The sequence below is a fragment of the Electrona antarctica genome, assembly GCF_951216825.1.
Source record: "Electrona antarctica genome assembly, chromosome: 2".
NCBI classification, from domain to species: domain Eukaryota; kingdom Metazoa; phylum Chordata; class Actinopteri; order Myctophiformes; family Myctophidae; genus Electrona; species Electrona antarctica.
Window position 1 is genome coordinate 12,196,894 of NC_136807.1, and position 144,179 is coordinate 12,341,072.

The window sequence follows — 144,179 nt, forward strand, 5'->3', positions numbered from 1 at the left end:
CTTTGTGTAGGACAAAAATGGCCTATTTGCTCGTCCACAATTCTCCATTCATTGTCAAAGGGAATTTGTTTAATAAAACATTGTGTAAACTTTGGAACTTTGTGTAAAACGAAAATCTACATTATAGCTGAATATAGGAGGGGCTAGCGCCCCTAAAAAAACCCCCCAAGACTCAAAAGTGTTTACCTATACACTGTACATACAGCACAGTCGACTCTACCACAAGCAGATGTGGTGCTTTATTTTAACCCATTTTGAGCGGAAACCCCTTTTGGTGTTACATACATTATGTTATAATTTAGCTATTGGAAAAATAGCAGATCTACAAGCTACAAACTTGTAGTTCTGCTATTTTTGAAAAATCGTTAAAATGTGCCTCAAATCTTTCAGAAAATTGTCATGATTTAGAAAACTTTTTCTTTTTTTAAAATTTCGACGTCAGGCCTGAATGGGTTAAGCCGTGTTAATTGCACTTTCTTTTAGGGACAAAGTTCAAGTCCCAGAACTCTCACGCAAGAGAATGTATGTCATTTCTTCACAATGAAACAGGGCAGTAGATCTCAAAGTGGGGTCCAGACCAGGGAACCTCCAGTCCAGAGGGCAGTGGTCCTCAAAGTGGGGTCCAGACCAGGGAACCTCCAGTCCAGAGGGCAGTGGTTCTCAAAGTGGGGTCCAGACCAGGGAACCTCCAGTCCAGAGGGCAGTAGATCTGAAAGTGGGGTCGAGACCAGGGAACCTCCAGTCCAGAGGGCAGTGGTCCTCAAAGTGGGGTCCAGACCAGGGAACCTCCAGTCCAGAGGGCAGTGGTTCTCAAAGTGGGGTCCAGACCAGGGAACCTCCAGTCCAGAGGGCAGTAGTTCTCAAAGTGGGGTCCAGACCAGGGAACCTCCAGTCCAGAGGGCAGTGGTTCTCAAAGTGGGGTCCAGACCAGGGAACCTCCAGTCCAGAGGGCAGTGGTTCTCAAAGTGGGGTCCAGACCAGGGAACCTCCAGTCCAGAGGGCAGTGGTCCTCAAAGTGGGGTCCAGACCAGGGAACCTCCAGTCCAGAGGGCAGTGGTTCTCAAAGTGGGGTCCAGACCAGGGAACCTCCAGTCCAGAGGGCAGTGGTTCTCAAAGTGGGGTCCAGACCAGGGAACCTCCAGTCCAGAGGGCAGTGGTTCTCAAAGTGGGGTCCAGACCAGGGAACCTCCAGTCCAGAGGGCAGTGGTTCTCAAAGTGGGGTCCAGACCAGGGAACCTCCAGTCCAGAGGGCAGTAGATCTCAAAGTGGGGTCGAGACCAGGGAACCTCCAGTCCAGAGGGCAGTGGTCCTCAAAGTGGGGTCCAGACCAGGGAACCTCCAGTCCAGAGGGCAGTGGTCCTCAAAGTGGGGTCCAGACCAGGGAACCTCCAGTCCAGAGGGCAGTGGTTCTCAAAGTGGGGTCCAGACCAGGGAACCTCCAGTCCAGAGGGCAGTGGTTCTCAAAGTGGGGTCCAGACCAGGGAACCTCCAGTCCAGAGGGCAGTGGTTCTCAAAGTGGGGTCCAGACCAGGGAACCTAGAGTCCAGAGCAAAGCTCCTTGCAGACTGGATGCGTTTTTCAGGAAAAACGTTGGGAAAACACACAGCTAAAAACACTGGTTAAAAAGGACACTAATAATAAAAAAAGGGGGGCCATTAAATAAAGTTTGGATTCACCCCCCCAGGGCCAGGTGCAAGATTGAAAAAGGCGATAGACAGTGAGCGACTGTGATAGTTTCACTGTGAGGGCTGTGGGCTCGCATCGATAGACAGTGAGCAACTGCCATAGTGTCACTGTGAGGGCTGTGGGCTCGCATCGATAGAGACAGTGAGCAACTGCCATAGTGTCACTGTGAGGGCTGTGGGCTCGTATCGATAGAGACAGTGAGCGACTGCCATAGTGTCACTGTGAGGGCTGTGGGCTCACATCGATAGAGACAGTGAGCGACTGCCATAGTGTCACTGTGAGGGCTGTGGGCTCACATCGATAGACAGTGAGCGACTGCCATAGTGTCACTGTGAGGGTTGTGGGCTCACATCGATAGAGACAGTGAGCGACTGCCAGTGTCACTGTGAGGGCTGTGGGCTCACATAGATAGACAGTGAGCGACTGCCATAGTGTCACTGTGAGGGCTGTGGGCTCACATCGATAGAGACAGTGAGCGACTGCCATAGTGTCACTGTGAGGGCTGTGGGCTCGCATCGATAGAGACAGTGAGCAACTGCCATAGTGTCACTGTGAGGGCTGTGGGCTTGTATCGATAGAGACAGTGAGCGACTGCCATAGTGTCACTGTGAGGGCTGTGGGCTCACATCGATAGAGACAGTGAGCGACTGCGATAGTGTCACTGTGAGGGCTGTGGGCTCACATCGATAGAGACAGTGAGCGACTGCGATAGTGTCACTGTGAGGGCTGTGGGCTCACATCGATAGAGACAGTGAGCGACTGCCATAGTGTCACTGTGAGGGTTGTGGGCTCACATCGATAGACAGTGAGCGACTGCGATAGTGTCACTGTGAGGGTTGTGGGCTCACATCGATAGAGACAGTGAGCGACTGCCAGTGTCACTGTGAGGGCTGTGGGCTCACATCGATAGAGACAGTGAGCGACTGCCAGTGTCACTGTGAGGGCTGTGGGCTCACATAGATAGACAGTGAGCGACTGCCATAGTGTCACTGTGAGGGCTGTGGGCTCACATCGATAGACAGTGAGCGACTGCCATAGTGTCACTGTGAGGGCTGTGAGCTCACATAGACAGTGAGCGACTGCCATAGTGTCACTGTGAGGGCTGTGAGCTCACAGACAGTGAGCGACTGCCATAGTGGCACTGTGAGGGCTGTGGGCTCGCATCGTGTCCTACCTTTTTGTCAGTGCAATTAATTCCTCACTTCCAACCAGAAAAACAAAAATCACACCCGTGTGAACTGAGTGGTGCCGTGACGTCACACACTAACCATAGCAACCATGCTCACCTGTACGTGGGGCCACGTACAGGTACACACGTACACACATACACGGGTACAGACACGGGTACAGACAAAGCTGGTTATTGGAGTGGTTTGCACCACTCAAAAACAGAATCTCCTTTTCACACAAAATAAAGTCTTAAAGGCAATTTGTATACAGCATTTCACATCACACCAGTTTGAGATCATTCATTTTCACTCAACATTTGTTATGTACAGTTGTCGTAAAGCATCGGCATGTAGCTATACTGTATATACATTTATGCATATTCACACCACATATATAACACTCCTATGATGTATACATTTGCCGACTTGCAGATCAGCAGTAATTACTATATTTATAAACACCGTTATATAAAATAAGAACCAGTGTAAACGTACTCAGTGTTCCTAAATATACAGAGTGGATGAAAACACTTAAGATTTGCATAATAACTCTTCATGACACCTTCATAAAGTATGTGCTTTGTGAAAATGCTAGGCAGCCTCTCTAAAACTATCTTCACTAAACGAAGGTCCAGTGCGTGGGGTGTACCGACGTGATGCCGTTGGATTCTTCACACAAACAAACTTTGCATCGGCATCAAAAACACCCATTCCCTTCCCATAGTGGGGAAGTAAGTAAATACACACTCGATGCTATCTGGTTAACAGATGAGATTGGTAAGAGATTAACACCCTCCTTAGGGCGAGATTATCCTTAGGGATTTGGGAATGACTCGGCGATGACATCCTGCCACGCGAGGGTAGGGGGAGACCTCCATGGTTTAGTCACCGAGCGGGGACTCCAGCAGTAAGCTGTCTAGTGACAGAAGTTCCAGTCCCATGACTCTCTGACTCTCAGACAACAGAATGTAGTTCCAGTCCCGTGACTATCTGACTCTCAGACAACAGAATGTAGTTCCAGTCCCGTGACTATCTGACTCTCAGACAACAGAATGTAGTTCCAGTCCCATGACTCTCTGACTCTCAGACAACAGAATGTAGTTCCAGTCCCGTGACTCTCCGACTCTCAGACAACAGAATGTATGCCATTTCATTACACTGAAGCCCCGGGGTGGGAGGGGCTGGAAGGAGCGCCGCCGGCTTGTGATTGGGTGAGACGGGCCGTCGGTGTGGTATAGGGAGCGCTCCGCTACAGTGTTCATTGGACGACTGGACGAGGATTCACTATTCTGTGTCTATCGGGTCGCAGCTCGCTCGGTGGCGTCTCTAGGGCGAAAGGCCCGCCCACCCCACCCCGGGGCATAAGACCAGTTTGCCACAATGAAATAGGGCAGTGGTTCTCAAAGTGGGGCCCAGGGACCCTCAGAGGTCCTTGAGGAGGTTCCTAATGGACACTTAAGCCCCAAAGTATCGAAATGAGGGGGTGGGGGTCCTTGAATAGAGGTTATGCGTGTGACATCATCATCATACCCGGAGGTTATGTGGGAACGCCTATATATATATCCAAACATAAACGTCCTATCTGATTGCATTAGACAACGTTAAACTCACTTTGCCACTTGGCATTTGGTTTATGCATACCCTCTATTAAAGAGAACCACTGAAATAGGCAATCCATGGTGCAGTTGGCTGAGCAAGCCCTGCTCAACAGACACCAATGTAGATATAATCTTAAGAGTTCAACCCCCCTCCCTTCCACAGTCAAACCCAAATGCCAAGTACTTCCTCCAGCGAATGGATCGGAGATCCTTGTCGCTGGGCTAGGACTCCAGCAGTAAGCAGTCTTCGTTGTCGCTGGGCGGCAGCATGAGCTGCTGTTCGTAGTAAAGGCTCTTGGCGTAGTTTACTTCCTGGGAGATTTTGATGGCGAGACTCTCACTCTTCACGTGAACCTATATGAAGAGAACAGAGTGATCAATGGATGGGATGTGGAAGACTGGACAAAGCCAAAGACTTGTGTGGGGGCGGGGTGTTTCCTTTTTATTGGGGTATCCAAAAAATACACACACACACACACACACACACACACACACACAAAAAAAAGTACTTCAAGGCATACAGTAGTATGTAACTTTTCCCTTTGTTTACCCATCATTTCCCTCTGTTTTTTGTGTCCTGAATTATGACCTCTCTCTCTGTCTTCGGATAAGTGAGGCTGTGAGCATGTCGCAGCGTTACCCGGACATCAGTGACCCATTATGCTTTGTGTAGTCTGTGGTGATTGCGTAATGATTCTAATGTACCGGATTCAATAGGTCACCACTTTTGGTGTAACACAGACTGACACACAAGGCTCCTCATCCGCTCTCTAGATATATCATAACTCTACGGTCTCAACCCAGAGTCTGTAACTCTCTAGATATATTATAACTCTATGGTCTCAACCCAGAGTCTGTAACTCTCTAGATATATTATAACTCTATGGTCTCAACCCAGAGTCTGTAACTCTCTAGATATATTATAACTCTATGGTCTCAACCCAGAGTCTATAACTCTCTAGATATATTATAACTCTATGGTCTCAACCCAGAGTCTATAACTCTCTAGATATATTATAACTCTATGGTCTCGACCCAGAGTCTGTAACTCTCTAGAGTCGACTCTGAGGCTTAATCAGGATTTTGGCCAGGACTAGACTGAGCTGTGGACATTGCTCTCTGCCCTTATGTTTATATGTATGCAACTGTATTTTCTTTTTTTTTGTCCTGTGTTATGTCAAATGTGTGTGTATATGTGTTGCATACAAGGCAGATGGGTCGCAAAACAAATTTCAGTGCAAACTGACAATAAAGTACTACTGTATATCATATCATATTATAACTCTATGGTCTCAACGCAGAGTCTATAACTCTCTAGATATATTATAACTCTATGGTCTCAACGCAGTCTATAACTCTCTAGATATATTATAACTCTATGGTCTCAACCCAGAGTGTATATGTCACGGTACGCTCCTCTGCCCTTGGACTTTGTCTGTGTTTTGGGACTTATTTGTATTTGTGTTCTGTACCTTATTTTGTAGTAGTGTTCTGTGAATTCCTGTCTGCCTTGTTTTCTGTCTCCTGCCTTGTCTCACCTCCCTGTGATTAGTGTAGTGTTCTCCTCCTGTGTCATGTTAGTCTCCCAGCCTATCCCAGTGTTGATTGTGTGTTTCAGTTCACCTGTGTGTAGTTAGTCTTGTCTATATATATGCCCCAGTGTTTTCAGTTCCTTGTCGGTTCGTCGTCGTAAGTGACGTGGTTATTTTCTTGTGTTTTCCTAGTCATGCCAAGTCCTTGTTATTTCCAAGTGTTTTCACAGTGTGAGTTTTGAGTATTAAAACCTCTTGAATATTCATCTTGCCTGTGCCTGGTTCGTTCTGCACCTGAGTCCTACATCTCCAGAACCACATCGTGACAGTACGAACCGACCAAGATGGACTCAGCAGAACGAAAGCTCTTTCAGCAGAAGGTACAGGAGTTTGATTATGCCGTGAATTACCTCATTGCTTCACCTCCCAGCCAGCATGATGAGCTGCTGGGGAGGATTTCAGCCCAGCAGAAATGGCTTGGTGAGAGGCCGTGGGTGAGCCACTTCATTCCTCACCTTGAAGTGGTCAAGAAAAGGCTGAATAGCTTTCAGCTGTCCAGTTCTGGCCCCCCTGCTTCCCAGCCTGCTTGTGACCAGCCCCAGTCAATCAGACTCGGGTTTGTGGGCCTCCAGCCTGCATCTGCTTCTGCCATCCACACTCCTGCACCACTGGAAGACCAGCCTATGAGCCTGCTTGCCTACTTTTGTAGGAAGGTAAAGATTCCTGTCTATCCTGAGCCGACCCCCGTCCAGGACCCATATGAGGGGTCACGCTTGGCCCTTTGTGTGGGGAACCATGGGCCGGCCAGGAGAAGGCGTGGTCGCCATGGCTCTCAACATCCTCCCAGTGGTCTCCAAGGCACCCCACTGCCCAGCTCTCTGCCTGCAGCCCCGTCTGCAGCCCAGGCTCCTCCACCTGCAGTCCCGTCTGCAGCCCCAGCTCCTCCACCTGCAGTCCCGTCTGCAGCCCCAGCTCCTCTACCTGCAGTCCCGTCTGCAGCCCCAGCTCCTCCACCTGCAGTCCCGTCTGCAGCCCCAGCTCCTCTACCTGCAGTCCCGTCTGCAGCCCCAGCTCCTCCACCTGCAGTCCCGTCTGCAGCCCCAGCTCCTCCACCTGCAGTCCCGTCTGCAGCCCCAGCTCCTCCACCTGCAGTCCCGTCTGCAGCCCCAGCTCCTCCACCTGCAGCCCCAGCTCCTCCGCCTGCAGTCCTGCCTATGCAGCTCTCCTCCGAGGCCCCGTCGCTGCAGCTCGCCTCTGAGGCCCCGTCACTGCAGCTCGCCTCTGAGGCCCCGTCGCTGCAGCTCACCTCTGAGGCCCCGTCACTGCAGCTCACCTCTGAGGCCCCGTCGCTGCAGCGCACCTCTGAGGCCCCGTCGCTGCAGCTCACCTCTGAGGCCCCGTCGCTGCAGCTCACCTCTGAGGCCCCGTCGCTGCAGCTCACCTCTGAGGCCCCGTCGCTGCAGTGCACCTCTGAGGCCCCATCGCTGCAGCTCACCTCTGAGGCCCCATCGCTGCAGCTCACCTCTGAGGCCCCGTCGCTGCAGCTCGCCTCCTCTCAGGCCCTGCCGCTGAAGCCCGCTGCCACTGAGGCTCCGCTGCCGCAACTCTGCGCCCCAATGACTGTGTCACCCAGTTGTCCCGTGCCTGTGCTGCCTGGCCCTCTGCTGCCCAGTACTCCGAAGTGGCCCCACCTGTCTGGTCGTCCTCCAGACTCTCCTCCCAAGCGGCCGGGCCGACCTCACTGGTTTCCTGGGTGGCTCCGCCCATCTGGTCGACCTCCGGACCCTCCTAAGCGGCCGTGCCAACATCACAGCTTGCCTGGGTGGCTCCGCCCATGTGGCCGTCCTCCTGACCCTTTTCCCAAGTGGCCAGGCCAACTTCACTGTCCTCCTGGGTGGTTCCAACTGCCTGGCCGTCCTCCAGACCAACTCCACCCTTCAGTTCAACCTGGCCATCCATCTGGGGTCCTTGTCCCCAGACCCCTTTTCCTCTGTCCCCTCCTCCAGACTCCCTCCACCCACCCGGCTCAATGTTCCTTGTCTGAGTTTTGGGACATCTGGAAGCTGTCCGTCGAGGGGGAGGTACTGTCACGGTACGCTCCTCTGCCCTTGGACTTTGTCTGTGTTTTGGGACTTATTTGTATTTGTGTTCTGTACCTTATTTTGTAGTAGTGTTCTGTGAATTCCTGTCTGCCTTGTTTTCTGTCTCCTGCCTTGTCTCACCTCCCTGTGATTAGTGTAGTGTTCTCCTCCTGTGTCATGTTAGTCTCCCAGCCTATCCCAGTGTTGATTGTGTGTTTCAGTTCACCTGTGTGTAGTTAGTCTTGTCTATATATATGCCCCAGTGTTTTCAGTTCCTTGTCGGTTCGTCGTCGTAAGTGACGTGGTTATTTTCTTGTGTTTTCCTAGTCATGCCAAGTCCTTGTTATTTCCAAGTGTTTTCACAGTGTGAGTTTTGAGTATTAAAACCTCTTGAATATTCATCTTGCCTGTGCCTGGTTCGTTCTGCACCTGAGTCCTACATCTCCAGAACCACATCGTGACAGTATAACTCTCTAGATATATTATAACTCTATGGTCTCAACGCAGAGTCTATAACTCTCTAGATATATTATAACTCTACAATTTACAATTTAGGCATTTAGCAGACGCTCTTAATCCAGAGCGATTTACATTAAGCAAGAACAAAAAAGCATGGGCATACATCACATATATAAAATGCATTTATCAAGAAACATGCGTAAGCTAAGAACGTAACTAGAACATATCATATAAACTATACATATATACAACTATACTATGCTGTACATATATACTATGAAGTGCTATGACTACATACAATGCAATTATTGTGCTGTCTACATGACATGCTATAAGTCTGTTTCAAATGCTATCTAAGTCTAAAAAGTGCTGTCTAAGGGGGTAAGGTAAGTGCTATGGGCCATGATGGAGTCTGAAAAGGTGGGTTTTCAGACTACGGCATACATGGGCAACTGGCGGCCCGGGGGCCACATGCGGCCCCCACCTTCACTTAATGCGGCCCCCACCTTCACCCTCAGGTTAATATCAGAATACCTAATATATTATTGATTTCAGCTGTTACAATTCCAAACATGCTCATGCAGCTCATGCTCAAACATGTATTTCAATTCAATTCAAATATAGCAAAAATAGCCGATCTACAAGCTCACGCGTTTTGAGCTTGTAGATCATACTAAAATGTGTTTTTGCGGGCCTTGATGCTGTCGTAATGACAGATTTTAGTGCGCCGCGTTGTGATCTTGTAGATCGGCTATTTTCAGCATGCAAACCAAGTGTAAAATGACTTATACCAGATATCTTGTCCACTAGTGCCTTCCTAACATTTTAGTCTAGTTTTTATTTGTTGACGAAATTGTCAATAATATTTAGTCTTAGTTTCAGTCATCGTAGCTTAGTTTTCACTTAGTTTCCATTTAGTTTTCGTCGATGAAGAAAAGGTAGCCGACGAACATTTCGTTTTGTCATAGTATTTAGTCGACGAAATCGACACCGCGGTGGTCTGCGTCAGTCAGGCGCCGCGAGCGAGGTGTCTCACCATGGGTTTCTGGTGCGAGGGGCCAGGCATGGCGACACCACTGCTGGTGTTAGGGTTAGGGTTAGCGAGCGAGCGAGGTGTCTCACCATGGGTTTCTGGTGCGAGGGGCCAGGCATGGCGACGCCGCTGCTGGTGTTCTCTGCCTTCTTGGTGAGCTGAACGTAGACCTTGCCGTGGTCCTTGGAGACCAGGCAGTGGTAGAGGTCGTCGTACTTGACCTCCAGGAAGATGGCCTCGCGGTCCACGTACTCGCCGGGCTTCAGGAAGTACACCACCTTGGAGGAGATGAGAACGCAGTAGCTGTCGATGGGCTCCACCGCGATGAAGCTGGAGGAGGAGGAGAGGAGGAGAGGAGGAGGGCAGTGTTGAATAGTCTCTTGAATAGTTTTGAATAATAGTTTTCACTTAGTTTTAGTCACATTTTTGTCACCCGGAATGTTTTGGTGTTAAGTCTAGTTTTAGTCGATTAAATGTCATAAGATTTTAGTCGACTAAATCTACAATTGATTTAGTCGACTAAAATGTATTTTGGCGGGCCTTGATGCCGTCGTAATGGCTGATTTTACACTGAAAATAGCCGATCTACAAGCTCACAACGCGTCATGCTGTAGATCAGATATTTTCAGCATGCAACCAAGTGTAAAATGATCTCTTCCTAACATTTTAGTCTAGTTTTTATTTGTTGACGAAGTTGACTCCACCAATCAACAATAATCAAAGAATAAAATGTAATAAAAGCTATCTTTTTTTCAGGACATAATACAAGAGAATGTTCATGGGGGGGTGGTCGTAGGACAGAGCAGAAGATCAGCAGCAGAATCAGAGCAGCAGGAGTGGAAGTGCGTTCACATTAGTGTGTGTATTGCACACCGCTGTGATCATGTGATGAAAACGGGAGCTGAGACACAAGTCGAAGCTCTCGATCTAAACCGGTCAATCTTCATTGCTGCTACTCTCACCTACAGCATGGTTAAGGAATGAAGGTTTTCTCAGCATGGTGACTGGCATCTCCCTCAAAAGCCTGAGTCATGCTTCATCACGCGACACAGCATAAATTAGGCTTTGGGTGAGAAGAAGCTCAGTCATCTGTGAGAGACTTGGAGCAGAGCTGCAGCTCCTTTGCACTTAGACGGGAGTCAAATGAGGTGGTTGAGGCATCCAGTAAGGATGTCTCCTGGGCTTCATCGTTACATCCCATTGTAGGAGTAAAAGAAAGCCAACATGCTTGGGTTGGTATCTTCATTTATAACTGATTTACAACTGAAAGTGGAAAAGCTATTTCTGCCGAGTCACGCAACAGAGTATAAATCAACCATTAACTGGCCTAGTATCGAATTATGACTGCCAGCACCATCTCAACTCAAGGAGCGAGGACATCATTGTGATGTCAGAACATCATTGTGATGTCAGAACGGGCCATCTCCAAATATGGAGATAGGGGGTGATCAGTGCACAAAATACCCCCAACTTGGGAGGGGGGGGGGGTCTGTTGTGCTTCGTTCTGGACAACCGGCGATCCGACGGACCCGACACCGTGCACCATTCCCTTTGGTGGTGTGGAACGCGCGGGTCAAATTTTGAAGTCGGCGGGGGCGAACAGTTCTGGAGTTACCGTACGTGGATTACAGACATACAGAGACTTTTATAGACATAGATAAATAAATAGCGTGAAATGAAGAAACGTACAACTCAGAGTGGATGTTGTCGGTGAGGCGGAACAGCTGCTCCTGACCGTCGGCCTGCGTGGGGGAGAAGCGAGGCAGGAGGCCCTGAGGCCCCTTACAGCACCGAGGCTTCCTCACTCTCTGCACGCTCAGCCTGCAGGAAGACCAAAACAAGACGCTTGGAATGGCAGTGGTGGGAAAAAGCACTCAATTGATTTTTTTTAAGTAAAAGTTATCAATACTGCAATTTAGAACTGTGCTCCGTTACAAGTGAAAGTTCGGAATTCAAAATTTACTTGAGTAAAAAGTACAAAGGTATTGGTATCAAAAATGTACTGTTAAGCACCAAAAGTAGAAAGTACTCATTATGCAGAATGTCCCATTTCATGTTTTCAACTGTGAAAACATCTTTTTGAAAATAGCCGATCTACAAGCTCACAATGCGTCACATTGTGAACAAACTTTCACTTTCAATATTCTTTGAAATAACAAACACAGCAAAAGCTTGTAGATTTGGTTGGCTATTTTCGGTACTTTTGCACAACACTCTTGTACGACAAACTAGAGCATAGAGGATAAAACATAAAAAGATGAATGATGGAAACACCAGGTTTCTGCCTGACAGGCAGGCAGCGACGACATGACATATTCAGCACGTCTAAAACGACGTGATGATGATGAGCAAAAGGCTCCACCTGTGGTTGCTGAGGCTGGCCATGTCCCTGACCGTCTGCGCCGTCTCCGAGGCAAAGTCCAGCGCGCCGGCCACCGGTTTGGTCACCGTGCCAACCAGGCCTTTGCCCAGGCCTGAGAAGAAGCCGCTGACGCCTCCCTCGGTCTTCACCCCTTCCACCGTGGAGGTGATGATGCTGGTCATGCCACCGATGATGCCTGGAGAGAACAAACACTGGCTTTTGTTTAAGCACTTCCAATCGGGTGGCCCTATTTTGGCCATGTTCAAACATCTTCAATCGTTTGTTTTTTGAAAATACACCGCGGCGCAGCGTGCTGTGAGCTTGCAGAGCAGCTTTGCAGAGTGACACAGAGTCTGTGTCCAAGGAGGCTGTGCGTAACGATTTCATCGGATAAAGGATTTAAAAAAAAAAGCATACGATAAGAACTGACTTCAGTGTGCAAGTTCCTTAAGTCTTATGTTTTCTTACCTTATTTGATCTATCTCTTTGATCACCTGACAGTTAATAATAATAATAATAAACTTTATTTATATAGCACCTTTCATACATAAATGTAGCTCAAAGTGCTTTACAGAGCAGAAAAGATAATCAAAACAAAAGCAAGACAAAACAGCATTAAAACAGGCATGCAGTTAAAACAATAGGACAATAACGCAGTGTCAAATCAGGCAAAGGCAGTGGTACAAAGATAAGAACAGATATTTTAAAACTCAACTAAAAGCAAGAGTAAAAAGGTGAGTCTTAAGCTGTGTCTTAAAAATGTCTATAGAGGGTGCCTGTCTGATCCGCAATCAGTTGTGATTAGTGGAAGACAAGTAACATTAACAATGATAATAGCAATAACGTACAGTACGTCTTCACTGGTGTGTTGTTGTTATAGAACAGGTTTTGTACAGTCGTACCGTGACATCCAGCACCTGGCCTAAATAATGGTGTTGAGATGTGCACACAATCCTCTGTGTTAACAGTCCTACCGTGAGCCAGTCCATGGATCCCCGCCACCAGATGCTCTCCGCTGGTGGCTCCGTGGTATCGGATGTACTCGCGTTCACTCTGGTGTCGGTTGTCCATGGTCTTACCCAGACCGTCCGACAAGGTGCCGGCGAACTGACAAAAAAAAAGAGACGACGGAATGACAAAGAGTTCAATCCTATCCGTGTCCACCACATCAGAAAGCTCACAGCATAGCCTAGCGTTAGCTATCCTAGTTGATGATACAAGCATGTCTTGTCATTTTGTCAACATAGTTGGCACGTTGTGTATGCAGAATCTCTTTCACACAGCACCCTGCAGATGCATACAACAGAGAGAGGGCGAGAGATACAGTAAGGTACACACAGAGAGGGAGAGAGAGAGCGACACAGTTTGTTTGATGTTAAGTCATCAGACAGAATTATTGGAGCATGTCTCAATACTGAGAAATAGCAGGCTTTTGTTTTGTTGTAGAAGATGCTTTGTCTCTGGCTTTCACTTGTCATCTCGTGGATAGAACGATGATCGCTTATTACTCACTGATGCCCTTTATTCAATGTTCCTCCACTATACAGTAGCAGAGATGCATCCCTGAGGGCTGGGCGGTATGTATATATCATCCCTGAGGGCTGGGGCGGACGGGCGGTATGTCTTTTTTTGTTATCGCAGTAATAAATCACTGTTTACCTACGGTATGGCGGTATCGGGGTATTGAGCGAAAAGTTGTTTTGAATGAAATAAAAAAATATATATCATAATAATAATCATTATAATAATAATAATATAATAGGGGCATGCCCGGCACGGTGGTGCAGTAAGCAGCCTGCTCAGAACGAAAATAACATCGCCTGGATGCAACTGGGACGTACAGTATCCTCAGTGATGTATCCCAAGGTCATCGGGGTTTCGGGTCTCTCGAACATCATACCCCTCACTCGGGTGACCCAGCCGGGGTGATCAAGTCCCGATTTACGTCCCAGTAGCTACCCTCGATCAGACCACTAGGGAAAGACAGGGCCGCACAATCCGTTGGGACTATTCCGGAACTACTATGCCGGGACTGAGAGGTACAATTCTGGTATGTGGAGGGACTAGGCTCTGTGGGTTGCCTCCTGTCCGGGCCCCTCCTACGTCTCACCAGGTCCACTCCTGCTCTCACCAGGAGTACCGCCAGGACCTGTGCGTTGCACCAGACTCCCAGCACCAGACACTTCATTCAGGAGTGGTGGATTCTTGAGCCGCAGTGGTTCTGCAGGCTCCACCGCTGGGCAACGGTAGTACTGCAGACTCCACTTGCGGCTCGAATGGCCCTCCTAAAGGCCTCATCGAAGGGTTTTGGGCTTCCTACTCACGGAGGATGCAGGCAGGGGCGCTAACCCATACTGCTCCCGGGGTGCCGTCTACATTCCGGCTGTCACCCGTCTCTCCGGTGGTCACCAGACTGCTCACTCCTCGTGCATTGAAGGAAGCATGAGCTCAGTTCGGGGCTCTCCCCAGGTTGGCAGAGGGAGAGTAGCACCCAGGATTTCAGCTTAGGGCAGGCAATTGCAAACGGATGAAAAATGGGTCACAAAATTGTGGGATAAAAATGTATTGTATGTATGTATTGTAAAATTGTATTTTTTTTATTGCGGTTATGAACTCGATACCACGGTATGCCTTACACAGAGTAGAGGTAAGGGGGAATCAAAGCTGTGAGTTTAACCCATTTAGACCTGAGGACGCATCTGTGTCAGCTCATAGCTTTTAAACACTTTAACCATTGTTTCAGCTGTTGAAAAATAGCAGATCTACAAGCACTTAGCGTGGCACTCATGCAAATCTTTGAATATAATATTTTTTCACAGTGAACGTTTTTAACTCAAATATTTGCTTCTGGGGGGCCCCTGGAACATTTTCAGATGGGGGGTCGGCGGCCAATTAGGCTACATATAATTTTGGTGGTCCTTGACCACCAAACATAGAAACATAGGGTTAGAAACATAGGGTTTTTTCAGAAAACTGTCATGATTTAGAAGACATTTTCTAGAATCTGGTCTCAGCCTCGGGTCTCAATGGGTTGAACAAATAAACGAACGTGGCACACACCTTGGCAGCGGAGTTGGACACGCCGTGGGTGACGTTGCGGATGAGGCCGCCCACGTTGCCGTACTTGATGAGCTCCGACATGCCCTCGGTGACGTCGTTGAGGAGCCCCATGGGGTTCCCCAGGAAGTCCACGGAGCCCAGGATCTGAGCCGCCTGGCTGATCAGCTCCTGTTGGGGGAGGAGGAGGGCACAGCCAGAGATTATTCATTTCATTAAGGCAGGGGTTCTCAACCCGTGGGTCGCGACCCCTCTGGGGGTCGCCAAATTATTTTGGGGGGTCCCCAAATTATAAAAAAATATTATTTTTTGAATGGCTGGAAAATGGAAATGAAGAGTTTAAATGGTACACATAGTACATGCATACACCTTCCCTAATGATTATATCTGGTTTCAGTATTTATTTATGGTGTATTGTCTCTATTATTAAGGTTATTGTAGCAGTCAATTTATATTGGGGGCCGGGAGGGGGCGGGGCGGGGGTCCCGAGACACTGCCAAAGCATCTCCGGGGGTCCCCGGCCAAAAACGTTGAGAACCCCTGCATTAAGGGACCGCTTCACCACGTTTTAACCGACCTGCATTACTGCCTCATGCAATTCTGCCAGGAGAAGGAGAAGTAGTCGGCACACTGTTTCGTAGCTCCCACAGGAATTTTATTTTAAAAAGGATGACAACGTTTCGACCCCTTATGGGTCTTCGTCATACCCGACCTGTGGGAGCTACGAAACAGTGTGCGGACTACTTCTCCTTCTCCTGTACGTATCTTTTTGTTCAGCACCTGAAGGTTTTTTAGAGATGTGTGTACTTTCCTTTGGATTCAGTTTCTATCATGCAATACTGCCTCATCAGAGTTGGTGTTGTGACTTTATATATTGTCAATTACTTGCACGAGAGGGGGAGTTGTTGACGTTAGTTGCTTTAGCAGACAGTTTGAGGGTCCAATGGAGTTTAAGAGGTTTTGTCCAAAGCGTTTTAACTTTTTTTTTTACTACTTGCCATTGGTTAAATATTTTCAAAACAACACACAGACGTAAAGGATGTTCAATAGCACTGATAAAAAAATAAAAATCAAAACCCTCAAAAATGGAGCAACGAATACATTTTCTTTTATAAGCGTTCATCAATCATAATTGAGGCAAGTTTGAAATTACGCCGATATTGATTTGAAGTCCCTCATCACTCAGCCCGCCCTATAAACCGTGTGGGGAAGTAGCTCCTCTCACCTCTCTGAAGTGCTTGAAGATGTCATTAATGATGATCTCCTGGGTCTCGTAGGGGTGGACCCTGGTGAAGGGGTACATGTTGATCACGGCGTCCTCAAAGCGAATGAGCGGGAAGCCCAGCGCCCCCTTGAGAGCCTGTGGTGAGTTTAGGATGAGATAACATTGAGAGAACAAATACAGTGGGAGGTGACAGCACTGGCAGTAACTCAACAAGGGAAATCTACTTGTATACTTGGGGACTTATGCTCTATTATGGTGGTACGCCAAGTTGTAAAGAAAAGGGACTTATGCTCTATTATGGTGGTATGCCAAGTTGTAAAGAAAAGTGACTTATGCTCTATTATGGTGGTATGCCAAGTTGTAAAGAAAAGTGACTTATGCTCTATTATGGTGGTATGCCAAGTTGTAAAGAAAAGTGACTTATGCTCTATTATGGTGGTATGCCAAGTTGTAAAGAAAAGTGACTTATGCTCTATTATGGTGGTATGCCAAGTTGTAAAGAAAAGTGACTTATGCTCTATTATGGTGGTATGCCAAGTTGTAAAGAAAAGTGACTTATGCTCTATTATGGTGGTACGCCAAGTTGTAAAGAAAAGGGACTTATGCTCTATTATGGTGGTACGCCAAGTTGTAAAGAAAAGGGACTTATGCTCTATTATGGTGGTACGCCAAGTTGTAAAGAAAAGGGACTTATGATCTATTATGGTGGTACGCCAAGTTGTAAAGAAAAGGGACTTATGCTCTATTATGGTGGTACACCAAGTTGTAAAGAAAAGGGACTTATGCTCTATTATGGTTGTAAAGAAAAGGGACTTATGCTCTATTATGGTGGTACGCCAAGTTGTAAAGAAAAGGGACTTATGATCTATTATGGTGGTACGCCAAGTTGTAAAGAAAAGGGACTTATGATCTATTATGGTGGTACACCAAGTTGTAAAGAAAAGGGACTTATGATCCTTTATGGTGGTACGCCAAGTTGTAAAGAAAACGGACTTATGATCCATTATGGTGGTACGCCAAGTTGTAAAGAAAAGGGACTTATGATCTATTATGGTGGTACGCCAAGTTGTAAAGAAAAGGGACTTATGATCTATTATGGTGGTACGCCAAGCTGTAAAGAAAATGGACTTATGCTCCATTATGGTGGTACGCCAAGTTGTAAAGAAAAGGGACTTATGATCTATTATGGTGGTACACCAAGTTGTAAAGAAAAGGGACTTATGATCTATTATGGTGGTACGCCAAGTTGTAAAGAAAAGGGACTTATGATCTATTATGGTGGTACGCCAAGTTGTAAAGAAAAGGGACTTATGATCTATTATGGTGGTACGCCAAGTTGTAAAGAAAAGGGACTTATGATCTATTATGGTGGTACGCCAAGTTGTAAAGAAAAGGGACTTATGATCTATTATGGTGGTACGCCAAGCTGTAAAGAAAATGGACTTATGCTCCATTATGGTGGTACGCCAAGTTGTAAAGAAAAGGGACTTATGATCTATTATGGTGGTACACCAAGTTGTAAAGAAAAGGGACTTATGATCTATTATGGTGGTACGCCAAGTTGTAAAGAAAAGGGACTTATGATCTATTATGGTGGTACGCCAAGTTGTAAAGAAAAGGGACTTATGATCTATTATGGTGGTACGCCAAGTTGTAAAGAAAAGGGACTTATGATCTATTATGGTGGTACGCCAAGTTGTAAAGAAAAGGGACTTATGCTCTATTATGGTGGTACACCAAGTTGTAAAGAAAAGGGACTTATGATCCTTTATGGTGGTACGCCAAGTTGTAAAGAAAAGGGACTTATGATCTATTATGGTGGTACGCCAAGTTGTAAAGAAAAGGGACTTATGCTCTATTATGGTGGTACGCCAAGTTGTAAAGAAAAGGCATGCACAGCCGGACTTACTATAATGTCATGCTTCATTGCTATTTAAAACAAAGAATTTGGTGTCCCCACTCCCAATTCAAATTGATGCTGTTGTTAAATTCATTACCCAACGTCTTTGTGTCAATAGACCAGTGGAATGGATGTAAGACTTATTACAGTTTTTAAATATTCACCGGTAGTAGACCCTGATGAAGGCTTCTGGCCGAAACACGCTAGTCAGCTGCATTATTATTATTTTTTAATTATTTCCTTGCTATGGACGAATTAATTAAAGGTTCAGCTCTGTTCAGTTCCTTAGTTGGAACTTCTTTAAGTTCACCAGCCTTATTTTCTCCACTGTGATATCTACAAAGAAAAGGAACTCGGCCTCCAAAGAGCAGCTGTTCTCAGTTTGGCATAAGTAGGAGAAGGGAGTCTAGGGACCCACGCAGCGCTTCTTCATCTATTATCTTCTATTATTCATTAGTTTTAGTTTGGTGTTTGATTTCAGTTTGGTTCTTTTTTTTCTTCTTCATTCTTTTTTTTAGATATTAAACTGCCGCCTTGTGGCCATTGGAGGTAGTTACCCCCTGCCGACTGGTTTACTACTCATTTACACCCGGGCCTCGCAGACCAAGAGAAGTAGTAACGGCTAATGTTAGCATTAGCTCACAAAGTTTATCTTTCGCCAGAAGCGGTAATATGTCGATCACGATGCGGTGAAAATTCACAAATCAGATCCGAACATCGGATGTTTGGGTCAAAACCACAGACAGCGCTCGTAGTTTCAGAGAAAAGAGCGAGGGGAGATCCTATTTTATATGGGACCCTATGGGACACACGCGCATGTCCCCTGGTGGTGCTAGGGGTGACGACGGCGTTGCTCATAACTCTAAATCTACGGCGCTCTCCATGGTTTTGATCGAAACGGCAATGTTCATTTCTGACTTAACCTAGCATCTCCTTTGGAATATAAATGCTTCTGGAGAGAGTTTAGATGTGACAGCGTCACGTAATAATGTAGGGGCGTTTCAGAGTACAATCTGCCTCATTTGCTGAGCACTCTAGCGCCTTTATTCTGAATATTCCTGGGCAAAGAAAGTGTTAATATATAACATTGGTGGATGTTGACAGTTGCCTTTACCTTTAAATCAGCAGGGAGCTTGTGGGAGGTGAACACGCTCAGTTTGACCTGAGGCAGGCTGATCTTCAGGTTCTCAAAGTAGTAGCGCTTGATAGCGCCGGTGTCCTCGCTGGGCCGCTCGTAGAGGTTCTCGTCCAGTCTCTCCACCTCTGCGTTCCATCACACGTTGCACAAGGATCGCAGCATGAGTTATTCATGAAACTCCACTTATGTTTTGTTACCGTTACATGGAGACTCTTCGCAGCTAACTACGGTATGTGGTTTTCAACCCTTTTCATATCAAGGCCCATTAATTATTGGGCATTTGAGCCACGGAACCACCATTTGGTGAGAATTAGCCGCTCAGACACAAAACTATTTTGTTATCTTTGGATCCGATTTTGTCCACAATTCCGTGCTGTATTGATCAAAATAACAATTATTCTACAATCTATTGTGTAGAGTCTGTAGACTTCTTGTGAATTGCTGTAAGTAATGCAGATGTTTAACAAACATTTAACTCTTGAGAGAGTCAAATGAAACCAAATGGTTTCATTTTACACTCTCAAGAGTTAAAGATCTAAGTTCAGTTCAGTTTTATTTTGGTCATAGAATGAACATTGAATGTATTCATTTCATCTTACAACTTTAACAAAGACCAAAAAGGTTTAGGCTGGTTACCAACTCTCCATCATTTAGCTGGGGACCACCTGGAACCCCCTCAAGGACCACTGGTTGAAAACCACTGAACTACGGTATGCTCACCTGCTTCCGTCTGTCCGTATCCAAAGAAGCTGAGCAGCTTAAGCAGTAGCTTCTCCTCGATGATGACGGTGAAGCGTCTGGCCGTCACCATGAGATGCTGTGGAAAATAATATGCAATGACTCTCGGTTTCCTTTCCATGCAGTACCAACTGAATGGGTCAAAATCACACAACCTTTTATCACGGCAAGGAACAGGAAGAAACCTTTGATGTGGTTCCTTTGACAGAGTTTAATACTTTTGCCTGTTTTGCAGCAGAACCGCCGGTTCTTTGATATCATGAATATCGAGCGAATAGTCAGAAAAAACAACTGACCTTGAAGAGGTCCGTGAGCATGAGGTTGCTCGGAACCTTCACGGAGTTGACCTGCAGGGCGGCGCCACTGTCCACCATGCTGCCGTCACTGGAGCCGGCAGGGGTCACGCAGAGCATGACAGGCTGCGTGGTGCCCAGCAGCTGGTTGTCCACCTGGGGGGGAGGAGGGGTGTTAGGAGCACTATCACCATACATGATATTATCACCATTTAGTACATGGCCTGGTTGAATGCTTGATTCTGATTGGTCAATCGCAGAATTCAGTGGTGTGTTATTTCTTGATAACAGACCGCTCCGCTCTATAACAGACCGCTCCGCTCTATAACAGACCGCTCCGCTCTATAACAGACCGCTCCGCTCTATAACAGACCGCTCCGCTCCTCCGCTCTATAACAGACCGCTCCGCTCTATAACAGACCGCTCCGCTCTATAACAGACCGCTCCGCTCTATAACAGACCGCTCCGCTCCTCCGCTCTATAACAGACCGCTCCGCTCTATAACAGACCGCTCCGCTCCTCCGCTCTATAACAGACCGCTTCGCTCTATAACAGACCGCTCCGCTCTATAACAGACCGCTTCGCTCTATAACAGACCGCTCCGCTCTATAACAGACCGCTCCGCTCCTCCGCTCTATAACAGACCGCTCCTCTCCTCCGCTCTATAACAGACCGCTCCGCTCTATAACAGACCGCTCCGCTCTATAACAGACCGCTTCGCTCTATAACAGACCGCTCCGCTCTATAACAGACCGCTCCGCTCCTCCGCTCTATAACAGACCGCTCCTCTCCTCCGCTCTATAACAGACCGCTCCGCTCTATAACAGACCGATCCGCTCTATAACAGACCGCTCCGCTCCTCCGCTCTATAACAGACCGCTCCGCTCTATAACAGACCGCTCCGCTCTATAACAGACCGCTCCGCTCCTCCGCTCTATAACAGACCGCTCCGCTCCTCTGCTCTATAACAGACCGCTCCGCTCTATAACAGACCGCTCCGCTCTATAACAGACCGCTCCGCTCTATAACAGACCGCTCCGCTCTATAACAGACCGCTCCGCTCCTCTGCTCTATAACAGACCGCTCCGCTCTATAACAGACCGCTCCGCTCTATAACAGAACGATGGCCTAATCAAACCCTCGGAGCACCAGCTGCGCCCCGCTTGATTTACTGCCGTTTCCAACATGACAACCATGTAAACACACACACACACACTGTGACACACAATGTCATTTACCGCTAAACATTGCTCTCAAAAATGTTTTTGAAAACATTTGAGCGAGGAATAGACGATGCAGTACCCGAAAATGGATTCTATTTGATCAACTCACTTCCTTGTTTTCCGACAGTGCTCCAGCCCTGCAGCTGGGCAGACGTAGACGCAGTATTCACTAATGGAATACTTTTTTTGTTGCGTTTCAATTTATTAATTTATGTTAGCCATGTAATAATTGGGATAATATCTGGCTAGGTGGTCATTGTCGGGATATAATTCACCTTCAGGGTGATTAAACGGTGAATTATCTCCCGACAATGACCACCTAGCCCCGACATATGTTTTTAGGGTTATTGTTGAAGTTACTCAACAGTACAAGTTACAACCACCTACAATGTAACAGAAACCAAAAGAAAAAAAGGAGTAACAGAACAGACCAAACTACTTTCATTAATTTGAGCTAACGAATCTAACGCTAACGAGTCGTTCTATAAAAGTATACATTAAGGTATAGAACAGAAATCATAGAATGCACATTCACTGTATCACGATATATATACGTATTCCTATTGTCCATGTACTGTATCATGTTTGTTCATATGCTGTTTCTTGTTCTGCTTGATGCAATTTGCTTTATCGATTAATTTTTTCCCTGTGAAGCACTTTTGGTCAATTTTGGTTGTGTTAAATTTTAGATTTGTTATACGATATTGTGGAGAATGTTTTTATCACGATACGATATTTATCACCATATCGCAACAAGTATAGTCCTAGTATAGTCCCCTACTATAGTCACATTTTAGTCACCTGGAATGTTTTAGTGTTAAGTCGTTTTAGTCGACTAAAATTAAAATTATTTTGGCGGGCCTTGATGCCGGCGTAATGGCTGATTTTTACACTTGCTGAAAATAGCCTATCTACAAGCTCACAACATGTTGCGATCGGCTATTTTCAGCATGCAACCAACCATGAAATGACTCGTTGAGTCGTCCTTTAGTACTGCTGGATCTCTTCTCCACTAGTTGACGTTGAGGAAATTCATTTGTCAGTATATTTAGTCTTTTAGTTTTAGTCAATCATAGCTTAGTTTTCATTTAGTCTTTAATTCAGTTTTTCCTCTGTGTAAAAAACGGCGAACATTCGACAGAACATTTTTTCATCATAGTTTTTAGTGGACAAAAACCAAACGCTGACCTGGATGTTCTGGACCTTGAGCTCCAGCACCTCGCTGGCGGCCGTGCGGGTGAAGTGGACGTCGATCCCCGACAGCGTGGTGAAGACCAGCTCCTCCGGCAGCTTGTTGACCAGAGAGACGCCCACGCCGTCCTCCAGGCTCACCAACACCTGTTCGTTCACAGTGGGGTTCACAGGTGGTGAAAAAGTACCGCTACTCAATTGTCTTACTTAAAAGTAAAACTATCAATACTTCAATGTAGATCTACTTCATTAAAAGTAAAAGTCAAAATGTACTTAAAAGTACCAAAAGTGGTTAAGTGCTCACTATGCAGAATGTCCCATTTCAAGTTTTCAAATGTATACAAATATTTTGAAAATAGCCGATCTACAAGCTCACAATGCGACACATTGTGAGCTTGTAGATCGGCAATTTTAAAAGGGCCAGAAATGTATAGTGCTTTGTTTTGCAATAATAAGAGTAACTAGTAAGTAAAGTTTTCAAATAAATTGTGTATGTGATGTGAATGTGACTCCATGTACCTCTAGTGATGTGAATGTGTCTCCATGTCCCTCTAGCTCCTGTCCAGTATGTGATGTGAATGTGACTCATGTCCCTCTATCTCCTGTTCAGTATGTGATGTGAATGTGTCTCATGTCCCTCTAGCTCCTGTCCAGTATGTGATGTGAATGTGTCTCATGTCCCTCTAGCTCCTGTCCAGTATGTGATGTGAATGTGTCTCATGTCCCTCTAGCTCCTGTTCAGTATGTGATGTGAATGTGTCTCCATGTACCTCTAGCTCCTGTCCAGTATGTGATGTGAATGTGTCTCATGTCCCTCTAGCTCCTGTTCAGTATGTGATGTGAATGTGTCTCATGTCCCTCTAGCTCCTGTCCAGTATGTGATGTGAATGTGTCTCATGTACCTCTAGCTCCTGTCCAGTATGTGATGTGAATGTGTCACCATGTCCCTCTAGCTCCTGTCCAGTATGTGATGTGAATGTGTCTCATGTCCCTCTAGCTCCTGTCCAGTATGTGATGTGATGTGAATGTGTCTCCATGTCCCTCTAGCTCCTGTCCAGTATGTGATGTGATGTGAATGTGTCTCATGTCCCTCTAGCTCCTGTCCAGTATGTGATGTGATGTGAATGTGTCTCCATGTCCCTCTAGCTCCTGTCCAGTGTGTGATGTGAATGTGTCTCATGTCCCTCTAGCTCCTGTCCAGTATGTGATGTGAATGTGTCTCCATGTCCCTCTAGCTCCTGTCCAGTATGTGATGTGAATGTGTCTCATGTCCCTCTAGCTCCTGTTCCAGTATGTGATGTGAATGTGTCTCATGTCCCTCTAGCTCCTGTCCAGTATGTGATGTGAATGTGTCTCATGTCCCTCTAGCTCCTGTTCCAGTATGTGATGTGAATGTGTCTCATGTCCCTCTAGCTCCTGTTCCAGTATGTGATGTGAATGTGTCTCATGTCCCTCTAGCTCCTGTCCAGTATGTGATGTGAATGTGTCTCATGTCCCTCTAGCTCCTGTCCAGTATGTGATGTGAATGTGTCTCATGTCCCTCTAGCTCCTGTCCAGTATGTGATGTGAATGTGTCTCATGTCCCTCTAGCTCCTGTCCAGTATGTGATGTGAATGTGTCTCATGTCCCTCTAGCTCCTGTCCAGTATGTGATGTGAATGTGTCTCCATGTCCCTCTAGCTCCTGTCCAGTATGTGATGTGAATGTGTCTCATGTCCCTCTAGCTCCTGTCCAGTATGTGATGTGAATGTGTCTCCATGTCCCTCTAGCTCCTGTCCAGTATGTGATGTGAATGTGTCTCATGTACCTCTAGCTCCTGTCCAGTATGTGATGTGAATGTGTCTCATGTCCCTCTAGCTCCTGTCCAGTATGTGATGTGAATGTGTCTCCATGTACCTCTAGCTCCTGTCCAGTATGTGATGTGAATGTGACTCCATGTCCCTCTAGCTCCTGTCCAGTATGTGATGTGAATGTGTCTCATGTACCTCTAGCTCCTGTCCAGTATGTGATGTGAATGTGTCTCATGTACCTCTAGCTCCTGTCCAGTATGTTATGTGAATGTGTCTCATGTCCCTCTAGCTCCTGTCCAGTATGTGATGTGAATGTGACTCCATGTCCCTCTAGCTCCTGTCCAGTATGTCCTGTCCAGTATGTGATGTGAATGTGTCTCATGTCCCTCTAGCTCCTGTCCAGTATGTGATGTGAATGTGTCTCATGTCCCTCTAGCTCCTGTCCAGTATGTGATGTGAATGTGTCTCCATGTCCCTCTAGCTCCTGTCCAGTATGTGATGTGAATGTGTCTCATGTCCCTCTAGCTCCTGTCCAGTATGTGATGTGAATGTGTCTCATGTCCCTCTAGCTCCTGTCCAGTATGTGATGTGAATGTGTCTCATGTCCCTCTAGCTCCTGTCCAGTATGTGATGTGAATGTGTCTCATGTCCCTCTAGCTCCTGTCCAGTATGTGATGTGAATGTGTCTCCATGTACCTCTAGCTCCTGTCCAGTATGTGATGTGAATGTGTCTCATGTCCCTCTAGCTCCTGTCCAGTATGTGATGTGAATGTGTCTCATGTCCCTCTAGCTCCTGTCCAGTATGTGATGTGAATGTGACTCCATGTCCCTCTAGCTCCTGTCCAGTATGTGATGTGAATGTGTCTCATGTCCCTCTAGCTCCTGTCCAGTATGTGATGTGAATGTGTCTCATGTCCCTCTAGCTCCTGTCCAGTATGTGATGTGAATGTGTCTCATGTCCCTCTAGCTCCTGTTCAGTATGTGATGTGAATGTGACTCCATGTCCCTCTAGCTCCTGTCCAGTATGTGATGTGAATGTGTCTCATGTCCCTCTAGCTCCTGTCCAGTATGTGATGTGAATGTGTCTCATGTCCCTCTAGCTCCTGTCCAGTATGTGATGTGAATGTGTCTCATGTCCCTCTAGCTCCTGTCCAGTATGTGATGTGAATGTGTCTCATGTCCCTCTAGCTCCTGTCCAGTATGTGATGTGAATGTGTCTCCATGTACCTCTAGCTCCTGTTCAGGCTCTTTCTTTGGAACAATTTCTTTGTATGGATCGTCCTCCGCGGTGGAAGCCCGGATCATTCTGCGCTGGTTGAAGTCACTGATCTACACACGCGCACACGCACGCGCACACACACACACACATAGAGAAACAAACTGTTGTAAATGGCAGGTCTGTGTGCACAGAGACAGTTCAGCTAATGCAATCCTGATCATTTAAAATCACACGCTTATAAAGCCGAACATAGCCGATCTACAAGCTCACTCACAGCACAGCACATTTAGTTGTGAGCTTGTAGATCAGCTATTTACGGCACACAACCCAAGCTTTCGCCACCTCATAGCTGTCAATGTTATTTTGCATGGCTGTGTTGAGGAACACATACACAGCTTAACGTTGGGAAAGTTACACGCCTGACCTACCCAGGTGATGGCAATAATACTAATCACCGTAGTCTTACCAATTACCATGCAACAGGAAAACTCCTGTCGTTAAAAGTTGATTTCTCCCTCGGTCATTTCCTCGTCGTTTATTGAAATAATGTCATGCACATTTGTCCAGTGCATTGCCTACTGCAGGCCTGGTTAACTAGACAGTTTGAAGCCTTTGCTACTGAAATGATCGATTATTTATATGGAGAAATCCCGTCATTTAACATCTCTATGGGGAAAAAGGACAGCTTGTCCTGTCTCCTCGCTGCTAACGTGCCTATTGGACAAGGATGGGTTGGGGAGGGACTTAGCGAAGGGCTAATTACCGCTAACTTGTTCATACTTTGTATCTCAACAATATGATTTCTGGAACTAAATAATACTAATAGTGGTACAATAAAACAAGTTAATAAATCTAAGGTATGATGAATTATTAAATGAGGGTAGGTACCCTCCCAAAAAAACATGCAGTAATCCTGGTCTTTAAACTACCTCCCCCTGGCCAGCCGGGGCGCCTGATGGAGGGGAAAGGAACTGGTTGGAATAACGTGTTCCTTCCAAGCGTTACGTCCAACCGGGGAAACTCCCCCCTGTCAGGTGAAAAGAAGCGGTTTGGACTCCTCATGCATTGAAGGAAGCATGAGGCCAGTCCGTTGCTCTCCCCAGTTTGGCAGAGGGAGTGTAGCGCCCAGGATTACATTAGATAACTGACACTGGGTGAAAAGAAATTGGTTAAAAAAATCATGGGATAAAAAAAAATAGAGAAAAAAAAAAAGATCTTTTCCTAACCTGCAGCACTCGTGTTGGTCCGTCCGGTAGCACCTGGACCGACAGCACCCCAGAACCAGGTCTCATCTTTTGGTTGATGAACTGCTGGTCTGGGCCAGGATTCATGAATCCAGAGTCTGGTCCCAGAACTACCTCTGCCCCATCGTACAGGCCTGACACCCCGCCCTTGGCCTGAGGGTCAGGGATCAGTCATTAGGAAAAGCAACTAAATGTTGAGACACTACAATCATAGAACTGTTTTGTAAAAGTAAATGAGAAAAAGAGGATGCACATCAGCAATGGATTTCAGTGGAGCGCTAGACCCAAACTCCAGTATACATACAAAAGTTGAAATTAAAACAAATCCAAAAAAGTAGTACATTTTGGATGTGCTACCTTTTTGTTTTGTAAAAGTGTTTTATCTCAGTTTATAGTCTTCCAATATTTTGCACAAACATACTCTAAACATATCGTTGCTATCTGGCATTAACTCCATATTTCAACTCGTGTTTTTAGTCAACTGTAATGAACGCCCTACATCGTCATACAAGAGTGTCGTACAAAAGTTGCGAAAAGAAATAGCCGATCTACAACAACACAGTGAATCTTTGTACAAATACATTACAGAAATCTCAGTCTTTATAAATTTGTCTTGAGAAGTTTTGGCACTAGTTAGCGGATAACAGTGCAAATGCAGAGCATGGTATGCGTGATGGAAGCTCTGACCAACCCACCTGGACAACCAGACGGGGCAGGCCACAGGTCAGCATGCCTGCGCTAAAGAACCATGTCTGGGTGGTGCTGCGACGCGAGTCTGGCCTCCTCAGCATCAATGGCTCATAACTTGGAGAGAGGAAGGCAGAGAGAGAGCAAAAGAGAAGAGGGAGAGATCAGAATGGTAACCTACAAGACAGAAAATCCACACCGGTAGGGACTCCTTGGGACAAAAACGTTTTAAGGTCAGCCACACCAATGCAACTCATTGCAACTCAACGAGTTGCATTGGTGTGGTTGGCCTTAAAGCGGATGGCGTTAAAGCGGTTACCAACTCCATAGCGGAGTGGTTTGGGCTTTACGCATACTCCCCGAACTAACCTGTTATCAGTGACGGCTGCCAGCCCAGCGATGTCCAGCACCAGGGAGGAGTCCAGTGGGCGTGGCTGGGCAGGCTTGCTCTGCGGAGGGGAGGAGCCTTCATGACAGAGCATGCCTGTACCCGTCATCCTCCACAGCTGAGACCTCTTCCCAGGCTCCTGTTTGGTTTATTTGACACGTATTACTATTAACATGTGTTAAAACAGTGGTCCATTATTTACTCGGCATTTGGGCCACCATTTGATGACATTTAGCCTCTCAGACCCAAAACTAAAGAATATTTTGTTGTCGTTGGATAACATTTGATCCACAATTCCATGCTGTATTGATGTTGGTATTAGGAGAAATAACAGGCAAGCATTTGAAATAACAATTCTAATACTGTACATTCTCTAATTGTGCAGACATCTTGTAAATTAAGTAGCCAAATGCAGATGTGCAGAACGTAACATGAAATCAAATGGACCCTTATGGGTCCATTTGGTTTCCTTTTACACTCTCAAGATCTAAGACCACCTGGAACCTTCCGGCCAATCACAATTTGCGTCCTCACTTTTCTGTCTTCAATTTGCTGCCCTCACTTTTATCTTCAACATACAGTACATGTACTTTGCTCAGCCAATCAAATCATTGCTATGGGGTGATCAGCCAATCACAAGCCAATGTTTGTGTTCACACAAACCCGGAAAGCGGGGCAAAACCCCCCCAAAAAACAACAACAACAATAACCTGCAATACATTAAATATACTACCTATCCTATATTATACTGAGCTTTCTGAGCTGGCCCGCATTTCCAACAAAATGACATTGAGTATCAGAGGAATGCTTTCATTCTATCCATTTTAAATTCTAAGCATTTGGTACTGTCATTATTTCACTTATCTAATAGTACTCTTCATGGTCTAGGCATTAGTTCATGATGCCTAGACCATGTACTAACTAGGCCACACACAGTACCTTCTTCTTCAGGATGACTCTCAGAGTCTTGGGCTCCACATCCAGAACCAGTTCAGCAGACCCAACCACACGCTTCTTCCCAACAGGCCTCTTCCCAGCATCCCTGGATCAATGAAATCACAATCACTTATTCTGGGCATGTGTCATATGCAAATATATAAAAAAAATAAGAAGCAGTTCCAAACAGAAAATTACATAAAAAAAGCTACAAGCTCACACGCCATGGTGCAATGCATTGTGAGCTTGTACAGTGAATTGCTTATTATCAAATATCCGAAGCATAAAACAATCATTCTCCCAAATCAATTGGCTGCATGAATAAACTTCCACATATAACGAAACAGTCCATTTGTATACATTCGTTCCTTATGTAATCACAACAAGGGGGTCGTTTCAAATGGTTCACGGTAGACGTACTGTGAGAAGGTGTACGTGGCCGCTATGTAGATGAAGTTCTCGTAGTACAGCTTGTTGTACTCGCTGAAGAAGTTCATGTCGGCGGTGACCTCCGAGGAGCCGGCGCCCTTGGCGGTGAGGGTCAGGCAGGGCGGCAGCGTGGGCTCGTCGCAGGCAAAGTCCAACTCCGAGCCTGCTTTCACCTCGGTGTGGAGACGCATGTCGGCCACGCCGTGCTGCCAGAACTGGATAGGCACCTGGCACACATAGAGCAGTGGTTCTGTTCAACCCTTTTCATATCAAGGCCCAATGTTTATTTGGCATTTGAGCCACGGGACCACCGTTAATACATTTTTATGACATCGACAGCCTCTCAGACCCAAAACGAAAGAATATTTCGTTATTGTTGGATAAGGTTCTACATTCTCGGATTGTGTAGACTTCTTGTAAATTAAGTAATGCAGGTGTTTTAACAATAATATAACTCTTGAGAGCATAAAATGAAACCAAACGGACCCGTAAGATTTAATAAGGGTCCAGTTGGTTACCAACTCCATCATTTAGCTAGGGACCACCTGGAACCACCTCAAGGACCACTGTTGGTCCCCGCACCACTGGTTGAAAACCACTGCAATAGAGGATCTTTTTAAATGTTATCCCACCTCCAAACAGTGGGTCATCTGGACTGTTATTGGTCTCTATTTTTTGGTTTCCTACATTTTGTCTTTAATTATTGTTGTTTTTAATTCAATTATGTTATGTCAGTAATTTCATGAAGAAATCAAAGAAAAAAATCGAAGAAATTCCATAAATTAGAAAACTAATATTTAGGAAGTAGCGAAAATAGCCGATCTTCAAGCGACACGTTGTGAGACATTGAGGGAAATTAAGATTCTCAGAAAAAACAAACACAACAAAACTCACTGGTTAATCGATCGATAAGATAACACTAATCAATTATTAGTCATCATGAATTAATTGATGACTCCCATCCCTATTTCCTAACTATGAATCATTTTGGTCCCCGGACCCCACGTGTTCTAACTTATGGCCAATGCTGAAGTCATCGCACAACGACATCTGAGACGGCGTTATCTATTACTGCACGTACTTCAGAGAGGTTGACAATGCGGAACGGAGGTGGCAGCTGGTCTGTGTTACTGAAGCAGATCTGGTAGGTGGCTCCCTTCAGGGTGATCTCTGCCCTCAAGAAGAAACAGTTTCCCAATGTGTCCCTGTTAGGAAAAAAGCAACAAGAAAAAAGTGTTGTAGTGCAAAAATTACGCTTTTTTCTATTATGTGCCAGTCATAATCTTGCAAACCGCTGGAGTGATCAGTGGCACTTTTTTGTTTGTTTTTGTAAATTTTTTCTGCCTTTATTGATAGGACGTAGTGGAGATAGACAGGAAATAGACTGGGAATGACACTCAGCAAAGGTCACCGGGGATCGGGACTCGAACCGCTAGGCCAGCGGGCGCCACAGTGCCACTTTTGTTGTACATACCGCCAGTGGCAGTGGGTCATAGAAGTATCCCCACTAATTACTTTTCACTATATTCTTTACTTTTTTAAACGTGTTACTGTTCAATTCCACAATAACTCGGGCTGAATTTGTTTTGCTTACTTATCCTTCCTGTCTATGCTGTTCAACCTGTGGGGTGGGGGCCACTGGGGGGGTATGGGAAACAAAAACAAAACGTGGGCTGAAACATTTCAAACATTCCCATATTTGCAGTCATACGTCCTAGATGCGTCCTAGATAATAATAATAATAATAATGGATTTTATTTATAACGCACTTTACATTCCAAGGAATCTCAAAGTGCTACAGAAAATAAAAGCAGAAGAAACAACACACCATTTAAAAACATCTAATAAAACAGGAACATTTAAAACATAAGGAACATTTAAAACAAAAGGGTAAGGCTATAAAAATGCTTTGGTAAAAAGGAAAGTTTTTAGTCCTCTCTTAAAAATGTCAACCGACTGTGGGGCTCTCAGGTGGGCGGGGAGAGCGTTCCACAGTTCGGGGGCGACCGAGCAGAAGGCCCGGTCACCCATGGTGCGAAGGTTTGTTTTTGAGGGTTTGAGGAGGTTGGTGTTTGAGGAGCGGAGGGAGCGGGTAGAGGATTGAACTGTGACAAGTTCCTTGAGGTAGGGCGGGGCATTGCCGTGGATGCACTGGTGGGTTAGCAGGGAAATCTTATATTCAGTCCGGAATGAGATGGGGAGCCAGTGGAGTGAGCGGAGGATGGGTGTGATGTGCTCGTATTTACGCACTCTCATCAGGATCCTAGCAGCGCTGTTCTGAATGTATTGGAGCCTTTGAAGGCTCTTGCTAGGGATCCTGATGAGAAGTGCGTTGCAGTAGTCCAACCTGGAGGAGACAAAGGCGTGGACCAACTTTTCAGCATCAGGTAGAGAGAGGGTGGGACGGAGTTTGGCTATGTTTTTTAGATGGAAGAATGATGTTTTGCAGAGGTGTTTGATGTGGGCCTCGTAGTTGAGGTGGGGGTCCATTTTAACACCCAGGTTTGTGACAACTGATGAAAGTGGAATGTCCTGGCCAGAGAAGGTGATGCTTGTTATGGGGGATGATTGAACCTGGTGTGGGGTGCCGATGAGAATGGCTTCTGTTTTGGAGCTGTTTAGTTGCAGGAAGTTATGTTTCATCCACGCCTTTATCTCCTCCAGGCAGATGGTGAGTGTGGATGAAGGTGATGAAGATGGTGACGGGGAGGACAGTGGGGCAGCAGAGCGGGGAGGGGTTGGGTCCAGTTTTAAGTACAGTTGTGTGTCATCAGCATAGCAATGGAAGGATAATCCATGCCTGCTGATGACACGGCCGAGGGGAAGCAGGTACAGAGTGAACAGGGTGGGGCCAAGCACAGAGCCCTGGGGGACACCACATGTGACAGGCTGGGTCCGGGACTTTGCACTTCCCAGGGAGACACACTCAGTTCTGTCTGTGAGGTAGGATGTGAACCAGTCCAGGGTGGTGTCGCAGAGTCCGATGGTGGAGTGCAGGCGGTGAAGGAGGATGGTGTGGTCAATTGTGTCGAAGGCTGCAGTGAGGTCCAGGAGGATGAGGAGGGAAGGGGAGCCAGCATCAGCTGCCATAAGGATGTCGTTTGTGACCCTGACCAGTGCGGTTTCAGTGCTGTGGGCGGAGCGGAAACCAGACTGAAATTTTTCTGACAGGTTGTTGGTGTGAAGGTGGGTTTGTAGTTGTGCGGCGACGACTTTCTCCAACACCTTGGAGAGGAATGGGAGGTTGGAGATAGGTCTGTAGTTGGCATGGACATCCGCGTTTAAGGTGGGTTTTTTGAGTAGGGGTGTTATGATGGCAGTTTTTAGTGCTGATGGAACGTGGCCGGACTGAATGGAGTGGTTTATTGCATTGGTAATTAGAGGGCTAATGGCTTGGATGTGTACTTTGAGCAGGGCTGTGGGGAAGGGGTCCAGGTGCAGGTGGAAGGCTTCATTCTCCTGATGATATCCTCGATCTGTTGCTGAGTGGTGGGAGTGAAGCAGCAGAGAGGCTGGGGGGATCCCGGCTGTGGGCTGGCAGTCGGGGGAGATGAAGTGGGGGGGGCAGAGAGGGATGAACGGATGGTGTCAACTTTCGTTCTGAAAAATGAAAGGAAGTCGTTGCACTGTTCAGCTGTGGTTGCTTGGTTTGAGGGGGTTTGGGGTTTGAGAAAGTGGTTTATGGTTGAGAAAAGTTGTTTTGAGTTGCCGGGGCTGTTATTTATGATGTTGGAGTAAAATGTGGATTGTGCATCTCTGAGGGACTTTGAGTAGGCCTTTTGGTGGTCTCTGTAGGCCATTTTATGGACCGTGAGTCCTGAGGCCTTGAGGCGCCTTTCAAGGACACGCCCTGCTGCCTTCATTTTCCGCAGTTCACTGGTGTACCATGGGGCTGAACGGGAAAATGTGACAGTCCGTGTCTGTATTGGGGCGTGAGTGTCGAGGAGATTGCACAGTGATTTATTGTAAAAAGCCACCGATTCAGTTGCTGATGAATGGGAGGCAGAAGACAGGTGGTGGAGGTCCAGGGTCAGGGTGTCTGGGTTGATGCGTTTGAAGTTTCTGAAGTGGATTTGGCGTTTGGGTTTGGTATGGGAGGGAGGGAAAGGCAGCTCAATGGAAATGACTTTGTGGTCAGACACACCCATGTCGTAGACGGCCAGGTTGCTGACAGGAGCGGAGTCGGTGATAACCAGGTCTAGTGTGTGCCCCTTGTTGTGTGTGGGGACATGGACGTGTTGTGATAGATTTAGGCAGTCCAGTAGTGTTCTGAGGCAAAGGGGCAGGAGGGGTTGTCCACGTGGATGTTCACGTCACCCAGTATTATGGTGTTGGTGGATGTGGTGCAGAGTGAAGTGAGAAGGTCATTTAATTCTGAGATAAAGACTGAGTTTGGTTTGAGTTTGGGTGGACGGTAGATAAGTAGTAAAGTCATGTGAAAAGGTGGTTTACATTTAACGGCCAGGCATTCAAATGAAGATGGAGAAGTGATGGGGAGGGATGTCAGTTCCAGCTCATTTTTGTAAAAAATGGCTAAGCCACCACCCACCCGACCAGTGTTGCGTGCTTTTTGAAAGTAGCTATAACCAGGAGGACAGGCTTGATTCAAAGATGAATACACCTCGGGCTGGTGCCAGGTCTCTGTGAGGCACATGAGGTCTAAGCCTTTATCCAGAATGTGTAGATTGATGAGTGGTGCTTTGAGTGTGAGGGATTGTGTATTAAAAAGTTCTATTTTTGCTGTTGGTGAGGGGATGAATCTCGGTATGGGTCGGAGTACATTGAAATCCACTCCGTGTTTTCCAAGCTGCTGCTTGGTCAGTAGTGCTCTCGCGATGTTTCCAGCGCTACAAACTCCAGAGGCGACAGTGCTCTGATGACGTAGCGAAGTTGCGACGGGACGTACGACTGAGCAGATGGATGTGATGTTATGAGCAGGAGAGGAGTAAACAAACTGTCGATGGGTGCTTCTGTGAGTGTAACGTGATCGGCGGAGAAGTCCAAGTCGTTTGATGACTGAAACACACGCTGGAATAGTGTGATTGTTGAGCTGTAGCAGCCGTGACAGGGAATATGTCGGCATTTTGCCGGTCAGGAAGATGTAAAATCCTGTTAGCCGTGGAGGATGCGGTCTCAGGCAACGAAGTCCTCCGCTCCAGGGCTGATGGGCAACCCTGGGGAATCCTCACCGCGGCGCTGGGCAGAGCCGACGTCTGTGTTGTGGTGGAAGTAATCCGGTGGCTTTGCTGTAGGCGTGGGATGCGGTATCAGGCAATGAAGGCCTCCGCTCCTCCCGGGCTGAGGGGCAACCTGGGGAAAATCCTCACTCACAGCAGCGCTGGACAGGTACAGGGAAACCCGAGCAGTGCGGCCACGGAGAAAAACAGGTAGGCAAACCAACGCACCGAGACTCAAAAAAGAAAAAGGTCCAACTTGTAGACAGCTTGAATCCGTAGATTCAGCTACCTGTCCTGAGAGGGGTAGCACGCTGCCAAGTTGTTTAAAACTTGTAGACAGCTTGAATCCGTAGATTCAGCTACCTGTCCTGAGAGGGGTAGCACGCTGCCAAGTTGTTTAAAACACACAAATTAAAAGGAGAACCAACCATTAAAACTATACTTAAAAATAAAAACTAACCCTAGACTAGCTCCGGTGGAGAAGCGGCGATCATTCAGCGCCAGCGTCCTCTCTCAACCGGTGTCTGACAGCCTTGTATAAGCTTTTGATTTCAGTTCTTCTCAGTGCCGGATCTACCATATGGGCACTTTGGGATGACTGAAGCAACAGGCTGGCCTCAGTGCCATTGTGGTTAGAGTGTCCGCCCTGAGATTGGGAGATCAGGGTTTCCGATTCCACCGGCCACGGCATACAGTAGTAACAGTACCAATTAAAGTCTATAAAAATGGGACCCAATACGTCCCTGCTTGGCACTCAGCATCAAGGGTTAAGATTGAAGTCCCAGCAACATACTAGCGTCATGTCCAGCGGGTGTACTACAGTACATCAAGCCACCTTGCACTTTCTTTAACTGTACAGTATACTGTATATGATGATTTCCTGTTTTTGTGTATAATGTATATTTGCACGTCTTTAAATGTTCTGATGAATTGAAAATTGGAGGACCCTGATGTAAACAAGTCTTAGTGCTTATCGGGTTTCGTCCTCGTAGCAGTTTTTGTACTGGCGTGTGCTTTCGTTTGAAATGTAGCCATTCTACATACTGTGAAATGTGAATAAATCAATCAGGTTACAGGCTCGTCCTATGGGCCACACGGTTCAGCAGGGCTTACTCAGTGCTCAGAAATTAATTTGTCATTTGAAAGAGACATTTGAACAAAATTGTCTTTCAAAAAGGAGGGGGGGGGGGGGGGGGGGGGGAGCACCTCATGTTGATGTGGAAGGATTTGGGCTTGTTGACCTCGAAGCCTCCAGACCAGGTGCAGTTGGGCGTGTCCATGAGGCGCACACACAGCAGCTGGTCGTAGTCGTTCCTGGGCCAATGGAAGACCACGCTGGAGCCTGGAGGCGTGGAGATGTAGTGCTCTGGGTTCGCCGTGCCCTGGGTGGGGGGGAGAACCATTTAAATAATTAACCACTTTCACCCATTAAGACCTGGAGCCTGGCATCTATGTCACTTTAGTGTTCATTATTTGAAACTTTAGCTGTTGAAAAATAGCAGATTTACAAGCTCATAGCACCGTGCTACGAGCTCGTAGATCTGCTATTTGCTATTGATTTAAAAATCGTGAAAACGGGGGGGTGACGAGACGACATATTTTCAGATGGGGGCCCATGGCCAAATACAGATATTTCTGGGGGGACCTTGACATGAAAAGGTTTGAGCACCACTGATACGTTTTTCAGAAAACTGTCACTGTTAAAAGTGGTTAAAAGACCTCTGGTTTTAAGAAAAATAAAACATCTCACCTTTCCCCTTGCAAACTCTCTCTGAGAAAAGGCGAGTTTGTGCGTGGAGCGGTTGTCCAACAGGTACCGCGGGGCAAAGGTCACAATGTGCGTGTCCCTGTAGCGTCCCTTTCCTTTACGCACGCTGATACCTGGTTTTACCACAAACCAAACCAATCAGTCAGTCAGTTATCACTCAATAGAAACCAATGTCAGTCAGTTATCACTCAATAGAAACCAATATCACTCAGTTATCATTCAATAGAAACCAATATCAGTCCGTTATCACTCAATAGAAACCAATATCACTCAGTTATCACTCAATAGAAACCAATGTCAGTCAGTTATCACTCAATAGAAACCAATGTCAGTCAGTTATCACTCAATAGAAACCAATACCAGTCAGTTATCATTCAATAGAAACCAATGTCAGTCAGTTATCATTCAATAGAAACCAATGTCAGTCAGTTATCACTCAATAGAAACCAATGTCAGTCAGTTATCATTCAATAGAAACCAATGCCAGTCAGTTATCATTCAATAGAAACCAATATCACAGTTATCATTCAATAGAAACCAATGTCAGTCAGTTATCATTCAATAGAAACCAATGTCAGTTATCAGTTATCCAGATTGGAATCTGATTTGTTTAAATGAGTCATGTGACCATTTAAACCAATCCGATTTCAATCTTGATGTGGCAGATCTGATTCAGGCTAGATTTGTCTGCCAGTGTAAATGGGGCCTAAGAACCAAAAATAACTGAAGCGGTTCCCATTGGGAACCAACCGGTGGAAAAGGGCTCTGTGTGTCTTGCCTATGTTGTAGATGAGGCCGGGTCTGTTGCCGTGCTGGATGACCTTCACTGCCCTCACGCCGCTGCCTCCGTCCAGGGAGAAGCCCTGGCACCAGCCTGGGACGCCGTCCGGGTGGATCCCTTTCCCAATCCGCATCGTGCACCTGGGGATCCCATCCAGGAGGACGGAGGAATGGCAGGGAAGGAAGAATAAGAAATGGAGAAGCGTTTGTAAAAACAAAATGGAGGAGGCATTGGGTGTCCTCTGTGCAAATGTGACACTCGGATTAGATGAGATCCGACGTCACTATTGATTAAGGGAAATTATGTCACGGTCAAACCTGAGATTCCCATTGGCTGGATAACTTATTATTAATAATAATAAAACTTTATTTGTATAGCACCTTTCATGACATGAAATGCAGCTCAAAGTGCTTTACAGAGCAATGGAGAAAAAAATAGAAAAGAAAAGCATGCCTTTAAACATTAAAAAACAAGAGCAGTAATGCAACACAGTGAGGACATGAATAACAAAAAATCACACCCGTGTGAACTGAGTGGTGTAAGGTATTATATAGCCTGATCAGCTGTGGTCTGACGTAATGTCTGACGTAATGAAATCACACCCGTGTGAACTGGGTGACCATAGCAACCATGCTCATTTTTTGAGCACAGACAGACAGACAGACACGTAAACTAACAAAGCCAGTTGTAGGAGTGGTTTACACCACTCAGAAATTAAAAGCAAGAGTGTAGAAGTGGGTCTTGAGCTGCGCTTTAAAAATGTCTACAGAGGCTGCCTGTCGAAGGTACAGTGGGAGTTTGTTCAACTTGGCTTGTTCATGTGGGCTAGAGTTGCCCAATCAGGTTTTTTGGGTCCTGATTGTTTTTCTCACAATCAGCCGATACCGATCCTGTGCGTAAGCAGTGTCAAAACCGATCGATCAGAGTATCTCTATGGGCTACCTCAGTGACATCATGAGGCTGATTAAATGGACAACTGGATCAAGCTGCAGCAGAAGCCAAGACTGTGTGAACCCTTTCACCCTGTTCCATGGATTAATGTGTTTTCACTTCTGTCCACAACTCTGCATCCATTTGACTTAACTACCAACGGGAGCCAAATACCAGGGCAAGAAGTAGCATGGATGCAAGCAAGTGAAGATGGAGCCATACACGCACACACAAGATGCTGAATGAGTCCTGAATTTAAAGCCAAGTGCATTAGCTAAAAGTGTGTGTGTACGTGGATGTCATACGTTTTTACACAAATGTGTAGTGACTGACTGCTTCACAAATCACTTTAGCAAAAAAAAACACCATTTATGGCAGTGCAAGGCTGCCATATCACATAGCATACGCTCTGATGCATTTATCTTCCGACAGCTATAGGTCACATAACTAATGCTGTCAAAAATAACGCGTTAACGACGTTAATTCATTGCGTTAATTAATTGCGTTAAAATATTTAACGCAATTAACGCATGCGCAGTGTTCCCCCTAACCTTAGAGTATAAGCCCCTAACGCGAGGCTCAGGAACGTCCAGTGCATAACAAATCTGTCACTGTGTAGCGCACAATCATGATTGAACAACACCAGAGAGATACACTGTAGCTTGTGTATGTAGTTGGGTTCAATGGGTTGCCAAGTGGTTTGATTCTGTAACTCTGTTGCGTTACTTTGTCTGCCTACAGTGCCTAGCAAAGCCCCTTTGGATCATCATTCATTAGGCTACACACAGTCACACACACACACACACGCACACACACGCCTCCTCCAGTCTTCTTCCTCCGCACGCATGCACACACGCACACTACTAGTGCTGTGTAGCTATCGGGATCAGACGCAGCGCTCTGCAAGAATCCCTCACAACACTTTATAGTACCGTCGGGTCCGTCGCAACTTGTGGACAGTTTGAAAATGTGGGTCCTACGTGCATTAAGCCATTAACGTTGGTCCGCCTGGTTTCGTTTTGTCCAACGCGATTACGTGAATCAGCATGGCTGCGCCTGCAGTAGGCTATTACCAAAACAAACACATGGTACTTTTGTGTCGCACATGGAAAGCAACTGAAAACGACCATGGATATAAAGACAGTTCTCCTGTGCTGCTGTGCACAGCGCAGATAATGCACAACTCCAGGTACGAACCAAAACACTGACTGAAGCTGATCATTCACGACTAACTATCTCCAGAGTCCTGCAGTTCCACAATGAAGGAGAGACAATCTCGTCTCTCACTATAGTCCACTTCTCTACAATGCCATTCTAGCCTTAACACCTACATTTATATGTTATTCAATATATTACTTTAGCGCAAAATATAGGCTTTTCTAAACCAAGCCCTGTTTCAAAAATGGTTATGTGCCATGTTATTGTATTTTGTGAATTAACTATAGTCTACAGTTTAACCCATTGATTCTCAGTCATTTTAATTTCAAGGACCCCCAAATGAAATTGATAGAAAGTAGCCTAGGCCATTTCATTATGATTTTTATCTCTGGACTGGGACCCCAGTCTCCATCCATCCATCCATCTTCAACCGCTTATCCGTGGTCGGGTCGCGGGGCAACAGCTCCACCAGTGTTCCAGACTTCCCTCTCCAGAGCAACATTAGTGACTTCCTCATGGGGGACCCCAGTCTACATGGCCAAAAGCCAGTGTTAATTGAACTCAAAGTGTAGGCTAGGCCTACAAATGCTCACATCATATATAAATGCATTAGAAAACAAAAAACTAATTTATATCCGCTTTCTGTCATTTATATTAACATTTCCACAACAATATACAGGAAAATATGGCATATTTTGGACATAGTTCGAATGGTGATTAATCATGATTAAATTAATTTTAAAGCTGTGATTAATCTGATTAAAAATTTTAATCATTTGACAGCCCTACACATAACACAAACAAAACAAGTTCCAGGACCAGCACATTTTCAGTGCTAATTAAGTTATTTTGCACAATGTACAAGATGACAGCTGGTAGTAGCAAATGTGGGAGGAAATTGGACTATGACTGCTGTTGCCAACCACTGTCTTACATGGCAGGTTGCTCCTTGTCCGTGTAGCAGAAGAGCAGAGGACTGAGGCTTCTGGCCAACTCGTGCTCCTCAAACTGACCCCCCGCGTCCATCTTGCCATTGTCCTGACGGAAGATCAGTGGCAGACCTGAAGGAGGGGACATTATGAGTTAGTCATCAAAATACTTGAAAACATTCTTGATGTTTGACTTGATGTCTTTGCAGCAGCATACTGTAGAGCACAAACAGTTTCCCAAACAATGGGTCGGGACCCATTTGTGGGTCACGGACCAATCTTCGGGTCTCGGGTCACGACTCGAGTAAAATGATCTTTTCCTACATTATATATTTAAAAGGATTTATTTTTACCAGCAGCTTCGGAGAAGGTGCTGGTTAGTGTTTACCTGGGAAACTTGCAACACTGCTGGTCGACCGGTAGATCTTTCTTGCCAAGTCTGCATATTTCCAGCCTAACGTGGATTCATTCACAGTTGCTTGCCTGGTTTGGTTTTTGGAGGCTGGTTAGCTTATTTCTGGCACGACAGTTGGCAACACTGGCAACCATACTGCCGAGTACTTCTGATTGCTGATTTGGCTGCTTTTCTCTCAGTCAGTTCATTCTGAGTCAAACTCCCGCGATCACATGGGACATGGATGGGAATGTGCAGTCAAAATCGCCAAAGCGAACTCTATAATCTCAATACTTAGGCACAAACCAACTATTTACGAGGAACAATATTGATGGAACTAAGAGATTCGCTGAGTTAGCTATATTTTATATACAGACATTTAGAAGGAATAAGCAAAATCGCTATGCAACATTTCCTCCTCCTCCCTCTGTGCGCTCCGCTCCAGAGCAGCCAGCCTGCTACTTTTTCGCTGGGCGGAATGTTTGAAGGCGCGCACGCACGCACGCGCGCGTACGCACGCACGCACACGCGCACACATACGCACACATACGCATACGCACACACACGCACACATACGCATACGCACACACACACACACACACACACACACACACACACATGACATTCTTACCTAAATGTGTGTGCAGTGCATGCACTCAAACTTTATTATTGATCATGCGCGACGTGAAACCAACTATTTACGAGGAACAATATTGATGGAACTAAGAGATTCGCTGAGTTAGCTATATTTTATATACAGACATTTAGAGTTAAATGTGTGTGCAGTGCATGCACTCAAACTTTATTATTGATCATGCGCGACGTCATGAAAGCATTTGTAGGTCCCACATGTAAAGTAAACCAACCTAGATTCCTAGCATTTCTTCATTACATCTTGTGTAGGCCTACATGTGCGTACATATTTTTGCTCTGGATGGGTGGCGGGTGCGTTCCTGTGGGTCAGTACAGTGACAGTACAGTACAGTACAGTACAGTAGAGGGTACAGTAGAGGGACCCCCACACGGTAACTCCCTCATTTCTCAACCGTTTTGGACGCGGGGCGGCTCGCTGGAATCGGACCGGCACCCTGGGTGCCTTCCTGTGGGTCAGTACAGTGACAGCACAGTACAGTACAGTAGAGGGTACAGGACCCCCACACGGGTCTGCTATTTTTGAAAAAACTTGAAAATGTGGCGCAAATCTTAAAATATATACTCTTTCACAGTGAACGTTTTTAACTCAAATATTTGCTTCTAGGTGGGGGGTCCCTGGAACAACATATTTTCAGATGAGGGGGTCCGGCGGCCAAATACAGATAATTCTGTGGGTCCACCAGTGCACCAACTGATACGTTTTTTCCAGAAAACTGTCAGGATTTGGAAGACATTTTGTAGAATCTGGTCTCGGGTCTTAATGGCTTAACGCGGCCTTGGGGGGATTAATAATTACCCGTCTTGTTGATGAGCCAGTAGGGGGCAGAGATGAGTATCTTGAGAGCTCCCTGCGCGCGCAGCACGATGCGGATGGTGAGGCAGAGCAGGCGCTTGTTGACGTCGTAGAGCCGCATGCGCACCACGTAGTTCTGTGTGCCGGGAGGGATCAGCAGCTCTTTGCACACGGGGAAGTTCTCCAGCAGCACTCCTGAAAGGGAAGACATTAAAAAGAAAATGCAAAAAAAATATATATTTTAAATCAATGTTGATTTCGTCGACTAAAACTATGACAAAAAAATGTTCGTTGACTACATTTATTCACGGACGAAAACTAAATGGAAACTAAATGAAAACTAAGCTATGATGACTAACACGAAGACTAAATATACTGACAATTTCGTCAACAAATAAAAACTAGACTAAAATGTCCACTAGGGACTAGTGGACAAGAGATCCAGTAGAAGTCATTTTACAATTAGTTGCATGCTGAAAATAGCCGATCTACAAGCTCACAATGCGTCGCAGCGCGACACGTTGTGGGCTTGTAGATCAGCTATTTTCAGCAAGTGAAAAAAAAAGTCATTACGACGGCATCAAGGCCCGCCAAAATACATTTTGTTCGACTAAATCAAGTGCCTTCCTGAAATGGGTTCTGTTATCAGCCACTTCTGGGGGTAACCAACCATGAGGATTTGTTTTTAGGTCAGGATACCCCTTCAGACGGGCCTCCTCAGAAGACTTGGCTCAGATCTGAACCCGTTGCGACCGCATGCCCCTCGCTGACGTCGACCCCCAGGCAGGGTTCGAACCCACAACCTTCCGCATGAAAGGCATATGCTCTAACCACTACACTACACTTTTCTTTTGCTTATAAACCCTGCCCACACATAGTTAGTTGGTTAGGACATGAACACGGGCAGAGGTCTGACCTAGCTCCATGTTCTGGGACGTGTCAGCGGCGTGCAGCACAGCCTCTTTCCCCGGCTTCAGGGTGCCTTTGACGGACGTCCCCTTGATGTAGTAGTTGAGGTCGCAGGGCAGCAGGTTGGCCACCACCATGGTGGGCAGCAGGTAGATGGTGTGGCCCGGCTGACGGTAGATCTGCTGCGTCCCACTGGACACCGTCTTGGCGGGCTGCTGGTCGGGGTAGTTCTCCTTTTTGATCACCACGCAAAACCTGGGAGGAGGCGCAGAGGAAGGAGACGGAGGAGTCAAGGGAAAGGAAGTGGCAAAGTAGATAGCTACAGATGATAATGGGCCTCATTCACTAAGACAGTGAGTAAGTAAGTAAATCCGCCAATATCCGATTTTTTAAATCAGAGATGTATTGATTACGGAGGGGAATCTGTGCTTTGGATGAACATATCCCCCAATGCCCTGCCTACATCCATACTACATCATTGCCTATACATTTTAGAATAGATTTTAAAATTCTTTTACTTGTTTTTAAAACATTGAATGGAAATGCACCGGTCTATTTTTCTGAAATGCTACCTAAATATGTGCCCGGCAGACCCCTTAGATCCTCTGGTGCTGGTCTCCTAGAGATCCCAGAGACCCCAAACACAAAAAAATATGGAGAAGCCGCCTTTAGCTACTATGCCCCTGTGCTGTGGAACAGCCTGCCAAGGGATCTACGGTTCTCTGAATCTGTGGACATTTTTAATCGAAATCTTAAAACACACCTTTTTATCATTGCTTTTAACTAGATCATTGCATGTCCCTTTCCCCGTTTTAGTCGCTCATTTTTGTTTTGTTATTACTATGTACTTGATGCTCTTTTGTGTTTTGCCTTTTCTTGTTTTATTTTTGCTCTGTAAAGCACTTTGAACTGCACCCGTTGTATGAAATGTGCTATATAAATAAAGATTGATTGATTGATTGATTGATATCCTCACATGGTAAGACTGCGTTCATGTGATTGTTATTATAAGATTACGTCGGCGCGACATTGGAGTTGGCATGAAAGCCTAATAGCTAAATGCCTAAATTGTAATAGGCGAATCTGTGGCCACACTTACAGAAACCGCGAACACGGCGAGGGATCTAATAATTTGGTTCAAAATGTGTCAACTGAAAAGAAGAAAAATCTTGTCTATTCGAATCATGTCTATAATTTGCATCCAAGCAATATATCGTTTGACACATTTTATTTTTTTTATGTGTTGTCAAATGTTGGGCACATAAATATTTTATTTGAGGTTTAGAACTATTGTAATTGATTTTGCATGAAGAATAAGGCATTCTAATTATACGCAAGCTTTACTCCCAATACGCAAGTCTTTCTCCGAGATGTGAGTTTGAGCGGACGTCTGTCAAAATTCACAAGACAAAAAAAAGATGAATCAGACTGATTGAACTCTTAGGGAATGAAGCCCAATGTGTTTTACCGGCTGGCCACTTGGCTATAATCTATACTTTGCCGTTCAACATGTTTGACCATTATTATTTACCTAAAGTTGCGTTTGAGGTTGTCCTCAAAATCTGCAGACTGGCACTCCCTCTTGCTGCTGCTGACCTCGCCGGGCCGCTCCACGCTGGTCCAGTGGATAGGAACCTTACAGAAGAACAGGCCCAGGCCTTTGGGGCGAGCCTGGAGACGCCACGACGTCAGGTGAAGGGGCACTGCTAAGGCCTCGCCAGGCAGGATGGGTGGCAGCACCACGGGCTCTGTGGACACAAGGGACACAACGTCAGGTGAAGGGGCACCGCTAAGGCCTCGCCAGGCAGGATGGGTGGCAGCACCACAGGCTCTGTGGACACAAGGTACACAACGTCAGGTGAAGGGGCACCACTAAGGCCTCGCCAGGCAGGATGGGTGGCAGCACCACGGGCTCTGTGGACACAAGGTACACAACGTCAGGTGAAGGGGCACCGCTAAGGCCTCGCCAGGCAGGATGGGTGGCAGCACCACGGGCTCTGTGGACACAAGGTACACAACGTCAGGTGAAGGGGCACCGCTAAGGCCTCGCCCGTGGCAGCACCGCCCGTGGCAGCACCACGGGCTCTGTGGACACAAGGTACACAACGTCAGGTGAAGGGGCACCGCTAAGGCCTCGTCCGGCCGGATGGGTGGCAGCACCACGGGCTCTGTGGACACAAGGTACACAACGTCAGGTGAAGGGGCACCACTAAGGCCTCGCCAGGCAGGATGGGTGGCAGCACCACGGGCTCTGTGGACACAAGGTACACAACGTCAGGTGAAGGGGCACCGCTAAGGCCTCGTCCGGCCGGATGGGTGGCAGCACCACGGGCTCTGTGGACACAAGGTACACAACGTCAGGTGAAGGGGCACCGCTAAGGCCTCGCCAGGCAGGATGGGAGGCAGCACCACGGGCTCTGTGGACACAAGGTACACAACGTCAGGTGAAGGGGCACCGCTAAGGCCTCGCCAGGCAGGATGGGTGGCAGCACCACCGGCTCTGTGGACACAAGGTACACAACGTCAGGTGAAGGGGCACCGCTAAGGCCTCGCCAGGCAGGATGGGTGGCAGCACCACGGGCTCTGTGGACACAAGGTACACAACGTCAGGTGAATGGGCACCGCTAAGGCCTCGCCAGGCAGGATGGGTGGCAGCACCACGGGCTCTGTGGACACAAGGTACACAACGTCAGGTGAAGGGGCACCGCTAAGGCCTCGCCAGGCAGGATGGGTGGCAGCACCACCGGCTCTGTGGACACAAGGTACAACTGTAAGCATTAAAAAACGAATCTCTCGAGACAGATTCTGCTAATAACAGAATCTGTCAGGACTACTGCCCGAAATATGTAATGTTGTTGTTAGCTGGAATAAACACAGAAGCACCCGGGAAGAAGTGGACTAAGAAAAGGGAGGGGCCAAAGGAGGTAAAGACGAGTCCTCCCATTCTTTTTACCGAATGGGTTCTAATAACATCATAGCTTCCCTGTGTAATCTGTAGCTAAATGATATCAAGTTACTAGGTGTGCAGATGGAATCCACAGGGCAAGCGGAAAAGAACATGGCACAGAGAACCGGAGGCAGACATCAACAGCCGAAGACAGAGATGCCTGGAGAGATCCCTTGTTGATGGACTGGTGCCCCAGTAGGGGGGGTAGTAGTAGTAGGCGTTAAGTACTAGGGGCTATATCTTGCACCAACCCCTTAACCATTATCCCTAAACTTATTTGCCATTTTTACTATTTTAAAAAAACCTTTTAAAATAGTTCAAATTGCTGCTCTACTCTATAGAGCGTCACAGTCCCGCCCCCCTTCATGACGACGCCAGGCCCAGGAAATTATTTCCAATGCATTTTTATCATAGACATTTCAAAAACTATTTATTTAAAGACAGTTACGCAGCGGACAAAGCCAACTCAACAAACCAAATACAACCAAACAAATAATTACAAAGAAGAAAAACAACAAAAAGAGTGTTGTAACCTGCCTTTTTTCTTCTTTCTAATTATTTGTTCGGCCCAAAACATTGTGTTTGTTGTCATGATTTGTCACGACAAGAGTTGGCTTTGTACGAGGCTTAAAAGGTCTTTAAATATATACTTTTTGAAATGTCTATGAGGAAAATGAACGGAGAATCATTTCCTGGGCCCTGGTAGGGGGCGGGACTGCGACGCTCTATAAATGTAGTAGAGTAAAAGTACAATATTTGCCTCTGAGATGTAGTGGATTGAAAATCGTAAATACTCAAGTAAAGTACAAATACTTCAAAATTTTACTTAAGTACAGTAAATGTACTTAGTTACTACTTTGAGCTTTGGAAGCATGGGCTCCGCTGAGCCGACACGGCTGTTGATGTAGCAGTGTGAGGTTCGCCGTGATTGGTCTACTTTTGTGGCGATTGTGATTGGTGTAGCAGCGTCAAGCTGGACTGTGTAGTTCACTGTGATTGGACTACTTTTGCGGGGGAAATACATTACATACTGTATAGTGTATCTTCAGGAGAAAATAAATGGTAGATGTGGACTCACTGTCCGGGGCAGACGGGCTGTCCAGTCTGACTTCCATGGGGACTTCCAGCCTGTTCTTGACCATGAGGGCAGAGCGCACGGTGATGACCTTCCTCGCGCTCCCCTCCATGGTGATGGAGAAGACCACTCTCACGGGCGGCAGCGCCGAGAACTAAGGGGAGAACATTTACGTGTACACACACATGAACATGTTTGTTTTTTAACCACATGATCCCTATAGTCCCTATTCTTTCTGAGGTAAAAATATTTGGCAAAAATTGCGAGTCTGCAAGCTCAGAATACATTCTAACACTTGCTTGTAGTTTGGTTAAGATAATTAATTGGAATAGAGGGAAAGGGGTAGGGGGTCAAGTATAGTTGGGGGACAGCGGTCAACATATTTTATATATCTTTTGACTTTAGTAATTCACACTCTAGAGCAATGGCTGACAAGCGGGAGTACAGTATGTTGACCTAGCGTTCAATGTATTTATTAAGAAAATATACAATATATCTTGCCAGACTTACATAGACATGTGGGTGGATGATGTTGGTTCTACTGATGGGACTGCCAACCTATAAAAGTAGAGAGAGAATACATTTTCCTCATAAAGCTCAGAGCCAATCTGTGGGTTGACAGACCTAGCCTCGCGTAGCCGCCCAGCCTTCATCTGCCTTTGTTTGACCCAGGCAGAGTCTGGAAAGTGGCTGGAAAGTGTCCAAGTGGGAGTGGGAGAGGGTGGGGCTTAGCAAAAGGTGAGTTGTGGGAGGACTTCACGGCCGAAGTGGTGACGAGCCAACCAGATTCGTCTGGAACCAGGCTACAACCAACCAGGGCCCAGTATGCAAATATGGGGGGCGGGGCATTGCAGAAACAAATCTAATACTGAGAGGGACGAGACTAATATCTACACAGTGATATTAGTATCGCTACGCGAGGCCATGACAGACCTAGACACGGAGAATGTACAATAGCATCATCAAGATCACGTTTTCATTTCAAATTCAGAAGAGATCAGATTCTAAAAATGTCTTCTACATCCTGACAGTTTTCTGAAAAAGCTATGTTTCTATGTCAGTCGTTCTTCGATTTAAAAAGCGCACCACCGAGTGGCGCGCTACGAGCTTGTAGGTCTGCTATTTTTCAATAGCTAAAGCATAACATAAAAGCTAACACCAAAATGGGTTAACACACTGCTCATTGTACCTCCACTGAGCACCTGGTGGATTTCTTTTTTTAACCTCTAGAAAGCCTTTGAGTCTTCCCAACATTTCATGGGTCACCCGCTCGCTAGCTCGGCACGTGTCGTGCACCAACTCACGGTGTTGGACGGGTTGTTCCTGTCTGGAGCGGCGTAGCGGAAGAACACGCCCACTTTGTCCACGGACACGGGTTTGACCTGCTCCCAGCCGCCCACGCGCACCAACAGCTGGTGAAGCTTCAACTCATGGGTGTGTCTGCAGAGGAGGAGAAGGTGGGTCAGGGACAGGGTTGGGATTACGCATATTATAGCTATACAGTTATACAATTTAGGGGGGTATTTATCAGACGCTCTTAATCCAGAGCGCTTTACAGCAAGCAAGGAAAACACGATGTAATACATCTAAATGCATAGAAATAGTAATAATAAGTATTCGTTCACACAATCCCTACATGCAGACCCGCACACAAATGGCAGTACAATATGCAGTATTGTATCATTTACAAGACAGATCATTATTTACAACACTGCGACGTGTTGTAAGATTGTAGATAGCCTATTTTTGGTGCAGGACACACTTCTATAGAAGACATGCTGACTTCTATGGAATCGACAAATGACTGAAATCAGTCGTGGCGACTGAGAATTTGAATCTATGCACCCCTCTGAAGAGGCTGAGAACTTTAATAAAAAATGTCCTCTAAATTCTGACTTTCAGCTATCAGTGGTGCTCAATATTTCATGTCAAGGACCCCAAAAATGATATGTAATTGGCCTCCGACCCCCATCTGAAAATATGCTGTTCCAGGGACACCCCAGAAGCAAAGATTTGAGTTAAAAACGTTCGTTCTGAAAAAAAATATATTCCAAATTTGCACCACATTTTCACGATTTTTCAAAAATAGCAGACCTACAAGCTCGTAGTGCGCCACTCGGTGGCGCTATGAGCTTGTAGATCTGCTATTTTTCAATAGCTAAATTACAACAAAATGTTTAAAACACCAAAAGGGGTTCCCGTCCCAAAATGGGTTAATCCATGCACCCCTGCCTCTGAAGAGGCAACCTGACCAACGTGTAGGAGTCACTAGAGACCCCCCTCCCCATGCATCCCTCCTTGGCCGTAGTGGCCAAGTGTGATTGTTGAAAAGGCCTGGTCAATCCCGAATGCACAACAAAATGTCGTCGAACGTTAAAACAATTACCTATGACGCAGTTTTTCACGGGCCTCAAACTCAAACGGGATCTCCTCCCCAGGCAGCACCTCCCTCCACTGGCTGACGTTGTGCGTGTCGTCCGTTCCTGGCCCATGCATATCAGAGATGGAGTCAGCACTGCCACTGTGAGAGAGAGCCACCCTGTTGGGGACAGAGATGGAGTCAGCACTGCCACTGTGAGAGAGAGCCACCCTGTTGGGGACATGGGGACAGAGATGGAGTCAGCACAGCATGCCACTGTGAGAGAGAGCCACCCTGTTAGGGACATGGGGACAGAGATGGAGTCAGCACTGCATGCCACTGTGAGAGAGAGCCACCCTGTTGGGGACATGGGGACAGAGATGGAGTCAGCACTGCCACTGTGAGAGAGCCACCCTGGGACAGAGATGGAGTCAGCACTGCCACTGTGAGAGAGAGCCATCCTGTTGGGGACATGGGGACAGAGATGGAGTCAGCACTGCCACTGAGAGAGAGCCACCCTGTTAGGGACATGGGGACAGAGATGGAGTCAGCACTGCCACTGTGAGAGAGAGCCACCCTGTTGGGGACATGGGGACAGAGATGGAGCCAGCACTGCCACTGTGAGAGAGAGCCACCTTGTTGGGGACATGGGGACAAAATAAGAGGAACAAAGGCCTATATTACTGTATATTATATTCCAACAACATGGTTTTACTGAAAACATTGCACCTGGGCTACATCTGCTATTGACAATGAATATAATGTATTCATAAACATAACATAACATAAACATTATTGCTAATTGGGGTGGTACATTATACCACCCCAATTAGCAATAATCTGGAACCAGGCTATAGCCAACCAGGGCCCAGTATGCAAATATGGGGCGGGGCATTGCGGGGAAAAATTGTATGCTGAGAGGGACAAGACTAATATCCACGCAGTGAAATTAGTATCGCTACGCGAGGCTATGAATACAGGGCACTTAAATATATAATTTATTGCAGGTCTATCTAGGTTTATTGCGATACTGTGATATTGCGATGACGATACATTTTCGATACATTGTGCAGCGCTGCTGGTGACTGGGGAGTAGCTCTCTGAGACAGTTAGCACAACATGGCACCAAATGGACCCTTATGGCTCCATTTGGTTTGTACAGTTAAATGAACAGTATATGTATCCTCACTGACCTTGTGGGAGTGGTGGTGAGAGTAGCGAACCACATGGTACATCCTGTATGATTGCGCAGGGCGTATGGAACGAATGGCTGCCTCTTCTTAGAGAGTTTAACGTCAGCTGGAAGAAGCAGAAAGTCACATTCAAAGAAGGGACGGGTATTGTTGACGGCGTGTTACTGGGCTGATTATACCAACTGTAAATGGCATGCACTTTGTCTTGTTTCTACTGCACGGAATAGCCAACATAGCATGAGTGGTCCAAAGAAAAAGAGAAAATATTTTGTAGTATAGAAAAAGCCATTAAAAACCTTCTAATTGAAGTCCTTTGATGGGATATTGGATATAATAATAATAATTATTATTATTACTAATTGGACTCATTCACAATGCCTTGGACATTAATTATGACATTAATTTATGAAAACAAAATAATCAAAAACCTCAAAAATGGAGGTCTATCGTCGACAACGACGATATATTTAGTATATAGTCTCAAATGAGCAAATTGAGGATTCTTTTGTTTGTTTGTTGATTTGTTTGTTGTCTCGCATCCAAAGTGGTTTGTGGGCACAAATTTAAAACACAAACAAACTTTAAATTAAAAAACTTGTATCAATGTTATATTACCCAAATAATACATTTTGCAGAGCGTTTTTAATGGCTTTTTTTCTTTTAAACATAAAAACACAACTAAAAATATTCAAACACATGGATTTACACATATTTTGCAAGAAGCTCAGAACTTGGTTGCAGGTTCACTATGTCCAATATTTAATTATTAGTCTATGGTGCATTGACGATGCTCTACAGCACTGTACATGTTATCTTATTGGAAAGGACAAACTTATTCAGCATTAGCATTATTTTAGAATTATAGGCAAGGGTACATACCATACGGTACTGTAATGTCCAATTAATGTATACATTTACCAGAAATGCATTAGTACCTTAGTTCATAAGGTAACACATCATCCATGTTCTCACAATGGCTGCACCGTAATGCACAAAATACTGGACACAAAGGCCAACAAGAAGCGGATAGATTCCTTTAACAAAGGAATCTGAGATGAACTGATTAATACATGCAACAACACAATGTAATATAATACTGTGTAACAAGTGTCATGATGGTGCACCTGGTGAATCCACTCAGTTGATCACGTGTGACAGATATTGTACCCCCGTCCCCAGTGCACGGGGGCTGTAACAGTATAACACCTAGTTCAAACCAAAGACTTGAAACGTGCAATAACTTGCAACGGAAATTCTGACAACTGTCGTTTGCAACACTCGGAAACTGGACAGTCCACACATCAAAGGCAACGAGCTGAGACTTTACCATTTCCAAAGCATCAGCTACTTCTACTAATTTTTTATCCCATGATTTTGCAACCCATTTTTTCACCCAGTGTCAATTATCTAATAATGTAATCCTGGGCGCTACACTCCCTCTGCCAAACTGGGGAGGGCAGCGGACTGACCTCATGCTTCCTTCTATGCATGAGGAGTCCAAGCTGCTTCTTTTCTCCTCACTTCAAGTTCCCGCAGCCGGACGTAGCGCGTGGAAGGAACACGTTATTCCTACCAGTTCCTTTCCCCTCCATCAGCTGATCTGGCTGGCCAGGGGGAGGCAGTTTAGAGACCAGGATTACTGTATGTTTTTTGTGAGGGTACCTACCATAAGGGACACAGGGAGAACATGCAAACTCCACACAGAAAGGCTCTTTCGCCAACCCCGCCTCGGGTATGGGCACTGGTGACGTGGAAGACAGAACACACCCCCCAGTGCCCAGCGTCCCCAGCGGGAATCGAACGCAGGACCTTCTAGCTGTGAGGCGACGGCACTACCGACTGTGCCACCAGTCGGTAGTGCCGTCACCAACCTAACGTCTTTGAAGTGCAGACAACATCGGCCAACCTGCGATGGGGTAAGTCAGACCACTGAGATTTGTCTATGCGACGTTCTAAAGCGGCTTCCTCGCAATAGGCCTATCTCACAGCCCGCTTTCCACGCCCACTTCCGGTAAATAGTGGTGTCATTTAACATTAGCATTTACATGTTTTTTTCTCTGGAGAATCTAAGTACATTTTCTAATGTAAAAATGTGACAGACCAATATTATTATGAAGCAAACAAGATGGTAAATCAGCTCGAACAGATAGAACAAACCTTACCTTGAGAAAACAAAAGTTGTAGACTTCTTAAATTACCTCTGTTAACATGTAGCGTCTATGGAGTGACGTCACGCTATCACCACTAACCCCGAAAGGGGGCGTATTAAGGGGGCGGGGAAATTCTGTGAGATAGGCTTATTAAAATCTCTGGGCTGAACTAGGGCTTGAATGAGGATGGCAATGTCAGCTGGTCCCGTCGGTCCAAACGAGATGTGTCAAAAGCTGCTGGCTGGATTGTCATGAAAGGCGCGGTGCACGTTCACGACCCCACAGGATCACTACTAGTTTGGGTGACTCCATGGGATTGTCATGAAAGGCGCGGTGCACGTTCACGACCCCACAGGATCACTACTAGTTTGGGTGACTCCATGGGATTGTCATGAAAGGCGCGGTGCACGTTCACGACCCCACAGGATCACTACTAGTTTGGGTGACTCCATGGCCTTTCATGTAGCACCACCCCTAAGCCACAATGTCCTCGTTTTTCCACCATGGTCTAGTTGGGCGTAAGGAGCAGCACATAATCGTCTAGGGGTCACGAGCAGGAACTTTTAGAGTCTCGTTTATGTGCACTGTCCTTACGCCCACTTGCAAAGCAGAGAAAAAATGTAATGGAAACAAATAAAATGCAAAAATATTAACTGCGATTTTATGATGCTGGCAAGACTAATGTTTTCTAGCAGCCCCCACACACACACACACACACGCACGCACGCACGCACGCACGCACGCACGCACGCACGCAGCCACACACACACAAAAACTAAAAGGAAGTTAATTTGAAGGACGGAAATGCGGAAATGCTAATACTAACAGTTACTCTCTGTGCAATGCCCATCATTTTTTTTTAAATCAATTAAAAATTAATGTTTCAATTAAAGTGCAATTGTGGTGAAAGTGCTCTATAAATACAATGTTATTAAAACAGTCAAGCATCTGTATCTGTAAATGCCGTCTTCTGCTCGTTTCCTGACACACAATGCATAGTTACTCATAAATCTGTAAAAGGTTCACATAGAAATTGATTGACTAAATGGAATTACGTGGGCAATGGACATCGCACAGGGTTCAATGGGAACGAAGAGCAATTTTCTGTTAGTATCTATAAAAATCACACCCGAGTGAACTGAGTGGTGTAAGGTTTTATATAGCATGATCAGCTGTGGTCTGACGTAATGTCTGACGTAATGAAATAAGGTAAGGTATTATGTAGCCTGATCAGCTCTGATCTGACGTAATGAAATCACACCCGGATGTGATTTCACAACTGGCTTTTTCTGTGCAGAGAAAATGACCACGGTTGCTACGGTCATCCAGTTCACCCGGGTGTGATTTAATTACGTCAGAAATTATTTTGAACATAGCAACCATGGTCATTTTTTTATGCACACAAAAGCCAGTTGTAGGAGTGGTTTACACCACTCAAAAAAAACATATTCCAGGTCAAAAATATTGTTTTGGTCGTGAGCATTCATTTTGCGTAGCATGTTTAACTGAACACCAGCCAGTAGAGCATGACTACTGTCTGGTAAATAGGGCTGTTGTCAAAGAGTCTTCATTCATTCCTTTTCATTCCGTTTCTCATAATGCTTTACAGCAGAATAATTGACAGTGAAGCCACTAGTCGGCACATCAATAAGATATAGAATGTTGTGTGTATAAAAGTGTACAATGGGATGGATTGTTATTAAATAAAGGACACCAAATGGAGTTGAAGGTGAGCAGGTCAACACAAGGAGGATCAGATGTATCTGTCTAAGCAACTTAACAACAAACATGTCCATGCAGTACTGTATATCCTTTTGGCCATGGCTGAAGCCAGATGTTATACTTACCTACTGTATACTGAATATCTCACAACGCAGCTAGTAGATCTGCTATTTTCGGTGTTCTACACACTCGAAGTATATCATAATGCCCTTATTATAACAGTACAAATGTTTTTTACTATTTTTATACAGAGCAGTTTTATTGATACTTGCTAGAAGAATTGCCCATCCAAATTGCCCCATATTTTTCCTCCTACACGTTCAGTATTTTAACTGGGAAAACCAGTTGAGAACCACTGTCCAGGTACACAGTATTAACTGAAAGATGTAGACAGGAATTGAGGAAGGACCCAGCAAGCCTAATGGCGTCATGATGACGTTATGATGACGTCCTCTGGTGACTCCGGTGACGTTCAGGACTAGGCCAGATCACAGCCCATATGGGGATGATCTTTACGTCATTTGCAGGACGTCTTCACCAGTTGAAATAATGAGTCTCATTCGGGGCCAGATCTGACTAGTTATGATATGACTTAAGTTGATCGGGCCTCGATCGGACTCTCTCTGATTCATCCAGGGATGTCCGTCTTAGTGGGCAGATTTTATGTTGGTTGAAATCAGGTGATATTCTGGGCCAGATGTGACTAGTCTTGGTTTGACTTGATCTGGCCCCAATAGAGATGTCACTAATTCGTCCAGGTCCTGACCGTGCTTGCTGGGGACTTGGGATTCTAATCTGCTATAGAAGCAACCTGACTGCAGGAGCTCTGGACTCTGAACTGTACCTCTGGAGAGAATCTGCTGCTCAAGACAGGTCAAGCTGGCTGTGCTCCTAGTTCTAAGGTTGGCAAGAGGAGCACCTGACGGCGGAGAGAGAGACAGTCACCAAAGCAGAGAGAGAGAGAGAGAGAGAGAGAGCGAGAGAGAGAGAGAGAGACATGCAGAGGGAGTAGAGAAGAGGTTTAGGTGAACCAAAAGTCCCATATTATTAGGTATTATTTCAGGTTAGCATCAAGAGTGAAATGTTTTAATAGAGGGAGAAAGGAGGAAAGGGGAAAGACATTTACAGTACGCTTTGCTTTAAAGCACCACTCCCTTTAAAGCACCACTCCCTTTAAAGCACCACTCCCTTTAAAGCACCACTCCCTTTAAAGCACCACTCCCGGTACAAGATGATGAAAAGAAATACAAATACATTCTATATAAACTCATATACAATTAATATTATCGAACAGGGATGGTTCTAGTTCACTCTATTCAAACCATTGGATAGAGTGGACTTTCTTCATAATTTTAACATTTTGTTCCCAAACTTTCAGCATGGGAATAGGCCTATCTCACAGCCCGCTTTCCACGCCCACTTCCGGTAAATAGTGGTGTCTTTAACATGAGCATTTACACGTTTTTCTCTCTGGAGAATCTAAGTACATTTTCTAATGTAAAAATGTGACAGACCAATATTATTATGAAGCAAACAAGATGGTAAATCAGGTCGAACAGATAGAACAAACCTTACCTTGAGAAAACAAAAGTTGTAGACTTCTTAAATTACCTCGGTTAACATGTAGTGTCTATGGAGTGACGTCACGCTATCACCACTAACCCCGAAAGGGGGCGTATTTAGGGGGGCGGGGAAATTCTGTGAGATAGGCTTATTGGTGTCCCACTCAACCTACTGAGACATTATTACAATTAACGATGTAGTAACATAATATGAATCCCAGTATGTTTATTGCATTCTGAATACTTTATGAACTGTCCAAAGCCCTGACATGGAAGTCCAACCTTGAAGCCAAAGCCTAGGAAGACGAGGTAAAACATTGAAACAAGCCTATCAAGCAGTGCATTTCAACAGACTACTGGTACTTGTTATTTATTTAATTGATTACAATTTCAGTTGAAGTTAGTTTGTCGACAAGTATCCATGCAACACTCAGACAGGAACCCGACAAATGACAAGGAAAACAGATTGTCAAGACATAACACCCACTAGCTAAACCTATTTTTTTTTTTTAATAAATAACAATTTAATATCTACTAACTATAATAGGCCTACTACTAATATTAATAATACTAACAACTAATAACTAATAATACTACTAACTATTCTATTCCATTCAGCCTGGTCAGGTGGTAGTGTAGTGAAAGAGTGCTGGGGTGTGTACTGTGTACCACTGTTGATTGTCATTCATTTCAATTTAGGTATTTTAAGTGTGATTAACCAAGGAGCTCGGATGACGCAGTGTTTAAAGTCCCCTGCCCATCACCACAGGGGTTGTGGGTTCAAATCCACCGTGGTGCATCTAGCTTTGTCGACCATACTCTACACGAACACAATTGATCATGGTCATTGCACGATTTGGGCACCAAAATGTGGTGCCCAAAAAATGCGGAAGTGCAAACGAGCGCTCAATGTTAAACCCCAGCTGCACGGGGTTTCCTCGTCATAACTCCACGGGTCCGCCTGCAGTCCCCGCTCTTACCACTAGGGCCGAGCACCTCATGCACACAGAATAACTCTTCCTATATATACTTCCGGGCTGCTTCCCTACTTCCTTCACAGGTGTTACCGATGATACTAATTAAGGCTCTGTTCCATTTAGTGTTCAGTGATTCTCAAACTTTTTATTTTCTAGGACCCTCATAACTCTGAGAGTGTCCTTGAGTGGGTTCCAAATGGACCCTTAGGGCCGATTCATACTCCTATTTTACCGCTGTTTCGGCACTGTAGTGCCGAAATGATTTCGGCTCGTCAGAAATTTTCAGTAGCACCGAAGTGCCGACTTTAGGACGGTACCCGCCCCCCCCGAACCTCAAATTACGTCACATTGTAGGCTCTACAGAGCCGAGTTCGGCTCTAAAATAGGAGTATGAATTGGCCCTTACGGGTCCATTTGGAACCCACTCAAGGACACTTTGCACAATAGCAGCACCCCGACTCTGTTTGACCAGAATGGAACAGAGCCTTCATTAGTATCATCGGTAACACAATTGATCATGGTCATTGCACGATTTGGGCACCAAAATGTGGTGCCCAAAAAATGCGGAAGTGCAAACGAGCGCTCAATGTTAAACCCCAGCTGCACGGGGTTTCCTCGTCATAACTCCACGGGTCCGCCTGCAGTCCCCGCTCTTACCACTAGGGCCGAGCACCTCATGCACACAGAATAACTCTTCCTATATATACTTCCGGGCTGCTTCCCTACTTCCTTCACAGGTGTTACCGATGATACTAATTAAGGCTCTGTTCCATTTAGTGTTCAGTGATTCTCAAACTTTTTATTTTCTAGGACCCTCATAACTCTGAGAGTGTCCTTGAGTGGGTTCCAAATGGACCCTTAGGGCCGATTCATACTCCTATTTTACCGCTGTTTCGGCACTGTAGTGCCGAAATGATTTCGGCTCGTCAGAAATTTTCAGTAGCACCGAAGTGCCGACTTTAGGACGGTACCCGCCCCCCCGAACCTCAAATTACGTCACATTGTAGGCTCTACAGAGCCGAGTTCGGCTCTAAAATAGGAGTATGAATTGGCCCTTACGGGTCCATTTGGAACCCACTCAAGGACACTTTGCACAATAGCAGCACCCCGACTCTGTTTGACCAGAATGGAACAGAGCCTTCATTAGTATCATCGGTAACACCTGTGAAGGAAGTAGGGAAGTGGCCCAAGTTCTTTCCAAAATGGCGTGTGTGCAACTGTGCATAGAGCCCATTGCCACAACAACAAAAAAGTGTGATTAACTCATTCGGCGGCTAGATCGCCGTTTGACACCTCCTGCCAAACGCCCTCTGCACCAAGATCGCCTTTGGACGCCTATTTTAATATCAATTGATTACGGTTCACAACTGTGTCCTGTACTCGCTCATAAATACTCCGGTTCCGGTGCGGTGAAAAAAACAACAACAAAAAAGGAAATGAAGATTCCGCTGGCTTATGCTGTCTATGGGTCAAAACAAGCTTGATTTGCGGTTCATTGATCCTTGGTTACAAAAATGTGAATTAAATAAAATAGTGGGACCAGTTACATAGAGAAAATTCACATTCTCGGTTTCCGAGTGAAACAGCTTTCAGAATAAGATGCTTCGCCTATTAAATGACTGGATGGCGCCCTGAGCCACCATCAGATGGCGCTGTTGACGGTAAATGAGTTAACCATCATGTAACCATTCCGGGTTAGCAAATAAAATCGTCTGACAGAGATACGTTGGTTTGACAGAACTTACTTAGTCCAAAGCTCGGGGGGTCCACGGAGGAACCCATCCAAGGCATGGTGGGAGAAACCACGGGAACTTGCTCCTCCTCCTTACAGTAGTCGGCCAGCCAGGAACTTCTGGTGATGTTGTACTGTTCTGGAAGGCCCAGATGAAAAGACAATCAACACAGGATCGGATGTTCCAATGGCCAACGAATCAAGATCGATTAATATACTTTGCTGTGTACTGTATGTACAGTACATGTGATGCGGCCTACCTAGCAGGACGGAGGTGAGGTTGACGTCCAGCCTCTGCTTGGCGCGGACCCCCATCTTGAGGCGCGGTGGGTGGAGGCGGCCAGCCGCCTGCTGCTGCCAGTTCAGGAAACAAGGCCATGGCTCGATGAAGGGCTCCCAACCTGAACACCAACACAAAGTCATATCTTTATTTAAGTGAACATGCACCGCTAGCATCCCTATTCTGAGCACGATATAGGTCACGATAAGCATCACACTGCGACGTGTTTTGAGCTTGTAGATCGGCTATTTTTGCTAGTATTTGAATTGAAATCCTGAAAAACAAATTGTTTTGCTATTTTTGAATTGGAATCCTGAAAAGTAAAATTTGTATTTAATTTCAAATGCCTTTAATTATAGTTATGTTAACTCTATGAACTAAATACAAATACATTGGACATAAAAAAAAGACTACATTTTTAATACTACTCATTAAGCTAGCAATTTAGTAGTAATTAAAGTGGGTCATGTTTGCATGTTTGGAATTGTAACAGCTGAAATCAATAATATATCAGTATTGTGATATTAACCTGTGGCCACATTAAGTGAAGGTGGGGGCCGAATGTGGCCCCCCGGGCCGCCAGTTGCCCATGTATGATATAGGTGAACATTTGGCAATAATATCCAAACAATTCTGCGGAACAGTCTCTGTAGATTTGCTATTTGATGTACAAAAAAGTATAAAGGGTTTTTTTTAACCATCAAAGGAGCGACGTTGACATCGGCTTCAAATACCTGCCGTTCGAGTACTCTTGAGCCCAACACTGAAAGCTAAATGTACTCAAATGGGACCTATGAGATCAATACCGTTAGCAAGCCCCTGGGGTCTATTTAATGTTGCAATACGGCCATTCCAATGACACATTATTTCAACAATCTTTCCTTACCAGACAACTCTCTGTTGTAGTAATCTCCCGACAGCGTGAAGCTGGCGTTGCCCTCCTGGGTGGAGCCGATGCGCTGCAGTACGTACAACCCTGCCGTAAGAAAACAGCAACTTGACACTTCAGCATGTTCTTCAACACAAATGGCAAATCATAAGCTGGTGCTAAATTGGGATCAAATATGATCAAAATTGATGTAAATAAGTTGAATGTATTGCAGTAGCCAAAGAGGCATGTTTTTCCAGCAACTGAAATTGAATTCATTGAAAAGGCTACTGCATGAAACTCAACTCCTACATGTCATGCACTTCATAACACTGTTAAAGCTGCAATCCTATATAGAGGTTTAATGTTTGTTTTTAGTTCAATGTTTGTTTTAAAAACGCCATTGACAATGAAGGGAAAATTTACGTCATCTTGTCCCCAACACAAACATTAAATGCCATTAACAATAAAGAGAATTTAATGTTTGTTTTGTCACCGTTTGTTTTACATCACCTAATCAACATGAGTTAGACTTTAATATATTAGCGCCCCTCACTTCACATGGGTGTGATTTTTTGTCTTACCAGGGATTCAAACCTGGGTCTAGCGCATGAGAGGCCAACATTTCTATCCCTCTGCCTGTGCTTGCGGTCTGGGGAGATTCGGAGGTTCTATCCCGACACCTGGGTCTAAATTTCCCAATGGAAGAGTTACTGTGCATCCACTGCAGATGTAGTAATTATATTGTATTAACATAGTCTATCATACAGATTGGTTAAAGTAATGTGTCGTTCACAAAAATAAGCTCCAGGTCGCAGCTTTAGCAGACGAATCAAATGTTTGGCCGTCCACTCACGGGAGAAGGTGACCTCTCCCAGTGGAATGTCACAGTCCAGACAGTCGTCGATGAGGCAGATGCACACGCTCTCTGCCTTGACCTCCACGCCGGACAGCGGCGCAGAGTGGTTGGTGGAGGCCGAGTCAGCCCGGGCCCTGCCCTGGCCCGTCACGTTGTCAGCGTTCTCCAGGAGCCACGTGGCAGCTTGGTCCAGCTGGCCTGAGGGTATAGCGGAACCGTTAACACTAATAATTCTTGATATTTCGTCCTCAAAATTTGAGGACGGAATGCGTCCTCAGATATTGCGCACAGTGTGATTGGCTGGAAGCTGTGTCATTCTGTGGGACACCCATTATAAGTGAGAGATAGAAGGGGGGGGTTGGGCGGGGGAGGAAGAGGGGAGCCGAGAGAAAGAGGGGGAGATAGAGAGAAAGACAGAGAGAGAGAGGGGTAGGAATTGGGTATGTCATACCCCCGAACGGGTATGGACTAGTTTGTATTAATTTTAATCAATTTTAATTTAGCGTTATTGCGAATCTGACCGATTCAATCAATCAATCAAATCCATGGGAAACATGAGCTATTTCAAGCATTTATTCTCAGTAAAATCCAATCCAATTTTACAGCACTACAAGTGTGTATAAATGTAAACGGTTAACACTGAGGTTTTGACTGTGTTCCGTCGGTCTAAAAGATCCACCCTGTGTTCTGGGGAAAGCATCGATTCAAGGCTCCTCTCACCTTTACAGCGAACTAAGGCTGTCTTGCAGTCTTCTTTCCTGAAGCCCAGGTCCTGCAAACGGTTCAGCTGGCCAGCTAAGAACAAGAAGGGATGGGATCTTTGAATGCATCATCGTTCAAACATTCAGATCAAAGATATGCGTTGGCCTCTGACTCGTGATTTTAAAATAAACAAGCAACACATTTAAGTAAAATATAGGACAAGGTGTGTCAAAGAAACTCCACAGATGGTTTGGGAAAAACATAATTAAAATGAAAACAAATTCACTTTCTTAGGCATTTGGATTGGTTGTTGAAGTGAAATCACTCATGGGATTGCATTGTGTAGTTAAGTTACCTTGCCATAATTTAACTCCGCCCAAAAAAAAAAGCTCAATACATTTAAACCCAACACTTGATCCTGACAATAATATTCAGTTACCGATGCATGCAGTTTTCCCTCAAATGACCAACACTTGGACTGGATGGGTTTACCTATCAAGGCCTCAGTCTTGTGCCTGAAGAGGTCTTTTTGGGACACCGCTGGCTCAGTGGCGACTGTGGACGCGTTGGAGTCAGCGGGCAACGCTGCGGTGGCAGTAGGGATGGACTTGGCGATGGCCAGGAAGAGAAGAACGTCGTTGTAGGACAGACGGATGTCTAGCGCAGGGAACTGGATCTGTCACAACACACAGACACAGACAAGGGCTCAATTAATGTACCCTCTATGTTGCTGACAGATTCTGCTAAACTTTAGGCCCACGATACTGAGCGTCTGGAGGCTATCAGGCTAAAGTCCTGCACTGCATCAGAAGAAGGCATTGTTTTTTAAATGAAAATCAACAGATATTTGGTTTTGGTTACATTGTTACAAGTTTGATATTGTATACTTTATATACGCATCAATATACTATCATATTTCACTGACTTTTCCATGATATGCAATACAATTTACATGATCGCAATTCATCAACGTCTGTGTTACTTTTTCTTAGTGAGTGGATGTTAACATCTCAAGGCTTCCTCCTGGCTATCGTTTGGAAAATAAACAGTAGGATATACTATACTACTAGGAAACATTAAAAGGCAATGCATTCTAATGCAATGAAATACTAGGTTACATAATAACAAATGTAATAACAACAACAAATATCAAAACATACCTTCTAGTGTTAAATAAAGTACAATTAAACCTAATACGGCCTACTGTATATGTTTGAGAAGCACTTATCTATTCTATTCCGACTGTATCCCATACTACTGGCTACTCCTAACCAGAGCCAGAGGTAGGACAGAGTTACGACAACCCCGTTCACTTCATGGGGCCAGTCCAATGGCGGCTCTTCTACATAGACTTCTATTGGCGAATAGAGACAAAGGCCTGAACCGGAAGTTTACGGAATGCATTGGAGTCTATAGGCTTTACAGTGACAAACGAGTTACATGAACCACGTGACCGGGCTGTTTTCTGCCCCCTCAATGTGGTAACTCTGTCTTACTCTATGGCTCTCCTCCTAACATTCCAATTTCCCCTCAGCGATAATGAAACCTCTCTCCCAGCATAATTCGGCTTTAAGGTCCTTTCAAATGGGCAGTGATTAACGCGCCTAGTAATTTTTTTTTTCCCCAGTAGTTTTTTTTTTTCTGTACGCGCGGAGAAGTCGAGGGCCATCAACGCAAACGTATTTACGTGAGCACGGTCTTGTGAAATTGCCGCGCGCATGCTCGTTTCGCGCACACGCCCGTGACTGACTAGATCTGGATTCTGTTGAGCTGTTATTTTGCGTTGTCGCACCCCTCTTGAGCAGACCTGGAGCAGAGCAGATCTGTCATTGATCCAGGCGACAACATCTGCATTAATCGATGCCCGTCTGAAAGCTGCTAACGTGATAACCTCCAGTCGCGGGGGGAAGTCCTCTATGTTAAAGGACCTATTAGCTGCTAACGTGCTAACCTCCAGTAGCGGGGGGAAGTCCTCTATGTTAAAGGACCTATAAGCTGCTAACGTGCTAACCTCCAGTAGCGGGGGGAAGACAGTCCTCTATGTTAAAGGACCTATTAGCTGCTAACGTGCTAACCTCCAGTAGCGGGGGGGAAGTCCTCTATGTTAAAGGACCTATTAGCTGCTAACGTGCTAACCTCCAGTAGCGGGGGGAAGACAGTCCTCTATGTTAAAGGACCTATAAGCTGCTAACGTGCTAACCTCCAGTAGCGGGGGGAAGACAGTCCTCTATGTTAAAGGACCTATAAGCTGCTAACGTGCTAACCTCCAGTAGCGGGGGGAAGACAGTCCTCTATGTTAAAGGATCTATACAATTTAGGCATTTAGCAGACGCTCTTAATCCAGAGCGATTTACATTAAGCAAGAACAAAAAGCATGGGAATACATCACATATATAAAAAGCATTTATCAAGAAACATAAGCTGCTAACGTGCTAACCTCTAGCAGCGGGGGGAAGTCCTCTATGTTAAAGGACCTATAAGCTGCTAACGTGATAACCTCCAGTCGCGGGGGGAAGTCCTCTATGTTAAAGGACCTATAAGCTGCTAACGTTCTAACCTCCAGCAGCGGGGGGAAGTCCTCTATGTTAAAGGACCTATTAGCTGCTAACGTTCTAACCTCCAGCAGCGGGGGGAAGTCCTCTATGTTAAAGGACCTATTAGCTGCTAACGTGCTAACCTCCAGTCGCGGGGGGAAGTCCTCTATGTTAAAGGACCTATAAGCTGCTAACGTTCTAACCTCCAGCAGCGGGGGGAAGCCCTCTATGTTAAAGGACCTATTAGCTGCTAACGTGCTAACCTCCAGTAGTGGGGGGAAGTCCTCTATGTTAAAGCACCTATAAGCTGCTAACGTGCTAACCTCCAGCACTGGGGGGAAGAAAAGTCCTCTATGTTAAAGGACCTATTAGCTGCTAACGTGCTAACCTCCAGCAGCGGGGGGAAGTCCTCTATGTTAAAGGCGTCCAACAGGCCAGTGCTGCTCTGGTAGGTGGGGCTGCCGCACAGCTCCACCTGAATGTTGACGGGGTCGATGATGGACAGCGCCGTCTCCTGCTCACTGCCCAGACGACAAGAGAACACCTGGGGGGAGAGACGGGGAGACACAACGCTCGTCACAAGGAATCAAATGTGCCGAGGAAAAGTCATCAAATTGTTTTGATGTCATATGAAAGCAGGGAATCATAGCTTCAAATTGACATATTGGTTGTTCAGTTTGACCCACCAGTGTTGGAGATATGGCTTATAGAGTAATGTCTTGCAGAAAACAGTGAGTTGAGAAAGGTTCACTTCTGTGGACTGTAACAGTACACCTAGCTACATAAGCATGTATTTCATATTTACATGTCAGCTCTGACATTTATTTCAGACATGCTCTAGTATGTGAAGAGTCTGCCTGGGCTATTAACTCATTTTGGAGTGAACAGTTAGTCTTGCCACCATGACTGTCTCTGTTTCAAAAAGAGTCACAAATCGTCGCAGGTAAAGTGGTGAACGCGAATCCGCATTCCTTCGTTTGTTGGGAAACTAAACTAGAAGTGATGTCATGTTCAGTCACCTCTATTCCGGCCAGGCTGCCAGAGAAAGGCCTGTCTAGCAGGCGAGGTTTGTAGGTCAGAACGGTGGTGCCCTTCAGAATGATGGCGTTGGTGTCCAGACAGGATGAATCCTCCACAACCACAAACTCTGTACCTGAGAACCCAAACACAATCACATCAATGAAAAGAGAGTCAAATGAAAATGTTGGGAGATCACCGTCATTGAAACGACTGCAACGGGGCTCTATGCACATCACGCGCCATTTTGGAAAGAACTTGGGGCCCCTATCCCTACTTCCTTCACAGGTGTTACCGATGAGGACACTAATGAAGGCTCCGTTCCATTCCGGTCAAACAGAGTCGGGGTGCTGCTGCATGTCGGCTCACTGGAAACAAGCTGCTACACCAGTGGGTCTAAAAGTGTCCTTGAGTGGGTTCCAAATGGGCGTGTAACTCTGAGAGTGTACAAATGGAACCAAATGGACCCGAAAGGGTCCATTTGGTTCCATTTGTACACTCTCAGAGTTATGGGTGTCCTTGAAATTAAAAAGGTTTGAGAACCACTGCACACTAAATGGAACAGAGCCTAAATTAGTATCATCTAGTAACACCTTTTCTGCTGCCAGTCTCTGACCTGTGACATTGACCTTGACCTCCAGTTTGTGTTCCTGAGTGACGGGCACCGTGGACCTCTTGGTCACCACGCCGCTCTTCACCGTCTTGGGCATGACGGCCCCGCTGGACATGCCCGGGTCGCTGCCGCCACTCGGCCAGCGTTGGCGAGGCTGGGCGTCGCCACCGCCCGCAGTGCCCTTCTCGGCCGGCATGCGAAGGAAGTCCCGCACCAGCTGGAGCCAATCAAAGATCAGGAAGACCCTCAGGTTGTTCAGGACCACCGTGAAGCAGGAGGACTCTCTCGTGGACCTGGAGGAAACGCAGGACAACGGCTGAGGTTAGGTCAGGATGATTAGTTTCACAGCACGGTCGGGTTTGCCTAGTTATTTTTAATAGAGAAATAGCCAGCATTCCGAAGTCCTTCTAAGTGGGGATTCACACTGAGTCCGATTGATTCAAACTGTTCCCGGATACGGTTCCCTGGTCCCCGCTGGTCATTGTCTTTGGCCTTTTTTCTTCCGCAACCCGAGTACACTTCATTCAACTGTATTCAATGCTTTCACATTGCAGCGATCCGTATCCGAGTACACTTCATTCAACTGTACTCAATGCTTTCACATTGCAGCGATCCGTATCCGAGTACACTTCATTCAACTGTATTCTAATGCTTTCACATTGCAGCGATCCGTATCCGAGTACACTTCAATCGGTCCAGTGACTACTTCCATGTGGTCCCGGGTAACGGTTGGGTGATCCACTCCCGGGAACGGTACGCAGAATTCACACTACCACAACATCTGCCAAGTGGACCCGAATGCGCACCCGGGACCATAGTGTGAATGCCCCCTTAAAGCACTTTGTGCTTCAGTACGTTGAGATGCTAATGGATTTGGCACTTTCCCACAGAGCAAAAAATAGTAATAGGTGTACTGACCATGGTATTTCTGTGCTCAACTGGCCTGACCTGAACCCCACAGAGATTTCTCGATTAAAAAATATTTATTTTGTGGTCTTGTAAAATATTCTAATATTTTGAGATAGGATCTTTAGATTTTCATGAGCTGTATGCCATAATCATCAAGATTCAAACAAAAAAGGTTTTAAAATGTTCACTTTATGCACAATGAATTTAGAATACAATATGAGTTTCACTTTTTTAATGATATTACGGAGGAAAATTAAATTTTCCATATTTAAATTTTGATTTCATTTTATACTCTCAAGAGTTAAACATCTATAAGGGTCCATTTGGTTCCCAACTATCATTTAGTTGGGGACCACCTGGAACCCCATCAAGGACCACTGGTGGTCCTTGAGTGCTCGTTTTTCTTGCCTAGTTCTTTTAACTACCGGTAGTTGAAAAAGAGCCCTAATAATGTGTCCCTGGCTAAAATGGCACCTGTAGTGCAGTTCCAGCTGCAGTGATGCCCGGTTGGTTCCCGTCCTGGAGGGCTGCAGGATGCAGTTGAACACGTTGTTCTTGGTGCCGCCGTGGGCCTCGGAGGCTCTCCTCGGCCCAGGGGGGCGCGTGTCGTACGCCTCGGAGGCCCTCCTCGGCCCTCTCCTCGGCCCAGGGGGCCGCGTGTCGTACGCCAGCAGAGAATGAGACACCAGGTTGACGTTCTTGGAGCCGTTGGAGTAACTCTCAAACAGCACCTTGGATTTCATGAAATCAAACCTTTTGGCAAGAAGACAGGAAATTGTTATCAGAGTAAAAAAAGAAATTGCTAGTTTAAGTGAATCCACCAGAATGACATGTAATGGTGATTCTTCAAATGCGACCCGAAGAAGATTTGGGTTAAAGAATTCAAAATTATTCAACATTTTTCAAGATTTATAAAAAAAGATTGCAGATGTACTAGCTCGCAGCTTGGCACAAAGTCACTCGCTGTGAGCTTGTATATCTTCTATTTTTTTTAAATGTTGCTTATCTTGTCCTGCACCAGCAACAACTGGATGTACATACAATTCACCTAGGAAACATTGCATTACCCGCATATTCAGCCACAGTAGACATTACTGACACATTTGATGTCTCTCTAGTTTGTAGGAAAGGACAGGAAACGGAAGTTGCTTTGCTGTTTTAGTAGCCAATTCAAAAAGGCAAAAAAACAGGTCAGCATCAAGGCCTCTGATCCTACCTGGCTAGTGAGTGCTTGTGTCCGGTGGCTTTCGGGCCGTCCAGAAGCTCCAGGCTGACGTCCATCATGTCCACCAGCAAGGACAGACTGGTGTACACGTCACCGCCCAACACCGTCTAGGGAACAGGTCAAAGTGGGAGTGCGAGTTCAGTCTCTGTAGTCTCACACACAGAGGGACACTTTCGTTTTTAACCACGCCTTTACTTACTGCACTATAGTTTTATTCATGTAGTTTGTATTTTTATCTCCAGATGAGGGTACCGGTATCTGTGTATAGGCTGTGTTTGTCTGTTGTTGCCCACTGCACAAATGAAGTTCCGAAAGGAAAATAAAGAAATTTGAAGCAATTTAACGCAATTATGCGCAATCATTTATCTTGATCGTGTTTCACACTAAATTAGCCAACCGACAAAAGTATGCATAATGCATACTATTACTTTGAGTACTTTAAGTACGTTTTGATGCCAATACTTTTGTACTTTTACTCAATTAAATGTTGAATTCCGGACTTGCAACTTGTAACACAGTAGTTCTATTGCAGTATTGATACTAGTTTTACTTCAGTTCTTTCAGTTCGTTCTTTTTACTTCAGTTACTTCAGTTCAAAAACTTTTTCCACCACTGTGTTTATGGCTTTATGTGAGCTTCTTCTTTTCAAACGATTATAAAACACTGTGGAGCAGAAGCTGTGTGCGGACTCTTCTCTCTTTTACACTGTATCAACCTATTGTCCAGCACCGGGAGACTCTGTTTTGCAGAGCTTGGGTGTTGATGGTCGCTGAGGGGGCGCTTGTTTTACAGGTTAGTCTTCACTCTTCAGTGTTTTGTACGATACAATTGTATTGCGTGCGTGCGTGTGTGCGTGCGTCTCTCACGTGGCTGCTGGGGTCCTGCAGGTTGTAGGGTCTGTGTGTGTGTGTGTGTGTGTGTGCGTGCGTGCGTGCGTGTGTCTCTCACGTGGCTGCTGGGGTCCTGCAGGTTGTAGGGTGTGTGTGTGTTTGTGTGAGTGTCTCTCTCACGTGGCTGCTGGGGTCCTGCAGGTTGTAGGGTCTGTGTGTGTGTGTGTGTGTGTGTGTGTGTCTCTCTCTCACGTGGCTGCTGGGGTCCTGCAGGTTGTAGGGTCTCAGGAACTCCTCCACAGGCTCCCCCAGGTTGTTGTCCAGCAGGCCTCGGATCAGCTGGTAGCGCTCCAGGTCCAGAGAGCAGTGGACCGACGACAGGCTGCCGTGGATGGACAGGTCTGGGACCGCATGACTCAGCTCCCTGGGAGACAAAACCACAAAGCTTTTTATAGAGTTTAGCAGCAAATGTCACTGACTTTTTGTTTTGTATGTTTTTAAAGCAGGTTAATTTAAACTAAACTGCACGAGGAAGCTCGCTATGAAGATTGCGTCTTCTGACGTGATCACAGAAGCATTCTAATACACTCACAGGCAATCCATTGGCTGGGTCTGGGACTAAGGTGCACCTTGACCACCCCCCCAGGTAAAGGTGATAAAGGTGCCAATAAACCAATTAGTCCCCACTTCTGTGTAACTTCTCATGAAGATCACATGCATTGCTACAAAGTCTTGATTTCAGTGTGTTTGAGTTTACTAGGACAGGAGCGAATTCTGGTTCCACAAACTGCACCACTGGTGAGTTCATGACTTTGGGGTTAAGAATTTCCTTGCACTATAAAATTCTATTGTTAATCGGACGGCCAGCAAACGGCCCTGATTATAAATCTAGCAGCTACAGCTACACTATATTCTAGTGACAGCTAGGCTAGCTACTAGCTACAGCTACGCTGGCTACTAGTTGGACGGCCAGCCCACGGCCCTGACTAGCCACAAGCCTGCTGAAGCTAAGCTAATAACAACTTAGCGTGGTTCCTGCAAAAGGACGCCCGGTGTTAGCTATTGTTAGCATCCCGCTAAGCTACCCTCCCCTTGTACTACTCCTGCTAACGGCCTGCAGAACGCCAAAGCAGTGATGTCGGGGAAGAGCAGAAACCAACGTCGCAAGGCTAACGATAAGCCCGCGGTGCTGCAGAAGCACTGTGAGGCATGCTCCAACTGGATGGCCGGCGAGGACAAACACGAGGACTGTGTCCGTTGTTTGGGCCTGCAGCACGCTTTCGACGCCGTTCATAACCCGGGTGCCTGCTCCCTGTGTGACGGCGTCGACGCACGCATCATAACCCGCAGGCTAGTGCGTGCTAAGCAGTTCTTCGACGGAGCCATCCGACAACCAGAACCGGCAGACGACCGAGAGGTGGCCGATCAATTGGCGGAGGAGAGACGGGACGCATTGGACCCCGCTCGTTACTCTGAGGGTGATTATGCCGACCTACCGTCTACTTCCCGCGCGAAGCGGGCGGTTAAGAAAGCCAAACAAGCAGCTAGGAAAGCTCTGGCTGACGAGGTTACGGCTCCAGCGGCTGCCGAAATCCCGCACTCCCCGCCTCGCCAACGTACGAGGCGCACAGATCGTCCTTCCCCCGTCGAGCAACACGCCGGCGATGAAGAACAGTCCTCGGAGGGAGATCAGAGCCAGAGCTCCAGCGGTAGCTCCTCTTCTTCCTACTCTGAGGGCTCTTCTGGGAGTGAGTCAGAATCGGAGTCTGAGGGACGCCTCAGAGCCACTCTCATCGCAGGAATGCAGCCTCAGACGGCGGCCCGGACTGAGCCCGAGCCCCGGGCTGGGACTGAGGCTCTGACTACAACAGCTCCGGATGTAACCGAGCCACAGAGCACGGCGGTGCCTGACACGGCACCCCAGACCGATGTTCAGAACCGAGCCCCTGCTCGGTCCCGAATCGTCCTCGAGATGGACAAGTCAGAGCTGATTGATGTCTTCAAGAGGGCTACTGAACGCAGCGGTCTAACGTGGCCAGCTGAAGCTACTCCGGCGGCGGCTGCGACGGACACGGCCTGGGATGATTTCGGTAAGGATCCGGACGCTCCCCGAGCCAAACAGATCCTACCCTTGGCTAAGGGTTTCACGGGGGCGCTCGGTGAATCCTGGGAGCACCCATACACCCACTCCTTCCTACCCACACATAAGAAAGAGCTTGATTGTGTCGCCATGAAGAAAGTGGGTCTGGAATCTCTGCCCGAGATGGACAGATTCCTGGCTTCTCATCTCCTACATGTCCCCGAAGTCGCCCCGCCAAAAGAGCCGAAATTCGCTCTCACACAGGAAAACGACATGTCCACAATGGTGAAGAAGGCATACGCGACGCTTACGGGCTCCGTGAAAGCCATCAACGCCATCACACTACTCCAGGGCTCTGTCTCCCACATCTTCAAAACATCGGGAGAGGCATTGAATCTGGAGCAGCTCTACGAGCTACGGAGGCTCCATAAAGAGGCGCTCGCGCTGACAAGGTACAACACGGAGATGACGGGAAAAGCAATGGCTACTCTAGTGGTACTAGAACGGGCTAGATGGCTAAACCACTCCGAAACCAAAGAGAGAGCCTCTCTCCTGGACCAACCCATCCTGTAAGATAATCTTTTCTCGGGCACGGTGGCCGATCTCACGGCCAGGCACGAAGATAGAGAGAAAAAGAAGCAGGCGGCGCAGGCTTTCATGCCGACGGAGAAAAAGCCTCCGCCAGGTAACAAAAGAAATAGATCCTCGTACGGCCGCTCTATGAACCGGAGGGACAACGAGAGGGAGCGCGGCTCCAGGCCTCCTTTCAAGGCTCCAGCGGCTGCCAGAGCCCCCTCTGCTTCGGGAGGCCAGTGGCAACACCGACAGCAGTCACAGCAGGATCGCAAGAAGGACACCGGGCCTCACGGTCAGCCTCCTTCCGCGGCGGCGGGACGGAAGCGTCAACGCCACACGCACAACAACAACAAGCAGCAGCGTAAGTGACATTGCGCCGAGCCTCGGGGAGACGTTGATGGAATCCGTCTCCCTCCGCCCCCACGTTCTGGGAAGAGCTTACGCTGGCGGCGTAGTAGCCTCGGGCTTTACGCCACTAGCGCAGAGAGCACCGGACAGAGTGAGCGTTGTTGCACCGATTTTTGCGAAAAAGATGTCGTTGCATACTGTACCTCCCCTGTCCCCCTCCCTGATTCAAATAAAAATGTTGTGTGGAACAAAATGTTTGAATCCTTGCCAGAACACACGGGGTATGAGCCCACTGCCACGCAGGTCAATGAGACGACCCGCGGCAGTGGGACGAAACGCAGATATTTTGACAGCGCATCAGAGCGCTGCAAAAAGGCACAAGCACCATGCCAGTTTGATGGCCCCGTCGCTAGGGGGCGCCGTTTTACCACGGCTGAACATGGTGCCAGTGTTAACCAAGGTAACACAATGCCTGCCGCGGGAGGCACCCACTCTAACTCAAAAAAGAGTAGGGCTGACAATAAATCCTCTGACGCGGTGCGTTTCAAAATGGATAGAGTGCGGCGCACACACCTGGGTGGTGGACACCGTGAGAAAAGGCTACAAGCTGCAGTTCTCCGCAGAACCACCCACATTCGAGAAGATAATATTCTCTCAGGCAAGCGGACAGGCAGCCGTCATTTTGCGAAACGAAATAATTTCCCTGCTGGCCAAGAATGCCATTCAGGAAGTACCTCCAGATCAGAGCCTAAACGGTTTCTACAGTCGGTATTTTCTGGTAAAGAAAAAGGGGGGGGGGATGCGTCCTATTCTGGACCTCCGAGCCCTCAACCGATATCTGAAGGATTTTCGTTTCAAGATGCTGACAAATGCGGCACTGTTACGCATGATACGCAAAGGGGATTGGTTCACGTCAGTGGACCTCAAGGACGCCTATTTTCATGTCCCGATTTACCCGCCGCACAGGAAGTTCCTGCGGTTCGGGTTCGGAGGACGGGTTTACGAATACCTAGTTCTCCCTTTCGGGATGTCCTTGAGCCCCCGAGTGTTTGTGAAGTGTACTCAAGCGGCCATAGCCCCTTTGAGACAACGGGGAGTTCGCATAGCGAGCTATATCGACGACTGGCTCCTGCTTGCGCAGTCGGAAAGCGAGGCACGACTCCACACCAGCTGGGTAGTGAGTCACCTGCAGTCTCTGGGTTTCAGTCTGAACTACGAAAAGAGCGTGCTCATACCAGCGAGGTCAACAGACCTCATAGGTTTAACACTGAACTCTGTCTCCCTCACGGCTCGGCTGTCACAGGACAGAATGACTTCCGTTCTGAAGTGCGCGAGCTCGTTCCAGGTGGGACGCAGGGTCCCTTTTCGTACGTGCCAGAAAATGGCGGGACTCATGGCTTCTGCTATAACCGTGTTACGGTTAGGCAGACTGTACATGAGACCTTTTCAGAGGTGGATGCTCTCACTCAGGGTGCCCAACGATCGCCGTCATCGCCTGGTTACAGTCCAAACGGAGTGTATATCGGCGCTGCATCCATGGAGAGACAGGTCATTTCTTTCCGAAGGAGTGTCCATGGGTCTGGTCGTGTCGAGGAAGATCATCACTACGGATGCCAGTATGACTGGGTGGGGCGCCACCCACGAGGGCAGAACTGCCAGGGGAGTGTGGGGCGACGAACTGAGGACCGCCCACATCAACTATCTAGAGCTGATGGCAGTATGGTTAGCCGTACGACACTTCGAACCCCTCATCAAGGATTGTCACGTCCTGGTCAGGACGGACAATACGACGACCATGTGCTACGTCAACAAGCAAGGGGGACTGCGATCCCGCCTGCTGCATGCACTAGCACAAGACCTGACTCTGTGGTGCGACACACATTTGAGGTCAATCAGAGCCTCCCACGTCCCGGGGATACTGAACAGGGGAGCGGATCTTCTGTCCAGAGGGAGGTGCCACTATGCGGACTGGTCCCTACACGACGCGGTGGCAGCTCAGCTCTGGGACAGGTTCGGCCGACCACAAGTGGACCTGTTCGCCTCGGGGGAGAACGCGAAATGCCCGGAGTTCTTCTCCATAGCGGGACAGGAGTCTCTGGGCCTAGACGCGCTAGCGCACGTCTGGCCCGGAAGTCTGCTGTACGCGTTCCCTCCCATTTCCCTGATATCTCCAGTCCTGGAGAGAGTGAGAACCCAGGGCCTAGCGGTAATACTGATAGCTCCAGGGTGGGGCTCTTGGAGGTCGGAGATATCACCTCTCCTCTACGACCATCCGTGGCAGCTCCCGCTGCGCAGGGATCTGCTGACGCAAGCGAAGGGGGAAATCTTCCATCCACGGCCGGAAGACCTGGATCTATGGGCTTGGCCCGTGAGAGGATGAACCTTGACGCGGAAGGCCTGCCGCAGAGTGTCATCGACACTATACAGAGTGCGAGAGCTCGGTCAACCAGGGAGGCCTACGACGGGAGGTGGCGTGCGTTTGAGAAATGGTGTCTACAGACGCAGGCGGTGCCTTTTCAGGCATCTGTGAAAGTGATTCTGTCTTTCCTTCAGAGTCTGATGGACAAGGGCCTGTCTTACAACTCCCTGAAGGTCTACCTGGCGGCTATTTCGGCCTGCCATGTTGGATTCGGGAATGGCACTGTCTGGGTGCACCCTCTAGTGCGTCGGTATATGGCTGGTGCGATGCGCCTCCTCCAGGTACCGAAGTCTATGGTTCCTTCGTGGGACCTCGCGCTGGTTTTGGACTCCTTGTCTCGACCGCCATTCGAGCCATTGGCGTCAGTGGGGCTGCAGTTTTTGTCGTTGAAAACGGCGCTACTGCTGGCGTTGGTGACTGCTAAACGGGTCGGTGACATTCACGCTTTTTCAGTGAGCGAGGAGTGCACACGTTTTTCCGTGGACAGGACGAGGGTGGTCATTACGACCAACCCGGCTTTTGTGCCTAAGAACCAGTTGACCACCTGTATACCGGTGGACCTGGTGGAATTCTGTCCTCCTCCTTTTTCCTCGGCAGAGGATGAGAGGAGGCATACTCTGTGCCCTGTACGGGTTTTACGAACTTACATGGACAGGACGGCGGCACACAGGAAGACAACTCAGTTGTTTGTGTCCTGGGCCCCCAAGACCTTGGGGAAGGCAGTATCCAAGGTGAGGATCTCACAATGGATAGTGGAAGCCATAGAACGATCTTACTCGGCCAGGGGTTTGCAGCCTCCCATAAGGGTGAAGGCGCACTCCACGAGGGGTATGGCGACGTCCTGGGCTCTCTCCAGGGGAGTGTCTATCCAGGAGGTGTGTACGGCTGCGAGCTGGGCATCCTCCTCGACGTTTGCCAATTTTTACAGATTGGATGTGACGGCTGCGCCAGTGGCGCATGCTGTCCTCAGCGTGGCTTCAAAGTAAGGTTTGGATCTGTCGGGCCTCTGAGTGGAGTGGCCCTGGGTCCGAGGTTCCTTCCTTTTTCCGCCGGCTTTTTGAGCCGGGTGGTTTTTCGCTCCCGTCACCCTACAGGCAGAGGTCGGGACCCGTGAGTCTAGACTTTGTGGTGGCAAGAAGGGAGTGTATCGGGTCTTCATAGCGAGCTTCCTCGTGCAGTTTAGTTTAAATTAACTATAGGTTACGAAGGTAACCCTGGTTAATTAAATAAACAAGCGAGGAAGCTCGCCAAAACGCCCTTCTTGTAGGCAATGCCTCATGAGAAGGTTCCACATGTTTGAAGTGGGGACTAATTGGTTTATTGGCACCTTTATCACCTTTACCTGGGGGGGTGGTCAAGGTGCACCTTAGTCCCAGACCCAGCCAATGGATTGCCTGTGAGTGTATTAGAATGCTTCTGTGATCACGTCAGAAGACGCAATCTTCATAGCGAGCTTCCTCGCTTGTTTATTTAATTAACCAGGGTTACCTTCGTAACCTATAGTTTTGTGCTAGTGAGTAAAAATAAGTTGGAAAGGCTTAGTTTTAGTGTCTCTTTCAGTTTCCTTATTAAATATGGTGTAGTCGGGGGAGCACGCACGCACGCGCGCGCATGCACGCGCACGCACGCACGCACGCGCACGCACACACGCACACACACACGCACGCGCACACACGCACACACGCACACACACACACACACACACACACACACACATACACACACACACACACACACACACACACACAGACACACACACACACAGACACACACACACACACACACACAGGCCATCTGTCAAACAAAACCCCACCTCAAATATAAATAACAGGTCAATGGGGAAGCAACCGACACTAAACTAATTAAATAATCGGACGTCAACAACTCAGCTTATTTCCGGCACGCAAGCAAAGTACAAACATCCGACCCACTTGTCCAGATTGCGTTCCACTTTGAGCTTGAGGCGGCAGCGCTCCTTCAGCAGCGTGTCTCCGGTGCGGCGGACAGAGTAGGAGGGGAACACCAGGTCACAGGAGGAGGAGGAGTCTGGGGGCTGCTTCCCGCCGCCGTCCCACAGCTGACAGGGCAGGCGCTCCGCTGCAAAGATGTCCATCTCCTGGAGGTCCAGAGCAATGCAGTCCAGCAGGCACACGTGCTCTTCTAAAACCAATTAACAACAATAGAAAGATGATGCCGATTTCCGGGGGATTCATCTGGTCTGATTATTAACCCATTTAGACCTGAGGACGATTCTACAAATGCCTTCTAAATCCTGGCAGTTTTCTGTCAGTGGTGCTCAAACATTTGTATGTCAAGGACCCCCAAAAATATATGTAATTGGCCACCGACCCCCATCTGAAAATATGTTATTCCAGGGATCCTCCCAGACGTACAACGATTTGAGTTAAAAAACGTTCGCTCTGAAAGAATATATTCAAATATTTTTCAACAGCTAAAAGCTATAAGGTGACACAGATGCGTGTCCCTAACCTGGGTTATGAGAGAACTCGTCCTCAGGTATTCCCCCCAGTAGGTCGAGGTGTTGTGGTCTGTCCACGGGGAGTCCTGAGGAGGAGGAGGGCGTGGAGTTTTTCGTCTTCTCCTCCTCAGTGGTCCTTGCTGCCGTGCTCTGGGTCTCTGCAGCACTCTGCTGCTGCTGCTGCTGCACGCGGTGCTTTGTAAGGGAGCGCCCATGGAAAAGGAGCAGGCACAAAGTTAGCCTTTTGGTTAATTGAGCAACGTGTTAAATCACATTATCAATGACTTTCATGTCCATAGAAATATAGCTGGTTCGCAAAAAACAAACAAACACACAAAACAACAAATCACCATTAAAATCACATCATCTCAGAAAATCAAGAGTTTCCAGCTTTAGACTGCAGCAAAAAGCCCTTGGAACCCCGCCGTATGTTTTATAAAATGACTCAAAACTCAAATGCATTTATTAAAGGAATACACTACTACGGTTTCAGCGAATAATGTCTTTGAATAACAGCATTGGCGTTAGCATGCTTAATGCTTTGCCACACGGTGTACTGTGTCTACAGAAGCCTGGAGTCTCTATTTTGGGCATGTAAATTATAAGCAAACCTTTTATATATAACTTTTTATAGGCTCCGAGTGCTTGTAGATCTGACATTTTTTGCTATTTGACAAATAAGTGAACCTTGAACCTTGACTTAAGAGGTTAATGTACGGTATCCACATGTCCACTATGCATCAACATGGAAATATTAAAGGTTTCATGACATTAATTTTCATTTATTTCTATATTTTGTTTTTCTTTATTAGGTTTTATGACCTCAATTACACCCACACAACCTGAACTTTGAACATTCAGTGGTTTTCTCTGTGTGTTCTGAAGCTTTTTGAACTGCAATGAAAACAGAACAAAATCCCTCAACAGTGACATAGATCTGCTGTCATACATATATGGGATTTGTGGACTCTTACCTCACACTCCACAGGCAAATCAGAGCACTTGTTTGAGCCAGAAAACCCCAGACCACAGAAAATCTACTGAAATGTTAAAAGTTCGCGTTTTTTGGGTGCAATTGAGCTCAGAAAACCTACAAAAAATAAGAAAAGTAAATAAATAAATGTCACGATCCTTTTAAACTATCTGTTGGTGAAGGAGCTTATTCACCAGAAAAAAAGCAGTGCATTCCTTGTATCTATGCTGTACATGCAAAACCAGTTTCAGAGTAAAAGTCCAGTCCACCACACACGCATCCACAGGTTGTTCACTCACTTGTACCTTGTAAATAGATGGATCCTTGTATGAATTTGCATGCAATATCAAATTCTTCACAGACAATACAAGACGGATGGTGAAATACTATTACAGCATACACTATCTCTCCTCCCTTCAACATCACACAACATTATGAAACTGTTAATAAAACATTAACAAACGTGGTGTGAGAATTACAACAATGTCATGTAATCGCATTCACTATAATGCACAATAATTGTACTGCACAGTCTGCAGGGGCGATTTAGGGAGCACTGCATTTATAAAGCATTTCCCACTGAGCTCCAGGCATGCTGGATGAGAGACGGACATGCAGCATCCTAGCCAGTAAAACAAGGCATTCATTTTGGTAACAGGGTTTTCCCTGGCTTTGCGTTGCCATACGGTCAGAGATACGTCTGGGGGGACATCTACATTCAACATGGTTTCCAGGTGGAAACAATTTAGTGGGGTCGTATCTGATACTTCCGTGACCGCGGAGAGAAAAGGTCATTTTCTCAGTGGATTTATCATCTATGAAGGTTAAAAAACAAATTGAGCCCCCGCATGCCCAAATGTGCCCAATTGTGCTCAACTGTGCTGCTGACCTCATCACATTTGTGATGACGGCTATGGCCCTTTTTAGCCCAAGGAGTGTTTTGCGTTTTTTGTGCAAAACTAATGCTTGGAATGGATTCTGAATCATGAAACCCCCCCTAGTTTGACACACGTCACATGCTACTTAAAGCAGAATGGTATTACAGGTACTGTAATATTGCCTTATTGTGCCTTAACCCATTCTGGGCGGGAACCCCTTTTGGTGTTTTAAGCATTATGTTATACTTTAGCTATTGAAAAATAGTTCTGCTATTTTTGAAAAATTGTGAAAATGCGGCGCAAATCTTTGAATATACATTCTTTCAGAGTGAACGTTTTTAACTCAAATCTTTGCTTCTGGGGGGTCCCTGGAACAACATATTTTCAGATGGGGGGTTGACGGCCTATTACAAAAAAAATTGGGGGTCCTTGACTTGAAAATGTATGAGACTGACATTAGAAAACTGTCAGGATTTAGAAGACATTTGTAGAATCGACCTCGGGTCTAAATGGGTTAACAGACCTTGTTGATGGTGGCCATATGGATTTGGGGCTCTCGTGGATTTTGCCCACATTTCCGTGAGGTACATGGGGGCTCAATTTGGTTTTTAAATTTCATAGATGATAAATCCACTGAGAAACGGACCTTTGCTCTCCGCGGTCACGGAAGTATCAGATACGACCTGAACTGATTCAGAGATTTAAAAAATAACTGCATTGCACAACAAACGAAATGACTTTAGGGGCCGTCATTTATTTTGGGGCTTTGACAGGGATGGTTTTCCAAAGGAAAGCAGTTAAGTGTAGGTTTGTATTAACGGCCGTTCTCGCCGCTGTTCTCGGAACTACGTTGAATTTAGATGTCAAGTATGATAAAGTTAAGTATGAAGTTTTAACAGCATTAACGGCTCGATCAATACAGTTGTTAAGCGGTGGGCAGAAGTGCATAATTAAGGGGGGAGTTAAGGGGGAGTTAATAGCTTGGGAGGAAACGGTGTGCCAACAGGACTCACCAGAGAAGGGAAAAAGCAATGGACCATGGTAAGTTTCTCTACCTTGTCCCAGAGCGAGAAGGTACCATGGCTGCCGGCGGGAAGGAAGCGGTTGCGTATGCGCAGCTGGCCCAGGTTGGCCACGATGAGGCGCGGCGAGCAGGAACTCTCTGGGATTAAGAGCACGGGGGCGCCCGCCTCGATGTCCAACAGCACCCGAGACGCTCGCTGAGGGTGATCACGCACCTGCACACAGAAACACCAGAGGAGGAGTGTGAGGCAGGGAAAAAAATCAGCATGTGAGAAGTGAGAAATTAGGAAGTGTGTGTGTGTGTGTGTGTGTGTGTGTGTGTGTGAGTGTGAGTGTGAGTGTGAGTGTGAGTGTGTGTGTGTGTGTGTGTGTCTGCTAAACAGCTAAATTCGGACAGAAACAGAACGATTGTTATTGTGATTTTATTGTCAGCCCTTTTTTCTGAAAATTACTGTAGAGCCTACATAATATAAATACGGAAAATAAAGTTACCTGTATTGTCCCGAATATAAGACGACTCTGATTATAAGACGACCCCGTTTTTTTAGGATATTTCCATTGGAAAAACACATAGTCTTTATTATGTTATATTATTATATATTCAGGCCAATAGGGTAGCTATAAAGAGGAAATAAGACTAGAGTAAAGAGGGAGATTGTGGGTTAGTGTAAAGCTATATTTAGCCAGCTCTCGGCTAATCAAAGGAAACCAAGTATGTACTTTGGATCAAACACGGTAAGGATTGACATAATACAGCCATAAGCTTCTGCTTAAGCCAAGGCTGCCAAATGTTAAGCCACGGTTGGCCCACAGCCCAAACCAAAGATGTCTGGTGTCCTGAGACTGAGTCAGCGTGGTGGGGACTTTAATGCGAGGTGGCAGGTCTCTGTGCCTCCCGCTGTCTTCTCATCTTGGTTACCTTCTTGATAAGACAGCACACAGTGACAGACTTAATGCCAGTGGGATAATCTTGTTCTTTACTCTAACAGGACACACGGGGGCACAAGAAAGACTGGCTTCTTGCAATGCCCAGAAGATTAATTTTAACCCCTTTGACGTGCCATGCCCTTTGATGTGCCATGCCCGTTGATGTGACATGCACTACGTGGCCACCCCCCCATAGCGTTGGATCTTAAGAAATGTAGCGGCTTGATAAAGGTCCGGTTTCTTTCAGTTAAGACCTGGAACACATCTGTGTCACTTTAGCCACATTAACCATTATTTAATACTTTAGCTATTGAAAAATAGCAGATATACAAGCTCATAAAGCGGCACCGGGTGCCACGCTATGAGCTTGTAGATCTGCTTTTTTTTTTTTAATCTTGAAAGAAAATGTGTGAAAATATTTGAATACGTGTACTTTCACAGTGGAGTGATTTTTTAACTCAAATCTTTGCTTCTGGGGGTCCCTGGAATAAAATATTTTCAGATTGGGGTCTGTGGCCAAATATATATAATTCTGGGGGTCCTTGACATGAAAAGGGTTGAGCACCACTGACATAGAATCATATACCCTGATTTCCGGACTATAAGCCGCTACTTTTTTCCCATGCTTTGAACCCTGCGCCTGCGGCCTATACAACTGTGCGGCTAATCTATGGATTTTTACAGCTAACGGCCACTAGGGGACCTTCTAAATCTATCTCTATGTTATTACATTAAAACACCTGCGGCTTATAGTCCAGTGCGGCTTGTATACAGTATGTACACATTTGTTTTTTCCCCTAAATTTAGCTGGTGCGGCTTATATTCAAGTGCGCTTTATAGTCCGGAAATTACGGTATAGGTTTTTCAGAAATCTTAATGGGTTAAAGAAATGATCACTCACGGCTTGGCCCTCCATGGCGGCCCTCTGCCTGCCGAGGACATCCTGTAACTGGGTGAAATGTTGGATGAAGGCCACCACCTCGGCCTGGAAGCGCTGGGTGTGCACGTACTGCACCGAGGCCATCTGGAGGGACACCTTGATGTCACATTCCCGCTCCAGGTCTGGGTCGGGCTCGCCATACCTTTCAAAGAGGGAAATGGTTGAGCCCCTTCTGTACGTCAATTGCCCTCTTAGCCCTTGCCATGTACAGTACAATCTACAAGATCTACAAGCTCGTAGCTCGAGCTTGTAGATCTGCTATTTTTGAAAATTCGTGAAAATGTGGCCACATCTTTGAATACAGTATATATTCTTTCAGAGCGAACGTTTTTAACTCAAATATTGGCTTCTGGGGTGGTCCCTGGAACTACATAATATTGTCAGATGGTGGGTCGCCGGCCACATACATATAATTCTATAGGGTTCTTGACACTAAATAGTTTGAGCACAACTGACATAGAAACATAGGTTTTTCAGAAAACTGTCAGGATTTAGAAGACATTTTTTGAATCTGATATCAGGTCTAAATGGGTTAAGCAATTATAGCACAATGCTGGAACCAAGTGATACTGTACATACTTGTAGATGTTGAACACCAAGGCCTCTCCTCCCCGTGTGGTGAAGCGTTCTCTGTACAGGTCACCGTGTGGGGTGAGGTCACTCAGAGATAAGCTTCCAAGACTCCCGTGCAATTCCATGTCACCCTCTGAAATATATAACATTTGGTGTAAGGACGTTAAATCACAATGTTGTAGGGCTGTGAATCTTTGGGTGTCCCACGATTCGATTCCGATTCGGATTCTTGGGGTCACGATTCGATTCAACTCGATTCTCAATCCAAAAACGTTTTTTTTTTTTTTTATTCTAAAACATTATTTTTTCCAGATTCAAAATTATTCTCTATTCAAAATGATTCTCGATTCAATACTACGATACAATACAGCTGTGCTGAACTGAAGTGACTAGTACTGACTACAGTAACTTGAAAATGACTGAAGACATGTTTACTGTGATTAGGGTAAGCTTACATTTCATATCACAAACACCATGTAGTGAAAACTCCTGTAACTGTAACCAGGACCAAAAAAAAGACAAAAAAAAGGCGATTTTTGGAAATTATGAATCGATTTTGAATCGTTCATAACGGGAATCGATTTTTTTTTTTACACCCCTACAATGTTGTAAAGTCACTATTTACACTATTTCGATCATGAATGGCGATTATTTGATGAATGGTATATTATTATGAATGCAGAGAGCATTGTACATGTTATGGCCTGTTTGTTTTATTTTACAAACCTTGCATTTCCAGATGTGCAGATAATTTGGAAACACTCGCTTTCGCAAGCTCGTTGGTTTTCTTGTTTAGCACAAGAGACAGGGAATGCACCTGTGAAAGGAAAGGCAAAACATCCATTACTGTGTTTTTTTTACTATGCCGTATTATGGTATATCTTCATTTAAAGAGAACCCAAAATATCTTTGCAGAAAACAGCCATTTTGGCCATCACAAAATTTGGCAATTAATCCATTTAGGGCTGAGGCCGATTCTAAAAACGGCAATACTGAACTAAGTTTTCTGAAAATGTTCAAATATGAAATTCAAAAATTACAAAAATGTTATGCTGCTAATATACTGTACATACATAGCAACAAGAACCAAAAGGTCTATCATCCACATCCCACCAATGAACAGGTATCACTCCGACTTGAGGTTGGACTACAGTAAAGTACCAATTAAGTACCAGATAATTAATTATCCTTAAAAAACACCACAGCTACTGAAATAATAACCAATAACTCCCTGGACCCTGTCCCATATTCAGTTATATTCATATTCAGATTATGATAATACTGATAGATATTATCGTAAAATATTGATAATGAAAATGTGGTATAATAATCACAATAATACACTTGATATGTGCTGCTGGTCTACGGTACCCTCTCTTATTAGTGGGGCAGATAAGCTCATATGTGGAAGTTATTATGCATTTATATGCCAGTGGCAATATCTCATGGTATAGCATGAGCTGAAGTATTATAGTTTAAATATTGCATTCCAAATAGATTGAAATGACCGGAGACCTACCTTGAGGTCAAACTTAGTGTTGACTATTTCAATGGCCTCCTCCTCCACGATATCTGGGTAATATGCGTCTGGCTCGTACAGAGGATGCCCTGGCTCCAGCTGCGGCGACAAGGCAGGCTTCACCGCGTGGTTATTGGCTGTGGAGCCGATGCCGAAGAAGTCGAGGATGACCACCCACGTCTGCAGCGTGATCAACACGTCCAGGCAGTTGAAGTCCACGTCGATGCTTCGCCCCACGCCGCCGTAGCGCGCTTTGAACTCCGGGTGGCGCCGGTCCACCAGCAGCACGTTGATGTGCACGAGTGAGTCGTCGAAGTCGGGGGGCGGGTGCGGGGAGGGCGTGTTGCGGGAGGGCGACGGCGGCGGGGTGCTGGGGCAGGCCGGGTCCTTCTTGGTCTTGGCCGAAGGCGTGCTGGGATGCCTCTGGTACAGCTGGAAGACGTTGCGCGCCTCCTCCATGTGCGCGGGCAGCGAGCGCGGCATGTCGGGGCAGAGCGCGTTGGACGCCGACGGACAGCTCTGGGACAGGTACTCCTTGGGGCTGAAGGTGGAGGCCTTTTGGGGAACATGGATTAAAGGTTTCATGACATTCATTTTCATGTATTTTTTTTGTAGTTTTTTTTTTTTGGTTTTATGACCTCAATTACACCCACACAAGCTGAACTTTGAACATTCAGTGGGTTGTCTGTGGTCTGGGGTTTTCTCTGTGTGTTCTGAAGCCTTTTGAGCTGCAACAGGCAAAATCCCTCAACAGTGGCATTTGCTGGCAAATTCTTGTCATATGTGGGATTTGTGGACTCTTACATCAGAGTCCACAGGAAAAACCTGAGGCCATCCCAAACCTGAGGCCAACCCCACACCACAGAAAATCTACTGATTGTTAATGGTTACCGAAAATAGCCTATCTGCAAGCTCTGAATGCGTCACAGACGCATTGAGAGCTTGCAGATGGGCTAATTTTGATGTGCAACATGCTTCCATAGAAGACACGCTCACGGCTTCTATGGAATCCAAATGACTGAACTCAGTCGTGCAGACTGAGAACTTGCCTTGGGAGCTCCGCGGGACACCATCAGGTGTTTGTACTTGGACTCGGGGTTCCGCTCCAGCAGGTCCTCCATCAGCAGCGAGCGCAGGGCGAACTGGACGGCCAGCGAGTGCGGGTGGTCCTTGGTGAAGTCCCCCTCCAGGTCCTGGAAGCGGAGGCTGACCAGACCCTGGGAGCCCTGCGTCAGGTCGGCGCTCAGCTGCACCTGAAGCTCCGCCACGCTGAAGGTGGCTCTCACCTGAGTGAACAGCGGCAGCTCCAGAGACGGCTGGTTGCTGTGAGGCGTCAGCGGCGCGGCGGGAGAGGAGAGGGACTCGGACAGGGAAGCGTGGGCGTACGCGACGAGGTTGATGCGAGGAGGGTCCCTGGCGAACAGGCCGCCCCGGGGGTCGGGGAAGCGGTGAGGTTTGGTGGAGGAGGGGGTCGGAGGCGGCGGCGTTGGCGGCTCGTGACACGGCGTCCCGCGCTGCTCCTCGATCAGGGAGAGGTTGTCCAGAGTCTGGAGCACCTGCTCGTACACCGGCTTGCACAGGAACACCTAGTTGGCCAGAAAAGACAATGCAACAGCTAAAATATCATTCCCTGAACTAAATTACTTTTTTTTTAAATGAAAGAGACAAACATAACAGCAACTCCACCTGTTAATCACTTAAGTCGTATGACATATAATGAAAATAGGCCATCTACAAGCACACAATTTAGGCATTTTGCAGACACTCTTAATCCAGAGCGATTTACAGTATGCAAGAACAACACATGGTAATACAGTACATTAAAAACATAGAAATAGTCATCAAGGATCATAAGTAAGCTAAGAACTTAACATCCATCTAACAGTAGAATATCTGTACAATGAAACTATAAGTAAAGATATACAGTATGTGTGTCTATACACACACACAATGCATGATCACACTATGGGACGTTGTGAGCTTATATTTATAAATATCATATTAACAGTAGGCATGTAACGATTCACTCAACTCACGATACGATTCGTATCATGATATGAGGTTCACGATACGATTTTTCACGATATTAAAAATATATATATTTTAAAGAAAAATTACCGTTTCTTTAATTTTATATAATTTATCTTCCCCCCCGAGATGTTTTATTTAACTACATTGCAAAAGAAGTAGCATTACTTTTGACAGTGCAGAAACATAATTGCCTTCCTTGATGAGCATCAACGACCATCATCACCTGGGCAGTGGGCACAGTCACAGACACACACAGCTCCCCTCTACAGTGCTCTACTACTGAAAGTGACTATCATTTCTCTCCAAAAGCACTTGAATATGATGGAATATGACTAAAGCTCACATTTCACATCACACACTAGCCCCCCTAAAAAATATATATATATAAATAAAAATTGAAAATCGATTTTTTTATTTCAATGAATCGAATCGATTCGAATCGATTCATATCGTCGGGATTAATATCGATATATATCGATATACGATATATCGTTACATGCCTAATTAACAGCAATTTTTGATAATTAGAAAAATTTTAGAAAATGTCCCCAAAATAGCAATGCCAAGGTAAATGTGGTTATATGGCACTCTTAACTCAAAAGTGAATTATTTCTTTAGATCAGTGGTTTTCAACCAGTGGTCTGGGGACCACCGGTGGTCCTTGAGCTAAATGATGGAGAGCTGGTAACCAAAATAACCCTTATAGATCTTTAACTCTTGAGAGTGTAAAATGAAACCAAATGGACCCGTACAGGTCCATTTGGTTTCATTTTACGCTCTCAAGAGTTACATTATTGTTAAACATCTGCATTACTTCATTTACAAGAAGTCTACACAATTAGAGAATGTAGAATAATTGTTATTTTGATCGTTTGCCAAAAGCATGGAATCGTATCCAACGATAACAAAATATTCTTTGAGAGGCTAAATGTCATCAAATGGTGGTTCCGTGGCTCAAAGGATGAATAAATAATGGGCCTTGATATGAAAAGGGTTGAAAACCAGTGCTTTAGAAACATAAACACTACGTGTTAATAAGTGTTGTACCTGAACAGGATTCACAAATTTGCCCTGTATCTTCATTAATCCTGAGCTCTGGCAGGGCTCATCAGCGGTGAGAAAGTTGAACTGGATGTCTTCATCGATGGGAATTTTCTCCACGGTGAACTGGATGGTGGTGTCCTTCAATATATGGAATGCTATCAGAGAAAAAGGTTTTAAAGCAATTAAAATGTAGACATTGCATATCTCTGCTGTCCGGAGGAAACCTCATAACTCCAAAATGTTCATTTTTCAGGAAATTAAAAATATACGTTTTTAACTCTTTGAGAGTTTCATGGATTTCTATATAGTTTTTAGACTTCTCTATGGCAGAATGGCGTTTTTGAATGATTTATTGAAAATTCTCTGTTGTGAATGTGTGACAACGAAAGACCTTCAGAGAAAGCTTGGCTTGTCTGCTTCCAGGAAAAAAATGAACTGAGTTGATAAAATGTTTAGTTGTGGTGTTGGAAGCCATTTAAAAGAGCCTGCATTTACACTGGGTAGTGTTTCTAGGACAACAAAAAAAGTTATGACCGGTTGAAGTTTTATTTTCTAAATAACTTTTTTTCTGCTGGGCGTACATAGCCATGCAATATCTCATTTTAAAGGGTGAGTTGTCTAGTTCAATTAAAATAAAATAAAAAGTTTCTCACATGTACCACTGTAGATATTTTGCCATCTATAAATAGCATGGTCAGTCATGATCAATCTGACCTATCCAGCTAAAAGTCCCCCTAGCTCTGAAATGGAACATCATATAAACTCAATTCTTTTTTGGGGTAAAATTAGACATTCTAACGCACATTTTGATATATACCATGTTTACATAGTCTTACCAGTACCGTGTCTATTCATGCATGTATCTCAAAAACCTGTTGTGAAGAAACAGTTTTGATAAAAAACTCATCCAAGGACATTGTTTTGATATGACTTTGTGCCCATGATATGTATCAAAATATAGACTTGAATGTATACTGTATTATAACAAAAAAATTGGGTTCTTACCATCTACCGTTACAGAGTAAATCACAGTTGAAACTCGCTTAGTCAAACCATAAACCTCAGACTAGTGAACAAAATAGCCATGACAGGTCTAACTCATTGTAAAAGCTTGTCTTTTATTTTTTATGACTACTAACATAATACAATTATAATAAATATTACAGAAAATAAATAGGCCTACATACAAAACAGTTGTCCCCAAAATCCCCAGTGTCCCCAAACCACTGCATTCCAGTTGTTCTTGACGGTGTGTGTGTGTGTAGGCTAAATTTAAAAAAAAACAACAACTGAAATGAATGAATGCATCCGGTTCAGTGTCGGAGAACTCCATCGCAGTCTTGACTCTTCGTCTTCATCATCATCATCATCATCATCATCCTCCTCCTCCGATGCCAGTTCTAAATATATAAAAATAAACATTTAGCTGTAGTCAGCCCGGCCAATAGCCAGTTGGGGGGGGGGGGGGGACGTAGGCTATCTGACATCATCGTCATCATCATCATCACACGGAGACACACTAAACAATGTACAATCATGATTGTATACAATATACAATGAATGCAATTATCATGCAAGCTCAGACGTCAATGAAACGTCATACAGATCTTATATAATACGCTACTGTTAGCTTCACTCCCCGTCCCCCCTCCGATCCTTGTAGCAACGTCATCATAACCACGCGTTGCTTCAGTAAACGATGCATGTTTGTTCTCCGTCTTTGTAGACAGTAAATAAAAGGAGCGAACATTACTCTAAAGATCAGATCGCCTATAAGGCACGCTACAATATAAAATACTTGTACTGCCATGCGTGCATGCCTGCTACGATACATTTGTACTGCACCAACCAACCGATCGACACCAACCCCCCCCTCCAGCCCTTAGCCAGCACCAATGCACCGACCAACACCATTAGCCAGCACCTTCGGTGCTGGCTAATGGCTGGGGGCCATCGTGGTGAGTCATTCTGGCGTCATGATCTGACTAGTAGTAGTAATTATCCAAGCATCTATTTGTAGCGATCATCTTATGATTTCTGATCACTATAGAAGGGCATTTTCTACAATAAGATTACCTCAAAACATTCCGGGTTGATCGTCTTCTTCAATGGTTTCCCGGTATAGCTCATCGGACGACGATGGGGAGACAATGAAAAAAGGAGGGAGGGAGCAGCGAGTCTCGCTGTAAGCACTGGACCAGGGCTACTCCGCCTGGAGAAGGCGACTGGGACGCGTATGGATCAATACTACTACCACAAAACTCGCTCAAATAAATAGTACTGCTTTCAACTTTTTCTGCTAGAAAATCGCTCGGGCGAGACGGCAAACAGGCAAAACAATGAAAACTATGAAGACTCCCTCTGCCCCCACTGTTTACAGGGGGTGGGACCAGCTTCCAATGGCAACACGTACACGTGTGTCACGTGACACGGGTTTTCTGGGTAATGTAGTTGGAATATAAGCTCAGGAATTTAAACAGCGCTTCGGAGCATATTAATATGTTTAGATTCATCAAAAACTGTGAAGACGCCAATTGGCGTCATTGATCATTTACGGAATTCTGATGAAGACGCCAATTGGCGTCTTTCATCTTCTAAGGGTTAAGGAAATTAATAAAACTTTAGATATTGTCAATTACTTGCATGAGAAGGAGAGGTGGTGGAGTTAGCTGTTTTAGCAGACAGTTTTTTTTTCTTCTCCAATGACTTTTTTACTACTTTCCATTGGTTCAATATTTTCGAAACAACACACAGACGTAAAGGCTGTTCAATATTTTCGAAACAACACACAGACGGAAGGTGTTCAATAGCACTGATTTATGGAATAAAATCTAAAACCTCAAAAAGGGAGTTATGAGGTTTCCTACGGACAGCAACGATATGTATATGCAAACAAATGCACAAATTGTACCGTTATGAATACAAAAATATCGTCTTCTCACCTTTTCCCCGACTGAGATAGTCAAAAAAGTCATGACGTGTGAACTGTGGCTCATCCTGACTCCCGTTGTGGGAAGGTGACATGCCGGTGCTCGGCAGGTCATTTCTGGGTGCCTTCCTCAAAACCAGATGGCTCGTATTGAGCGAGTAAAGCCGGATATCTTTCACCAGCACCTGCAATCGCTCTCCTTCAGAGTCCTGCCCAGTAACAAAGTTTTGGATCTTTATGCTGCCCAAGTGACCCACCAAAAGCTCATGGTGGCCAGGCTTTCGTGGAATCGACACAACGGGCGATTCAATGCTGATGTTAAGGGTCAACTTTACAAAGTAGGAGTCAGAGGTGGGTTCCTCCTCTACTACAGTGAGATCCACCTCATCCTCGTATGTCGAGTCGAGCCAACTATGGCTCTGAGTACGACCTCTCCGTGAGGGAGTCTCAAAAAGAGAAACCATGCCAGTGTACTCGGCCGTCTTATTGACCAGGACCGTTGAAACTTTGGTGGCAGCGCTTTTCAACATCAAGCGGAAGTTGTCTTCCACTTCGTTGGCGGACAGAGTAAGCTCCTTTAGGAACTTGGCCGAGTGGTTGTAGTGCAAGGATGCCATCTGGAGCTGCAATGAGCACTCCCCCTGGGATTTCTCCAGAAAGTGGAAGTTCAAGGCTTCCGAAGAGGAGCCTGGTGTGTCCGCAAAAAAGGATACGCCGCCCGAAGGTGAGGAGTCATCCTCCACATTTCCGATGCTGACCACAAATTGACTTCTGCTCCCTTCCTGAGTCAGGTCCACCAACTGCATCGACCCCAAGGAACCATTGACATCCAAACGGCTGCCCATGGACACATTGACCTTGGTGCCACTGATGCTGGCCGTTGCTATTTTCAACCCTTTCTTTTCTGCACCTAAGACGGCACCAGTGGAGACGGTCCTGAGGAGTAGCAGGTTGAGGCGATGGATCTCCACTGTTAGCTCTTTGTTCTGGTCATAAGTGGACTGGTAGGTCTCCCCTCTCTGCTCCTCATCTTCAGGCTGAGTGGCAGGTTGTTGCGTTGGCGGAGTCCAGCTACTCTCGTCTTTGGGGAAAGACTTCTGGAGGAACTTGAGCAGCTCCACCATGGTTTCAGGGTTGACAATAATGTCCAAGCTATTGACCTGAATGGTTGTCACCTGGAGGGAACTGTCCAGGTTCATAGAGGGGCAGTCTGAGCTGACAAACTGGTACTCCAGTTTAATAAGGGCTTCTTGATCCCTGAGAAAGGAACTGAAAGGAGGCACTCCAGACGATGTCCCGTGAATGTTTGGATCAGTATCCATTCTTTCAGGCGAGACTGGTGATGAAGGCTGGCTCTCTCGGATGCTGCCCGTTGGCAAGTCAAAGCTAAGGTGCTTGTGAGAGGCCACCAAGAGGTCGAAGTCTGAGCCATAGGTCTGTAACGTGTCAACCAACAGAAGGCCATGGACAGTCAGGGAGACTTCAGCGTCATAAGGCCGCTTGACAAAATGAGCCTTGGTGCCAAAGACCTTGAGGACCGAGATGTAGCGCCCGTCACTCTCCACACCGAGCTGCATGTAGTTGACGTTGAACTCGGCCAGAAGGAGGCGGGATTCCACCAGCACTTCTCGCGTGTGCTGCTCCAGAGTCGTCACGCTCTGGGTCAGGTTCTTGGTGGAACCCTGGAGCTTCCACGAGCTGTCCTCCCTCTGGAAGATCTTTTCGTGCCGCAGAGTCATAGGGTCAGGGGACTTTTCATGTTGGCCTGTCTCTGCCTCTTCCCCCGCAGTGGGGCTGCTCAGCCTGGCCAGGCAGCTCCTGAGGGCAGTCATTTTCTCCAGGTTGATGTGAACCTTCAGGTCAGGGAGGGTCGCCGTCAGGAGCGCCCCGGGCAGCTGGGGGTCTGAGGTGTAGCGCAGTCTCTGCTCCAGTTGCAATAAGACGTTGAACTTCTCCACCACATGGGTGGGGCCTACCTCACTCTCCTGGAGGTGTTTCCAGTTGTCCTTATAGCGGCCAACCATGATCTGCAGGTCCTTGAAGGACAGAGAGTACTTTTCATAAAGCTTCTTGCTGTATGCCTGGCTACTTCCGGGGGACGTAAGGCAAGAGAGTTCAGGACTCTTGGGCTGTTCTTTGAAAGGCATCTCCGGCTCAGGAGCTGGAGACTCTGGGGGTGTGCCAAGTGGAGTCTGATATTCATCTTCATCGTCACTCAATTCTTCCCCTTCAGGTTGAGTGGCTTTTGATTTGGCCTTGGTGTCATCTTCAAAAGGAACACAAATGACAGGTTTAAGATGATTTTGTAAAAAGGCTGATATCATCACTGTTGGGTGGAAACCTTGAATCTCTAGTAAAGTGATGAACTAAAAAATAAACTATAAAACCTTTGCGACTGTAAGATTGTGGCTAAATGATAGCATTTTATGTAGATAGCATTTTATGTAGACATAGCACTACGTATATAGTACAGTATATGCATAGTTTTATGATATAGATATTCCACTGTTAGGTTCTTAGCTTACGTATGATTCATGATGACAATTATTATGTATATGCTGAATTACCATGTTTTGTTCTCATTTACTGTAAATCGCTCTGGATTAACAGTCTGCTAAATGCCTAAATTGTAAATGTTATAACTCCATTAGAGCCATTGCGAAACGTTGCTCTGTTTCCAATTTGAAAATACATGGTTTGTTTGCACCCGACAGTGCCGAAATATCACTTGTATATATATATATCCTATGTATGCTATTTTACCTTGAGAGTTGGTAAGTAGAATTCTGCCCAAATCCACCACGACTAGCATAGGGTCACCTGATTGGAAGTCATCGGGGAAAATCACCTGGGGTGCACAGATGTCCAGTTTCATGGTCCAGCGCTTAATGTTCTCCTGCCGTGACCAATAGAACAGTTGGATTTAGTTGGATGTGATTTAATCATCAATTACACCTTTGATTTCACTTAATCTACTTCTTACAATGAACTCTCCAACGAGCAGCTGATCAATAGTCTGTCTGATCTCTGCTTTGGTCTGCATCTTCAGCTTGTTGTACTGCCTCCTGGCAGCTTCTGCTACTCTCAGCTCCAATTCTGACTGGTATCCAAAACCTGGGAAAGCAATGAGCATTTTTAGCAACACAAATATAACTACTAGACATCTTGGCCTGCAGCCACGGTGTAAACAATGTGTGTGACTTGACTCACCGGAAGGGTGGACCCGTCCTTTATAGAAGAACTCGGTCACTTTCTTGATTGCTTGTGGATTGTAGATGATGTTCAGAGGACTAGTGTTCACTTCGAGTCTTCTCTCAAATTTGCACCTCACAGGGTTGCGCTCGTAGATCATCTCAAACACAGGCGCCGCCGCGGAAGAATCTGCAGTGGTTCCTGCCAAACACCAAGAAAACATTATGTACCTTGTAATGTACATGCATTCGAGTTGGGAAGTGGAGGGCAGGGACTGATCCATGCTGACCCAATGCACCCAACATCGAGTGTCCATATTATATTAACATCAACAAAAGCAATGAAAATAGCCAATCTACAAGCGTTGCAGATTTTATAGTAGATAAACTATAGTAAAAGTAACTACACTGGATCCATTGGAACACAGGTTATTTCCTGAAAAGTAAAAGGTCCAAAACCTGCGATTAAAAAAACAAACAAAAAACAGTGCTTAAAGGTTCAGTTTAAGAGCACAGAGAATGGTAATCTCACCTGAACTCCTGTTGGACTGCCCTGGTTGATGGACGGCAATGACAATCTTGTCCTGCAACAAACAAAGGCACAACGATTAACATTGTTAATGACATAATTAGGTAGATACTACTATTTATATTTTTTGACTTATTGAGGATAAGCACAAGACTAAAACACGTGCTACAAAGTTAGGCAAGGAGGCAGTGCATTTGTTTGTAGTGCTTTTAACACGACACCTACTTTAACTGTTTATCTTATCGTATCTTAAAACGTGCAATAAGCCTATCTCACAGAATTTCCCCGCCCCCCTAAATACGCCCCCTTTCGGGGTTAGTGGTGATAGCGTGACGTCACTCCATAGACGCTACATGTTAAAAGAGGTTATTTAAGAAGTCTACAACTTTTGTTTTCTCAAGGTAAGGTTTGTTCTATCTGCTCGACCTGATTTACCATCTTGTTTGCTTCATAATAATATTGGTCTGTCACATTTTTACATTAGAAAATGTACTTAGATTCTCCAGAGAAAAAAACGTGTAAATGCCCATGTTAAAGTCACCACTATTTACCGGAAGTGGGCGTGAAAAACGGGCTGTGAGATAGGCCTATTCTAGAAAGACGTGGGGCAGAAACCTTGTACTGTATATCCAAAACCATTGCTTTTGAGGAAATGGAAGAAAGAACCTGTGTTCCAATTGATCCACTGTAGTTATTGTATTTAGCCAAAAGCTTGTGTTAATACTTTGTTTGATGAATCAATAGCAAAAATAGCAACAACAAAAAATAGCACATCTACAAGCTCACAGTCCTTGATGGGCTATTATCGCCACTTTCAAGCATTACTTTTGTACAACTAACTAAATAGGACAATTATTTACAAAAAAAGAGGAAAGGTTTCTGCCCAATAGCGACTATGTTTATCTTCCTCACCGTTTTTGGAGCCACCAGGACAGGGAAGATGGAGCCCTGTGTGGTCAGGTCCCTGAGGAACAATCCTCCAAGCTTGACGGACAGCAGAGAAGACTCTGAGCGAGGTAGCGACTCCACGATCACCTTAACCCCTGACAGGAAAACAAAACCACTGGATTGCATTAAGCCTGAAATCCCTATTTTGGGGGGAAAGTTCTATAGTGGAAATAACGGTAATGGGTCGCACGGCGCACACACCAAGACTGAATTGTAGTTTTTATTCTTGCATGATGGATTGAAGAGACAAAACGTTTCGGATATCCAGCCTTCATCAGTGTGACACTGATGATCTGGTTATAGTCATATAATGTTGAATATATTTCTGCACATATTTTTTTTATAATGTTTTTCCTCACGTGATGTATTTCTGGTGATTTAGCTTTTTTCCTTACTGGAATACTATGACATTTTGTTTCATGTGAACTTTGTTCAATCCAATCCAATCCACCTTGTGTATATAGAGAGAGCATGTTTTACAAACACAAGTGCTAAACTTTCCAAATGCGTCATCAGAATATAATATGAATCAAGCCAGAAGAGAAGTGCTCCTTCAATCAACTGCTCACATTAACCCATTCTGGGCGGGAACCCCTTTTGGTGTTAGCATTATGTTATGCTTTAGCTATTGAAAAATAGCAGATCTACAAGCTCGTAGGGCGCCACTCGGTCTGCTATTTTTGAAAAATCGAAGAACGACTGACATAGAAACATAGCTTTTTCAGAAAACTGTCAGGATGTAGAAGACATTTTTAGAATCTGATCTCAGGTCAAAATGGGTTTATACCTGAGAATTCCAGCTGGATGACCCCACTCTCGTTCAGGGTGTCCCCTCTCCTGTCCTGGAGGAACAGGGTCACCCCGCCCTTCTCCAACAGGAACTCCATGCGAGCAAACAGGTGGTCTCTCCTGGTGAACGTGTTCAGGGTCTGAGAGTCCTCCAGAGGGTCGAATAGGTCCTCCGTCTCTGCTGAGGTCAGGAGCGGGGTTATTCTTATAGTCTACCAGGTTGTTTCATGTTGCTTTATTCATTTATCTCTTTATTCATTTTCATATTAATTGTTAGTGCTATGTTAACCATAACATAACATAACATAGCGCTAACAATTAACCAGGTATAGCAGTCTACAAGCTCACGCAACGTGATACATTGTGAGCTTGTAGATTAGTGCTTGAGTTGTTAAACGAGGCTCTATGTCTCAGCGTATCAATGTTAACAATGCCCCGGAATTCTTCAAATAGTGCCCAGCCCCAAAAAACCAGGAGGTATAATGTTCATACTAATTACCTTGTGCTGTCAAGTCTGATCTCTCTTTAGAAGCGATTATTCCAAACAAGATGCTTGGTTAAGTCAGAAATTAGGACATACCCTGAAGAAGGCAACCTGCTTGCCGAAACGTTGGTTAAATAAAGTTTCTAGCATCGTGACTACGAGCTGTGCGGCCTCATTCCTTAAGTCAAAGTCAATTTGTTCAGAAATTAGGACAGAAAATCTGCGTTTTGATCAAAACCATGGAGAGCGCCATAGATTCAGAGATAATAGCAAGGTCTGTCGGCCCGTAAACAAGGAAGTGAATGGATGCGCGCATGATCTGACCACACGTCTTGGTGGAGACGTTGTTTGGGGCAAAATAAGTGTTACGCGTTTCTCACCCAAAATATCCCAGGTGCTGGGGCTTGGTAGGAGTTCCTCTGGGACTTGGGTATCTCCATACCAGCCTCCCCAACCAGGGAACCAGGACTGCAGGTACTGGATCATCCCAGAGCTGCCGCTCTTGGGGATGGTGCTGCTGGGTACCAAACAGGAGGACGGAGGGGTGCTAGCGGGCTCGCGCACGCTCTAGGAACGGAGACGGGAAAAACAGTGAGCGGAGAAAACAACACTACAGATAAAACAGTAATATACTGTATGTGAGGCCTATCTGGATGTTATCCATCTGAACATACTGTAGAAGAGCTAATGGTTTTGTCTTCCGACCAGGGTCCACAAAGATCCTGATGTTGTTTTTGACAGCAAATTATTTTGATGTTAGTTTTAGTCATAGTCTCTTGAACATTTTAGTCACCTGGAATGCTTTAGTGTTATAGTTATAGTCGATTTACAAGCTCACAACGTGTTGCGCTGCGACGCGTTGTGAGCTTGTAGATCGGCTATTTTCAGCATGCAACCAAGTGTAAAATGACTTGTGTCTTTTACTTATACTGGCTCTCTTGTCCACTAGTCCCTTCCTAACATTTCAGTCTAGTTTTTATTTGTTGACGAAAATATATTTAGTCTTAGTTTTCATCATAGCTTAGCTTTCGTTTAGTTTTCGTCAGTGAAAAAAGGTAGTCGACAAACATTTTTCGTCATAGCATTAGTCAACGAGATCAACACTGGCTGATGGGTACTGGCTGGGTTTCTCTAATGCCAAGCGTCTGTGTACTGTAAATCATCTTAGCTTGCCTCTGCGATCTCCTCTTCCTTTCGGAAGCGGTCGTGGACCAGTTCCCTTAGAATCTGCAGTTCCTCCAACGTCTGCTCATCTTCCACTCTCTCCAGGTCAAACTGTATGACAAAGACAATGGACATTTAACACTACCCTACGTCACGTGCCCGCGCGCTACCAGAACGAAGATGAATGAACGGAACGGGCGCGCGCATGAGGACTGAGGAGTTGGCAGTTAACAGCTATGGTTGACAGCTGACAACTAACAACCTCATATAAATATAAAATCTTTAGACTTTTTTTTGCTATTTGATGTACAACAAAGTATACAGCAGTGCTTCTCAAAGATTATCATGTGAACGCCCCACAAATGAATATGTATTTGACCATGGAAAATGTATTTCTACTCATACAGTATGTGGGCAGTTCAGAAACCCGTCCACCAGTGACACCATCGATGGGGAATCCAAGTTAATAGAAACTGCAGGCTTTCTATTCCTGAAAAGTTGCAATGCGATAATGGAAGCCATCGTACTCTTCTCACGATAATAAAAATAAAGAAATCAGCGTAATATTTTGTGAAAACAATTACATATTTAGTCCCCTGTTCGAATGCCCCCGCCCCCCTGTCAAAAATAGCTAAAATCACTAGAAAGCAACAATCATCTTTTACTTTCTCTAATAACAACCTGGGGACGATTCTACAAATGTCTTCTAAATCCTGACAGTTTTCTTGAAAACCCTATTTACCCCCTGTATTCATGTCAAGGATCCCCAAAAATATATTTAATTGGCCGCCGACCCCCATCTGAAAATATGTTGTTCCAGGTACCCTGCAGAAGCAGTTAAAAATGTTCGCTCTGAAAGAATATATATTCAAACATTTGCACCACATTTTCACGATTTTTCAAAAATAGCAGACCTACAAGCTCATAGCTTGTAGGTCTCGTGAGCTTGTAGATCTGCTATTTTTCAATAGCTAAAGTGTGACATAATGTTAAAACACCAAAAGGGGTTCCCGCCAAGCCCCCAGTAAGGCTATCCAATGTTGAAGATGCCACTACCTACTGGCGAAATGTGGAATTGCAGCACTTTAATGGAGGTGGACGGACGTTCATGACGTCACATGCATAAGCCCGGACCTAAAAATGGAGGTCCGGGGCTAGGCTAGGCTAAACTTCCGCCTGCTCAAGCCATTGAGTTATAATTATACTTCCGGAAGTCTTCCGGGTGCTTCAAAACGCCACTGAGCAACTTCCACTGAAATTAATAGCGGGGGGGGCTAACGCTCCGGTTCGGTCTCTATCCTTTATAGCTCCATGGTTCCCGCCCAGAATGGGTTTAAAGTGTTTACCTCCTCGTCTGGGCTGAGGGGCGTTCCCGTCAGCCTCTGGAAGTAGAGGTTGGTGTAGAGCAGGGCGTCCCGTGCTCGCCGCAGGGCAAAGGACCAGCTCCCCCTCCGCCGCTGCTCCCTGATCTCATTGAAGTTGGCATGGAGAGCAAACAGCCACCACTGACGGCAACTGTAAGGACACACAACAGACTATTAAGCAGTAGCCAATTGAGCAGTGAATGAGTTAAACACATGTTAAACTGGCAGTCATTTTCCCTTCGGGGTTAGGATTTCACTTACTGTAGAAGGGTTGGACTAATGTAAACTCTCGGCACAAAAGGTTCGGAAACTTAAATTTGGTTGGTTATTTCTACCCTTTAATAATACTAATTGGTGTTGTATTTGATATAGATTTCATCGTTGATTAGTCACCTTTACAACAAGGTATAGCTTGTAAGGATCGAGCATTCCTGGAATGAGCAACACAGCTAAACGTGTCGGTAGCACCTCCAAAACATTTGCCAAAATGGCAAATGGTTGGTATTCACTCTTGTTGAGTTGCTTTAGCGGATTGGATGACTGCACTCTCCCACAGTAATAAGGAAAAAAACAACACAGTCATTTTTACACTATTAATTTTACACTCTACTGCGACCTAGATGGGACTCTATGGGACTTGATACTTTTAAGTTTCTGAACTTTTTGTGCCGAGTTTATTTAACTAAAAGAAAAAAGAATTCTCTTAAAATAAAACAAAAAAGAAGAGAGAAAAACAAGTCTAACTAGAAAAAGTGCCCTTCTGGGCACAGGTCTCCACCAGGAGGATAGGACTGTGTGAGATGTTTGGCAAAATGTTTAGTAGTAATATAAACATGTTTGCCTTGTATGGAAATTGGATGATTTGAGGCATTTTGTTCCAATCAACCTGTTTTGCAAAAATCAACCTGTTGGTGGCGCTATAACAGGCCAATGTGAAAAGGGTGGGATATATTCCTCAGCCTAGTAAGAAAATGTGTGAAAGATTTCACGTAAATTGCATGCTGTGTTCATGATTTGAGGCTTTTGTTCAAAACGGGGCAATCTTGCAAACTGTGAAAGGCAATTATAGCCAATGAGGGTGGAATATGAAATATCGGACAGATCCGACTTGAGCACATGACCATAGAGATACTGTGTAACGATTTGTGAGATTTTTGGACAGAATCTGGAGGAGTAATATCCAAAAATGTGTTTTACAAAAGTCGGCCTCCTGGTGGCGCTATAAAAGGCAGATGCGGAAAATGCAGGTCAAAGGTTTGTCCTTGGCCTCTAGGGAGTGTGCATGCAACGTTTCACGCAGATCGGTGCAGTTTTAGGTAACAAATGTGAAAAGCTGCCTCATGGTGGCGCTATAACAGGCCGTTCTGGAAAATGCGGGGCAGAGGTTCATCGTTGGCATCTAGGGAGTGTGTGTGCAAAGTTTGGCATCGACCGGGTTAACGGTGCCGGAGATTAGCTGGTAACGGACGGACGGAAGGACACACGGACACACACACGGACGGAGTGCAAAACATACTCTCTCACCATGCCTTCGGCCTGGTGGAGACAATAAATAGTATTTTACAAAGTCATTTTAAAGATACCAAATCATTTTTCTTCCCCAGTAATACCCTTAAAATGGTATACTTCCACAAAATCGTGTTTCTTTGGTATACTTCTTTAAAATCTCGTCAAAGTCTGCACTTTGGGATGTACTAATACTAGACATTTCTAAATAAAAATGATCAAAAATCGAATGACATCATGTGTGAACATACTTCCCAATAACAGGAACTTTGGGTCTCCACTGGCGGTAGTGCATCTCTCTCTCCCTTCGGTCCAGCTCTTTGAGGAAAGCCATGATCTGCTGGTACTGGACCTAACAACAAACAAGCAGTGTTGTTTTGGCAGCAAATTTCTATTTTAGTTTTAGTCATAGTCTCTTGAATAGTTTTCACTTAGTTCTAGTCACATTTTAGTCAATGTTTTAGTGTTAGTCTAGTTTCAGTCGACTAAATGTCATAAGATTTTAGTCGACTAAATCTACAGTTGATTTAGTCGACTAAAATGTATTTTGGTGGGCGCTGATGCCGTCATTATGACTGATTTTACACTTGCTGAAAATAGCCGATCTACAAGCGCGACGCGTTGTGAGCTTGTAGATCGGCTATTTTCAGCATGCAACCAAGTGTAATATGACTTATACTGGTCCACTAGTCCCTTCCTAACATTTTAGTCTAGTTTTTATTTGTTGACAAAATTGTCACTATATTTAGTCTTAGTTTTAGTCACCATAGCTTAGTTTTCATTTAGTTTCCATTTAGTTTAGTCAGTGGAAAAAGGTAGTCGACAAACACTTTTTGTCATAGTTTTAGTTGACGAAAACAACACTGCAGCGGTGGCCGAACGGTTTGCGGAGCGGTCTTGATACCGGAAGGTCGCCAGTTCGAATCCCCGGACCGGCACGTTCAAATTACCACCGCTGAAGTGCCCTTGAGCAAGGCATTGAACCCCTACCATGAAATGTTCTATGAGCAGGGTGTGGCTGTAAACAAGCATCTCGAGCTTAGTCCACTTCCCTGGGTAAACAAAGAACTTTGCTTTGCTTTGCTTTGCGCTGCAAACAAGGCAGCAGTGCAGGTGAAACCTAAGGCAATGAATGAATCACTCAGAAATACCATAGGAGGCACAAGGTCACTGGGTGAAATGGTGACAAACCTGTGATAGACGTAAGTTCATGGGTTCCAGTTGAACTTGGGCTTCAATCCGCGGGGTGTGGCGGGACCTCAGTGGCTCTTTGGACGCATTTCTTCTCAGCAATACCGAGGCGCACACAGGCTCAAAGATGTACTGGTGCTCACGAGTCTGCATGCACTTGGTCATGGCATCCTGCGCAACCAGGAAATGATGACGAGTGTGAATCATTACCATTAGTTCACTGGCAGTGGAGAAAACTGTCACACATTTTCCATTCATTCAATGGATGTTTCCTTAAACCAGGGATGTCCTCAAAGTCTAGTTTACTTAGAGGATATGAAACTGAAACTTAGGTTAAAGGAGCATTCAGTGATTTGTGTATTTTGGCCCCCGGTAACACGATGTGCACATGCACACGCTCTACACTGGGGGGGAACAGGCCAACAGCACGCACACCAAGGCCCGCCCCCGCTCGATCATGATTGGCGGAAGGCCCCTCTCTATCCTGATTGGATGAAGGCTGGGCCACCTAGCCAAAAAAGCTTTTTTTTTTTACCCCAGGGGTGAACCGGGGACAGGGAGGAACTCCTTATATGGTCAGCACACTCTACAGTATGGAGGATTATTACAACAAAACAAAAAAATAAGTGATATTTGAATTAAGTGAAATCACTGAATATACCTTTAACACCTGGCCAATTGTGTGACTTTGCTGCCCCCTAAATATTGAAGACTTACCAGGCTAACCCTGGTTCACAGTGATGTGACAGATTGACACAACCAAATCTGACACATTATCAATATGTATTAATACGCTGCAGCTGCATGCAAAGGTCAGCCTGGCATATTTTAATATTCTGTAGTTTGCTAGTCTCTAGCCAGCCTACCAATTATCTGGGGAAATCTGAATTAGCTGGGGCCTGAACAGCAGTGAAATCAGCACTGATATACTGAAGTGAAACCCAATCCTGATAACCGTCACAACATGAAAGACTGCCTTCAAGTCTTAGCATTGGTTCTGCGATGCAATATGTTGTGGCTGCACGTCCAAAACCGTATTGTCCCGAATATAAGACGACCCCCATTTTTCAAGACTCATTTGTGGAAAAAGAACATTGAATGTCAAATAGTCTAGTCCCCGATTATAATACGACCTCCTTTTTTTGGATATTTCCATATTCAGGCCAATAGGGGTAATACGGAAAGCAATTTTAGCTGCTCTACCTCTGATTTTGAGGGCCTTTTGAAATCATTGGGGTAATATTTGCTCTATACCTCTTTATACTGTATTTCTGATGCTGCTCCCTGGATATACAGTACGTATGATTTCTCTATGCTATGGTTGATCGCTCTAGGCCCTGACCTATAGTCTAGGCCGGGATTCTATGGTTGATCGCTCTAGGCCCTGGCCTATAGTCTAGGCCGGGATTCTATGGTTGATCACTCTAGGGCTAGGCCCTATATTATCGTCTAGGCCGGGATTCTATGGTTGATCACTCTAGGGCTAGGCCTATAGTCTAGGCCGGGATGCTACGGTTGATCACTCTAGGGCTAGGCCCTATATTATAGTCTAGGCCGGGATTCCCTCAGACAGCTTCGGTGTTTGACTTTTAATACTGACCCTCCAGTCAGTGATATCATAATTAAATCTCCCCATGGGTGACTGACCTGGATCTGATTGGCAGGAAGTCTTCCCAGCATTTCACACTCTGTATCCCAGTAAACGCTGAAATCTGAAATCTCCAGCTGTTTCTGCCTGAAGAGCTTCTGGGCCTGCCGGTAGGACAAAATCTATTAGCTGGGTTAGGTTTTCACAAACATGCGTAATGTACCTTATTTTAAATGGCTCGCAAGTAAATATCCAGTTTTTGAGGGGCACCCTCTCTAGGACCTAGAAAGAGTGGGCTTGTCTGAGGACGACCTAGAGTCTAGGTCGTCCTCAGACGAGCCCTCCATTGTCGCTTCCAGTCATCCCGGTTCTCCATACATCCGACCAGCTCGTTGGTGCTTTGTGCTCCTGCGTCTTTCTTGAGTACATGAACATATAATATGTTAATGTGGGACGTCCTCTTGATCGATCCCTGTGTGTTGGTTCCCACAGTACTACTTTGCTGGCTGGCAGTTCTTGAAGTTTTTGGCAGTGTCTGCTACTCTCTGGCTCACCCTTGGCAGTCCATCATACAGGGTATTGCTGGTAACGTACACTAGCCCCACCTATATTCAGCCATTAGTGTAGATTTCCGTCTTACACCGCGGTCGAGATCATGGATTTCACAATGCCAAGCCAGACTTTCCGGTCCTTCATTGCCATCCCCAGTTCCTGCTAACTGATGCATGTGTCCCTAGCGATGACATCAGGGAACGACAGTTTTCTAGCTCTGGTCTGCTTTGAGGCAGGATTCCAGAGAAGAAAGATATAACCTCATTGTCAGCTCTGTAGCAGTGGCCGGCAAATTTACGTCACACAGTTATGTGAAGTTTGTGGACGAGCAAATCGGTATTTTCGTCCTACACAAACATTAAATTCCCATTGAATGGCGAATTTACGTCATATGTAGACGAGCAAATCGGCTTAGTGTCTATTTTTGTCCTACACAAACATTAAATTCCCATTGACAATGAATGGAGAATTTTACGTCATAGTGTCAAATAAATAATAACAAGCAAATAAGGCATAGTGTCTTGAGATGGAAGATGACTGATTTAAGCAGTCACACCTGGCCTGAGTCAAACTAGAACTGGACTCAGAGCTGGGTGTGGCTGCGCACCTGTTGCGCATGGACTTGATCAAGGCACAACAGGATAAATCAGTCATCTCACTCGGAAAAGAGCTTCTGTCCGGACAGTGGGGAGCTATCTGCTTTCCTGTGTAAAGTGTCATATGTTGTGTTATTCCTTGCACATGGAGGAATAAAACGGTCTACTTAAGAAAGCTGCCCTGTGTTGTGTCCTTCCTTGCCCTGGGTAGTGACTAGTTGGTCACATTTCCTCACCAGGACACTGGGTGGCTGGTCCTCACCAGAATGCCGTTCACACGTAGCCCGGATCAGTGGCCCCGTCATTTCATGCAAGTACTGTAGTCCTTGCAAAAGGCGCTGGTGATTGCGCCGGTAACTGCTGTCCATCGGCCTTTCCTTTGCTTGGTCCAACTGCTGCCGCTGTGCTTCTCTGCCTGTTGCAGGCGCATGTCAATAGCAAGCTATGCCTGAAACTGATGCTGCTGAAGAGTGGCAGTGTTCTGCTGCACCTCTGCAGAGTCTCAGAAGTTCACTGCTGTCCCTCCATGTCCCTGTTCAGGCGCCAAATGTGACCAACTAGTCACTACCCAGGGCAAGGAAGGACACAACACAGGGCAGCTTTCTTAAGTAGACCGTTTTATTCCTCCATGTGCAAGGAATAACACAACATATGACACTTTACACAGGAAAGCAGATAGCTCCCCACTGTCCGGACAGAAGCTCTTTTCCGAGTGTTTGTGGAGATGACTTATTTATCATGTTGTGCCTTGATCAAGTCCATGCGCAACAGGTGCGCAGCCACACCCAGCTCTGAGTCCAGTTCTAGTTTGACTCCATCTCACATGTCTATTTTACGCCATGATGATGTATGATAAGAGCGCCCCGCACTTACTACAAACAAACAGAACAAAGTAAGTATTGGAATGCATTGTGAGATCTGCTGCTTATTCACTATTTCTGAGATTTCTTTTTTTAAGTTTACCTATCGAGACAAATAGGTTGAAAGTGGTAAAACAGTTTGAAGCCTTTGTTTATGAAATCTTTCTTTTATTTTGACAGTTAGTTCTCTCACAACACCTGATATGGTTGTAAATGTACCAGAAAAAGACGTTAACAGTAACCTCCTCATGTTAACGCTATGGAGTCCAGACATCACAAACACTCTAATGACAGTGGAGCACACTGACTAACACATTTAAAAGTCAAATATCCTGTAAAGCAGTGATTTATCAACTGCACAACACATGGGAAAGGCAAGATGACCAATTCATGCATATAATACAAAAGAAGATTTTAAGATTTTAACCCATTTAGACCTGACTTAAAAATAAAAAAATAAAAAAAATAGCAGACCTACAAGCTCGTAGTGTGCCACTCGGTGGCACGCTATGAGCTTGTAGATCTGCTATTTTTCAATAGCTAAAGTATAACATAATGCTTAGTTAAAACACCAAAAGGGGTTCCCGCCCAAAATGGGTTAAGATGTGTATTAATTTTAAGCAGCAAATATACCTTACTTTGAGCTTTTCTGTCTTACTTACTGGTTCTTTGGAGGAATTCTGAGCTGCTACATTGTTGATGCAGACACCGAAGGAAAATGGTTTTTCTGGATTAGAAAAGTCATCTTCAAATCGCAGGTGTACACCCTGGATTTTCAGCTATATTGGTAACAAGACAGACAACACATTTTAAGTTTGATTCCAAACAAACGCTATCCTTAAGGTAAGCCCCTCCCCCTTGAAAACATTTCATTAGGGGTGTTTTCACAGCGATACGATACGTATCACGATACATGGTTGACGATACGATACATGGACGATATTGGTTCATTATGGCGATCCGATACGATTCAATGATTTGAAATCGATACAGTAACTATTTAAAATACATTGACATTATTTTAAACTAAGTAATTAATCCCCTTTTTTATTATCTTCTAAAAATTGCTAAATACCATGCACAAAAATGTAGTATTGATACAATCGATGATTTGCAAGGCAAAACGATTCGATACCGATTATTTGCATTGCAAAACAATACGATACGATACATAATCAATGTTGCCGTTTTCATTTATACTTCGATTCATGAAATTAAAGTTACTATAGAGTTACTATATCGTTACACCCCTACATTTCCTTCATTCTGTGAGCAGAATGAAACGTTTGGCTATCAAGGGGGAGGGGTTTAACAGGCTAAACTAATACAGCAGAGGGGTGAAATCAACCCTCAATGCCATGTATTTTTTAAAATAAATAAAAAGCAACATGTATTTACGATGCATTAGAAACAAATGCAATGTTTTTTTCAAAAGAATTTCGCCCCATTGGTTGCAGCCAATAGCAGTCGTTTCCGATTTCTTTTCGGGTCCGGAACATATAGCCGATGTACAAGCTCCATAAGTCGGACTCCAGGATCGCTGTCCTTGGTGGATTGTACAGGCGACGCTGCCGCCATGTAAAGGCTTCTGACGAAAGGTAAACAGTGTGTGCTTGTTCCAATGTGTAGCGAGTGTATGTAGCGAGTGTGTGTGGGGACGTGGGGTGGGAGGGGGGGAACTCCGTCTTTTAAAGTGAACGCGTATGCTGGCACTGGGAACTGGGGTTTATGCTAACAGCTAGCGGTAGAGATGGAGTTAAGGCAAAAGTTCTGTATGCAGTTGGCACTGTCTTGCGCCTTGCTCCCATCAGACAGCTTACCTCAATGTTCTCTACGATCCTGGTGACCACAGAGGCAGTGGCGGAGTACCAGTAGGACTCGCCCTTCTGTTCACACTCGCTCTGGGAAAGACATATCAAACACATTTTCTCTGTGAGTTTCTCCACTGTTTATAGAACAGCATGTTTGTCTAATAATAATAATAAGGAACACTTTGGGCTGGCTGTCCAGCATAAACATTGTATCTCCATATTTTAACTGTTCGTGTTTTTGCTTGTAAATGAATGCCCTACTTCGTTGTACAAGAGTGTCACACAAAGGTAGCGGAAAATAGAAAATAAATCTACAAGCTCCGCTATTTTCAGAATCTATGGATTTTATAAATAATGAACCAACGAAAAGAATAGTCAGAAGAGCTTGTGACTAAAATAATTGCCACAAATGCAGAAAAGTAACACATTATGATCTTGTGGATCTGCTATCTTTTGGCCAATGTTTCCCCCAGAACATTAATGCTGGGTTTTCAACTAAAGTGGGTCATGTTTTACCCACTTTCCATCTGTCCTCCAGAGCCTTGAGGAGGCGTTTCTTGCGTTCTCTCTCCTCCTCCCTCTCCATCTCTTCGTCGTACTCATGGACCAGGGCCGGGCCGATGATCAGGTTGAGCTGTGACATTGAGATGACCCAGGGGTCACTGTGGGGCCTGTAGAAAGGGATCTGGAGTGTGATCTTCCCAATGAAGCCTGTTGAGCAACAACAACATCGGACCATATCAGATGAAAGGGATTGACTGAAAAGTGAAAGCCAAACTGGAATTACATTAAAGAGAGCATCCTGAATCATCATCATCTTTGATCTTGTGCTGTGGAGAATCTACAAATAGTGTCAAAGAAATTCCATAATTAAATCCAGCAAATTCTAAGCATTCAATTTTTTGTTGTTGGTTTTAATGTTGTTTAATTAACACTTTTCATATATAAATCAAAATGTATTTTGCACTCACAATGAACTGGAATAATCTTGAATTGGAATGGAATACAGTGAACACTGATAGTGATTTATAGTTCTCTGCTTCTGCTTGGTGTCGCACCCCGATACGGATGAAGTATAATATCTGTTCGCCCCAGAATATGTCCCTGTGGTTATTAAGACCATTATAGGGTGATGGATGGGGTACTGTACTGTATTGCCCTTTATAAAGTCTGCCAGACTTATTATCTAATCTATATAGTAATCTCAAGAGCACACGTTTTCTGGTTCTCTAACGTTTTCAAGTCAAGGATCACCAAATTAATATGGAAGATATTTTGTACCAGGGAGGAACATATTCCAAAATGTGAACATTTTGTCCAGTCATTAGTCCTACAACTACAACCTATCTCAAACCCTCACCCTAACCTCCCACGGGGCAGCACACCTAAACCTAACCTTAACCCATGTATAACCAATGACTAGTCTAAACTAAGTATGCACCCCCAAAGGTCTTTTGAAAATAGCCGATGTATACTGTAGGCTTAAAGAGGTTACATTGTTTTGATGCAATATTAACTAATTTAGCTTTGGACCCCCGGGGGTGCTCAGACCCCAATTTGAGCACCAAATAATGCTCAAGAGAATGCAACGTTCTGCTCAAATAGCCCCCAGTGCACATAAGAGTAGCATGGCGGTGTCAACACAGGTCACATTCCACAGCTGAGGCTGTAAGATAAAGGCTGGATGAGAAGAGTTTGTTAAAATAGCAAATGAAGGAGGCCGGTACATTCCTAATGTTGAATGACATGCAGTCTATCTAACACAGAGAATTACATTGAACAAAAAAAATAGCCGATGGACAAGCTCATAGCATTGTTGTCAGCTTTTACATTTAGATCTGCTATTTTAACCTTTCTCCCCCATTTCTTATTTTGTCAACAGAATCGAGGCAAAACGTTTGAAATAATGGTGATATTGAATTGAAGTCATTATCTCCCAGGCCTACCAAGGTACCAGTCAGCCACACTGGAAGAAAAATAACTACAAAGACATTCTGTGTCCAATGCCTCTATTGAAATATGCAATATTATATACTGTGAACCAATTAACTTGAGCAGCATCCTGCAAAACAGATAGATGACAAGGTCATATAAACTGTACAAAATGGGACATAACTAGAATGATTGAAGTCATGCAAGGCAAGGTGTGTCTTTCCAGTCTAGATTAGACCACAGTTACTAGGCAAGAAAATCCAGATTCCATTTGCTGGCATTTCCTGAATAGACTGACAGACTCATGAGAGGACTGCTGAGCAGCAGTGCTCAGCACTTGAGACAAAGTATACTCCTGATCAAATATTACTCAACTAGGAGAGAAAATTGCTAAATCAAATTTGTACTTGCTTTAAAAAAAATACATAAGTATTCAAAAGTACAGTACTTATGCTTTTTAAAACACTATCCTAATGACAGTGGAGCACTTTTTTTCTTTAATTATGTATTAAAAATATGAAATTTCGGCCCGGGCGAGTTAGCTCAACCGCCTGGACACCTGGGCTGCCAAGACAGCCGGACGGCGTGCCGCGGGTTCGACTCCTGCCGCGTGTCACTCCCCATCTCTCTCCCCCTTTCCTGTCTGACTACTGTTCCCTATCAATAAAGGCATAAAAAGCCCCCCAAAAAAAACATATATGAAATTTCCCCCCAAAATGTAAATGTGCTTGGTTACTGTCCATTGTCCACCAGTACTGAGCAGGGAGAAGACAACCAAGAGTTGATGGGAAACTTATCCAATTACATTCAAATTAGATAGAAGAGGAGGCCATTGGCTGAATCAACCATGTATTCGGACAATTCGGCTACTACTCTATTCTGTTCTGCCAAAACAAACATGACCAGGGTATGAACAAATACGTTTTATCCCATAATCTTGAGTGAGGGTTGTTATAGTGTCTGGCTCAATTATAATAACTCGGTTTCTTTATGAAACTACTCACCTGCTTTGACTTCAAAGGGAAGATCAAACTCTCGCAAAGCATCCTTCCTCAGAGGGAGATTCTCCAGCTCCACCGCCCCTGAGAAGAGCAAGAAACCTACTGAACAAGCGTCTAGTTTCATGACTTCCCTACATTATGGATCATAAATCTATTATTACATTCTCTGACATTCTTGGCACACACACACACACACACACACACACACACACACACACACACACACACACACACACACACACACACACACACACACACACACACACACACACACACACACACCTATATGTCCCAAATGTCCCAATAGTGTTTCATGGCAAGTCTGTAGTAGGATATTTCCCTTGGCCAAAGGCTCATCCCTCCTGGATGAGCGAAACAAGGTTTGGTTTAGTGCCCGACTGACCGATATAATATCAGCCACTGATCACTGATATGGCCGCCTCATTTGGCATATCGGGTCATATCGTATCGGTGAAATGTCTGCCGATATGTATCGGTATTACATACCGATGTAACTCAGTCATGGCTCCTCGTCTCTTGTTCGGAAGTTCATTTGAAATACAGTCCATTTTGGCTGTGCCGAACTGTGATGCCAAGTAGTGTAGTGTGTCAGTGTCACTCCAAACTACTCTTTAACAATATATATAAGTCTTGAATGAAGTCATTGTTTTTTTTTTTAAAAAGCAGCTGTCTGTAGGCCTAATACTGTCACTGTATCTTTACATAATCATAACCGGTAAAATCATTTGCACAATACACACAGAATTAAGGCCGTTGAAAAATCCGGTTGCATATCGGTTATCGGTGATGGTCCCCTCTCAAAAAACGGTTATCGGTATCGGTCACAAAAATCCATATCGGTCGGGCGCTAGTTTGGTTTCCCCTTGCAGCCAGGTGACCAAACTCCGAATCCAGGTTGTTACAAATATGACAAATACAAACTTGCGGTATGCATGTATTAAATATTGTATGTATACAAATGCACTCCCAATGTATCTTCCACACACACATCTCATCCAAGGCATAAATCATAACACAATAAACACCACAACACACATGTATGCTGTGTTTTTTACCTTTAAGGAGGGCGATGGAGAGCTGGTCTGTATTTAGGTTGCTGACATATTTCCCCAGGTATGTGTTAAGTACCCAGGCGACAAGTCCCTCCAACATGGCGAGGACTCAGGGAGGAGAGGGAGTGGGCCGGGGGAGAGGCTCAAAGATAAACTCGTGGGAGGAAATCTTGGGACGATGAAGGTTCTCAGGCTTTACATCCACCAGCCTCCACCAACGGTGGAGGTTATTCAGTGTCTAGTATAGAGAGCAACCAAAAACAATTAACCTAAACATACAATATTCAGCTACAGCAACAGAGTCATCACAGGATCTTGTTGGACACATGTGTGACAGACAGGACAGTGATCTATGCCCCAGAAATGTTTCCCCCCTTCAAAATGCCACAAACATTGAACTTGACTTAAAAATCATACTCCATGTAGTGCACTGAAGTGCACATTGCACAGAGCAACATTCACTTTCACTTTAGTAGCTTAGCATATTTTGACAAGGAGTGAAGGAGCGTCTATATTTGACTAAATATGTACAGGTATACATAGCAACTATAGCTGGGGTTGCGCAAATTGTCCACCACTATATTATAACTATTGGGACAAAACTTGTCCGGGTCATATTATCTTTTACAATAACGTCCTTGTTATGATATTATTTACTAGACTCACTGCAAAGTGAGGACGACCGCTAAAGTCCTCATGGAGACATGGAGCAATAAGACATCTGGAGTCCCTATAGCTGTTCAAGCTGAAGCCCAACGGTGTATTATTATGCTGTCCATGTCATGTCCGGAGGGAGGAATGCACTGGTCAACTCCTCAGCTGCATGGCGTGAGGTGAGGTCAGACTACAGTCATCTGACTGTCAGATTCGACGCCACAGTACTAAAAAACAAAAACAGGACAGGACGTCCTATAAATGGGAATAGTCGCTTGTTAAAGAAGGCTGTCTAGCAGCACCAGACCAGACGCCAACAACAACAACAACACAGGAACAACACAACGCCTGTGGACAAGGTTGTGATCCCAGGCTAACAGTTAGCTAATGTCAACTGTCCCAAACCGAAAGAATGACAGACAGCCGCGCCGGGGAGGAGGAGAGGACAGTAAAGTGCAAAGACAGCCAGCAGTTGTTATCCGTATCCGCGTTGTTTGTTCACAGAGAGAGCGAATAAAGTCACTCCTTCCAGGATATTATCTTTGTTGTTCTAATTCAATTAGCAGAATGAATCCAAAGTTACATGGGCACTAGCCCAGCGGACGTAAATAACAACGACACTGTATCTTCCTCTCACTACTGGTGGACTTCCAACGGGTAACTTCCGGTCACGTGACAAAAACAAAATATAATGTCTCAAGTCTCCTCTCTGCTATAGGAACACTGGGGACATCTAGCGGTGGAAAGGCCACCACGCACTGAATAAAGACCATGCATGTTGGTTGAATCTCACAAAGCTTTTTGAACATAGAAACGCATAATATAGCTGCAAGCAGCCATAAGACGCAAGACTGAAATCACCCCTCAACGTCTTCTGACAGAAATGTCCCGCCCATTCAGAGCCCAACCCCCTGCATCCAGGGGATCAGGCATTGCTTGTTGCAGTTCACATTTTCTCATTGCTTGGCAAGCAACAACAAAAATCACACCCGTGTGAACTGAGCGGTGCAGGCTGCTCAACAACGGCACTGCCTTTTTTGCAGAGCGTGGGTATTTGTACTTTACTGGAGTATTTCCAAATTCCAATACTTTAACTTTTAATCTACTCAGATATTGTACGTTTACTCTGTTTACTCTAGAGGCTATTAGTTATGAGTTACTTTGATTATTATTACAAAACATGCATGATCCACTTCACCTCTATTTTTCGGACATTTGAAAATAGCCGATCTACAAGCTCACAATGTGTCGCATCGCTTTTGCGACTTTTAGTTAGGCCTACAGAGCCTAGTCCTTCCACACACCAGATTGATCTACCTCCCAGTCCTGGCAGAGTAGTTCCGGAGTAATGGATTGTGTGGCGGGGTATGATGTTCGAGAGGCCCGAAACCCTGATGACCTTGGGATACATCACTGAGGATAGGCCTACGTCCCAGGTGCGTCCATGTAATGTTTGTTTTTTTCATTCTAGGGTTAGGGGTAGGGTCGGAATAACGAGCCGTTGGATGACACAGACCCTCAAAAATTAATAAAAAGTCAGCTGGTGGAGTAGGGCCTTCTCAAGTTCGCCCACCGTGCCCCATACTTCTGTAAGACACGCTGAATCCATGAACGCTTTTAAAAGCAAACTGAAAACACATGCTATCTTTGCCCATGAAGCTTTCAGATGGTTCCCCTTCCATGCCCATCATCATCCATCACCATTCTATCATCTCAGAATTTTTTGACATCTGAATCATTTTCTAAATATGAATTTAAGCACATGCTATAGCTACTTGTGTCCCTTTTTTCTTCAGTCATGCTAGTGTTAACTGGGCCTATTCATAGTCCAAGTTTTTAGGTGATAAGGTGACCACCGAAAACGTTGCGGTGGTCAGCGCATCACCACTAACCCAAATACATCTCTCTGTTTTCACTAACCACCTACACCTACAACTGGAGTATGAATAGGCCTTCAGTTGAGCTGTTGAAGCTAGCTGAGGACCTGAGGTTTAGCAGCAGTTAATCAAATGTATTTGAATTAGCACACGTGATGTCTTGAATGAATATACAGTAGTGGCTCTGTTTGTATGTACACTACAGTATGCAACGTCTCTCTCTCTCTCTCTCTCTCTCTCTCTCTCTCTCTCTCTCTCTCTCTCTCTCTCTCTCTCTCTCCAATGCAAAAGGGGGTTAATTGGCATATGTTTACATTTCCCAAGCCATATGGCACAGGACAGTCGAGACAAAAATAATGTGTTGTAATAATGTACAATAAAAAGGGAATAAAGAAGTGTGTAAATAAAGACAACGCTGTGTTACATTGCAGCATATATAGGCCTATACGGTAGCTTACAAAACCATCAGAATAGTTTCAAGTTAATATTAAAAAACATCATTCGATAACAATATGAATTATGATGTTTCTTACAATTCAAGACAAGAGGACCGTTCTATTAATTGTGCCTTTGCTGTCAGAAACACTGAACACGTACAGTAGGTAACTTTAGCTTGGGATAAACCATTGAAACATGCCATTTGTAAAAAGAAAAAAGAAAAGAAGAAGCGTTTCGTGGGTCTGACTTTCGGTTCGGGTATGTTTTTCTTTCTTTTCTTTTTGAGGGGCCCTATATTCAGCTATTAGTGTAGATTTTTGTCTTACACAAACTCCCACAAATTCCCATTGAAAATTAATGCGGAAGTTTACGTCATAGTGTCTGAGCAAATTGGTAGACTTTCGTCTTACACAAACATTACATTCCCATTGAAAATGAATGGAGAATTTTACATCATAGTGTCTGAGCAAATCGGCTTAGTGTCTATTTTCATCGTACACAAACATTAAATTCCCATTGACAATGAATGGATAATTTGACGTCATAGTGTCTGAGCAATATCGGCTTAGTGTCTATTTTCATCGTACACAAACATTAAATTCCCATTGACAATGAATGGATAATTTGACGTCATAGTGTCTGAGCAATATAGGCATAGTGTCTATTTTACGTCATGAGGATGTACATGAGGATGTACAATCATAAGAGCGCCCCTCACTTCACACAGGTCTGATTTTTTTGAAGAGCTCCACAAGGAAGAACCTCCACCTCACATGGACCTCATGGTGGCACTACTATACAGTCCACTTAACATGTATTTGATATCAGATATATTATCTGTGGGGGCATGCAGAAATACATATACTGTAGAGAGCCATCATTACGTTGCTATTTTTATCCACATTCTGCAAACCACAATGTATTATTTTATGATTCCAGATCACACAATGTTTTTAAGCCCTATCTGTAATTACTGTCATGGCCTTATCCCAGCAGCACTTCATCAGATATGCCAAATCCACTGAGGACACTAATCCGCCCAAACCCCACAAATGTAAGCGCTCGATCCGACCACTATCAGTAATCAGTAGGGATGCAGGAGTGAGGAGTCCCATGTCCTGTGGCCACTCTTCTCTTCCCGTCTCTCTCTCTAGCTCATTATTTCACTTTAATTCAGTGTGCTGTACAATGTGAATGATCGCCTCAATCATCAATACTATATTGGCAAGTTGCTGAAGTGCAAAATGAAGCTTAATCCAGAGCCACATTGGCAGGGAAGGCCCATCTGTTCCAGCTGTCGGCTATAGCATCTCTCAAAGTCAGGTGGCCACAGTGCACATCACGCACGCGCATGCACGCACACGCACTCAGGCACACAGCACCACCTTTGATCTTCCCTGATAAGATTCATGTCACCTTAGGTTACACACGGGAGGAAGTGCGGCAAGCTTACCTGATATGTTTATGTGATATGTGATATGTGATGTCATGGACTGTACGCGATATGTACTGCATGTATTGTATGTACAGTAGAGAATACGGTCACCGATACGGTATATGGCCCATGGAAATAATGATCAACAAAGTATAAAGGCCATAAAAATAAAGTTATATCAAGGTTCAAGCGACTATATTTTTCCTCCTAGGGGAGAAATTTGTCTTGGACACAAAGACCGCAGCATACATAAATACAATACAATACAATTCAATTCAATTCAATTCAATTCAATTCAATTCAATTCAATTCAATTCAATTCAATTCAATTCAATTCAATTCAATTCAATTCAATTCAATGCAATGCAATAAGGTACATAGTGACTCGTACAGCATATAGATAATAAATAAAACACCCATCTATCCATATATCCCATGTATCGTCGCTGTTTGGCAGAAGCCAGCTAACTCCATTTTTCAGGTTTTAGAGTATTTTCTTTTCCATAAATCAATGCTATTGAACACCCTTTACATCTGTGTGTTGGTTAAAAAAATATGGAACCAATGAAAAGTATTAAAAGGTAAAACGGACAAAACCAGCTAACTCCATTGGACCCTCAAACTGTCTGCAGAAGCAGCCAACTCCACCCCCTCTCTCCCTCTCATGCAAGTGTCTGACATAATAGTGAAAAATATATGGTTTTCTTCATTTTATGAAGATTTCTTTTTCCCCCTAAAAATGAACATTTTGGAGCTAGCCGGTTTCTACCAGCAGAGATATTATACTGTATATAGCTAGCAGCAACTGTGGATATTCACAAACTTCCGTAGACGTCTCATCCGATCTTGAGAAGGTCAGCCAGGTCAAGTTCCTCCTTTTGACAAGTCTACGAAGGCCATGGCATGAATAAGTCCATGCAGTAACGCAAAGACTACGAAAAGTGATAATTAAAAATATCTTTGAAGTGTTTCAACTGGACAGCCAACTGGGCTATCCGGTATATTAATAAGTGATATTGCACTAAATGTAGCCCGAAAATCATGAAGGCTGATTTGACCTTTGAGACTGAGTAATTGAGTAATTATTGCACATATAGGCTTTCGAGGGTAGAATCGATCTTGATGCTTCATACACACACACGCACAGGCACATACGCACAACGCACACACACACACACACACACACACACACACACACACACACACACACACACACACACACACACACACACACACACACACACACACACACACACACACACACACACACACACACACACTATGGAGTGGCCAATAAGAGAGAAAAATAAATGAGATGCTAACTTAAGTTAGTAACTATATTCATTTTGTTGTGGGTATTAACCAAATAGGCTATATTCATTTTTAATTTGTGCAGTTTTCTGTTTCCAAGAAGGGAATGTGATATTGTTTATTGATGTTTTTGGTGTCTTATAATCCCGTAAGGGATGAGTCTTGTGACAAGACAGTAAGACACCAAAAATAAGAATGCATGAATGAATGAATGAATGAATACACTACAGAAGGTGCAATCGGCCCTATGGTATTTTTGGCCCATTTTGAAAAAAGTATAGGCTATGTATTTTTATATGTCTCGAGTATATATCCCTATATTTCGCATTAAGAATTTCATGAATACATGAATACAAATCTAAGAAATGGCATAAATTAGACAAAAAAATTATAATTAAGAAGCAGTGAAAATAGCTAGCTTGTGAGCTCGTAGATCGGCTATTTTTAGTGAGACATCAAATTTAGAGTGAGAACAAAATTGAAAAAGATGAGTTGTCATTGCAATACCAATACATAATTAACTTCAAATATACTTCATGTCCACTGTAGCTATAGTTTATTATAAGGAATGTCTCTGCATGTCTGAATGTGCTTCACAATGGAGACACTCTTTGATGGCAAAAATACATGTTTCTGTATGAAGTACACATACCGATGGCCATTGAACATGCATGGTCACACCATTTAGGGGGACGTGAACACGTATAGACACACAATTTGCACGTGCACCTCCATTTGGCTCATTACTATGCCACCCGTTGTAGTTCACATTGGAGCCATTAGACCACATCCATCCACCCTCGAAGAAGAGGTCATGCAGTCCAGTCCAGCTGTATGCCTGCGTTGGGTCAGAGTTCTGGATCAGGGCCAGGAGAAACTCATGCTCCTCCTCGCTGTGTGTGGGTGCACACCTTCAGAAGTTCAGACTGGCAGTTATTCTCTGCGTTGTTCCATCTCCTTGGTCTAGGTACGTACTTGGAGCAGCGACCGTTGAAGCTGAACCAGAACATTGGACAGTTTCCACGCTGCAGCTTCAGCTCAGCAGAGGGACTGGTGTGCACGGTGTGCGCACGCACGCACGCACGCACGCACGCACGCACGCACGCACGCACGCACACACGCACACACGCACACACACACACACACACACACACACACACACAATCCAGATTACCTAGTGTCATGAGGCCTATAGCAAGCACAGGAGTTGAGGAATAAATGGTAAATGGTGCATTTGTATAGCGCCTTTATCCAAGGCGCTTTACATAGATTGTGCATTACACATACACCGATGTCAGCGGAAACCATGCAAGGCACCAACCAGCACATCAGGAGCAATTAGGGGTTCAGTGTCTTGCACTGAAGTCAGGACACTTCAACACTAACTCTGGGGGAGCCCGGGTTCAAACTGGCAACCTCGCAGTTACCATCCAGCCACCCTACCACTCAGCCACCGCCGCCAGCAGCATGTCAGCCTGAGGTGGTCTCTCGGTGTCGGTGGAGCTTGGGTCGGGGGTCTCCTTGAAGGGTGTGTGTCCGTGGAGATTTGGTCGGGGGTGTCTTTGAAGGGTTGTGTGTTGCTGTCTGTGTCTTTTCATGTGCTCCACACGAGGGTGTCTTCACAGCTGGCATCATTTGATTGGATTACATTAGCCGCAGCTGTGGAGTTCACACACAGTACCATGATGTCGTGTGAAAACCTCCTATGTCCAAAACTGGACTCAAATTCAGCAAAAATAGCAGATCTCCAATGTGACGTGTTTTCAGCTTGTATATCTGCTATTTTTGTTACATTTGTGTGGCCGCTGTATAGTGATCAAATGGATTGTAAATGTATGTATTTTTAAAAAAAGTTAAAATATGGAGATAAGGCCCGGGCGGCTGGCGTATACTGTCTGGGCACCTTGTTTGGTAATCTAGTCTGGCAGTGTGCAGCGGGTTCGACTCCCGATCCCGACGACCTTTACTGCGTTTCACCCCCCCATCTCTCTCCCCATTTCCTGTCAGCCTACTGTATACCTATCTCTCTATAAAAATAAATAAAATAAAGGCTGAAAGCCACAAAAAAATATTAAAAACAAATATATATGGAGATGTGAGGATTCTGCCCGACACGCACGCACGCACGCACGCACGCACGCACGCGCGCGCGCGCGCGCACGCACACACACACACACACACACACACACACACACACACACACACACACACACACAGTCTCCGGATTGCTTTAATTTGGTTGGTGCAGAATAACAGTGACTGACGCATTTCAATTTGGTCCTCCTAATCAGTTGGTCTGATTTAGTTACACCACATGCACTAAACCTGACCTCGAACCCTTATCGTTTGCCACAGAGAAATTATTTATACAACTCACCCACAGTGTAGAATTACCTGCCATTTCCTGCCCTTGGATGTATACTGTACCTACTCATGGTTTCCGTGAGGCTTCCTCCACAACTTGAAGGAAAATGGACATGGGGTTTTCAACTGATTGTGAACGAGGGACCGCCACCCTGACTTAGAATCAACCTGGGGACCACCGTTGTGTTGGGTGATGGGGATATGGGCTAAGATTAATGCTTTTGTAACACTTGCTATGCATCCCATGTGTATAGATCCCACTGTTTCTCAACCATTGTTCATTGACTACTAATAATTTCCTAATAATAATGACTCAATCAGACAACCAGGTGCACTTCCCCCTCTTGAGATTCTAACTCTAATTTTTTGACCTCCAACTTGTCAGAAAATGACTGCATGGACGGTCATCATAGGTCATTCAGTTCACTGTTTAACTAGTGGAAATATTGTTTTTTTAAATCAACAAATCCTACATTACTAAACCACATGCAATACCTTCACGGACCACCAGTGGTCCACAGACCACCTGTTGAAAACCCCATGGCGTAGCCATAGAGTACAATTCCTTATGAGCTCTATACAGACAGATGACGCATGCGCATGCGCACGCACACACGCACGCACGCACGCATGCACGCACGCACGCACACACGCACGCACACACGCATGCTTATGGCTGTCCATCGATTTCGATGATGATGTTGCTCCAAGCATGGGTTATTGAGGAAGGGTTGCGACGGTGCCATTGCATGTGGCTATGCAGGCCAATGCTTGAGCGGTGTGGTTTGCCACATGTGGGGCAGATGCCCCTGCAGCACGCTGGTGTCGCTGTACGCGTTGCTGTTTCCTCCTCTCCGTGGTCTGCTCCTGGAGGTGTGCGATGCCCTCGTGGCTGATGGTGCGCCAGGTGTGGCGATCAGCAGCCAGGTCTTCCAGTGCAGAGGGTTGGATAGCACAGCGCTTCAGGAGGGTCTTTATGTGGTCCTTGTAGCGTTTCCGCTGTCCTCCCTTCCTGGAGTTGGCCGTAGAGAATCTGAAGACCCTGTCCTCCCAGGTCAGACCCAGGATTCGTTGTAGGCAGCGGATGTGGAATCTCTCCAGGATTCTGACGTGCCTTTGGTAGGGGGTCCAGGCTTCCGAGCCATATAGCAGTGTGGACAAACAGACTGCTTTATATACAGCTGCTTTGGTCGAAACTGGCAGGTTTCTATTCAGGAAGACCCTGGTTCTGAGCCTACCAAAGGCAGAAGAGGCTAACCCGGACGTTACACGGACGGACCTGGATGTCATGGTCGATGTTACAGGTGGGGGACAGGACGCTTCTGAGGTAGGTGAAGTGTGGTACGATGGTGAAGGCCATCAATGGTGAAGGCAGGCACTTCTGGCTGGTGGGTGGAGTGTTGCACAATGACCTGCATTTTTGCAATATTGACCTTGAGCCCTAAAGCACTGTACATGGATGAGACCACATTAAGTGCACGCTGTAGTGAATCTGGCGTGTGGGCAAGGAGAGCACAGTCGTCAGCATACTGAAGTTCTAGGATGTGTTGTTGTGAGATTTTGGTGAAGGTCTGGAGGTACCGGATGTTAAAAAAGACTGCCGTCCAGCCGGAACTGTGCGTGGATGCCGTCTGTGGGTTCCAAAGCTTGGTTTGAGAGGAGCGTGACTGCTGAGAGGAAGAGGTTGAATATGACCACACACACACACTCACACACTCTCACACACACACACACACACACACACACACACACACACACACACACACACACACACACACACACACACACACACACACACACACACACACACACACACACACACACACACACACACACACACACACACACACACACACACCCTATTTGGTGCCACCACCTACAGTATAAAGCCCGCTAGGGGTTGCGTGGCATGAAAAGGGTAATGGCGGTTTTACTGTTTGTAGTGGTCATTTACACCAAGAGAAGGAGAAGTAGTCTGTAGGGGTGGGACGATATGGGTACCTCACGATACGATATATATCGCGATATTAGGCCCTCGATAACGATAATATCACGATATTCGATATATTGCGATATTTGCGATATATCGATATATATATATATCAACGATATATCATGATATCTGCAACTACAAAATACTTGGAACTGAAAAAAACGCTATTTTCGTGCTCGGACACAAGGAGGGACACACACATAGCTGTCTATAGTGGTTGCACCACTCAAACACTAAATTAATACTCAATAAACTCCCCCTTTGCCTCATCATAATACCTCACAAACACCACCAACTGACCATTATCACTGGTATCATCATAATGCCTCACAAACACCACCAACTGACCAGTCAGGGACCAATCAGAAGTCTGACAAAGGCAGCGCGTAATTCCCAGCTGATCCAGTTGAGCTGTATATGGTATAAAACCTTTCTACAGGGAAGTCCAGGTGTTAATGTGGATTCAACTGCATGGGTGTGGAGCAGGTCATTAATCACGGAAAAGACGCACTGGGATCGGCCAGTATAGTTACTTGAGTGGCAGCGACAAACATGAAGGAGTCGCATGAGTGACGTCACTTGGGCAGCGACGCAAGCAGTGTGCTTTCAGCATTTCCTGCGCACTTAGGGTTTCTTCCTGGAGGCTGAAAACTTGACAGTCAAACGTTCCAATGAAATAGACAGTGATATAGTGACATCACATTATCATCCCCTCCCCTAACCCCTCCCCCTTTATCATACAACAACAGCTATGGGTGTGGCTTCAGTTCAGGTGGATCACCACCCACCACCCACCAGGCAAACCAGGTTTTTATTTTATTTATTTATTTATTTGACAGGGACAATGCTCATTAATCAACATTTCAGTTTTCACTTCCATGTAAATGTGCCAGAGTTAGCCATAAGCTAATTTACATCTGTAGTCCCTGAGCAGGCTCTTAAAATGGTAGTAAAACTAAACATACAGTACAATACAATGCAATACAATACAGATAAAAGAAAGACAGAGTGTATAGTGTGCCAGCACACAACACCATGCGATGCCATGTGTGCATAATATGCACACATGGCATCAACGCATATTATGTGCCAGCACCCAACACTATGTCCATACAAAAACACAATACAATACAGATAAAAGAAAGACAGAGTGTGTAGTGTGCCAGCACACAACACCATGCGTTGATGCCATGTGTGCATATGTGCCAGCACCCAACACTATGTCCATACAAAAACACAATACAATACTGTACAATACAGGAACAGATCAACATGGTACAGGGGACAGAACAACTGCAAAGTGAAGTGAAAAATGACACCGGTGATGAATACTAAATAGTGCTGATAGTTACTCATGATTACAGATTTGTTTTTAGCCACCTCTTCAGGTTAAATTTGAAGGTCAAATAGTTGGAGGTCTCTCTTACTTCTGTAGGGAGACTGTTCCAGTGATGGGAGGCTCTAACAGAGTGTTTTACCAAACACACTACGTCTGATTGGCACTTCACAGTCTCCTCTGGTAGTTGCCCTTGTTGCTCTGTCACCACTGTCCCTTCGATCTATGTACTGTTTCAGTGGTGGAGGTGCAAGTCCATTTAAGATTTAAAAAATGAGACAAGCATCTGCAAAATGTTTGAAGCTGTCAAAAGTAAATAAGTTGTACTTTTCAACTATATGGCAATGGTGGTAACGGTTGGGCTTTTGGTCCAGTGTTTTTAATCTGTCTGTTTGTAATGGTGATGTAATGGTGATGTAAAACAAACGGTGCCAACACAAACATTAAACGCCATTAACAATAAAGAGACAATAATGACGTAATGAGGCACATTATGACGTACATTTTCTATTCATTGTCAATGGCGTTTTTAAAACAAACTATATAAACTGTATACTAAAAAATACTGAAAATATTTAAATGTATTCTCAAATTTTGAAAATAACAGATGTACAACCTCACAACGTGTCGCTGTGAGCTTATAGATCTGCTATTTTATGTAGCATGTGAAGTCTGAGTTATATAGTACAGTGGGTGTCACACTCACACCCGAAAATAGACAATCTACAAGCTCCCAACACGTTGCACTGCAAGACGTTGTTAGCTATATTTGGTGTGCGACACTGGGTATAAATCAGCCTTATAGCTATAGCAACGGAGAAATATGGCTTTGTGCAATGGGAAGAAAAACAGTGACATTGCAAATTCGAATGCAGCTACAGTATGCATCTGAGTTCCAACCCAAAAATTGGTCTAGCGCCATGGTAACCATGGTGACGATAGGAAATTTCAGTGGGTGTATAGGGAATATCCTCATATTCGGCTTTCTTTAGCTCATGTCTACCTCCAAATGATCATAGTAGGTGCAAAACCAAAAAGGCTGGATGGAATCCCAAGTCGGGTCCTGAAAAACTGCAACCTTTTGAGAAATTGGACCAAAACATCATCCATTCATACGCCTTACCATTCTTGGATACTGTCCAATTTGCATAGAAGCAAAGCAGAGGTACAGTACAGCTGCATGGGCCTCTCTCCTGACCACCGTCTGCTACAACACCTGGACACGCCAGACATATACTGAAGATTTTAGCTCTGGTAATCAAGAAACAACAGCACCTGTTCCATCATCACCAATCCACTGGATCCACAACTTGCTCTCTAACCTAACTGACCACACGCAGTGTGAGGGTTCTCAATGCACCATTATCCTCTACTTCATATGCAGATGACATGGTCATCTTAAGTTCACACTGCTCAGTAACCATTGGTGGAAAGTAACTAAGTACATTTCCATCCAGTACAGTAACATGTTACAGTTAGTTGGTGTGAGAGTGTCAATCCTTGTCTTAGTCTCTGTTGTGTGAGCCCTGTAATTAAATGTTCCTGTAAATATTGTATTTTTGTATAATTCTGTCTTAGTTGTTTGTGTAAATATTAATTCAATTCGTTTTTCTTGAAGACCAGTCAGTCAGTCAGTCAGTCAGTCAGTCAGTCAGTATATTCTGAATTCTTACTCTCCCATCCCTCTAGCCTAATTCAAATGGATGAAAACTAAAGCTATAGGGGAAATAGTTAATTTTCTCTTTATCCAGTGCAATGCATCAGAAGAGAACGCATTGTCTACCCTGACACTGACTCCATTAGGGTTGTTTGTGTCTCATGTCCAGAGGTTATATGAGATGTCAAGGCTCACGCAAGGAGAATAATTGAACCCACACCACACCAAACTTAAATAAATACACAAACCCAGTGCACTATAGTGTTTGGTAACTATGTGGCCCTTTTCTCTATGAGGCAGGAGCGTGGGAGATGGTTGGAATATTGGTCATAACATTATTCAAAAATACTGTATAAATTGTATGTGTATCTACATTTTATAACCTCTGTGTGTTCAGGTCCATTGGAATGTTCCTTTGTATACTATCTGGTATAGATCAAAGGAGTCTAAACATATACTGTACTGTAGGCAGAGTTTACATTTGTCTACACAATGTATAATACACTGACAGATTGTTAGATTGATAGATAATGATTACATAAAATAACAAAAAATAAATACCAGTTGCTCTTAAAATTCCTTGGCCATTTCCAAAGCTGCAATAAAACAATAATTTTTATATAATAATATATAAAGGATGAAGGGAACTCACAAACACATCATTTTTTGTTGGAAAGACAGATAGTCTCTCGAGACCATTCAAAGGAAACCAGGGCACTGTTTTTCCTTTGTTTTGCCATTGGGTGCCCATATTGGAGGACTGTAAAGGAAAATGGGCGCAGCGAAAGCTATAATTTAATGTCGCAATAGGATACAATCCAATCTCATGAAATGAGTGATTGGCCACTCCACTTCACATTTTAATCAAATACTGAACTGGAGATCTGCAGGCAGGCATGGCATTCCTACTTTCATATAGCCATGAAAAGTTATTACACTATTTTGTACCTAATCCTGAGCAGGAGAGTGTGATCATGTGACCTACCTACTGTAGATGCTGCAGGCTGGAAGGGAGACAGCTGGAAGGGGAGACTGCAGTCCTGGACAACAGGCAGACTGTACAGCACTGTTTCCACGGTCCTGGACAACAGGTACATCACTGTTTCCATGGTCCTGGACAACAGGCAGACTGTACAGCACTGTTTCCATGGTCCTGGACAACAGGCGGACTGTACAGCACTGTTTCCATGGTCCTGGACAACAGGCAGACTGTACAGCACTGTTTCCATGGTCCTGGACAACAGGCGGACTGTACAGCACTGTTTCCACGGTCCTGGACAACAGGCAGACTGTACAGCACTGTTTCCACGGTCCTGGACAACAGGCAGACTGTACAGCACTGTTTCCATGGTCCTGGACAACAGGCAGACTGTACAGCACTGTTTCCATGGTCCTGGACAACAGGCGGACTGTACAGCACTGTTTCCACGGTCCTGGACAACAGGCGGACTGTACAGCACTGTTTCCACAGTCCTGGACAACAGGCAGACTGTACAGCACTGTTTCCATGGTCCTGGACAACAGGTACAGCACTGTTTCCATGGTCCTGGACAACAGGCAGACTGTACAGCACTGTTTCCATGGTCCTGGACAACAGGCGGACTGTACAGCACTGTTTCCATGGTCCTGGACAACAGGCAGACTGTACAGCACTGTTTCCATGGTCCTGGACAACAGGCAGACTGTACAGCACTGTTTCCATGGTCCTGGACAACAGGCAGACTGTACATCACTGTTTCCATGGTCCTGGACAACAGGCAGACTGTACATCACTGTTTCCATGGTCCTGGACAACAGGCAGACTGTACAGCACTGTTTCCATGGTCCTGTACAACAGGCAGACTGTACGTACATCACTGTTTCCATGGTCCTGGACAACAGGCAGACTGTACAGCACTGTTTCCACGGTCCTGGACAACAGGCAGACTGTACAGCACTGTTTCCATGGTCCTGGACAACAGGCAGACTGTACATCACTGTTTCCATGGTCCTGGACAACAGGCAGACTGTACAGCACTGTTTCCATGGTACTGGACAACAGGCGGTCTGTACAGCACTGTTTCCATGGTCCTGGACAACAGGCAGACTGTACATCACTGTCTCCATGGTCCTGGACAACAGGCAGACTGTACAGCACTGTTTCCATGGTCCTGGACAAGAGGCAGACTGTACAGCACTGTTTCCATGGTCCTGGACCACAGGCGGACTGTACAGCACTGTTTCCATGGTCCTGGACAACAGGCAGACTGTACAGCACTGTTTCCATGGTCCTGGACAAGAGGCAGACTGTACAGCACTGTTTCCATGGTCCTGGACCACAGGCGGACTGTACAGCACTGTTTCCATGGTCCTGGACAACAGGCAGACTGTACAGCACTGTTTCCATGGTCCTGGACAACAGGCAGACTGTACAGCACTGTTTCCATGGTCCTGGACAACAGGCAGACTGTACAGCACTGTTTCCATGGTCCTGGACAACAGGCAGACTGTACATCACTGTTTCCATGGTCCTGGACAACAGGCAGACTGTACAGCACTGTTTCCATGGTCCTGTACAACAGGCAGACTGTACGTACATCACTGTTTCCACGGTCCTGGACAACAGGCAGACTGTACAGCACTGTTTCCATGGTCCTGGACAACAGGCAGACTGTACATCACTGTTTCCATGGTCCTGGACAACAGGCAGACTGTACAGCACTGTCTCCATGGTCCTGGACCACAGGCAGACTGTACAGCACTGTTTCCATGGTCCTGTACAACAGGCAGACTGTACGTACATCACTGTTTCCATGGTCCTGGACAACAGGCAGACTGTACAGCACTGTTTCCATGGTCCTGGACAACAGGCAGACTGTACAGCACTGTTTCCATGGTACTGGACAACAGGCAGACTGTACATCACTGTCTCCATGGTCCTGGACAACAGGCAGACTGTACAACACTGTTTCCATGGTCCTGGACAACAGGCAGACAGTACAGCACTGTTTCCATGGTCCTGGACAACAGGCAGACTGTACATCACTGTTTCCACGGTCCTGGACAACAGGCAGACTGTACAGCACTGTTTCCACGGTCCTGGACAACAGGCAGACTGTACAGCACTGTTTCCATGGTCCTGGACAACAGGCAGACTGTACAGCACTGTTTCCATGGTCCTGGACAACAGGCAGACTGTACAGAACTGTTTCCATGGTCCTGGACAACAGGCAGACTGTACAGCACTGTCTCCATGGTCCTGGACAACAGGCGGACTGTACAGCACTGTTTCCACGGTCCTGGACAACAGGCGGACTGTACAGCACTGTCTCCATGGTCCTGGACAACAGGCGGACTGTACAGCACTGTTTCCACGGTCCTGGACAACAGGCGGACTGTACAGCACTGTTTCCACGGTCCTGGACAACAGGCAGACTGTACAGCACTGTTTCCATGGTCCTAGACAACAGGCAGACTGTACAGCACTGTTTCCACGGTCCTGGACAACACGGGGGACTGTACAGCACTGTTTCCATGGTCCTGGACAACAGGCGGACTGTACAGCACTGTTTCCATGGTCCTGGACAACAGGCAGACTGTACAGCACTGTTTCCACGGTCCTGGACAACAGGCAGACTGTACAGCACTGTTTCCATGCAAACACTGGCTGGGCCGGGACCCATGTGTGGGGTCGTCCACATTGTTATATGTCCCCTTATTTTTTGTTTCATAAATGTGTTATTTCAAAACATTAAAAAAAAACATTGCCAAAAAAGCAAAACTTTTCACGAATGCTTTTTTTTCAGTAACTTCATGAAGGAATGAATGAGAAATCTAAGAAATTCCATAAATTAAAAGAAAAGTAGTGAAAATAGCCGATCTAAGAGATTGTAGATCTGCTATTTCCACTAGTTTGGGTGCCGGGAGAATGTCTAATTTCTGTTTTGGGTCACGGGCTAAAAAGTTTGGGATCCACTGCTGTACAGTACGTCTGTGTTGTCAAAAACATAAAATGATGTTCTGATAACATGTTGCGGTTGAGTTGCGGTTGCTCAATATTGATTCATTTCTAATGGTTATTTCATAGGATTACAAAACTAAAACCTTCCGTAAAATATACACAATGTACCGCTAAATCATGTATAAATTGTACAGTGAAAATGCACAAAATTCTGATTGAACATTATATTTACCCCTACAGTATTTCCAACAGTATTCAGTTCTCACCGGACGAACTTGGGGCAATGTGTTCTTGTGAAGAACTCTGCGTGAACTCTGAGTGTTCTCAGTACATTCGGTACAGTTCTTCACAAGACTGCATTCATCATATTGTTGCATACAGTATAAGTGCAGTGCTATAACAGCAACAACATGAATGCATTACAGATTAGCTGCATGCGGTAGACGAAATAACAGTGGACACAAACTCACCCTTCAACGCAAAATATGTTTAATATAAATCTTCATGATTTCCTCTCACACACATTTTGTTCCAAATGTAAAACTCTTGTTAAAGTGCTCATTTGTCACTCCACCACAAAAAAAACCCCCATGAGTACCCAAAGCGTTCCACATTTTCCAGGAAGGCTCACTCTGAGGGAAAGAGATGCATCAGTACAATTATCAGATTAGGACATGCATTTTCCCACCAGCTTAGTCCCTCCACTATCCACTAATGTTCAATGAGCCTCAAGTGCCAATAGAGTACTATTGCACCCTGGTCATTGCGCTCGCTCAATGATTCTTATACGAAAACATGTCTAACAATTAACAAATGCAAACGTTGTCCGTTACTGGACTATTCTTCACTGAGAACGACTTGCAAAACTTGCTCCAGAGATAAATATGATGACGTAAGCAGTCAATCATCGCTGTTATTAATTTGGCAACAAGCAATAGACATGCCAGGAGGTGAACATCTGCACGGTCAATTTCTTGATGATGTCACTGATGAGAAGGCATGGGTTTATGTGGAAGCCTGCGGTCCAGGGATGTAATGTAAGGATAAGTACGAATATATATGCTGGTGAAACCCACCCAGCTATGAGACTTATCTGATGTTCTCATACTGTTACAATATTAATAATATATAGTATTTAAAATAAAATCACAGAAAAGACAAGTGAACGTTGATTAGACGACACATACTGTACATCCTTGTTAAAGTGCCCACATTGTATAAAAAATTGGTCCACTGAAAAGCAGCATAACTGCTGTTTCACACAATACTGTGTTTAAAGGCCAAGAATGAAGGTGAAATAGAAATTATAGCCCTACCACTTTAAATGCCTTCCCTAAACCTTCTCATATATCGTAGCATGTATAGTTTATATACTTTTGTACTTTATTTTTACCGTTTTATTCGTCTTCATTGCAAAAATAAACATTTACAGGGATTCATTTGTACCATTCCATGTATGCCATACAATGGTAATCTTGAAGAACTATATTGTTCTTCCATTATTATTATACTTTAGCGCAGTGTGTGACATTTCCCCTTCTTTGGCTGACTTTCCTACATGTATCTGCTATTCAGTGCCCGTCTCGAGTGACAGAGATATCCTGATATACTATATACGAGTTATCCTATGCGAGTTATCACATTCTTTCTGCCTGTACTGACTAACCTCACTAACAAAGTATAGGCTAATGAACAGTGTAAAGCCTAATAATCTTTCACACGCATGTCAACTGAAATACATGTTATTTTAGAAGACAGTTACTTCTGTTGAGTCAAAAGATCGTTTGCCTACAAGCAAACATCAGCCTTAAAGCGTGGTAGTGTTGTTGCAGAAAAGAGCTGATCTCTACAGTATAAGATAACAACGAGTCCAGGTGTTTGGTTGAATCCTCCTCCTCCTCCACCCTTGCTTATTCTGGGGGTTAGCAATCTAACCAGATTAGGTTAGATTGCTAACCTAATCTCAATTAGCCAGGGCATTTTCTCCAAAGTCTGAGTACATTTATAAATAACTAGTATTATCTATTCAGAATGTTTTTCTTTTCACAGTGATGCATTGTTTTTTTCCCCTCAAACCCCTTGTACACGATTTCTATGATAGATCAACCCACTGTTAAGCAACCGCATACAGCTCTGTTATTTGTGCTCTGACTGCAACCCACGTAGAACTTCTAAAACACATCTAGAATCCACTGAGAACTGTAACCCAAGTTCTGTGATTTCACACGATAAGCGATGATTGGCCCTGGCATGTGGGCTGACACCCTGCCTTGCTATGCTGCCATCCCTCTCTCCAGTGCTTTGTCACATTATCCTCTGCCCTTCATCCTACAGTATACATACAGTCTCTGAGGTTGACACTTGGGCAACGACGAGTACCTTTCCAAAACAAATCTCTGTCCCTTCTGCCGTCAGCCATTCCCTTCCTCTTCTTCTTCTGACTTACTGCCCAGCTTGCTGAAGTGCGTGAAGCATTGCACGGTGCAGGCCAGGCAGAAGCTGGAAATGATGGCGACCACCAAGACGGCGACGCCGGAGAAGATGACGATGAGGTAATCGGTGAGGGAGAGGATAAACTGGCACTCCCGGAAACTGTCCTCGGAGAGCATGCTGAAGGGAACTCTGCGGCCATCTTGAGGCAGTGTGCACTCGATGCCTTCCAGACCTGAGAGGGGAAAAAACAATAGATGCGCGGGTCAGTTTTTGAGCGGTGCTAGCCTCTCCAATGCGTGACTTTGTGTGTGGCTCCCCCGTGATGTCACGTGGCAGCCAAGTCTATGGACTTTTTCTGAAACTCTATTCTGTATGAACCTTTTATTGTCAATGGCAAAATAAATGTAGGCCTACTATGATGTCATGGAGTTGATAACGGGTTTCCTTTTTATTCCGTATAAACCTTTTAGGCCATGTGGGCCTGAAAAAGGATGTATGATGACGTTCATCATACATCTCTCACCCTCCGTTGCTTAGTGCTTCTTGTGTCGATTACGTTCGACTCTGCAAAGCACTTAAGTGGGTGACTCCATTTTATCGTGGCCGGGGTTGACAATACACTTAATTCCCCCAATTAATTGAAGTCAAAAGCCTGTTGACATACTGCAGGTGGTGGCAAAACTGCAGGAGGTGTAGTGAATACAATGTTTGTGGATATGTTACCAAGTGGGATTGTGTATCAGCTGTTTGTCAGTGAAGTTTTAATGTGTTCCAGGCCTGGATAAAATAGCTCTCTGATGCCTTCATTAGAGCTTTGCTACTCTTCTCTTCCTGCGCTCGCATGAAATGCAGACCAGCCTCTTGTCTGTAGCGGAAATATAAAGAACGTTTTTGCTCCTCACCAATACAAAAGTGGCTTGTGTTATTAGAAAGCTTACTTTCCTTAGTGGACGCACTCTGAGCCCCCCACCACACGTATAAAATGCACTTTTTGGCCAGAAAGGTTTTTTTTTCGCCACCGGAAGACTTTTAGTTACTCCACTGCGCCCTCTACCAATATTGCCAAGAGAAAACCTCCTTCCGGGGGGGAAAAAAATCCCTTTCTGGCCAAAAAGTGCATTTTATACGTGTGGTGGGGGCTCAGAGTGCGTCCACTTAGGAAAGTAGGCTTTCTAATAACACAAACCGCCTTTGTATTGGTGAGTAGCAAAAACCTTTATTTTTTTTAATACATTTTTTATCCCACAATTTTGTAACCCATTTTTCACCCGTGTCAATTACCTAATGTGATCCTGGGCTCTACACACGCAAAAACTTTCTTTTTATTTTCGCTATACAAGAGGCTGGTCTGCATTTCATGCGAGCACAGGAAGAGAAGAGTAGCTGTAATGAAGGCATTAGAGAGCTATGGACCAGATCTAGGTGAAAAACAACTACAGTAAATGCAACTCCAACAACAAAACTTAAACAGAGGCACGAGGTGTCAACCTCTCGCCATGGCGGCATAATCTCAACTGAACCATTTCCCCTTTATAGACTACACACTCCACCCATAGCCAGGTATTCAGCAAATAAAGTACATCATGTACTAGCATTATTCCACCCAAGATGCTCCCCAATAATGTAATCAGCTCTGCAGGCACCACACCCCACCACAGCTTCCACCAATAACAGCATTTGCATTTAAACACAAGCATTTTAGATTCATAATTGTCTCCACCAGGCCGAAGGCATGGGGAGAGAGTATGTATCCCTCCACATCTGCCGGTTATAGCGCCACCATGTCGCACAGATTTCATCCAAATCTCACGCAAATCGGTACACATCGGTAATCATCAAGACGAGTCTGTTGGATTTCTCAGATTCTATACACGGATTGCCTTCCAAAGTTTTCAGGAGTGGCCCGTTTTGTACAAAATGCTGCACATGTTCTGCTCATCCAGAATTCGATCCTCAGAGATGCTATGAGTGATCTGGCTCTGCATTTCCTCAACAAAATGAAGAAAATTGTTACAAAAAACAAACATGTTTATATGACTCCTAAACATTTTGCTAAACATCACACACACTCCTATCCTCCTGGTGGAGACCTGTGCCCAGAAGGGCACTTTTTCTAGTATGAATCTAAAGTGCTAATTATGTCACAGCAGAATGTGCACCTTCTGTGGGACTGAGAATCCAAATGTCACAACACAAGCATAATAATAGCCTACGAGCATAAATACAAAATGTATTTGAACATCATGAATACAATGAATGTGTATTGTTGAACATCATACATGAATCTGACAGAGGCTGCTCCATCACAGGATATAGTTTCACACTACAAAACAGGCGCAATTACTATTGGCCATGCACACTAAATACCCATAAAGCAATTTTGCAAAAAAAAATCATTGCAAACTCACACAAAAAGGCAGGATTCAGGAACAGATTCAGACTTTGACTCAGATTTGCATTGAGAAACATCATAGAACAGGACAAGAATTCAACCTGATTGAAGGAGCTCATTTTGGCCGATATCCAATCGATAAATTGCATGGTCTAATCAACCGATAACAACATATTAAGTTTCGACTAGGGTTTAACTTGGCTTAGACCCTTTATAAAGTAACTGAGTTTCTGGTGCAGGAGCAAACTTCACCAAAAGAATGCAGTCTAAGCAAAATATCTAATGGCTAAAGTCAATATGATGACTACAGTATGCATCGACCCCTAGAGTAATAATTTGTCTCACATTGGATGAAGGGGAGTAAGTACGTAAGTAACTACCCTGCAGTGCACGCAACCTAAAATGAATAAGGGGAGTAAGTGTACGTAAGTAACTACCCTGCAGAGTGGAGGGGAGTAAGTACGTAAGTAACTACCCTGCAGAGTGGAGGGGAGTAAGTATGTACGTAAGTAACTACCCTGCAGTGTGGAGGGGAGTAAGTACGTAAGTAACTACCCTGCAGTGTGGAGGGGAGTAAGTACGTAAGTAACTACCCTGCAGTGTGGAGGGGAGTAAGTACTTAAGTAACTACCCTGCAGTGTGGAGGGGAGTAAGTACGTAAGTAACTACCCTGCAGTGTGGAGGGGAGTAAGTACTTAAGTAACTACCCTGCAGTGTGGAGGGGAGTAAGTACGTAAGTAACTACCCTGCAGTGTGGAGGGGAGTAAGTACGTAAGTAACAACCCTGCAGTGCACGCAACCTAAAATGCCAAAAAACATTTGAGGGCAGTTCATTAGAGCAGTTCACATAATCTATGTCTAATCCTTTAAACTGGCACTCTCGGTGATATTTGAAATTGAGTGAATGGCCACATCATAGACCCAGTTTTTTTGGTATGGTGCGCCGGTCATAAGTACTTTCTGGCCTTAATCTATTATTACAATTGGGAGAATTCCACGCCCACATTCCTCTTGGCGACTCGTTTCTGGCGACACCGAGGAGCAGCAGACTGTTTCACTGGACTGAAACTTAAAGGAACTACAACATGCATTTAAAAAAAAAATTATATAATTAATATATTGTTTATGTCCCTCAAACGTATTTCTAATGGTTTGAGCCTAAAGCACCACTCTGATGTAACCAGACCATGTCATTTCTTTCTGGCTGCTGAAGCAGTTATAGCTGCAGTACCACAATGTCCTGAGGTGGTGGGGGCGCCGATATGGAAATTATTTTATCTTTGAGTCATTATAATACTGATGCTAGATAAACCCTGGCGGACATTGTAAACAAAGTGGAAATGCAAATTTGGAGGAAGAGGGGGAGGAATTATACAGAGTAGGGTGATACAGATCATGCATACGACCAACTCAGTTGAGCTGTTCCTGAGAGCAATTTCATGAAGGCCCTTATATGATGAGAATGCCTGATTGTTCAAAATTGCGTATATTTGTAAGGATAGAAAACACATAGGTGAGCGCAAAAGACACCAAAACATTTTGAAAGTTGAATTTCATGTTGTAGGACCTTTAATTTCTACTTCAGAAGCGTGTGTAAATGCTACGCAACATAGCATCATAAATGAGCCCAATCACCACGGATGCAGCTTACATTCCGAGACAAAAGGGTTGTAAAACGCCGCTGAAACAGCTAGAAGTGGCCGGCGGTCAAATCCTGCAATTTTCCTTCTTCACGCCTAGGCTTTAATTGTCCTTCTTCACGCGCATCGATGCAGTGCAAGGCATGTTGGGTTGCAGGTGCATGATGGGGAGGAGAGTTTTTTGTGTAAAACCAATGTCGTTTATTTTTTTATTTTTTTGTTTTTACGCGCGCCGCGGCGCCGTTAGATGCGAGTGTGCCGAAGTCGTGTGAATGAACTGCTAGTTCTAGAAAAGTGCTTCTGAAGAAGCAGGTATTCCCACCAAAACATATCTAACTATAAATGCGCCACGTCTCTGTCTGCGTGCGTGCTTGCGTGTCAGTGTGTGTACGGTTGTCAGGCCCGGTTCTTCCTACAGGCCGACGAAGCAACGGCTTCGAGCGCCATGGGGGAGGGGCGCCAAAAAAAAAAAAAAAACATTTTTTTTTTTTTTTTTTAACTTTCTTTTTTCTTTTTTTTTACTCTGTCCCAACTCTGTCTGCACCGTGTCCCCCCAGTGCCCCCCCAGTGCCTCCCCAGTGCCCCCCCAGTGCCTCCCCAGTGTCTCCCCAGTGCCAGTGTCCCGCCAGTGCCTCCACAGAGCCTCCCCAGTGTCCCCACAGTGCCTCCCCAATGGACCCCCAGTGCCTCCACAGTGTCCCCACTGTCCCCCCAGTGTCTCCACAGTGTCTCCTCAATTTTTGGGACAGAGAAAACGAAAAATCCTGCTTGGGGCGCCAGATTGCTCAGGACCGGCCCTGACGGTTGTAATGCACGTAATTCGACACACGCCCCCACGCAGTGCCCGGTATCGAGTCGGTCTGCCAGTGGGCCTAATGAGGCCAAGTACCCTCACCTGTGCAATTTCCAGCCTCTGCCTCAGCCAATTGATTGCCATGGCAACCCCACACCTGACAATTGATTACTTAACCCATTCCATTTTTCACAGTCAGTCAGTTTGCCCTCTTCAGACACAGGCAAACAGGCAGATACAGAGATCTCCATGTGGGACACAGACAGATAGTGAAAAACGGGTGCTATGACAAGTTGACAACGGGTATAATTAGGTTCCCAAGTTGCATCGTTCTCAAGTAGGCCGGTGGCCGACGGGCACGTACAGTTCTAGTAAATACAATGCAGTGTATGGACTTGATCTTTTTTAAGATTCATTCCTGCATCTGCCCAACATTTTAAATGTGTGTTTTGTTCCGTTGCTTTTTAAGATTTTGTGTATAGTGGCGCTAGCCCCTCCTATACACAGGTTTAATGTTTGTCTTTAGTTCAATGTTTGTTTTGTAAATGCCATTGACAATGAAGGGAAAATGTACGTCATAATGTAAGTAATTACGTCATAGTCTTTATTGATAATGGCGTTTAATGTTTGTGTTGGCACAGTTTGTTTTATATCTCCATTACATCACCATATCAACATGAGTTAGACTTTAATATATTAGTGCCCCTCACTTCACACAGGTGTGATTTTTTTTAAGCATTAATCCAGATGTTATGGACTTTTCTTTTTTCATTCACTGTTCAGTTAAAGGCAAGTTAGAATATGACCAATTTGCAGAGCTCAGGTCAGACCACATCAAAGACAACATGATGACTTATTCTATGAAGACATTTTTTCTTTCAATTGCCATACAGATGCATGTCGTAAACACTGGTGTACACCGTGCACTCGTGCAGACATCAACACACAACATGACAGCAGGGCACCTCCATCCAGTTATTGTGCAATGCAAGTGATGTTAATTTATACTAGAGAAAATTCATTGCATGAAACTCTTGTACTTGGCAATCTGATTAGAGTATATAAAATCCAGATAATTTAGTTAAGTCCGAAAGTATAATAATGGACGTGTAATAAGTTACATATACGATTCATAAGACAACAAAACATATCCTCAGATTTGTATAATTGTTCAGTCAAAGCATGCTGTAGAATGGATGAATGATCATGTTCAGCCTTCACTCGTTCCATATATACTGTAGTGATGAGGGCAGTTTCATGCACTTCCATTTTACCCTGCCTCCTTTAGTGCTGCTGTAACCAACAGTCAGTTGATATCATCATCAAGTGTGCATGCGTGTGTGTGCGTGCGCATGTGTGTGTGTGTGTGTGTGTGTGTGTGTGTGTGTGTGTGTGTGTGTGTGTGTGTGTGTGTGTGCATGCATGTACAGTACTATACTTGTGAAGGCCAGATGTCCCCACAAGTAGAATTTGAGGAAAAAATGTCCTGGTCCTCAAAAGGCAAATGGTTGTTTTGTTTTGAAATGAAAAAGGTTTGGGGGTATTAGCCTTTTCATACAGTAGAAGTTCACAACCTGTCCCCAGCGTCAGCCTGTAGATTAGCTATTTTCAGAAATTCAATGGCATTCCTAAAATGTGCGTGCGTGCGTGCGTGCGTGCGTGCGTGCGTGCGTGCGTGCGTGCGTGCGTGCGTGCCTGCCTGCCTGCCTGCCTGCGTGCGTGCCTGCGTGCGTGCCTGCGTGCGTGCCTGCGTGCGTGCGTGCGTGTGTGAGTCACGATAAGACCAGAAGGGGTTTTCCACATGAAAAGGGATTCAGTGACCTCATCGCTTGGTGAAATTCCAGTCACGTGGCGGCCCTCCTTGCTGCTGCACAATGGACAGCCAGACTCATGCATGCCTATAGAAAGATGTGCACGACGACGCATGCACTCTCCACATAAACATTCAAGCATGAAGGAGCTTGTTCAGTACACAGTACACTCACACGCACGTGGTAGTGCATACATGTCTCGTTATTACTCTTATAGCATGACATATGGACGGTGCCATGAATACCAAGTGGAAGCGTGTTTGGCTGGCAGCAGCAGCGCCGTCTACCACAGACACTATCCCACCGCAGATGAATACCATGGCACAGTGCAAAGGAAACACAGGTTTCAGATAATACGGAGTCAGTTACGGATAGGATGTCTTCTAGGTGGCCTGGAGGGATTAATCTGGACTACTAAGTGAGCTGTGTGCCAATGGCATAGTGTCACTGGCACCAATCGTGCCATGGTGCTGAATTACGCACACCTCTTGTTCACCGTAGAGAACACTGATCCAAACAGCAGGGGATTTGTTTACACAATGTGGGTTACCTCTGTAAATCATTGACACTATATAGCTTCCTTAAGATGTCGGAACCCAAGCGACGCCAGGAACCATCGACTGATTAAAACCCCAGCACAGCTTGTCCAGCACCGAGATAGGTCAACTCGTCCTATCGCATTTACCTGTAGGTCAACTCCTATATCACATTGTCTTTGAAGTAATTGCTTTGAAGTAACGTAGCATACGGTGCAGAGCCATGCTCTATATTCCACTTAATTCAGTGGGTAGAGGGCATGGCAATTTAACACTGTCTGCGAGGAACAGGGCTTCATTCTTCCCATTGTCTTTGGTCATAATAAACCATCAGACCATAAAGATAAGACTGCCAAGGTTAAGGGCTCTTTGGCTTATTAGGTACAATATACTGTAGCCTGTCAAAGGCACCTAATTATTCTTGAATAGCACTGTGACAGTTAGGATTTGTGTTCATGCAGGATTACATGTCTAGGCCGACAGGCTTGGAAGCAAACTATGTTTTCACCCCTGTCCGTGTGTGTGTGTGTGTGTGTGTGTGTGTGTGTGTGTGTGTGTGTGTGTGTGTGTGTGTGTGTGTGTGTGTGTGTGTGTGTGTGTGTGTGTGTGTGTGTGTGTGTGTGTGTGCACAGCTAATCGCGGACATCGCTGGACCTATCTATCGCTATCACACTTTGCATGCACACTTCCATTAGGCCAAGGCACACTAACAGGCTGCTTTACTTTTTGGCCTATAACTAGGATCAGGGCCAATAGAGTAAGACAGAGTTACGCAAACTATATATATATACATACATACATACATACATACATACATACATACATACATACATACATACATACATACATACATACATACATACATACATACATACATACATACATACATATACACACACACACACACACACACACACCAACATTTTCCCTGGATTACTGGGATCACGTCGCAACTCCTGGGGAAGACCTGCACTCTGAGGAGTGCCCTTTTCTAGTTACTTTTGTCAACGGAGTTGGACAGATGCTAAGTTTTAGTGAGGATACTAGTCTTGCGTAGCCAGACAACTATTCCACAATCTCCGAATGCTATATAGAGTCTGGAACTATAGCCCCCATGAGCTGAGTAAGGAAGCTCCCATTTCCGTTCACGAAAATACACTACTTTACATTTTATTTTTGTATTTTCTTTTCTGTTAAGCAACAAGCTATATATGCTTAGATGATTTCTATTTATATTAGACTAAATGTGCACGACTGTAAAGACGAAACGGAAGTGGGGAGGAGTCTCCACTTCCGCTTTATATTTTACTCATGACAGCTCTTCCGTTGCTCCAGAATGTATGATGAAGCATTTGGAAATTGCGAGAGTCAACAGTCTGGTGACGCAAGACTAGTGAGGATATAACCCAAGTCTTGTTTACATCAGGGTCCTCCTCCATTTTCAACTGCTCCCTTTTCAAATCAGTGCTATTGAACGTCTGTGTGTTGGTTAAAATAAATATTGAACCAATGGAAAGTATTAAAAAGCACTTTGACAAAAATGAACATTTTGGAGTTAGGTGGTTTCTTCCAGACATGCAGCAGAGATATTGTGGTTATCTTTAACCAGAAGTGCTGTTTCTAAATAGCCACACTGTACAGTATGCTCCTAATTATTGTACTGTTACTCCAGTTAATAATTCAGGAGCAGGCAGAAGAACACAGACATTCACGTGTTTCTCAACATAATGTCTGAGGATTATTGCTCCACTATAAGTATCACGCTGCAGGTACAGTGATCACGCAAGCTTTACTCTTAATATAAATTACCATTGGTGGTCGGGGGGGGGGGGTCATTGGTATATTCAAAGCACAGAGGAGAAGGATGGCGTTTGAAATGTATGTTTTACCAGTTTTGACAGCTTTGTTTTGAAGACTTCTGAGAATGTTTCCACTTGTTTCCACAGATACTGTATATTGATTTGAAATCTATGAGACAGATTAGAGCTTGTTGTATGTTTAATTGCACGATAATAAGTCATTGAGTTTGATACCAATGTATTGACAGTCAAGAATAAGATTTGAATAACATGTCAACATCGAATGGCTGTTTGCTTTATTTATAGACGAATGGCAACAAGGACATGATGTGTGGCAAATCATATCAGCCAACTACACGTGTTTTTGAATTTGTGTCTTTGGCTGTTTCTTCCCCTCCCTTCCCTTCTTTTCAAATCGATCAATGTCATGTTAATTGTTTTTGCATGAATAGTTTGACAGTACATGAACTTGAACTTCAGGAAATAACGTAAATGATGCGCTGTCGTGCGGGGAGAAAAAAAAGATTGTAATGACAAACTTTAAGCAGCTTATGGCTTACCCGTTGGAAGCTTGTGACGGTTTTCTGACAGCCACGCAAAGAGTTTGGCCAGGGGACAGTTGCAGATCCAGGGGTTGCCCTCCAGGCGCACTGTCCGAAGAGAGGGCAGGTGCTCCAGGACCACAGAGTCCAGCTCCGCCAGGCCGTCCCTCTCCAGCTCCAGCTCTCTCAGGGAGGTCAGCCCCATGAAGGCGTCCAGGCCTACCATGCTTAGGTACGGGTTGCTGCCCAGGCGCAGTTTGATGAGGCTCCGCGACTCCCCGAATATCCCAGAGGGGATCTCGGTCAAGTTGTTGCCCCCGAGGTCCAGGTAGACGAGCCGGGAGGAAGTGCTGAAGGTCCCGGGCTCTAGCCGCGTGATGGAGTTGTTCTGCAGGTCCAGGTACACCAGATCACTGTAGAGGACCAAGAAGTCGGAGGGTATCCAGGGAATCCAGTTGTTGGACAGCCGGAGACGACGGACATTCAGGGGGATGGAGTCCGGGAGGCTGGTGAGACCTTGACCGATGCAGTCCACGGTGTGGTGGTCGGGGCACTGGCAGCTGGGAGGGCAGTTGTAACCCCGTGCGAGTAAGGCAGAGGAGAGCAAGGCAGAGGAGAGCAAGGCGAGGAAAGGCTGAAGCCAGTTAATGCATGGTAACATTGTTGAGGGGGGGGTCAGAGTTGGGTGGGAGATGGGGGGTGTGGGGGTGGGACAAGGCGGGTGTGGATGGGGGGGAGCGGGTTTGTCACGGCTGGGGGGATAGGAGAGGTCAGCTTAGCCACCTCGGCCAGGGAGAGGGGTGGGAGGATCGAGATCACAGGAGGGGAGCGGGAAAGAAAGGTTGCTAGCATCCCAGTGATGGCATCTCGCTTTCTCTCAGCAAAGCGCGCGCTATATGCAACGACCCGGCCACGAGTGCAGCGGAAGACCCACACGACGATGTTTTCCAGGAGATCATGTAACAAGCAGTCTGGATCGAATAGCAGCCGGCTGGCTTTGGAGGGAATGAGGGGAGGAGTATAACAGAGAGAGAGAGAGCGAGGGAGAGAGAGAGACGTGGGGGGGGGGGGGGGGGGGGAGAGAGAGTGTGCATGGCGGGGGGATTAATCCAGAGGTAAATAGAGAATGGCGAACCAGAGGGGGGGTGGGGTGCTTGGGGGTAAGCCATGATGCGTGTTGTGTGTGTATAATTGTGTTTGCTTGTGTTCCAATGTGGCTGCATGTGCATGTACTGCATAGGCATGACCCTATGCCTCATTAAAGCCCCATGCATGTTAGACAGCTGATGAACTGAACCAACTCTTTGTTGACCGTTCAACCTATATGAGAATCAATCAGAATGAACAGCCGAGATCGACCAGACCAGCATGCATTATTGGTGTTCATGTGCCTTTGATCCATAGCTGTGAGTGGCTTTTTTTTTTACCATCTCCTTCCATTGATATGCAGACAATGCACAATTATGTCTTCTGATGAAGCCCAACAAACTATACGCTTGTTGAGTTAACGCTCTAGCAGAAATTAAAGACTGGGATGTCAAATAATTATCTTCGGTTGAACTCTGACACTGAAACATTCCCATATAGTTGATCCAGATGACTTTTCATTCTCAATTTCAGTTTTACCTGCATGTCACGGTCAGGTCTGTTGCCAAACACCTTGTCTTGTTTGATCCCAACCTAAACCTTGAGAGGTAAGTTAACAAACTTATTTAGACATGATTTTTATCAAACCAGGATCAGATTAATTCTGAGTTTTAACTCAGAATGAATATGCCAAAATCATCATGCATTCATCATGCATTCTTTAATTTGTTTACACCTTGACTATTGTACGGGTCTTAGAAAGTAAATACATTTTGACTGCTAAATTAGACATAAATGTGCAGTTTTTTTTCTAATTCCCTTCATAAAATGTACTTTTATTAAAAGGCCTTCCCATAATTTAAAAAGTCTACATTTTATTGTGTAGATTTTATTTTATTCTATTTCTTAACTTTTTAACCTCGTCTTTTGATGCCGTTTTAACTTTGTAACCTTATCTTGATACATGCTTTTTAGTGTTAATTATTATTTTTATCATGGCCATTGTTGTTGTCGTTATCATTCTAATTATATTTATTATTATTATTATTACTAAAAAAATAAAAAATAAATAGGACAAAATAATAATTGCTTTAATTTCCATGTGAGGGCCCTACAGTACACAGGATCGTACTGTACAGGTTTGCCACGCTATATCTTCCTGGATTCACCGATCTGTCTCTTCTTCCCATGCTCATCTTCCTCCACCACGATTCTTCCCCTGCCTTCGCTGTTTATTGGACGGAGAAGCGGAGTTTCTGTTTTCCTTTTTTTTTTCTCCTTGTTGCCATGCCAACAGGCCTTACACATTTTTTACCATGCAGACGAAGCCATCAAAAACACAGAAATGCCCTGCAAGTGTCGCACTGGAGGGGAAGCTGATTCAGAACTCTAGTGTGGTGCACGATTGCATCCGCTGTACACACACGCTCACCTCCTTTAGAAGTAAATAACGGCTCCATGAGCAGACTGCCTACTAACATGCAGAGGCGTACCATACCATGGAAACAGTGTTGATTTATTTACATTTAGTCATATAGTCTCTTTGAATAGTTAATTTAGTTTTAGTCACATTTTTGGTCACCTGGAATGTTTTAGTGTTAGTCTAGTTCTAGTCGACTAACTTTAGTCGACTAAATCTACAGTTGATTTAGTCGCCAAAAATGTATTTTGGCAGGCCTTGATGCCGTCGTAATGGCTGATTTTACACTTGCTGAAAATAGCCTATCTGTGAGCTTGTAGATCAGCTATTTTCAGCATCCAACCAAGTGTGAAATAACTTGTCTTTTACTTATACTGGATCTCTTGTCCACTAGTCACTTCCTAACATTTTAGTGTAGTTTTTATTTGTTGACGAAATTGTCAATATATTTAGTCTTAGTTAGCTTTAACATTTTTCGTCATAGTATTGGTCGACGAAATCAACACTGCATGGATACTATGCAATGTATAAGCCTGCCTGAATCCAAGAAGCTTTATATCCCTTGTCCAGGGGGGAGTGTCCCCTTTGTATGAGTAGTATACAGTGTAGGAGTTTTTCTGTTTTCCTGATCTATTATTTTCTCCATTCTTGAACCCTGCAAACAATGGGAGCTTGTGCGGCAAAGAATTTCACCCAATCGTTTACACCTGTAAACCTCAAACCTACTGTAGCTGTGATGTACTGTAATTGGTGTTTGCAGTAATTCATTTTTACAGTAAAACATTTTGATGCACATTTTGGATAAATCTGGCTGGATTCTTAGTGGAGGAGAGTCTGAAGATGCAGTGTAGGCCTAGTAAGTTTGGTGCCAATTGAGCAAATAATGTGGGAGGACGTCGGGATAATGCATTTTAATATTAAGAAAAGTGGTGCTAGAATTAGAAGAAGTAGATACTTGAGGGCCTGACAAAACAATTAAATGGCAGCATGTAGCCTATGTGAATAAATGATAAATGCCTATAGAAGCCGCATGGCATCACAAGTAAGAAAAAAGTAGAAGAGCGACAGTTGTACAGACAGTGCGGTAGCATGGGAGCCATGACACACGGCCGCCTTGACCTTCATGAATGCAACGTTGACTTTTCAGCTGCTCTGCAGTCTGCACATAACAGTAGCTCTTTAGAAGTAAGATCTGTACAGCAACTGCAAGATCTGTACAGCAACTGCAAGTACAGAAACGAGTTGGCATGTTTTTATATGACATGCAAGTGTGCGTACGTCCGTGCCCATGTGCATAATATGGGTGAATGTGTGTCGTGTGTGTGTGTGTTTCTATTTTTGTGTTTGATTGGTTACCTTTGTGTCCTTTTTAACCATTTTCAACCTGGGCATGTTGTTACTCGTTAGGCCTATATTATTACATTATTATTTTAAAAAGCTCACAATATGTTTCAATGCCATTTAACACCTTGTGAGCATGTAGATCGACTATTATTTGTTCAACAGTACCATAGGCTAAAACTAGTATAGAAATGGACCTGTGTGAACAAGGTCTAAGCAGAAACTCTAGACGTATGCACACGTCGGTATGGGCAGGGGAGTCTGTGTGTGTGTGTGTGTGTGTGTGTGTGTGTGTGTGTGTGTGTGTGTGTGTGTGTGTGTGTGTGTGTGTGTGTGTTTCCATGAACACCAATGTCCAGGCCAAGCACAGAACTAGGACAAGGCCATCAGCACATGTGTAACGCACACTTTGACCACGATGGTCATGTCTAGTCTACATGTCGCACGCTTTCCCTGCAAGTTTCTGTTTCACACAATTAGGCTACGAGCCAATTAAGAGGCTTTCACATGTAGTGAAAAGTCAAGTCAAGTTTATCTGGAAAACATGCTGCAGCTAGACAGGAGGCGAATATTGTACAGTATGTACAAATGAAAGCACTTTTAGAACATAAAAACCCTTTTTAATCCAAATGTACAGTTCCAAGTTTCTACAGTAATCTAAATATTTCATTAGAAAGAGATCACAGGTTTAATCCCTCAACGACTTGATCTGTCCTGTTGAAGTGCCCTTGAGCAAGACAATTATAATCCACCTGCTCTCTCACTGTTAAGTAGCTCCGTTTGTAAACTCACTCTACGCTTTAGCTCCGAGAAGAGGTTACGGATCAGGATATCCCTGCATCGGTCGAACGGGGGTTGATCCGTCCTAAAACAGTGGTCAAAACCCTTTTCACAGTATCGTTTCCAAAAAGTAATGTTATCAGAACCGAGCTACAGATGATAAACTTAGGACAGTCACGTCGTAACATTATAAGTCAGGGGTGAAACTAGCCCCTCTCGGGACCCCCATCGGTCCCAAGCTATATGGTATACAGACGGACTTGCCGTCGGAAACGTCCGTGCTGCGCTGTTTGAGAACTCGTGATATGTTTCAAAAGAAGCATATAGGAGCTATAGGAGACAACGGAAACTTGGGACCGATGGCAAGGGACCCTACGGGTGAACGATGAAAAGAGCTCAACCGGGGGGTCCCGAGAGGGGCTAGGGTGAAACAACTGCTTACATCAGGCCTGAATAAAAATGTAGTCCAGTCAACCCCCGTCCACATGCACATGCAGTACTGCTTCCGTAAGATTGCATTGGGAAAACATGGTACTGGCTGACAAACAACCACTTTGTTACTGTTGAGTTGCTCTGGATAAAAGCATAGGCCTACAAGACCAAATACTATACTTATACTTATATGCATCATGATCATATTCAACTCACCTTAATGTCAATCCCTCCAAAATAAAGTGTGTTTAGAACTTGTGGGTCAGCGGCACTCAGGTAAAATGTAATGTGTGTCAGTGAAGGTGAAGTACGTCTGATGGCTGTTACTTTGGTTCCAGATGTCCTTAGGATAATGAAGTGACTCTGAATGAAGCCTGGCAACGACAGAGTGTTACTTGAGTTATTTGTGATACAGCTAAGTACATCC

General features: G+C 45.1%; 2 protein-coding genes and 1 long non-coding RNA gene across 5 annotated transcripts in view; 1 reads left to right on the forward strand and 2 right to left on the reverse strand.

Moving 5' to 3' along the window:
* Window positions 1–3,098: 3,098 nt before the first annotated feature.
* Window positions 3,099–111,010, reverse strand: vps13d (vacuolar protein sorting 13 homolog D). The gene is made up of 70 exons (XM_079528272.1): window positions 110,409–111,010; window positions 109,746–109,980; window positions 108,673–108,750; window positions 106,257–106,447; window positions 105,746–105,826; window positions 104,588–104,704; window positions 101,977–102,081; window positions 100,330–100,500; window positions 99,390–99,490; window positions 97,615–97,783; window positions 96,278–96,379; window positions 95,485–95,671; window positions 94,619–94,801; window positions 93,796–93,926; window positions 92,887–92,938; window positions 92,374–92,556; window positions 92,147–92,277; window positions 91,927–92,059; window positions 89,177–91,429; window positions 86,238–86,389; window positions 84,209–84,745; window positions 83,160–83,714; window positions 82,367–82,457; window positions 81,647–81,773; window positions 81,029–81,209; window positions 79,191–79,415; window positions 76,338–76,521; window positions 75,779–76,007; window positions 68,677–68,848; window positions 67,586–67,701; window positions 66,844–67,122; window positions 65,464–65,753; window positions 64,850–64,983; window positions 64,219–64,374; window positions 61,789–61,972; window positions 61,315–61,389; window positions 60,592–60,792; window positions 59,754–59,843; window positions 58,848–58,988; window positions 58,601–58,726; window positions 50,445–50,550; window positions 49,279–49,431; window positions 48,197–48,332; window positions 47,403–47,450; window positions 46,896–47,046; window positions 44,402–44,618; window positions 42,878–43,125; window positions 41,965–42,156; window positions 40,126–40,252; window positions 37,101–37,243; window positions 36,305–36,435; window positions 35,761–35,936; window positions 30,459–30,582; window positions 29,369–29,604; window positions 28,952–29,054; window positions 27,994–28,151; window positions 27,633–27,741; window positions 26,920–27,090; window positions 25,702–25,803; window positions 22,683–22,832; window positions 20,275–20,427; window positions 19,961–20,057; window positions 19,217–19,365; window positions 16,203–16,337; window positions 14,981–15,148; window positions 12,895–13,027; window positions 11,921–12,116; window positions 11,248–11,379; window positions 9,648–9,888; window positions 3,099–4,807 (listed from the first exon to the last, which is right to left on the reverse strand). Exons 2-70 carry the CDS (start codon window positions 109,840–109,842, stop codon window positions 4,676–4,678), a joined length of 13,227 nt encoding a protein of 4,408 aa, XP_079384398.1. The 5' UTR covers window positions 109,843–109,980; window positions 110,409–111,010; the 3' UTR covers window positions 3,099–4,675.
* LOC306942433 lies at window positions 103,165–106,582 on the forward strand. 2 transcript variants are annotated; one of them, XR_013792292.1, is made up of 4 exons: window positions 103,165–103,957; window positions 105,361–105,523; window positions 105,778–105,857; window positions 106,275–106,582. It is a non-coding gene; the product is annotated as an uncharacterized lncRNA (long non-coding RNA). The 2 variants fall into 2 exon arrangements; XR_013792293.1 differs by lacking the exon at window positions 105,778–105,857.
* A 16,209-nt stretch (window positions 111,011–127,219) lies between the features above and the next one.
* Window positions 127,220–144,179, reverse strand: part of LOC306941675 (leucine-rich repeat-containing protein 38-like) — a gene marked incomplete at its 5' end in the record, with an annotated part of 17,248 nt that continues 288 nt past the window's right edge. Inside the window, 2 exons of one of the 2 annotated variants that reach the window (XM_079527271.1) lie at window positions 127,220–129,412; window positions 138,712–139,354. In XM_079527271.1, coding sequence (XP_079383397.1) covers window positions 129,159–129,412; window positions 138,712–139,354 — 897 coding nt within the window. In that variant the 3' untranslated portion in view covers window positions 127,220–129,158. Of the gene's footprint in view, window positions 129,413–138,711; window positions 139,355–143,968; window positions 144,127–144,179 lie in introns of those variants that run through there. The other variant, XR_013792198.1, reaches the window with a different exon arrangement.

What these genes read in the sequence shown, in the direction of transcription:
- vps13d (XM_079528272.1), bottom strand. Translation starts at nt 109,842, where the DNA reads ATGTTGGAGGGACTTGTCGCCTGGGTACTTAACACATACCTGGGGAAA. An exon ending in CGTGAAAAACTGCGTCATAG is followed by an intron (nt 48,333 to 49,278) that starts GTAATTGTTTTA and finishes CCTCCTCTGCAG; the next exon opens with ACACACCCATGAGTTGAAGC. An exon ending in CAGCCCGTCTGCCCCGGACA is followed by an intron (nt 44,619 to 46,895) that starts GTGAGTCCACAT and finishes TTGTGTCCACAG; the next exon opens with AGCCCGTGGTGCTGCCACCC.